The 144,179-nt window shown below is 35.0% G+C and overlaps 1 protein-coding gene and 1 long non-coding RNA gene across 5 annotated transcripts; both read left to right on the top strand.

Annotated features, from left to right (window-relative positions):
- The first annotated feature begins 77,810 nt into the window (after positions 1–77,810).
- BCHE (butyrylcholinesterase) lies at positions 77,811–135,778 on the top strand. Of its 4 annotated transcripts, none has more exons than XM_045583653.1 (6): positions 77,811–77,953; positions 81,941–83,465; positions 121,701–121,867; positions 128,004–128,120; positions 132,555–132,578; positions 134,834–135,778. In XM_045583653.1, the coding sequence occupies exons 2-5, from the start codon at positions 81,949–81,951 to the stop codon at positions 132,560–132,562; spliced, it is 1,809 nt and encodes a 602-aa protein (XP_045439609.1). In that variant the 5' UTR covers positions 77,811–77,953; positions 81,941–81,948; the 3' UTR covers positions 132,563–132,578; positions 134,834–135,778. The 4 variants fall into 4 exon arrangements, with proteins under 4 accessions (XP_045439609.1, XP_036302116.1, XP_036302118.1 ...); XM_036446223.2 differs by having other exon boundaries at positions 134,830–135,778; XM_036446225.2 differs by having other exon boundaries at positions 132,555–132,582; positions 134,830–135,778.
- On the top strand, positions 86,643–101,320 carry LOC118723669. Its single transcript, XR_004989342.1, has 4 exons — positions 86,643–86,727; positions 96,196–96,198; positions 99,718–99,730; positions 101,309–101,320. It is a non-coding gene; the product is annotated as an uncharacterized LOC118723669 (long non-coding RNA).
- Positions 135,779–144,179: the final 8,401 nt, after the last annotated feature.

Here is a 144,179-nt window from a genome sequence, read left to right as displayed (position 1 = left end):
TCACATCATTGATGTTTCTATCTCTTTTTCTCTCTCTCTTCCTCTGTGAAATTAATAAAAATATATTTTAAAAATAATAAAATGAAGAACAAGAGACCCTTTAAAAATGCCATTTTGCAAAATATATGCAGGAATAAGGCTTAAATGGTAGGCTTATAAAGGATTATTCTTTTGACCCAGATACCTATCACAATATATATTTTCTTTTGGGAATGGTGGGTGAAGGATTCTCTCCCAAAATAAATAGATGAGGGCTGTACATTTGGAAAACACATGTTTAACTGGATTTGAATGGACATGTGCAATTGGAATAAGGTTGATAACCAAAATGGAGTGACATTCTATGAGGAAATACTGAGAGGAAATCACTCTGTTTCAAAGACTGATAAACTGACTCTCACTCAGACTAGTAGCATCAATGGCCATAAACCTGGGAAGCACTGATTTTCCATTTTGTGAATATCTTTAGAGCCAACTTCATTTCTTAAGAAGTATGTGAGTTTTGAGTGAAAGGCTCATAAACCAATGGCAAAAGCCTCATTTATCTTTCAACTACCATATCAACTGAGAACCCTCAAGTATAGGTCTGCAATCCAGGCTATATAATTTGAATAATTTCTAACATTTTCAGTTATCTCTTTGTCTGGTTTTCAAAAGTGAAACCCTCTAAATGGGTGTTTCTTTTAATTATTTATGGGAGCTGTTATGGGTTTCAAGAGTTGGGGAAACACCACCTTCTACATATTCTGATTGGTATTGGAAAAGAGATAAGAATCTCAAGGCATGAGTAGTGAGTAGTGACAACTAGCAAGAGGACAAAGTAGACTGAGATTCCTGGTCTTGTTATGCATCTGAAAAAGGGAAATGGAATTGGAGTAAGAAGAGTTAGTAGTATGTCTTTCGACACATACAGTTCCTTTCTCACCTTTATTACAAGGTCAATCAATGCCAACATCCTATATTGAAGGCAAAGCCTCAGTTTATCAGTAAGGTGAAGTTACCTGGTCTTGTAGCACTTCTTTTTTTTTAGGTAATTCTGCTATTTTCCTATTGTTGCTATAAATTACCACAAATTTAGGGGATTAAAACAACAGAGATGTATTAATATTTTATAGTTCAGAAGGAGGTCAGATGTGTAACCTGGCTTGGCAAGACCACCTTCCTCTGAATCCTCTAAGATAAAACACTTGCTTTTCTTGCCTTTTCTTACTTCTAGAGCCATCACAATATCTGGCTCTTGTTTCTGTATAACTGTACCCAGTTCTCCCATCTTCATAGCTTCTTAGCTGGCTCTGCACCCCCTGACTCTCTCTTATAAAGACTTTTATTATTGCATTTAACCCACTTTGATAATCTAGGATAAACTCGCACTTCAAGGTTGTTAACCTAATTATGTCTGTAATGTCCCCTTTGACATGTAAGGCAACATACTCATAGTTCTCAGTGACTAGAACTTGATATCTTGTGGGCCATTATTCTACCTACTATAACCATTATGTTAATTAGACTCTCCTTCCTTCCCATTCCCCTCCCTCAATCTCTTTTTTATTTCCCATATATTTACTACAAATATTGTGATCCTCCCCACAATGAACTCCAGCAGGGAAGGGAATCTCACTTCATTTTGGCCCTCAATGAATTCCAAGAACATGGAACCATGCCTGAAACCTAGCAATGCATATATTTGTATGTTATAATGCCTTACCTGAAACTCCCAAAATCTTAGCTGTTTAATATAACAGAATTAAAATATTTCTTGCTCATCCAATAGGTTTTTACAAATGTGTTCATGCTCAAGTTAATGTGGTATCCTGCTCTGCACAGTGACTTTTGGCTGTACCAACTGAAGGCCATACTCTCCCCCATTCCTGAAGTAAGTAATAAGGATCTTGTCTAATTGTAAAGCATATTTTTTGTAGTTATTAGGATAAAAGTAGCATTTTCACTTTATTTCATATTTGATTTAAATCAATCAGAACTAGTTGGATGGGAATGAATGGAGAGAGGTCAGTGAGGTAAAAAGGAGACATGTAATATTTTAAACTATAAATAATTAAATACATACATACTCCTATATAATAAAAGGCTAATATGCAAATTGTCCCCTCAGGAGTTTGGCAGACCAGGAGTTCGACTGCTTGCTATGACACATGCTGATCACCAGGGACGGCGTGGAATGAAGGAAGGCCCTGGCCAGTACGAATTTCATGCACTGAGTCTCTAGTATATAATAAAAGGGTAAGTAATATACAATATACCCTACCAGGAGTTCGATGGGTGTTCAACCAGGAAGTGGGGCCAGCCTGCCAACTGCCCAGGGCCCCTCCCCCTGGATGGCCCCACCCCTGATCTGCACCCCTGAATCCCAACCTGTTTGGCCAGCCAGCCAACCTCCCACATTCTCTTTACTCTCCGCTGGCCCGACCTGATTGGCCTTGATTTGGGCTGGCCAGCTTGACCTCACACATGAACAAATCTATAATGATAAAAGAGTAATATGCTAATTTGACTAGACAGCTGAATGACCTTCCATACATCATTCCAGATGTCCCTCTGGAAGAAAACGCAGTAGTGGGGGCCAAGGCAGAGGCAATTAGGGGTGATGAGGCAGGCAGGCAAAGTGGTTAGTGGTGATTGGGCCTGGCAGAGTGGCTAGAGGTGATCAAGCAGGCAGAGTGGTTAGGGGTGATAATACAGGCAGGTGAGCAGTTAGGGGTAATCAGGCAGGCAGGCAAGTGGTTAGGAGCCAGGGGTCCCAGATTGCAAGAGGGATGTCCGACTGGTTTAGGCCCAATGCAGAATGGATCCTAAACTGGCAGTAAGACATCCCCCAAGGGGCCATAGTTTGTGAGAGGGTACAGGTCAGGCTGAAGGACCCCCTCCCCTGCATGAATTTTGTGCACCTGGCCTCTAGTGTAATACATATTACATTATGGAAACAAAAGAAATCAATTAGAACTAGCCATGTGCACTGATTGATTTCAAAGAAGCTGAAAATGTATTATCCTGCTATCCTAGAAAGAAAAAAATCACTGGGTATTGTAAACACTAGCACACTCGTATTTATATTTGTTGAATATTGAATGTGATGAGAATAGGAAACAGTAAAGAGAATACAGTTTTGACATGAAAAACTCTTCTGTCAACAAACACATCATAAACAAATAAGTCAACATCTTCTTTCCAAAATGAAACTTCCAGGAGCTTGGAAGCATAAGATAATGTTTCTTTGCTATCATAAGCTTTGTCTTAAAAATGCATTGGGTTCTTGAGTCTTATTCCATAATGTATTTATATCTGATGCTGAATGAAGCTATAGCTCCTTTTTTAAAATTCAAATGCCCAGGAAATGTATTACACTTACTCTGTCCTTTGTATAAGTACCTAGTTTAAAACTACATATACATGTATAGCTTAGGTGTATTAGCATACCATATAGGTTTATTTAAATATGTTCTATGATATTGCTCAATGAAAAAAAATATTATAATGACTCATAAAATCCATAGTCATTTAGTATTTATCTCCCTCTCTATTGCATGCTTTTATTTACTGCTTTCAAAATATGAATGCTGAAAGGATTTTGAGATCATGTAAAAATGTCTATTTTTTCCATAGAATTTATTTAGTGTTTAATGAGTACTACTACTACCACTGAAAATGAATTGTTCAAATTCATATCGAGGAGCCAGAAAAATGAGACTGCAAGTGACCAATTCTCACATCCTAGCTTTCTATGGTAGGCCCGGTCTCATTTCTACTTATTTCAGTCAAGTAAGTATAATAGATGTCAATGCGTTTTGTTATTGCTTTTTCAGTGTCTTCTACTCTTGATAAAATTTTAAAGTGAAATTTACCTATGCATATTTAATTCCATTCAGTCCTACATTTCCTATAAATGCATTTGCTTCTTATTTTGCAGGATAATTGAAGTTCTTCTCTACTCCGAGCTCCAAATTACTTTCTACACTCTTCTATATTCACTTTATATTTTTAAATCAAATCTTCTTGAGGCATCATATCCCAACTTTTATCTCCTATGAGACATCTTCCTATGTAATAATATTGTGTCATGCAAAGAGCAAATGGTCATTGAAGCAACTAGGCTGAGATGGAGTTTAGCATACATTCTGTCTTAGAAAAGACAGAAAATTGGCTCTCAATTTGAAATGAGAAGACAAACATTTGACATGATGCCCAATTTGACTGTGGAACAAACTGTCAGCACAGATAGAATTCTAGTTGTATTTCCATGAGCTGAAGGCAGAAACAATTCACATCAATTTAATCTATGCCACTGAGATATAAATGTGAATGTGTACATATATATGCTAATGACTGACAAAACACATGAACACAGAAGTCAAATAAACACATATGGTTTAAGTTTTATCTTGCTTGTCTAAATTTAACAGCATTACTAGAATATATTAATATACGTTCAGCCATGTGCTACTTAACAACAGGGATTATATTCTTAGTGATACATTGATAGGTGATTTTGACATTGTGTGAACATCATAGAGTGATGTTACACAACCTAGGTAATATGGCACCTACTCTGTATCTAGACTATATGGTCTTTCAATGACCTAAATGTCACATGCAGTCTCTCAATGACCTAAATGTTATATGTGGCACATGACTACATACACACATATTTTAATTACTTTAATACACAAACATGAAAAATGTATAGTATGAATGGATTGAATTATATATTTATGAATACTCATTTTTGAAATAAAATATTAGAAAAAGAAATGGATAAAATGATTGCTCACATATAATGCTTAGCAATGAAGTTGGTGTATTCAAAAGAAATTTGGCCCTGGTCTTTGTGGCTTGGTGGGTTTGATTCCCTGTCAAGGCACATATCTAGGTTCCTGGGGGGGGGGGGGAGGCATATATGAGACACAACCAGTCAATATTTCTTTTACTCTCTCTCCCTTCCACTCTGTAAAATCAATAAACATATCCTCATGTGAGGATTAAAAATGATGTTTCTGTATATAATACATGTTCATTTGCATAAACCTCATCAATTATCATTCTTTCAAGTGGGTTATTAAGTATCCTTAGTAACACTAAAGGAAAGATGAATCTCTTTACTTAAGATTCTATAAGGAATGTCTTCCTTTATATTTATTGGATCAGTGGTAGCTTAGCTCCATATAAAACCTTCTTTATCTCTTTTCCCTTTATTAACAATCACTTTTCTATAAATCCGTTTAATCTGCAACAAAGCTGAATTTCATTAGCCTTAGATTTCTTTTAGACTAGATTTTCTTGAAAGCCAGGATTTTCTGGAATTATAAGGTGTTTCTTACAATGTGTTTTAGTTTTAGGAAGTGATTGGTATTACTTTTTTATATAATACACTGTCTCAATATTTCAAATTCATGAACAAATCACTTGAAATGATTTTAAAATTTAATTTAGCATTCCTCTTCTCATCTGTTTGCAACAAAAATCCAAATATTCAAAATACAAGTGCTAAAATTTTGGTTATCATATTATGCACCTTTATAAAACAAGTAACCTCCCAAATTCAGCTGTATTTCATGAATGCAATTCATATTATTGTAGTTAGCCTGATTTTCATATGGTATAAAATATGTTCTATAGAGAAATGCAGGGAGACTTGATATTTATTATAAAATAACACAATAGTCTTGATAAGTCAGTGTCTCAAAGTCATATATTAATTTTTATTTTTATCCAAAATGATTCATAGCACTCACTTCCTCCCATTTATACACCACTTTTAGTGTTACACAAGTTAATGACCACTTTTATTTCTGTCTCATTAATAAAAAGCACCCTAGAGAGTCCCAGGGGATCAAGGAATCATCTACACATCTTCCTAAATCTTCAGGTAAAATTTTATAGTTTTGCACTATTTCTAGGTATATTATTCATCTTTCTCTAAGTATGCATCCTTCCTATTCCTATGTGAAACCTGTGCTTAATCCTCTTTGCTCAAATTTCTAGTAGTTCTTTTTCCACAGGGGGAGACCCTGGCCACTAAGCTTTATTTCATTGTCTTGATCCTATGAACACAGAGAAGGTCAACACGATAGATCGAGAAACCAACATATCTTAAGAATTGAAATGACTATGTTTTAATTTTCTCTCGTTGTGTCAGAAATATTGATATGTTGCCTAGGTCAATAATATTGCCTTATAGCAGATAGATGGTGCTATAACCTCAACCCTTTGGTCTCTCCTAAGCACAACCAGTTGTCATTTCTTTTTTTGTGAAATTAATTGAAGATAACTGCAATTTTATAGTTTATACCATCATTAGAAATAAACTGCAGAACAGATTCAGGGATTTTAAAATGTATTTAAATTGATATTCTATAAACTATTTTTTTGTAAGAATTGATGAATAGAATTCAAATGTTCTCTGCATATTTCAAGGAATTGATTCTTATTGGAAATTAATATTTTAGCTTGGGAATATTTATTTGCCTAGCCTTGACTCAAATATTTCAACTAAAAGGTTACACAGTGAAAGTATATGAATTTGCTGTTTAAAAAGTTGCTTTTGATTAATTGTGTTGTGTATCAGTGATCTTATCTTTTAGCACAACCCCTAGAAGCACTCTTTAGTTGCTGGATGGGATGCAGCCCAAGTCAACAATTGCTTCATAAAGCCAATTAGACCTTGAAATTTACTTGGTTGATTAAAACGCATACACACACACACACACACACACACACACACACACGTAATTGCTTTTTTGCTCATCGGAAAAGAGGTACACATTGTGGATTCTCAAAAGATAATAATCAAAGCTGCTTAAAATAAATTATAATCATAATTCAGATGAATATTTTAACAAGTCTACATTTTATTTGAAGATAGAGTTACCCATTAAAGAACTAATATTTTATTCAACATTTTTATAAGCTTATTGCCTTGTTGGTTCATTTGGAGGTTGAACCTCTGTTACTCTTCAATTCATTTTCTTAATTGGTTTTTATGCTTAATTAGAGCAGCAGCATTAGCAAACCATTTATTCTTATGAGATCAAATTGAGACATTTTTATAACAAATTAATAACATGTAAGAAACAACACTAACTCTAATATAATTACAAAATAATGTCTCAAATTTTAATGCAGAAATCTTCTGTGGTTCAATGTTGTGTTAGTAAATGATATTTAGCAACCAGGACTTAACTCTGAAAAGCTGAAGTAAAATTCAATGACAATAGTATTCCTGGGCAGTTTTAAAAGAAATAGTGTACTCCCCAAGAGAATAAGAAAATACCAATCCTAAGTCAGAGTTATTAAGATAGAGAGATCTAGCTTTTCTAGAAGTTTGCAAGATTTCTGAATTGTGCTAAAATTTGAGATAACTGAATAAGATCTTAGTTTGGTGTTTTAGTACAATTTATAGTGCTTTAACTGAGTCTCCTAGTTCTAGATATTAACTGTGTTCAAGACTTCTGGATATGATGGATATGATGGAGTAGCTTTAAGTGAACAAGTGACTTCTGAGGACAAATTAGAATATATATATATATATATATATATATATATATATATATATATACACACACATATATATATGCACTATATATATATATATATATATATATATATATATACACACACACACACACACACACACACACACACACACACACATATGCACTATATATATATACTAGAGGCCCAATGCACAAAATTGTGTGTGGATAGGGGGTAGGGTCCTTATTCCTAGCCTGTGATCAGGTGATCAGGGCCATCTTTCAACCACTTGCCAGTCCAGCCTCACCGTTGCCATCCACCCCAGTTCCTCCAGCAATCAAAGGAACAGCCCACTCTGCCTTAGGTGCCTTGTGCTATCAAAGGACACCTTGCCCTATGCTCCCTTTAAAGAAGTAAAATAAATGCCCTCTCTCTGCTCCTGTCTTTTCTGTCCTTTATGAATCCTCTCACAGCTGGCATCACCAGCCAAAACCCTAACAATTACCTGGGAAACTCAACCAGGAAGGGCTATGCCTGTGGGAGGAAGTGCAGGGAACCAGGGCTGCACCCTTGCTCCTGCCCCTCCCTCTCTCACTCATTCTTCCCTCTGTCCCTGCACTGGCCCAGCTGCCTGGCTGGGCCGCTCCCACATCAAGGAGCCACTTAGCTCAGGCTCTGGCCTCTCCCATCCCTCAGGGAGGAAGTCATGCAGTTTCTTGTGGGCCAGGAAGTGGCTATGGAGTAGGTAGGTGATGGTTTTTTCCTTGAGGAGGGTGTTTGTGCTTTAAAGCTGATTTTCTCTGTCCACCTCCCAGCAGTGAAGGCTGAGGATCACTGCAGGGGCTGAGGTTTTTGTTGAAGTCCCTGCTCCATAGCCTCTCACAGCAGTGAGTCCACATTCTGGGAGGCTGCATGGTGGATGCACCAGGATCCTTTCTGAAGAAACAGGATAAATCTGAGACTGAGGGCAGGGGAGGAGGGACCACGAGGTCTGCCTTCCACTTGCTCACCAGTCCCCCAGTTCCTCCCTGTGGCCACACAGCCAGGTTCCTTTTGGTTCCCAGTTGGCCATCCAGTGATCAGAGCCTGCGGGCTGGGGGGAGGGACGGAAAGGTGGTCAATGCACCTTATAGTGATTGGTCTATCATTCTAGTTGTTATGCCATTATGGTCACTGATTTCTTATTATAATCGATATATACTGTGATGAGCATATTATATTCATTAGATATATAATCACATTAATAAACTTCCAAGATAGCCAAAACTTGAGAAGCCAAGAACCCAAAATGTAGAGAGCCTCATTGAAAGTGAGTCAATATTATGTTCCTCTATTTTTCCCTTGAATCATTATAAACCAATAAAGGTTTAGATACAACTCACAAATTTTGTCTTATATTTTCATCAATGTTTAGTTTAAAATATTTTCTAATTTCTCTTGAAATTATCTCTGACATATGGGTTATTTAGAAGTGTGATATATTTTTATATAGTTTAGATTTCCTTGATAAAAATGTATGAAGTTTTTACGCATTCCACTTAAAATGCTCTCTCTCATTTTGAAGTCCTACTTCTGAAAGTATTTTATTTATTTATTTTTTTGTAATCAATATCATTGGAGTTTCATTAGCAGCATGCTCTGTAATAGACTTGAGACTATTGTGGGGTATGACATAATGCCAAAGCTCATATATTATAATAAAAAGCAGAATACTCCATTGAAAGTCATTCTTGCCTGGTTAGTGTGGTTAAATGTCAACCCATGAACCAGGAGGTCATGTTAGATTCCTGGTCAGGACTCATGTCTGAATTGCAGGCTAGATCCCCAGTAGAGGCATGCAGGTGGCAGCCAATGGATAATTCTTTATTTTTTATCATTGTTTCTATCTCTCTCTCCCTTCCTCTCTCTGAAAAAAAATATTTTAAAAATATTTAAAAATATACTTATAAGAAAGTCACTCCCAGCTCTTTTGCAGGGAAACTAATAATAGAAATAACTACTTTTTAAAATACATTTTTATTATTTTCAGAGAGAGAAAGGAAGAGAGAGAGAGACTGAAACATCAATGATGAGGAAGAATCACTGATCAGGAGAATCACTTCCTGCATGCCTACACTGGGGATGAAGCCCACAACCCAAGCATGTGCCCTGACCAGGAATCGAGCTGTGATCTCCTAGTTCATAGTTTGACAGTCAACCACTGAGCCATGCTGGATGGGCAGAAATACCTACTTTTATCCAACTTTCTTTTAATGTGTTTGGGTCTGATGATTCCCTCTACAGAAAGGACTAGTATTTTCAAAATTACATTCTAGTTTAAAATTTTCTTTGGATAATTTTTATAATAGTAAGCTTCTAACCTATTATTTTAAACATACATGTTTTTATTGATTTTAGAGAGGAAGTGAAGAGGGTAAGAGAGATAGAAACATCAATGATGAGAAGGAATCATTGATTGGCTGCCTCCTGCATGCCCCTTCTGGGGATTGAGCCCTCAACCTGGGAATGTGCCCTTGACTGGGAATCAAGCCTGGGACCCTTCAGTCCATAGGCTGATGCTCTATCCACTGAGCCAAACTGCCTAGGGCCTAAACTGTTATTTTTTAATTGTATATTTACATCTGAAATAGCAGATCACACTTGACAATGTTGACACACACAGGGGAGTTCTGAGTGGCTGACCTCACCACATTCATTGGCAGCATATCTGATAGAAGGATCTAGAATATTCTGTCCTGTATTCCTTAATAAATTTTTATTTACATAGGGATTTCTTCAGTAGTAACATCTGGAAAATAGAAGATACAAAGAAAATAGTAGTCCTTAAAATATCATTCAATGTGTGAACAAATTGTGTGAGCAAATAATGTGGCTCTGGAGAATCACACCAGGATTATGGGTTAGAAATTAGTGGGAAGCAGATTCAATTCTAAATTAACAGAATTTACTGGCAATTAGATTGGTCAACAACTGTGAAATACAGTATATTCAATGACTGCTACAGGAGGAAGCCCTGCCTTGCATGGTGCCTGCTGGCCTTGATAATGAACAAATAAGACTTTAAACTTGAAGTTTAGGACTATCTTTTGTGCATTGTGCCATATTTAGGAAGTTTCTTAATAACTCTTACACATCAGTTCCTCAGATAGAAAATGGGTACCAATACAAGCTTCTCTACATGAAAAGGATCACCAAATGATACTCATTTTTATAAAAGATTGAGAAACAATTTTATTATTAGACTCAAGCTCTATTTTAATTCTTAGACAGTAAGTGCTTAGACAGTAGGTGCTTCTGTTCAAGTAACTGGGAAATTACTTCGTACCAAGTGACTCTCCTCTATTAATTTAATTAGTCACCTTTGTAACACTCTAACCAATTCATTGCCATTTTTATTTGGAGTTTAGGAAAGAGAAGTTCTAGAGATTTCACCATTTCCCTAACATTCAGCAAGTGGTTGAATTGGGATTTGAATCTAGTCCTATTTGATATCTGTGCTCATGCCTTTACCCTATGTTGTATGTTTGCTAGGTGATACTTCTAAAGTTCAAGTTCAAAAATGAGGATAATATAGAAGAGGGCACATTCTTTCTTATTGAAGTAAATATGTTTATTTCTCTGAAAAACCTATACCCAGTAGAAATGGGAAACACACAATTTAAATTTTTAGAGTGTTTTTATAATAATGTCATTGTAATGGCCTACACAGCTCTCCTTATTGCCTACCCCTTCTGGAAATTTTAGCACAAATTGATAATGATACCATTGCAAAATGCTGGTAAATAAATAGGAAATGGGTGGGATGAATAGAAGCCGTATGGTAGTTAATTTCATGTTGTTAGTTAAAACTATATTTCTCAGTCGCTGAATAGCTCATTTAATTATGCCACAGAGATAATATGAAGAATTTATATCCATTGTATTTGTAAGTAAACCAAGGAATCAGAGCCAGCATGTAAATCATCATGTTTCATTTTTTGCCTTTAATTCCTGGTAACCAGTCAATGATATTTAACTATTTCTAAAATTTAAATCCACACCCAAGTATCAATTTTGCAAATGACTTCACAAATCAAGATTGATGGAATCTATAAGAATAAAAGAGTAACATGCTAATTAGACTGGACATCCTTTTGACAAAATCAGGGCTTAGAACCTCAGTGTCTGCTGGCAGCCTGAGTGAAGCCTGGATCCCAGGTGCCAGAGATCCGGCAGCTGGGGGAAGGAAGGTCTCCTCTTGCAGAAATTTTGTGCATCAACCCTCTAGTATGTATATAAAACTTGTGCTCTTAGAAATAATGAAAACAATGTAAAAGTTGAACTAGTCATAAAAGAAAGTGGAACTTAGGAAAACAGATAAAAACATTATAGGAGTTTAAACAAGTGATAAAGAAGACTTCTTGACTTGAACTAAAGCATTGGTTGTGAGAGTAGAGGGGAAAAGATATTTAATGGATCATAAAACTCTGTAATCTATTAGATTAAAAAGCAGGACAAGTTAGTAATAAATATTAAATTTGAAAATTTGATGTTTTAATAAAAACGCAGTTAGCAAAACAAACAAACAACATTGTTAAGACAGGAAATTTGTATGAGTATGTGAATGTGAGAAGATGTTAATAAAATAATTATATCAAAACTAGAGATTCAATGCACGAAGATTCATGCAAAAATTGGCCTTCCTTCTGGCTGCTGGCACTGCCTTCACTCAGATAGAGCTGCCTTTATGTTCCAGCCCAGAGCTGCCTTTCTGCCTTCCCATGCTGCCCAGAGGCCCAGAGCAGCTGGAGCAGTGCTTTCATATGGCAAATTAACCCACCATTTTTATTGGGTTAATTTGCATACTCAGTCCTGATTGGCGGGTATCGGAAATGTATGGTCAATTTGCATCTTACTCTTTTATTAGTGTAGATTTTATCTACCATTTGAGTCTGATTTTATATATATATATATATATATATATATATATATATATATATATATATAGTCTATTCTCAGTGACACCAATCATACCCTTGTCTCTTTCCTGGGTGGTACGTGCCTGCCTTTGAGCTTGGCTGAAATCATGTTATATTCTGTTCTGTGGCACAGAACCACCACCACTTAGTGAGACCTATTTATATAGCACAGTGAGTGGATCCCCAAAACAATGCCCCACTGTAGCATGAAGAAAAAGCAAGGGTTTATTTCCTAAACCAGACCCCAGGTTAGTGCTGGCTCTGTGGAGGTGGAGGTAGGGGTGGTGCTGCTCTCTAGGAAGCCTCAGGTTCACCTCGGCCTGCTGCTGGAGACCAATGGGATAGCAGTGATGGCAGGAGAGTCTCCACTGGAGTTCACAACTAGCTGCATCTGGATGTTGCTGCAGGGTTTCACTTAGGTCCAAGGGTGGCAGACTCAATACCTTGTCAGATTGCCACCCTAGGTTTCTGCCCAGCTAATGGTACTTGTTGCATTATCATGTAATGCCTGATATCAAGGAATCCTAAAGCACAAAGGACAGAGGTTAGTTCCCAGCAAACCCCTTTAGATGTTATTGACCCAAATAAAGAAATAGGGAACACACACATATTTTAAGGACTGTTGAACATTATCAAAATTGATATTGATACATAGGAACCCCAGGTGTCATTATGACTCACTATTTTAATTGGAGGCGTATGGGAGCCTCCATAACTGGCTCACAGGGAGTTTGTCGCTTCTATAGATGTAGATACTTGTTTTCCTTTCCCTGAATATATAAAAGAAATGAACATATTGATAGTTGGTAGAGCCCATGGAATGGTTCCTTGTTATTTAAAGTGAGAGATACTATAATGGAGAAGGACAAGTAGAAATCTATGAAAATGACTTATTTTTGAAAGATATTAAAGAAAATAGACTATCTAGAGAAAACAGCCAAGATTAGCATTTTCATAAAGATCAAGCATGCAAAAGTGGGGGTCTCAAAATGTCCCCATCAACTTCTCATATGAACATGGTCAGATAATAATGGCATCTTCGCAAGTAATAACCTCCTTATATTGGGCATGATGTGATATATTTCTTAGAGAAAACTAACAGAGCCTAAGAAATATAATCTGAAGCCATTGATTTAGTAATTAACTCCCCATCAATAAGGAAAATCAAAAGTAGCTTGCTTTTATGGGAAAAGGATGATTGCAAATATTATGGTTTTGACCAAAGGCTAGGTTAATTTATCCTGTTCCCTTCTGTATTAATGATATTAACTTAATCATAGTAGATGCATGAAAAATGAAAAGTATGATTAGAGCCATGATAATACTTGGAGCTCTAGAAGATAAATCAGGTAAAGATTCATGACACAACAGTGAATTTTTGGGGGGGATCTGGTGGTATATCATTATGTTTGGTTGTATGTGAATCACATGACATGCAATGAACAAATTATTTCATCTCAATCTTAACTATACAAAGAAGGAATCATAATACCTAGTAAACCTCTTAAAATATGAAAATTATATGCTTCATAATTGGAGATATTTTTCCAATCCATTTCTGGTGACACAAAAAATATTAGTTTTAAATAATATCCAAATATAGAAATATTCTTTGCAGCGCGTTCAGGATTTCAGGTTGAGGTGCAGAGCAGCCACATTTCATGGACCATATAACTCAGCAGACCCTAAAATACTAAAGGTATCCATGGGAGTACAGGTCACTGGGTGGGGTTTATAGGAAGCCCAAAAAGAATAAAGTAGACCATTAGGGCTTTGAGCAAGGGCATTATATCTTCATAAATCAAAAAATAAAATGATGTCCATGCACTATTTGAAGCAGAGGTCCATTTATGTTACTGGGATACAAGAAACAAAATTCCCATGGAACCATAACTCCCCATTAATGACCTTTTAAATTTGAGTCTGAATCCATTTTTGTTGTTTGCTGACAGTTTGTAAGTCTCACTTCTTCTTTCTTCACCAGGAACCACAATTTGGCAAATTTATAGAAAGCCCAGGTGCTCCCTCTTTTGACACTAACAGGAGCTTTTATCCTGGCCCCACCTCTTAACCCCAATAAAAAACCCAGTCTAGGCTTATTACTCTCTCTCTCTCTCTCTCTCTCTCTCTCTCTCTCTCTCTCTCAACCCATTTTTGAACCTGATTTGAACCTGATAGAGAACATCTCTCATCAAAACAGAAAGCCTCATCATGTGAGTCATACTCTGTTGGTGTGTGAGTGGCATTATTATTCTAGACATTCAAGTCAAGTTTTGAGTGGCAGTCCATAACAACCTGGGTTCTCTAAGACTTATTCATCATGGTATATTGTCAGATAGGTCTAGTAACTTATACATAGTAAAATGGAGGAGAAAGTGCATCTATGATGAGGGAAAAGAAGGACCAAAGGGCAGATCCCAATCTCATCCAATACTGCTGCACAGATGCCTTACCCTCAGTTCTCACTAAGTGCCACTATTATGACCAGCTAACCGAGAAGGAAAAAGGCTGAGTATACTCTAGGGTTGAGTGAATTTGGTATGTAGGCTCATGCTAAAAATGAACTGCTTCTGCACTAAAGCCCCACTTCATGTTGGCTGTGGTGATGAGGTGATAATCTCTCAAAGGCTGATCATCAGGTGAGAAACCTGATTCCTATATAAAAATATATTTTATTGATTTTTTACAGAGAGGATGGGAAAGGGATAGAGTTAGAAACATTGATAAGCTGCCTCCTGCACACTCCCTACTGGGTATGTTCCCACAACCAAGGTACATGCCCTTGACTGGAATCAAATCTGGGACCCTTGAGTCTGCAGGCCAACCCTCTTTCCACTGAGCAAAACCGGTTTGGGCTAATTCCTACATTTTTGTGTAGAGTAATGTCAAAAGAATTGGAAAATTGGTCAAGCACCATTGAAATTAATGTGAAGGGAATTGGAAAATTGGTCAGCACCATTGAAATTTAAAAAACAAACAAACAACAAAGCTTGGAAATAAAGAAATCTTTGTTATAGGTACAAAGTGTGAAGAGCTTAGTTTGTATGGCAATACCCACCAGATCATCCTGTATCCTCTAAACTAAATACCTTATTGAAGTCATCTAGCCATGTGACCAGCCATCACAGTTCTGCCAAGGTGAGCATACAAATGTGGGAGGGACCCTGACTATGCATCGGCCCAACAACATGGGCTCCCACTCTCCAAAGTTGAAGTGGCAATAGTCCAATCTACCATCTGCAGATTGACATGTTGAGGCTCTCTTACAGCATCATCCTCTGTGAGAAGCAGGTACCCATATGGTGTGATGTTGATTGAATTGAATTCTTCCCATCCTAGAAAGGCAGTGAGCCATCTTGACCTGAACCAATATATTTTGTAGGTCTGGTTATGCCTTTCCTGCTTTATATATTCTTGATGAATATATCCAAGAATCATATCTGAAGAAGTAGAGTGATGAATCATAACATTATTTTATATGACATTATATCATACCAGATAGCCCACTTCACTACAGAGGAAGGAGGCAGTGAATACATCTGTACATGGGACCCCTTTTCTGTATCACATACTAGGAAGCTGCTGGCCCCCAGGTTATATGAATTGAAAAACAAGGGGTGAATATACAAGTGGTCCCAGTAGTGACCGACTTGCAGAATTTTGGTTCTCTTATTCACAATTTTAGTCACGATGACTGTGGATATACTGGTTCCTCAAGAAAGACCACCTCTTACTGGATACAGAGTAAGTATCCCACTCAGATTTAAACTATGGCAAACCACCTACCAACTTCTAGGCTTTCCTTGCTAAGAGATGAAGAACCAATAGAAAGTGTTATCATATTGACAGAAATAACCCTGATCACCAAGATAAAGTTGGGTAGCTGTTATCCAATGAAGGAATATGTTTGAAACAGGTAATCTGCTTGTGTAATGTCTGGCAACGTTGCTCAATGTTAATTGTAAGTATAATAAAAGTATTTGGTATTATCTCACAGATATAATCTATTATATATTTTAATTTCAATAGAAACTCCATTGGGTCTCACAAATTTATTTCTTATTCTGTTCTTCAGACACACACAAAATATTTATATGCTTATATACCTATTGGGCAATAAAATAAATTTAAGGTCCTGGATGGAAATGGGATGTGATGGGAGAAGAAACTATTATGCTCATATGTAAATTATTTTATTTCCCCTTTATGAGAAATATTAGTATGTGTGAGGAAAAGTGGAAGACTTCCCATTTTGATATCTGAAGGAATCTAAGCACTCATAGCAATGATTTTGTGTATTAAAGCAGTGTGTAGGCACTGATTTGTGTGGATTCTTTATGTGTCTTGTTCCATGTCAGCACAGAGGATTGACAAGGTGTCTGGCAGCTTTACCTACAGCTCAGTAAGTAGCGAGCTACACCCTTTGAGATGATGACTGCATCAGCCAACCCTCTGTCAGAGGATGGTAATTATACTGCCAGGAAATGTGGAGTGAGCAGTAGCATATGGAGCCATCCAAGACAGAATCTGCAAGCAAGGGCATTGCCGAGCATCGGTGCTCAAACAGTTGGAAAGGATCAATGTCATACTGGGCCTGATGGGCTAGTGAGTATGGTGGCATCTGGAGAATATTATTTCCTTATTTTTATAGTCACATTTTAATGTTGAAATTACATCCTTTTTATTAATCACTTATAGTTATAAAAATTTTGAAATGTGTGTGTGTGTGTGTGTGTTTAAAAATCAATAGTACTTTTAAAAACTCTTTTTTCTAAAAGTTGGTAACTCCCATAATAGAAAGGTCAGTTAAGTTTTTTATATATTCTTGGTGAAATTTATACAGTACTATACATTTGCTACATTGATCCTCATATCTTGATCTATACATATATCAGCTTCTATATGAAAGGAAACATTTAGAAATGACATCACATTTGAGATCTGGTTTGATTACTGGAAATTATTTGATTTAAGACCTTCTTTTTTAACTTTGCATTCAAACATCCTATCTTTTAATTCCATGGTCCATTATTTGCAACATGTGAGAAGAAAAAAGGTTCTGGGATATAACAAAGGACCCTTACATGAGAAGAGGATGAGGACTATATCAGTTTGTGCTGGGACATTAATTAGGTATTGTTTATTGTCAAAGTTCTAACCTTGGTGCATGATTTTGAACTCATGGGTGCTCAATGTATTATTAAAAATAAATGATCAACTAATTAGCGATAAACAAATTAATCTGCATGATTGATAATTACTAAACATTATAAACTAGATGAACATAAGAAACTCTAAAACAAACAAAGAACAATTTAAGTTTATGATAAAAATGTAAATACATTGAAGAGGATACAAATAAGATAATTAAGTGAATAAATAAAGAATTGATGAATAGACTATGAATACAGATCTCACTCTATTGTTTGCTTTTCCTAGAAAACACATTACTCCACTCCCATATCCTGGGTTTAATGTGGAAATTATCACTGTTAATAATTTCTTTATAATTCTAGGCAATGCTTATGAATATCTGTCTCTACACAGAGAATATATAAAACTTAAATATATGGAGAAATATAACAGACATAGAATCTATATTATTTTATGCAAATGATAATGATTACTGGGCCAGAGGATATATGCACTTTATATTTTATATATGTTCCTAATTGTGCTTGACAACTATTTTTTCCACAAAATTACAGTCCCACCAACTCTTCTTTTTAATTATTTTATTGATTTTTACAGAGAGGAAGGGAAAAGGGTAGAGAGTTAGAAACATTGATGAGAGAGAAACATCAGGCAGGCAAAAAGGTTAAGGGCAATCAGGCAGGCAGGTGAATAGTTAGGAGCCGCCACTTCCTGCACATCTTACTGGGGATATTCCCACAACCAAGGTACATGCCCTTGACTGAAATCAAACCTGGGACCCTTCATTCCACAGCCAGTGCTCTATTCATTGAGCCAAACTAGTTAGGACCCAGCAACTCTTTATGCGTGTTTTCCTCTCAAATACTATTACCAATCTCTATATCTATAATAATAAATGCATAATATGCTAATTAGACTGGGCATCCCTCCAAAAGCCTGGGTCCTGGGTGCCAGAGGAAAGCTGGTGCTGGCAGCTGGGGGAAGGAAGGTCCAGTCTTGCACAAATTTCGTTCATCAGGCCTCTAGTATATCCTATATAATAAGGAAGGAATATGCTAATTATCCTTTAGGCTATGAGGTAGAACAACCAACCTAGTAATGACCAGATATGGATCTGCAGGAGGGTGGGGCAGCCAATTACAAGTGGGCTGCAGAAAGCTACAGGAGGGGTCAGGACAGCAAGCTATGAGGGGGAGAGGTAAGAGAGGGGCGGGGAAGCTACAGAAGGAAAGGACATCAGTCAGAGAGATACAGAGGGACAGCAGAGAGCTACTGGTGCACAGATTCATGTACAGAGCTACTAGTATATATACAAAAGCCTAAGCTACCATTATGACCAAAAGACCATAACAGTAGGAACTAAGGGTTGACCAATCACTATGATGCGCACTCATCGCCACTGGGCAGACAGATGCTCAACACAGAGCTGTCTCCTGGTGGTCATTTAGCTCTCACAGTCAATGTTCTGTGGCGCTTCCCTCCAACCAGCCAACCCCCATCATTCCCTGGTGCTCAACCGTTCATAGAAACCTGCTTCTGGGTTTGGGTTTTGTATGTAGCAGAACAGCTCCCTGGCTTCAATCTATTATATTGAAAGTCAGCCCTTGACACAGGGGTTTGTTTTACTTCCATCCACTCCCTTCCCCTGGGGCCCCCTGCCCACCATGGTGGTGGCTTGGTGGCAAGGGAAGGAGGAAGGGTAGAGGTGGGGAACCACATGGTGGCTGTGAATGTCACATCCTCTCCCAACCCTGCCCAGGCCTGAGAGCCCAGGCTGGGGTGGGAAACTGGGGAGTATGTGGCAGTAGATATGGCCACTTTCGCAGGGAGGGCCAACGTCCGGCTTCCTCTTGGAGTCTGTGGCCAACCTCTTGAGGTCCTCTCATGCTCAAATTCAGGTACGAGGCCTCTGGTGTTATAGAAATCTTCCGCCCATCAGACGTGTCCTATTTTCCTCATTTTATTAGCATTTTGTTTTTTATTGAAAAACATCAGCACTTTAGATGTTAAGTTCTTGTGTTTCTCTGTGTGAATTATCTTTGGCAACAGGAGTCTACTTTGTTTTTTTAGTTTTTAATAACTCTTTGAATATTAAGATAATTAGTTGTTGTTTTTTGTTTGTTTTTGTTTTTTACTTTTACTATGTAATCTACAATATTTTCTAGCTCCTTATTGCCTGTAAATTTTAGTACTATTTTCTGTGCTTTACTTTTCTATCTAGTAAAATGTAATAAAATATAAATTTGATAGAGTCAAATTTGTAAATCTTTTGTGAGATTTATCATCTTTTTAATTATGTTGCTATGTCTAAAAATGCTGTCTCCAGTCCAGGTTTATCCTTTGAAAAGCCATCTTCTTTTAGTTCTACTACCCTTCTGGTCTCATTTTGACATTTAAATATTTGATCCATCTGGAATTACTTCTGCTACAAGCAATGAAGTAAAACTTCAGGTTGCTTCTGCTACAAATGGCTGGCCACTTGGCATATGAGCACTCTATTTTACCCCCAAATAACTTGAAATGTCTTTTTTTGTACCTATACTTTTATCATGTATATTTGGTTCTTTTTTGATCTTCCAATTATATTTAATTAATACATTTGTGACTTTACATATTAGTTTCAAGCTAGATGAATTTCATAACATTTAAGTCAACAGAAAAATTAATTTTATTTCTTACTCTAATTTTTAAAATTTTCTAAATATTATCACATATATTTTAAAATAATTATTTGCATCATTACTTTTCACAGGAATTTTACATTGCTTTGTTAAAAGTAGCTGCTAAAGAAGGGGCTATAATTGCCATTGAAATGTCATTTGTTATAATAAACATATGTCTTCTAAATATTGAAATATATCAGAGGGAATCTCCGTATGAAAAAAATGTTACATAAGTTTCCATTTATTTACATATTTTTAATATTGAATGTTAGATAGTTTTTGATGCTTTAGAGATCAAAATGATTTTTATAAAGTATACACCTGTATTTTTGTTATGATTAATGTTAATGGAAAATATTATTTATTATATTTGTTATTTTTGACATCTAAAAATCATTTATTTTGCCTTTTTATTTTAAAATTAGTAAATTTTCAGAGTTAGCTGTTTCTAGTACATCTACAGTTGATTTATGCTTTCTAAGTAATCCATCTTAAAATATAAAAAGAGTTTTTTTGCCTCCCTTCTATTCAATATTTACATTGAATGGCCAGATTATTATTATATCTGAATGCATAATAATCTGGCCACTCAGATTATATATATATATATATATATATATATATATATATATATATATACACACACACACACAGAGAGAGAGAGAGAGAGAGAGAGAGAAGGAGGCCTGGTGCATGAATTTGTGCATAGGTGGAGTCTGGCCAGCCTGGCAAGGGGGAGGTTACATGGGCAGTTGGCAGGCCTGCCTGCAGGTCGAACTCCTGGTCAAGTGGACAAATTACATATTAGTCTTTTATTATGTAGGATGTACACTGACTGTCCAGATTATACACTGGCCACTCAGTGTATAACTCACGTTTTCCCCCTTCTGGCACAGTACTCTGAGGTAATGAAAAATTAATACACTTAATTTATAGGTAGAAAAACTGAGAATTGCACAAGTATACATAACTAGTAAGACTACTGTAGGAATTTAGATCCAGTTTTATCTGAATACAAAGCTCATACTCTTAAACACTATGTCAATATACAGAGAAGAAAGTGATGTCTAGAAGAATAGAATCTCCAAACATTGACCTCAAGGAGAGACCTCAGAAAATGAAATATTGAGAAATAGGGGAATGGTATAGACTAGGTAGAGAGAAAAGTTATTCTTGATAAGTAACAAAGAAAGTCAACTCATTTTTACATTTTCATCAGGGTTGCCTGCTTCTGGCAATTGCTTTGGGTTTACTGAAGTGGAATAAAAAATACACAAAGGTATGTAACTATTATATAATAACTTTCAGATTCAGCAAAGCACTTCAAATTTCCAACCAGCCTGAAAATCACTATAAGTATATTATAATCTGGGCAGAAGAAGTTCTCAATGCAGCCAAAATTTTTCAATGGTAATACAACACTTAAACCCACCAAACAATTATTGTTATGTCTTCATGTTATGTCAAATGATAGACAAGGATCAAAGGGAGGGAATCAAGAAATCCATAAACACTAAGAAAAATTAATTTAAAGATTAGGGTATGTGTTCTTCAGTATTAACTCTAGAGTAAAGTGGCATATAAACATTTTAAGACCTGGTTTTCACCCATTTACAACACCAACCAAATGATAGACTTGGCATCTGAAACTAGATCCTGAAATAGAGTATTTTCCATTGATAAGATGGATTCAACTTATTTATATCATGTAATACTTTTGAATTCATTTTTAAAAAACAGATTTTACTATAAGGCTATCTTTAATCACTCTCTCAGAAAACTCACTAACTACTATCTGAGTTCTGTTAAAAACATGAGTAGTGACTTATCCTAAAATACAATAAATAAAGCATGTGCTGGTTTGTTTGCTTGCTTCTACATGATTACTGCACTTACAGTGTTAAAATTATGACAAAGAAAAATATAATACAAATTTTTCAACCACATCCCTAAAGAAACTCCTACTCTAGTGTGCAATCCTAAAATGAAACGCTGGTACAGAATAACAATAATAAGGAAGGATAACAGCAATCTTTATTGTCTATATCATGTGCAAGCAACTGTATTACGGGCATCATGTTTACTCCTCTAAACAATTTCATGAGGTTGTTACAGGATGTTCTCTTTTTGCAGTCATAACAAAACTTGTGAGCCATAGAGCAAAGCCTCAGAGTGCCATCTGCAAAAGTTTCAGAGTGCCATCCTGTTTTCTCTGTCCCTGTCCCTGGTTCATGGTAGTAGAGGGCATACTTAGTTACCTTAAATTAACTTAGTGTTCTTTATTCTATTCCTCTCAACACAACCATATTTTTATGTCAAATGAAGCACTCTTTAACAGCAGTTGGTTAAAAGATGGAGAAGTTGGACAAGAAAGAAAGAAGGAAAAAAGAAACCACAAAAATTATACCAATCCCTCTATCTCAACCTCTTAATGCATAGGAAATATGTGCCTTATTACAAAGGCAATAGTAAGAGGCCCTTGTTTGGCTGCTTAGGTCCTCATATTAACATCCTATGGAAAGCCAGAGAGCAGGGGTGATCTGTGGATGTCTGCATGACAGCATGGCTGCAATGCTGCAGAGCCAGCCTGTGATGAGGGCTCAGGTTATTTACGTGGCTTCTCTCAATTGCTTGTTGTTATAAGAGAAAACTGAATTTCCATTTTCCTAATGTGATTATAGCCTAAATTACAGGTACTGATTGTAAACTCTACTAGGTTATTTGGCTTAAGGAGACACATTTCATAAATCAGACATATATTTTTTTCTATTGGGTCTGGTTTATCAGTCCAGCATTAACTTGGTTTAGAATTGATTTTTCACAGTAACATATTTAGCAATTGTGTTTTCTTAAATTTATATGTTGAAGCTCTAACCATCCAAGTGAGTGTATTTGGATATAGGGCCTGTAGAGAAATAATTAAAGGCCCTAGCCAGTTTTCTCAGTGGGTTGAGCATCGACCCACAGACTGAAGGGTCCCAGGTTTGATTCTAGTCAAGGACATGTACCTCAGTTGAAGGCTCGATTCCTGGCCCTGGTCTAAGGGTCTGTGAGAGGCAACTAACTTATGTGTCACTCTCCTATTGATGTTTCTTTCTCTCTGTCTCTCCCTCTTCCTTCCACTCTCTCTAAAAGTCAATGGAAAAATATTCTTGAGTGAGGATTAACATAAAAATATATAATAATAATGATGACAATAAACATCGCTTTAACTCTGGAACCCTTATGCATTAGGACTAATGTTATAAGAACAAATGCCAGAAAACTCTATCTTTCCACATGTGAGGACACAATGTGAACATGATTGTCTGCATACCATGGATGTGGGAAACCTCACGAGGAATTAACCCTGATGGCACCTTGATCTTGTTCTTCCACCTCCAGAACTGTGAGAAAATAAATTTCTGTCAAGTAAGCCTTCAAGTCTGTGATATCTTTTCTCTTTCCTTTTCCCCCTCGAAAACACTGAGTGATTATATTCCATTCTAAAAAGACATGACTCTGGCCATGGTTGGAGAGTCTTCCTATATGCCAAAAGTTTGTGTGTCACTTCCTGGTTATGACACATACCCAGGCTGGGGGTTTGATCCTTGGTCATGGTGCAGATGGAGGCAACCTCTGGATATTTCTCTCTCACATTGATGTCTCTCTCTCTTTCTCCCCCTCTCTCTCTTCCTAAAATCAATAAAAAAATATTCTCAGGTGAAGAGTAAAAATAAATAAATAAATAAATATCCATATGTTGAAGAAACAGTATTGAGCTTTCATCAAATACCATGTTTTTGGAAACTGAATATGCTTAGTAACTTACATTGTATCTTTAAAATACTCAATAAAAATCTAAATAAGCTCATCCCAGGTAAAGCATACACACATACACAAAATGTTTATAATTTGCTGGGTGCAGTATGTTTAGACATATCTAATAGTCTCCATTTGACAATTTATGCTACAACAGCTAGGAGATAGCAACTGCTTCTGTATCCAATTTAAAAACATGAATGTTCTTCCCTGTACCCTAGAGCTTAAAGACAATTTACAGAAGTAGGCCAATATGAAGTATTGCCACAATAAACTGTTGTTTTACTTTCCTTTTGTAGCAAAAATTAGAAAAACACTGCAATGCTCGTGAGTCATAAAATATGTTAGCAATAAAACAAATACAAGCTATCAAGTTTATTTAATTTCTACTGTTACTGTCATTATTCAGAGACCTCTTTATAGTCTTTCATATATTTGAAGGTAATTTATTTTGGAAAAAAAATATCAAAGTTGGAATAGTGGATTTTCTCCCAAAATGCTTAGTTGTGAACAAAATTGTCCTTCATAAAACAAAACATAAAAGCTATTTTACTTGTTTCCCTGCAGAAGATATAATTTGTAAATAATTTTATTTTAAAAACATCAATCTTAGAAGACATGTGGTGGCAATATACTTAGCATTATTTTTAAAACAATAAGCTCATTTTATTTGTCCTTATCATATCATGACTAATTATATGGAGTAAATCAGTGCTAAATATTGAAAAAAAGAGAAAAAATACTCCTGTATTCAAAATACACAGTTGCTAGAATACCAAAAACCAAACCTACTTATTGTTCTTTTTGTTTAATACTTTTCCTATTTTAAATATAATATTTGCATTTTATTTTTTTGTAAATGATCCAAGTTATGAGAATTATAATTAGGGGAAATGACACTGAAAATTACAATGAAAATTATATTATAAATGTAAACAATTGTTTTAAAATTATTAAAATTTCATTATTAAAATTGTTTCATAAAAGTCAGTAATATTCTATATATGTGTTTCTAATTAGAAAATAAATAAATTTCTATAAGTTTACCAGTAAATATATGGAGAGTATATAAGGGGACTTTATATTATATGTCATCAAGAGTTCTTAAAAGGACAAATTATTTCAAAATAAATGGTGCTTTTATTGCTGTTCTTTTATAAATTTGTTACATCAGAAATTATTTCAATTTTTTATTTTCTGAAAAATTAAATAATTTGTCAGAGGTTCTCAAATTTTGTTGACTGGGATATGTGGCAAATGCAAATTGTAAAGAATCTCAAAACTCTGTCAACTGGTGTGAAGAATTATTCATTGGGATAAAACCACTCCATATAGAGAAAGGGAAGACTGGCAAGCATAGAGTAACCTCTATCTTCTTCAGAAAATCTCAAGCCCATCAATAACAGTGAAGATATACACTCTCTCAGATTTCAGTTACTATAGAATATTAATATTAGTCAGTAATTGCATAAAGTACAAATTTTACCCCTAGATTTTTATTTCATAACCACTATGTAAATAACAAATAGGTATCAGTATTCAGTCATGCTTCTTCTTTCAAAGTCTGCTGCTGATCAGTCACTCTATATCTCTTATTCATTTCATGCACAGACAGCAAGTGTGAAATTTGCCTCCTGGCCTACCACTAATAAACCTACAGATATATTTTTTTAAAAATGGATAAAGAGAAGAGGGACTTGGGCAACAAAGATGAAAGTCTAATAGAGAAATAGACAGTAAAAATGCTGACCATGAGATTGGATTTGATAAAAAGATAAATGCTCATGGAAAGGTTGACTGGTTCGCTATTTGAGAGATGTAATATGCAGCCAGAGGAACTTAAGTAAAAGTAAACTTATTATCATAAATAAAGTGATTGTATTTTTACTTGATTTTATATATTTTTATTTCAGAGAGGAAGAGAACAATTGAAATATCAATGATGAGAAAGAATAATTGATTGGCTGCATCCTGCATGCCCCACACTGAGGATGGAGCCCACAACCCGGGTATGTGCCCTGGCTGGGAATCAAACAATGACCTCCTGATTCATAGGTCAACACTCAACCACTGAGGCATGCCAACTGAGCAAGAAAGTGATTGTACTTAAAAGGAATGTAGATGTCCTACAGAAAATGATACCAGCAAAAAGTTTCATAATAAAGTAATTCTTTAAAATACTTTTATAACATAGTAAGTACAAAGGACAAACGTTGGAATCAAATCCAAATTTAGAAGTATTCGATTTTCTAAAGTAGTAAAAGTGTTCACTCTATATTATAAGTTATTAGATTAGATGAGGGGAAGACAAATGCTATCCAATTACTTGATAGTTTTTTCACAAAGAAATAAAATACTTTAATCAATGTTCTAATGTTAAAATCAAACTATACAAAATGAGTATTAGTTTTACTATTCTTTCCTGATGTACTTACAACCAACACTAATACAGTTTTTATTATTTTGACAAACACTTTTAAAGGTCAAGAAACAATGCAATTTTCCCATTGAATATTAATTATGCTGTGTACAGTTTCAGTCTGCACAATCATTTTTATGATTCTATGCTACCATGCAAAGTAAGGTAAATAGATGAAATTAATAAATAATGGATGTGCTGAATACAAAATTGAATGTGATTAGAAGGCAAATGTCTGTGGGAAGAAATATTGGCAAGGCTATTGTTGAGAGACAGTACTGTTTGATTTAATATTTCCTTGCCACTCCAGATTTTCATATATGAGCTAGCATATATTAAATATATATATATATATATATATATATATATATATATATATATATGAAATAAATATTTATATAGCAACAGCCTAGGAAGCTAGAGATAGTGTCTTCCTACAGAGCAAAATATGGGCATGCCTATTACCTTTTTTAAAATACTAGAGGCCTGGTGCATGAAATTCGTTCACAGTGGGGTGGAGAGGGGTGGTTTCCCTGAGCCTGGCCTGCATCCTCTTCAATCTGGGCAGTTGGACATTCCTCTCACAATCTGGGATCTTTGACTCTAAACTGCTCACCTGCCTGCCTATGTGTGTGATTTGCCCATAACCACTCTGCCTGCCATCCTTGCTTGCCCCCAACTGCCCCCTCCTGCCAGCCTGATCACCCCCAATTGTGCCCCATGCCAATGTGCTTGCCTCCAACTGCCTCCCCTGTCAGCCTCCTCACCCCCAACTTCGCCCCCTGCTGGCCTGTTCACCCTCATCTTCCCTCACTACCAGCCTGCTTGCCCCCAACTGCCCCCTTGCTCACCTGCTCACTACAAACTGCCCCCCTGCTGTCCTGATCACCTCCAACTGATCCCCACCGATGGTTTGCTTGCCCCCAACTGCCCCACCCACCACCAGCTTGATCACCCACAACTGCCTTCCCCTCTTGGCCTCTAACCACCTCTACCTTGGCCCTGCCACCATGGCTTTGTCCACAAGAATGTCCGGAAGGTCTCCTGGAAGGTCTCCAAGTCTAATTAACATATCACCTTTTTATTTGTATAGATAGAGGCCTGGTGCATGGGTGGGGGCCAATTGGTTTGCCCTGAAGGGTGTCCCTAATCAGGGTGGGTGTTCCCTTGGGATGTGGGGCAGCCTGGGCTAGGGGCCTGTGGTGGTTTGCAGGCTGGCCATACCCCTATGGGGTGAGAGTCCCCACTGGGGGTTGTGGACAGCCTGGGTGAAGGGCAGAGGGCTGTTTTCTAGCTGGTCACACCCCACAGTGACCTAGGCTCCCAACCTCTGGAAGCAGGTATCTGGAATTTATTTATCTTTTATAATTGAAACTTTGTAGCCTTGAGAGGAGGCCAGGGCTGGCCAGCGCAGACTGGCGGGAAGTTTGGCTTCCTCCGTCACCAAGGACAACCCAAGCCCCTGCTCACACCAGCTCCATGGCTGCCACCATATTTGTTGAGTTAATTTGCATAATTGTTCCTGATTGGCTGGTGGTGTAGTGGAGTGATGGTCAATTTCCATGTTTCTCTTTTATTAGTGTAGCAGCTCTAATGGCCCTGTTCCTTCCCTATGACACAACCTATTGCATGTTCAATTATTATATGCTCTCTTTTCTCTACCCTATGGGAATTATATCTCTGGTAACCAGTGCAAAATGCTGAGTCTCTTTGCTATTTCTATGAAAAATACTTTCTCCTTCATTTTTAATCCAGGAATTTTATGTTTTAGTATTTATAAAACTGACAGGCTAGCTTATTGGCTTGCAAGTAAGGTGATATCTTGGACCCTGCACATTTCTTGACAGTTTTTGTAATGGGGATTGAATATGACACATATGATTTTCTAGTAGAGAGTAGATGAAGGCTTCATAAGCCATTTGGCAGAATTTGAGAGCAGGCTATATAAATATTCACAGTTGGTCTTGCTTTGTGGACATTTTTCTTAGCCCTTATGTTGAAATGAGGCCATAGTAACAGATGCCTCTGATTCAAGTGGACTTCTCAAGAATTTTGCTCCTGTGAAAACAAGCTAGAGTCAGTCATAGGGCTCAAACACCTGTCCAGAAATCAAAGTGACTGTGATTATTGAGCTGAAGGGATCCCAAAGGTGAAATAGATAATATCAGGTAGGTTGAAGAAATTGGAAAACATTTGATTGAATCACAAGATACCATTATCTGAAGAAATAAGTGAAACATAGTTTGTTAACATTTTTGTAGGAAAACAGCTACATTTAGTCTTTGAAACAAAGCTGTTTCTACTTGTTTTTCTACTGCTTTCAACAGATTCTACCATATTGAGTTTGTCTCAAAATGTATTTGAACTTTCCCTAAAAATTCCTTCCTGAACCTCAAACTGTAAATGCTTAAAACAGGGGAAAAATATATTTCAGCATACCTTTACTGACCAATATTTTGGTCTGATAAATAATGATATTATTACTGTTAATGATAATAACAATAATAATAATAATAATAATAATACTTACAACCTTTCAGGGGGGTTGATGGTAGGCATTGCAATAACTCCCAAAGGTACTATGAGTATAAAAAACAGACCAACCCATTATCTGCATTCCTACTTTTCAAAATATAATCTTTGTTACTTACTCTATTTGTTTTTATAAACTAATTTATTATCCTATCTAATAAAGAGTAATATGCAAATTAACCATCACTCTGCCACACCCACAAGCCATGCCCAACAGCAGATCAGTAATGAGTATGAAAATTATCCCAACCAAGATGACTGCGGCCATGGAGTGTGCAGGAAGCTTGGGTTTCCAAGGCAGTGGAGGAAGTCAAGCTTTCCACACACCTTGGCAGGCCCAGGCCTTCACTCAAGGCTAAAAGTTTCAATTATAGAAGATAAATAAATCCCAACAAAAATGGCAGCAGCCAGAGCTGGAGAGAGCAGGAGGCTTGAGTTTCACTAGGCAATGGAGGAAGCCAGGCTTCCACAGCCCTGGCCTGCCTTGACCTCCACTCAAGGCTACAAAGTATTAAAATATAAAGACATCTGGAAGTTCCCATCAGTAGATGAGTGGATAGAAATATTGTGGTACATTTATATCATGGAATACTATGCAGTTCTAAAAAAAGAAGGATCGCTTATCCGTTTAGATGGTGGAAACTGGAGAGTATTATGCTAAGTGAAATAAGCCTGCCAGATAAAGGCAAGTATCACATGATCTCACTCATGTTAAATCTAATGAACAAAATAAGCTGATGACCAAAATAGATCCCAGAGAGATAGTATCATAGAACAAACTGATAAATCACAGAGGGAAGGCGGGTGTTGGGGAAAGGGATTAACCAAAGAATTTGCCTGCATCTATGCATAACCCATGTAGGAGGGGGTCAATGAGGGAAAGAAAGAGGGCATCTGTAATAGTTTCAACAAAAACGATAATTTTTAAAAATATATAAAAGAAGATTTAAACTTATTAGCAATAAGATATTAATTATGAGTTTATAGGCTAATTATTCAATTCCTAAACTATAATATTTTAATTTTTATAAACTATTTTATACTATAACTAGAGGCCCAGTGTACAAAATTCATGCAGGGTTGCGTGACCCCCTCCACCATGGCTTATGCACATATAAATCCAAAAAGCCCTCTTTACACATATGTAAAATTATAAATCTCTATAGTAAAATATTTTCAGTAATGTCAAAGAAAAATTGCACTGGTCAAAGTTAAACAGGTAAGGAAGTTTTGAGTCAAGGGTATTGCAATATGGGATAAGTCTTTTCAATTTCACTGAATCAAATGTTGGAGAGTTTTTAAAAAATGAATTATGGGAAAACCTTAACCACCTGTTTTCTGATCGGCTTTATGCAAAGGGAAAATAAGCTAGCCTTATTGACAGGTGGTATTTTACAACTTGGTGGGGGGTACCCACCAAAATTATTCTACCCTCCCACAGAGACTGGGAGATTGAAACATTATCTTCCTCATGATTACATTGTGAAGGAATGGCTTGCAGGTCCTCCAGGGAAAAAGTGTACAATGTTCTTTGTAATATAAATATAACAGACACATTGAGAGAGGTGTTCTTGCATCATTGCTAAGAATAAGAATTTGAAGAGGAAAAATTCAGTGTAACTGTCACCTTAACATTTACTCTGTGACACCTTTGTAAATTCATTGATCTCCCTGAAAAACTCAATTTCTGCATCTGTCAAATGATAAAACCATAAGCATTTGCCTTCCAGAGTCATTGTGAATATTATAGTTAATAATGCATGTGACGCATCTGTTACAGAACCTAAAACATAATAAATGCTCAAAAAGATTAGCTATTTTAACGGAAAAGATGCATAGTATTTAAAACAAAGCAAGGATTTCAATTTAATCTCATGTAATTTTATTAAAATACTGGAGGCCCAATACATGAAATTCCTGCCCTGGGGTGGGTGGTGTACCTCAGCCCACTTGCATCCTCTCCAATCTGGGACCCCTCCAGGGATGTCCAACTGCTCATTTAGGCCCGATCCCACCAGGCAGTTGGACATCTCTCTCACAATCCAGGACTGCTGGCTCCCAACTGCTTCCCTGCCTGCCTACCTCATTGCCCTAACTGCTTCTGCCTGCCAGCCTGATCGATGCCAAACTGCTCCCCTGACAGCTGGATTGCCACTTACTGCCCTCCCCTGCCAGTCTGGTCATCCTAAACTACCCTCACTTGGAGGCCTGGTTTCCACCAACTGCTCTCCCCTGCAGGTCTGATTACCCCAACTGACCTTCCTTGCAGGCCTAATCTCTCCCAACCTCCCTCCCCTGCAGGCCTGATCGTCCACAACTGCCCTTCCCTGCCAGCCATCTTGTGGTGGCCATCTTGCGTCCACAGGAGGGCAGCCATCTTATGTGTTAGACGCACATGTGTCAAACACAAGGCCCGCGGGCCAAATCCGTCCCGCCAGGCCTTGCAATGTGGCCCGCACCGCACTGTCATCACTGCACTCCGCTGCGTTTCCATCACAATGACAGTTTATGACTGTTCAGTAAACCATTCGGCCCGCGATTTAGGCTGGATTTTAGATTTTGGCCCCTTCTCTGATTGAGTTCGACACCCCTATTTAGAGTGATGGTCAATTTGCATATTACTTCTTTATTATATAGGACATGCACATTTGTCAAACTATTTTCTGCATTTGTTGGCTCTTCTGCAAAGTACTTCCTTATAGAAATTAGAAGGCTTTGTAAAAGTAAATAAGTATTACAAGACAAGCAAAGTAAATCATTTCTCTATCAACCAGGGACTTGTGGCTCATGTGTTGTTTATTGTACATAATTTAATACTTAATGTATAATTTCAGTGTGAAAATAATATATTAGTAATAAGTTGATAAAAGAAATGTGCCTGGCTGGCATTTCTCAGTGGTTCTGCTTCAACCTATGAACCAGGAGGTCATGATTCAATTCCTAGTCAGGGCACATGCCCTGGTTGGCAGGTTTAATCAGCAGTATTTGGTGTGCAAGAGGCAGCTAATTAATGATTCTTTCTTATCACTGATGTTTCTATTTTTCTCTCCCTCACATTTCCTCTCTTAAATCAATTTAAAAAAAGTAAAATAAATGATGCCCTCATAAAATCATCCTAAAATGCATAATTTATATTATTAGAATAATATACATATATAATTTTATACTATTTTCAACGTATTTTATTAAAATATTTTACTATTTTATTTCTCGTATAAGTGTTTTTCTAATAAAAACATCTGGCAGTAAAAAAATAACCACAAAACACATTAGTTATGGTTCTAGTGACTTAATGTGACATATGCATAAAATATGAAGTACTTAAAATTTGGTTTCTGGAATTCTTCACATTTTTTAATTACAATTATATGCAAATGTCAATTAAAATAGTAGTCATTTATTTTTCTTTCTCTCAGGTATTTAATAACACATATGCTTTGCTCTTGTATGCTTCCCCCCACCTTGTTCAACAAAGTAATATATGCAAATGTTCTATGAATCATAATAGTACAGAATGGTTTAGAATAAAACCATTTTTCCTGTTTTCTAATACTACACCCCAAGAGGTTATCCTTTCATTGTTTTTGATTTCAGTTTCTTTGATAATTACAGTATAGTAAAATATATTATTGACCCCCATAAATGCATCCTCATCTTTAGCATATGGCTTTTTATGTCTTACCATTTTGGCTTGGCCATAACTTAACTTACTCGGGCCAATAAGATGTGTTTCACACAATGTGATACACCTTTGAGTGCTAAATGTTTTCTGTGATAGAGACTATTCAAAGAATGTGCTGTAGCTTCTGAGAATAGTCCCAAAAAAGAAGATCCAAAAATATTTTGCACAATGTCAGCATATTTAGGAAAAATGTGTGGTCTTGCCTTGTCACTATTCATCATTCTCTCTACAATTTTTGTGAATCATTACTTTAAAAATAAATCTTATTCATCTTCACATAAAATCCATGAAGAAATAAAAAGTCTTAGTCTTAATTTGCAAGTAATGTAATTATTTTTTTTTGTTAATCCTCACCTGAGGATATTTTTTTCCTTTTTTTTTAGGGAGAGTGGAAGGGAGAGAGGTGGGAAGAGAGAGAGAAAAACACATCAATTTATTGCCTCCTGAACCTACCCTGACTGTGAACAGGGTTTGAACCTATAACCCAGGTATATGTCCTTGACTAGGAAGAGTTGAATCCACACCTCTCTATGGATGAACCAGCACTCTAACCACTATGAAACACCGGCCAGGGCTGTAATAGTAATTTTTAAAGAAATTATCCTACCCTTGTAAATAGCATGAAATTAATTAAAATGTACTTTATACTGCCAAAACCGGTTTGGCTCAATGGATAGAGCGTCGGTTTGGGGACTGAAGGGTCCAGGGTTTTATTCCTGTCAAGGGCATGTACCTTGGTTGTGGGCATATCCCCAGTAGGGGGTGTGCAAGAGGCAGCTGATTGATGACTCTCTCTCATCGATGTTTCTAACTCTCTATCTCTCTCCCTTCCTTTCTGTACAAAATCAAGAAAATATATATTTAAAAATGTACTTTATACTCTTCTTGTCAGTTTGGATGCATGAAAACAAAATTGTGTTATTTAAAAATATAACAATAAATTTCATTCATTTTGAGTCCAAGGTCATGGTTTGCTATTTTTTTTCCTACTTATGTGTTTATCAGTCTTCCTATGGATTATCAGAAAATTAAGCCACACTTGACTTGATTTAAAAATATATATATATTTTTTGATTTTTTACAGAGAGAAATAGAGAACTAGAAACATCTATGAGAGAGAATCATCAATCAGCTGTCTCTTGCGCCACCCCTACTGGGGATGTGCCCGCAACCAAGGAACATACCCTTGACCGAAATCGAACCTGGGACCTTTCAGTCCACAGGCCAACACTCTATCCACTGAGCCAAACCGGTCTCAGCTTGACTTGATTTTTAATTTGATGTTTTCAATCCATAAATATTTATTCTATCATTTTTTAATGCTAGTTATTTGGCCAGGTGAATATAATAGACATAGTATTTTTCCCTATTGGAGCTTATATGCTAGTATAGGAAATAAACAATAATATAAAATAATTCCTGTAATGAGTGCTCTGAAGATATAAAGTAAGACTTGGAATGAGAAATTCTAATGATTAAAGAAGAAATCTATCTGATTATTGAAGAACAAAAAGAAGGCAATCAAACTTTGCAGGCAGCAGAAGAATGGTACTCCAGAACTTCAAAAAGGTCAGTTATGGATTGATCACATAGAGCTGGAGGTGGGACATAAAATGGGGGTGATTATTAAATAAAAAACTGAATCTATATCATGTAGGAGTCTGTAGAGAAATAAAAAAGGATCAAAGTTACTCAGATTGCTTGCTCTCTTTTATACAATTTAAGTATTTTGGTGCATTTTAAGAAAACTGCAAAAAAAAGTGAAGAAAGACAATGTGTAGAGATATAAATATCACTTGTTTTATTTTGGACCTACTATTTTAAGGATCAATATACAGGATGGGGGCAAATGTAAATTTACATTGTTCATATGGGAAGTAATGCAATAATTAATAAATATTATAAGAATAAACTATGTTTCATGTATTCACAACTATAGACCTACTTTTGCCTCACCTTGTAGACATATATTTTCTGCGAGTGAATACATGCATACATGTGTAGACAGACAGAGATAGAGTAACACATAGAGTAACACATATGAATATACATACATCCAAATAACTCAATAACTGAATATATTCATTTGTGAAAGAATTCAATAATAAGATTACAACATTTTATTATATATCAATTACCTGATGAAAACTATAAAATCAATTGCAACTGGGCACTCCAGTAATTGCCTAATTTTTGCTTGAGACTGTATAATTTTCTTGTGGAAATCTTATCAGCTCCCCATGCTTCGTTTTTTAATTTTTTGAGTGGCTCCAATTTTTATCTTTCATAACATCTCTTTGAAAAAAATCAATAGCTAATTCTCCTATAACAAATCCATATGGATTTTTCATAAATGAGTAAAATTTAAAATGTTTTATGGGTACATGGCAATTTGTTATATTATTCATTCAAGCTCTTAAATATGTCTAAGAATTTTTACAATACAAAATTGAAACAACAAAGCAACAAAACTTTCTTTTTTATACTGCTGTCTGATAAAGAATTAGTAATCTTGTAGGCCAGAAGAGATTCATGCAATAGGACTTCCTTCCCTTGGGTTCTAGCACTAGTTTTCCTCTGGCACCCGCTACCTAGGCCTTCACTCCGGCCAGAATCTGCCTTCTTTGTCTTTGTTTTATTGCAGACTCTGGCTGGAGTCTGCCATCTTCATCTTTGTCTGCAGTTTTGTCTTCACTCTGGCACTCAGCTCCTGTAGATCCCTTAACCCCTGCCACACCACTCCCCAGCCCTTCCTCTCATAGCAAGCATCCTGCCCAGCCTGGCCACTCAGGGCCTGGAGCAGTTGGGAAGCCGCCATCTTTGTCCTTCTCATTTTCATACTCACTCTGATTGGCTGTGGGCATAGCGGGGGGGGGGGGGGGGGGGAACACTGTATGGTCAATTTACATGTTTGTCTATTATTAGGTAAGATTGCTAATATATATACATAGTACGGAAAAGTAGGTTTACAGTTCTGAGTATACAAAACACAGTTTATTCTTGTATTATTATTTATTAACTATTGTATTATTTTCCATATGAACAACTATAAAACTACTTTTGCCTCACCCTGTATATGGATTGGTCTTATTGAGAGATATGTCATTTTCCCCTTTTTAGGCAACTGGATAAAACTAATAAATTAAATAAATTACATATTTGTCTCTTGTTTCCAATTTCAAGCTACATTTCTATTGATACAATGGAGAAAAAAATCTAATTCTTCAAGCTAAATTTCTTTAGAAACCTTTAAAGGCACTTTACAACTTCTGCATGATGAAAAATGTCTTTGCAAATCAAAACATTCAGTAAAATAAAAGTAGTTGGTTCTAAACATTAATAAAACATGAGAGACTTAGTTTGTCTGATTTTAGAAATAGCTAACCATATTCTGTGGTATTCTTTTCTGTATGGCATCCATTAGCATTAAAACCTACTTCACAATGTTATGGCTGAAATCAATTAAAATATATTTCCAGTTCACTAATTTTACTGATGCAAGTATCCTATATACATTATTATTATAGATTACATTTAATGACCTTAAAATTTTGTGCAGGGGAGAAATGGGGGATATCTGTAATACTCTCAACAATAAAAATGAATGAATTAATTAAATTAAATAAGTGCACAACTTAAAAAAAAATACTTGAGTATATCCAAAGAAACAGTAACTCTTTAAAAAAAAAAATCTTTATTGTTCAAAGTTTTACATATATCCCATTCTTTTCCCCATTGACAGGCCTTCACTGGTCTATTATCTGTGTCCATGGGTTATACTTATATGCATGCAAGTTCTTTGGTTGGTCTCTTCCCAGCCATCCACCCTCCCTTGCCTTCTGTCTGAGGTTGGACAGTCTGGGAAAAAGTAATTCTTATGTCCCCTTACAAATGCTATTTTCTTTACTTAACATGCCATGGAGAAGATTGGGAAGCACTATTTTCAAGCATCCAAAATAATACAATTCTTTGAGAAAACAAAGGCATTTTTATTTTTTTTTGTCATTAGCCAAAGTAATTAACTATATTTTTTCTTTAAATTTGGTGCCAGAAACCAGTGGCTTCCTCATAAACACCTCTAGGAGTTCTGATTTTAAGATATATTGTAACATTTTATTAAAAATGATCCTATTCAGACTGCCATAATCTACCCATAGTGATATAATTCTTCACTTTTTTAATGCACTTCCATAATGAGAAGGTATAGGGCCTTAGAACTCAGGAAATTTGGAGTCCATCAGCATGTTTTCTGTGTTCTCACAAACCTTTGATTTTAAAAAGCACAATATTTCTCTAAAATGTCAAACACCTTGCAGATTTATATTATGCCACTTGTTCTGAACACAATCCAAGATTCAGCAAAGCCTTCTGCAACCTCTCCTTTTCTGTGTATCCTGGAAAGAAAACTTCTCTGGATTAGAGACTTGGAGGATAGTCACTTGTTAGAAATCTAGGAGAGCAGGAATAGTGTCTTTTTGTTTGTTTTACTTTTACTTTCTGACCTTTTTCTACTCATAGGATGTAGATGGGAATGGCTTCTAGTGAATATTCATAGACTGCCTGAAGTCCTGAGATAGTACTGCTTAAAAACTGAAGCATGCCCTAATCATATTTAGCATTCTCTATATGAGCCCTTTGTCCTTACATAATAACAGCAAGAGCTGGCTCTTCTTAGAGTCCCTATGAGATGAGGATTGATTTCCATATTTTAATAGCTAATATTCAATATTCATAGAAATGATCCAATGAATAACTGCTATGTAAAATGGTTTTCATAAAATAATTTGAACTTATGGCACCTAAGGCCTACTCCTCACTATCACTAGATGCCCTAATACTTTTCTGTGTACTCCCTCCTATTATTTTGGCTTCCCAAATTTCAGGGAATTATGATATCTGGATTAAATTTGTCAGATGCTTATGTAGGTAAAAATTTTTGTGAGAAAAGTTGATAAATTTGATTTTGGATATTCTTATTTTGAATGATATAAGCTGTTCATTGAGTATATATAGGATAAAATTAGGGAATTACCTGTTTATAGATGAAAATGGAGCCTTTGAATTGGATGTATGCATATGGGTAGATGTTCAAATGTTTGATTATCCCTAAAGTTGAAGCAGGTGATGCATTCAAATGTTTGCTGAATATTTAAATGTTGTTGGAATAGAATCAAATAAGAAAAATCTTTAGTACAGTACTGAAATGGAATAATTTTGTAGCTGAAAAATAAATGTGGGTGCTTGTAATTATCCATTCCCTTAGAGGAATTATTACATGGAGGGTCTTAGAACTATTGAATACAAGTCATTGATGTGAGTGACTTTCTACTTAGCAAAGAAGAGTTTAATAGATGAAGCAAGTTTGCATTTAAATGAAATCTGACTTAGCTTACTTTGCCTGCATAAAAGAAAGAAACGAGAGAGAGAGAGAGAGAGAGAGAGAGAGAGAGAGAGAGAGAGAGAGAGAGAGAGAGAGAGTTTGAAACATAAGGAGAATACCTGGGAATGGAAATTGTCAGACTCTTTATTTAGGGAGAAAAGAAAAAGAAAATATTTTTGGCAACAGTCAAAGGAGACTAGAAATAAAAAATAGATACTTTAAATTGTGTGTCTTTTTTAGTAAATTCCATTCAGTGTTTGATATAAGGTGATTCTTCAATGCCTCTAAAATTCATAGCAAAATCATAACTTCTTAACCAAAACCTTAATGTAAGTTGATTCTTTTGAATTTAATATTGAGTCTTTTGTTCTCTGTCAAAAAGGCCCTTGCACCAGTCAATGTAAATATCAACATTTATCACACAATGTATATTATGTAATGATAGAGGAGATGGGAGCCACAACCTAGGTGTAAGGATGCCTCTTAGGGTGAACCACATCTTTTCTCCATAACAGATGGAAAAAAAAGTAAATTAAAAATGAGTATAGAACATTTCAATCTCATAACAAGGCCAATCACTGAAATGGATGGGTGAAGTGAAGTTACTACCAGTTTAAGAAGAATGGGGGAAGATTGAAATAATCATAAAGGATAAGTATGTTACCAAAAAAACAAGTTCAGCTGCTTTCCAACCTTGAGAGATAAGTATGGTGTGGGAAGAAAAGGTTGCTTTATTCAGGAAGCTGTCAGCCTGGGAAGATAACAGACTAATGTCCAAACGCCATCTCTGAAATTCCAGACCAATCAGAAGCATTTTAAATGGAGGGGAAGGGGGATTTCAGGGAACTGAGAGAGAAGTCTGTGTTTCCTTAGTCACAGATATTCTGTTTTTTTGTACTAGACTCCTGGGTGCCAACATTCATAAATTTTCCTTGGGACCCTGAAGTTATCTCCTCCTGCTTGACACAGAGATACCACATCAGCAACTATGACTACATTCCTGAGAACAAAAAGAGTTGCTCACTAAGAGCTAGTCTGTCTTCTGATGAGACAGGCTAAGTATGCAGGGCACAGCTGTGGATCAGAAGGTTGGCTGAGTTCAACCTAAATTCTTATGTTTTTCCACGATGGTGTTAAGAAATGGCAAAGGGGCCAAGGGAACTCACTAGTTTGATACCATTCCTGAGAGTTCCTTCTCCAGAAGATGACATTCTTGAGATTTTCATTTCAAATACTGCTTTAAAATACTGTTTTAATTATGCACAAGAGCAAATTCTTTTTTTAAAAAAAATGCTAATTTTCTAATCCCTTTTTATGTGGAAAAGGTCAAAACAAATCAACTACAGATAGACCCCATTAACATCACAGATGACTCACAAGATACACTCCTATTTACCCAGCATTACCAGTAAAAACATTGACTTTCCAGATTCAATTACTATTTTTTAAAGAAACCATTACCTTGTTATTTTCTGAGGCAGTGGGTGGCAGTCTTGAACTTAAAACAGCAATCTGTTTGATCATACATCATCCATCCAACCTTACTAACAAGAAGAGCTAGTACATGGCTAAATACAAAGCAGAGATTTGGAAATGCTGGCCTGTAGGAGTACCCCTACACATGCTGTAGTGTCTTAAGAAGTTCTGATGTCTTTACAGAGGTTTGTTAGCAATAGTAACGTTAACATTTAAATTATAAACAAAAACCCACATGAGCACTCTTTGGGAAGAACCAGTCCAAGAATAGTTATGACCTTTTGGGCTTTCCCTTTGACTACAAGTTTAACAAGATGACTGAAAACATTCTGAGAAGCCTGGAAGAAGCATATGAAAATGTAATGCCATCTTAGAAAACACAACCCAGGCATGGCCTTCCACATTTGTAAATCATAATAACAAAGGCAAAGGTCTCTTGTGCTGTTCCTTCCCTCAGGCTGCTCTCCTTTTAGTAAATGACCAATGGGTGACAGTGTTTTCAGTGCTGTCTACTTGGAAAATGTTCAGCCACTGCCATTACTGAAAAATCAGCAAGACTTCAATATAGATAATCGTAGATTGAAAAGACAAGTTATTTAAATGGCATTAGTTGCTATCGTCTTAATAAAACAGTAATCTATGCCCGTCTTTTTTATCACATGGCCCCAGAGCTTTCTTTGGGCATGCAGTAAGAAGCTCTCATGTTCTTAAATGGCTAGCATAAGAATTCATTCTTAACCTAATAATTTACTGTAACAGCAATAAATATTGTAGAACTGCCAACCGGGGAGAAACATTATTTCCTCACAGTTTTTAATGAGGTTCATATACCAACATCCATAATAGTTATAAATACAAAGTGGTATTTAAAAATATAGATCATTCATCTTCATGACAGACCAATTAAATCAGAGTTTTATGGTACATTAGTTACCCTTTATTCATGAGGGATACATCCCAAGCCCCCAATAGATGCCTGAGACTACAGATGCCTGAAACTACAGATAACACTGAACCATATGTGTGTGTATATGGATATGGATATGGATATGTACACACACACACACACACACACACACACATATATCTATATATATATCTATACATATATGTGTATATATACATACACACACATATATATGCATATGTATATATATATGGACATGTGCATATACTTAGAATGATTATGAAGTCAGTGTTTCTTAACCATACAGTTCATTTTCAAAATTTTAAAGAATCTACAGAAATGAATAATTTTGACAGAGTGTGTATACATTTTTGAAATACCTTATTTATACATTGATTTTACTTGTACATGCATACCTTTGATAAAGTTTAATTTAAATTTAGCAGCAGCAAGAAATTGATAACAATGATAAAATAGATCAATTATAACAATATACCATAATAAAACTTAGGTGAAAGTGGTCCTTTTTGATAACCAAAACAGTTACTAAGTGACTAATGGGTGGTTAGCATATACAGTATAGATATGCTGGACAAAAAGATGACTTATGTTCCAGGTGTGATGAGAAGGATGGCATAAGATTTCACTGTGCTACTCAAAATGGCACACAACTAAACACTTATGATGTGTTAATTTCTAGAATAAACGAATATTTCCATGTAATAAAAAAATATATTTTCATGAAATATTTTCAGACTGTAGTTGGTTGTGGGAAATTGAAACCATAGAAATCAAAACCAGAGATAAAGAAGGTTCCAAAAACTGGTCTTTAGAAAAACTATGCTAGATGACTCAAATGTTCAGATTGGTTTGAGAACCACTGATGTATACCAACACTCTGACTGATACAATGTTTGTGTTTGTGTGTTGTTCAGTGTTGTTTTTTAAAATGTTGATTGGGATGCAGAAATCATTGTTTCCTTTTAGACTCCTCATCTTTTTGGATGCCATAAGGCCTTGTTTGGAGTTTAAATTTAAAATGATGCTCCATACTTAATCAGATGGGAACCTGACTGACATACATCAATACAACTATTCAAACAATTTAACTTGGGCTTTACCTAGTGCCTTCTGTTGGTCTGTCCTATAATGAGGTCAAATTAAATCAAATAAAAAGCAAATAGCATAAACTATGCGACCACAAACATTTAACTCACTGGAACCTTTTTCTTCACATTACAATGTAGTATTATTGTGAGATCTAAACTGTGTCAAGTACCTAGCACACAGCAAATCATTCTTTGAATTGCTTCCAATCATTTCTTACAGTGAGCATCTTATTATTTACAGCCTAATTTCAAAAACAATAGTATTTAAGATAGATCTTTTATTGCAAATAGTCACTGTTATTTTCTTATATTTGTGGTTAGGTGTCCTGGGTTGACATGAACATATGACTTCTACAGTAGAAACACAAGGATTGCTCCAAAAGAGGGCTTCATAAGCCAAATAGAAATACTTCTTTTTTTCCCTTTGTGGTGATATAGCATATCCATCTCACAGAACTAAAGCAGTCTTTGATTTCAGCTATGTGTAGATGAAATTATCAGTATTAAGCCCAGAGGAATAATCAGCCTTCTAAATAAAGTCAAAATGTAAAAGCCACACTGGTCTTTTTCTATGAGACTTCAGTTTTTTACCTTGACTATTAGCAATATTCACTCATGTTCACATGTAAGCATGACCATATAAATTTATATTTATGTCTGAGTATAAACCAAAATTAACTATAAATATAACTTTTGTGTGTTGCTATGATTTATCCAACCATTATTTCTTTATATTAACTGACAATAAATGTTGATACTTAAAAAATAATAAAAACTAAATGTTCCATGGCATCTAACTAGCTTGACAAGTAATTATTGTATAATTCAGTATTCTACACATAATTTTTTTCTTCACATTTAAAGCAAAATTCAGCATTTTTATATCTGCCCTTTACTTTCCATTACATTTGTCACCTCCATAACACGGGACTTAGTACTTCATGACTTCACATTGACATAGCTAGTGAATCTGGAATTCTCTCTCAAGATTTCTTTAAGAAAACCTCCCACTGTTCTCAGATTGGAAAATCAATGATTATGGCTTCAAATGAAATATTTTGTTAGACTTTAAAATATTTCATATTTTCCCAAAATTTGACTTGTCCAGCTGCCCCACTATGTATTCTCTTATGTGAATATTCTCCTTCCACCAGCTGATTGAAATATTATATTTCTTTTGAACCTATTCATCCACATTTTTGTTTATGCTGGTGTGCTTTGTTTATGCTGGTGTGTGTTTCTTATTTTTTCTACATGCTTCCTACAATTGAATCCATCCTCTTCGATAAAAAAAAAAACAAAACAAAACAAAAAAAACCTCACCTAACCTTCAAAATTCTACCCAACTTGCATCTATTCTATAACAACTTTTCTGGCAGGCCAAACCCCAAGGATTTCTGTTAGTAATAAACTTCTATGGCATAGCTTTCTGTAATACCGATTGTCAATTAATTCTGGGAGTTCCATTGTGTGAGATGTGTTAGAGAGAATAAATGTTATAAAAAATGTCCACCTCTTAATTAAAAAAATAACAACACACACACAAAAAAAACAAACAAAAGAAAAACAAAAAACCAAAGACCCGTGAGTGTTACCTCATGTAGCAAAGGGACTTTACAGATGCAATTAAGTTAAGTTTCTTGAAATGGAGAGATTATCATGGGTGATCCAGATATGTCAAAAAAAATCACAAGGGTCTCTGTAAAAGGGGGGCAGGAGAGTCTGAGTTAGAAAGATTGGAAAAGGCAAGTGAATTCATTTCCCCTAGAAGGCATGCAGCCCTCCCAATACCTTGATTTTAGCCCTTGTAAGACCCATTTTAGCAATATTCACTCATGTTCACATGTAAGCATGAACATATAAATTATGTCCTCTAGAACTTTAAGATACACATTTCTGCTGTTTTAAGCTACTATTGATAATTTGGGGTAATCATTAGAGCAGCAGTAGAAAACCAATACACTTATATAGTAGTGAGGTGGATGGTTCATTATAAATATATGCATGGAAACAGAAAGGACAGGTGTCCCAGTCACAAGCCTCATCCCATGTCATGATGTCCAGGAGCAGGATTTGAACAACCCTCCTCCACCCGACCCAATCTCCCAGCTTGAATTTAAATGTCTCATAGATTCTTGAATGCATTTCAAATAACTCCACAGTAGTGGGAAATTATTATACTTCATTATTCAAATTGATTCAGTTCTTTTTTGTCTCAACCTATACCCTTCCTATGGGTAATACTAACTCATCACCTTTCCCTCTGCATATATTGTCTGCACTTCATGGCTTTTGCTTACTCTAGCTTCTGTCTGTGCGTGACGTGCATTCTCCCTTTGTGGTTTTGACTGATGCACATGCGTTTGCACTGCCATTTCTGTTTAGCTTTTATTTTTGCTTCCAAATGCCTGCCCTTATTTCCACATCTCCAGGAAAGGTATGGAGGAAGAGAATTCAAGTGGCCCAGATAGCACCTCATGCTGTCATCTGGATTTGGCTTCCACATCAGACCCCTTTATCAGTCATAGTTGGCCACAGTTTTCCTGGCTTGGCCTACTCAGGCACAAATCTGACTTTCAGGTCACTCTAGGCATGCATATGTTTTGCTTCTACGTGATTATGAGAATTGGATATCTAGAACTACATATTGTTTTGTATTTAACCCACCATCACATAATATAGGGTTCAAATGATCTAGATTTTAGTTAATTATTTTGTCAATTGAATAATGAAAATTGAGAGTATTACCACTAATCCTGCCAAATCTGCTACCTTTTATTGTGAGATAGGTTATGAATATCACACATTTAATTATTACATATCTCCATCAGTTTCCAAACATATATAAATATATATATATATATTTGTTCTCAGACTTCTTGTCATTGAAGTTTAATAATTGAAAATATTAATGCTAACAGAAATGTAAAATATAATTTTTAAAATATATTTTATTAATTTTTTTTACAGAGAGGAAGGGAGAGAGTTAGAAACATCAATGAGAGAGAGACATTGATCAGCTGCCTCCTGCACACCTATTACTGGGGATGTACCTGCAACCAAGGTTCATGCCTTTGACTGCAATCAAACCCGGACCCCTCAGTCCACAGGCTGACGCTCTATCCAGTGAGCCAAACCAGTTTTGGCATGTAAGATATAATTTGGTTTACAATTCTCATTTAACATAAGAAGATATTGATTATTTCTGTTATCAATTATTTCCATATAATGTACATATAATTTATATCACTAAGATATAATATATTAATCTAATTTGGGTTTCATAAATTATATAATAAAGCTAAATTAATAATATGCATTGATATTTACTTAATCTAGGTTATTTACAGAGTATGACTTTACATATACTCATACCCCTGGCCTCTGACCTAGATTTGGAGATTTCCTCCCTTTGTCTTGGCAATTGGATTCCAGAAACATGGAAGCATGCTCAGATGAGAGGTGAGAAGGGTTGCCATTTCAGCCTCCTCTTCACCTCCCTGGTCAACACTGGCACTTCTATCATAAAATCTCCACTACAAAACCCTTCATAAAAAACAAAAGCCTATTTTGGCTCTATTTGCAATGTTCAAGGAGAGCTGACTTCATATTAAAATGCATGACTCACAATTTCAAGTTGGCAACAGATGTTTCAAACAGTGCACTCAGAACTCTTTACTACAGCAGAGTCCTAGCACTGCTCTGTGAGGCTCACAGAACGATATTTCTGTTTCTGACTCCACCTCTTTGCCCCTCCATCCTAAACTGCAATGTTCTGTTCCTCACTAACAAGTTAACCGAAGGCCGAATCCTGATCACTTTAGTTCTGAGATAGTAAAGTCTGTGATCGTTACAAGGGACATGTTTATCATTTCCTCTCCCATTGCTTTGGAATTCTGCATGTAGCATGTGATAAATGAGCATATTAACTCATTCTCAAAATGTATTGGTGAGAAGAAACTTGAAAAATTTTAATGCTGCCATACCCACATGAGAAAATGTTTTTTAAATTTTTCAGTTATTGAGACAAGTTCTGTGATAAAGGTCTGCAGAAACCACAGAGACTGGCTCCCCCATGGTTTATATCATGGAAGTAGAATACCTGTTTTTTTAACCTCTCTTGCTAAGGTCATTTATAAAAAGAGCAGGCACAGAAAAGTACAATTTTTTTACTTAAAATCTGCTGCTGTCAAGTGTCTATGCTACAAGTATGAAAACAAAGATGAACAGTAAGACACTACCTTCAAAGAGCTTATAGTTCAGTAGGGTTGATAAATGAAGCTCACAGAGAGCTGTAGTACAGACAAGATTTCTAGAGGCTGTATGAAAGTTACAAAGGGAGCAATGGTATTGTGATAACCTGGCACGCCTATGGAGATATAGAGCTATTATTATGGAGACGTGCAGAGTGTATTCATTTGCGATGTTATTTTTTATCTCAAAAATCTTGAAATGTGGGGACAAAAAGTGGTGTTTTTTTCCTTTCATGTTACTATTTTTTATGGATCAAAAAAGAGGAAAAGAGTTAATATATCAATGATCTGTTCATGAACATATAAAGCTCAAGTACCTCAGAAATGACTCAGGCTTCACAATTATGACTTGATAGCATATGGATCATTACTGATTTCATCTTAATTGATATGAAATTTTCTTTACACTCTGTAGCAACATTTAGCATTGTGGTTTTATTCAAAATGAATAACTCAGATATCTGACATCTTAATTTGAAGACATCTGTCAGTCTAAACTAAAACTGATAATTGATTTGTCAGCATCAAAATATTTAGAATTTATAGCAATATAATGTAAAATAATCTCTGAAATTGATTGAACCATTTTCCAAAAATTGTATGCTCATATCAAAAGTAACATATTGTAACATATAGATAATGTATTATAAACTCTTTTGCTCTTAAATATTGACCCACATTTTTGTGTTAAAAAAATATACGTTCTCCCTCATTGAATAGCAAGTAATTTTTTATTTCTTTTTAATGAAGTAAGATAAAATAGGCCCTCATCTTGGCTAATTTCTGTAAGTTTTGTGGTTCAGTTATTATCAAAGTGATCTTTTATTTATAAATAAATATTTGTATAAATATAACCAATAATTTATTCCATGATTTTTTTCCCACCAATATTAAAATAGCACATTATTGAAATTAGCAGTAGTGGTTTTGACAAAAATGACATCAAGGATTCTCAATTAAAGCTAGGGGTTATATCAGAAGGATCTAGGGAGGTCATTTCAATTAACTACTTCCCTCACCAATATCTTCTTTTTTTAAAAAGAAACAAACAAACATATTTTTATTTATTTCAGAGAGGAAGGGAGGGGAAGAGAGAGATAGAAACATCAATGATGAGAATCATTGATTTGCCTGCCTTCTGCATGCCCTCTACTGGAGATTGAGCCTGCAACCCAGGCATGTGCTCTTGACTGGAATTAAACCTGGACCTCTCAGTCTGCAGGCCAACACTCGATCCACTGAGCTAAACCAGCTAGGGTCACTGATCTTTTCCTTATCAATTTTCAATTAGTGCTTTAGTCAGCCATTCTTACCAACAGTGCATCCTATTACTTAAGTGTATGGAGAAATAGGCAAATAGTTGAGAACTATTGGATTATAATACATTAAAGAACTTTATATATGTAAAAATCATTCTCTTTTGATGCCATCATATTTAAGCAATTTTCATCAACAATGAAATAGACAAATTATTTCTAACCAATTAAAAATATATTTTAGATGAAAAATATTTTGTTATTTATACTGTCTTTGCAGATTTATTGACTGTTAAAACAGCATATGTACTGAAAATATGTTTAAAATGTACTGTGAGGTTTTTCAATTTTAATTATTAGCATTGGACATAAACATAGAAGGTTGTGTGTGAGGCCAAAGATCCTACATTTTTCCACTGACACTGATGCAGATGGTTCATGGCTCATGCATGGAGAAACATGTGGAAATTGAGTTCAAGGTCCTTGGGGTCATGCTGTTTGATTGGAACCCTGAGTCTGCCACTTTTCATTTGGGCCACCTCACGCATCACTTATTTAATGTGGTGAAGTCTCAGTTTGCTTAACTGCAAACCCAGGACAATAATGGCACCTATATCTTAGAGTGGTAGTAACTATTTATTCAAAACATGTAGTGAAAGAGGCTAACACTAGGAGGGAACTGTTAAGTTATGCTATCATCATCATCATCATGATCAGCATCTTCTTGATCAACAACCTCATCATCTAAGAGGTATAGAACAACAATCTATATTTAGAATAATCTCTTAATAGTTACTATTACTTTTTGATAATATATTATTTACAATTTTATTTAATTTTCTCTTAGTTTTGTTTTGTTGGTTCATCATTTTGTTTTCCTAAGACAAACTCATTAGTGCTGTTTTACTAAATAAATTAAAAGTTTTTTAAATGTTTCAGATTGCTAAGCCACCTTAGGGAAGCAAACACAAAATATCAAATCATATCTAGCTGTAAAAATTCAGCCAGAATGTCTAGAAAGTGGAATAATTTGTTCATCTTCAAAAGTGAATTAATATTTCCTTCATTATGACAAAAGCAAACATCCCACCATTATGCTATGTAAAATAAGTCAAACAGAGAAAGACAAATACTGATTATTACATATTTAGATTCTAAAAATCCAAACTTATAGAAACAGAGTGGAATGGTGGTTGTCAGGGGCTGGGGAGATGCAAGTCAAAAGGTACAACTTTTGATTTTAATATGAATAAGGTCCAGGGATCTAAGTTACAGCCTAGTGACTGTAGTTAACAACTTAACAATATTGTATCGTATACTTGAAGTTGCTAATAAAATAGGTCTTACATTGAGGATATGTGTTCTCAAAACACACATACACACACACACACACACACACACACACACACAAATGATAATAATGAGAGATGATGAAATGTGTTAACTTTGTCGTAACCATTTCATAATAAATACTTGTATACTTGTATCAAATCATCATGTTTGTTGTACACCTTGAACTCACACAATATTATATTTCAATTATATTTTAGAAACATTCTGATCACCCAGCTCTACTTCACCTACCCAATAGATCTCAGGGGAAGACAATTGCCTTCAAATCAACAAATGGGTGAAATCTAAGTTTAAGATTAATGTTTCAACAACAAAATATTGGATGAGAAACCCAAATATCCATATTTTTCTGGGAGCCTATTTCATTATATATTAGGCTTTTCATCCATTTTTTTTCAATCGTAGAGTATTGACTTTCAATACACACTTTCATAAGCAATAATTTAAAGGCAGAAGTAGAACACAAACTCCAACTCCGACCTCCACCTAACATGTGATTTGTGAGGAGCTATACTTTTTAAACTATACTTAACCCTATTTTCTAAATTGGTCTGCCCCACTTTAATTTATTCAATTTTATTAAAGTCATCCTATATAATAAAAGCCCAGTGACCATATAGCAGAATGACCAGAACGACTGCTCAACCAGTTACTAGGAGATGCACTGACCACTTCTTGGTCTTTTCCCCCAGCTGGCAGGCTCCAATCACCCGATAGAGAACTGGGGTCCCAGGTCAGTGGGGGGGGGGGGGGCATGCTGTTGGCAGCCTGGGAATATGGTCCTAATCACAGGTGAGGCTGAGAGACAGTACCCATCCATGAATTTCATGGGTCTCTAGTCTTCTATAAAATATACTTGAATCTTCTAATTGATATAAGTATTCTCTGTCTTGATTGAGGTGTTGATTTTATGGGTCACACATTGGTAAAAACTTAATGAATTGTACAATAGAAACCTATGCATAAATCCCCTCTACATACAGTTTTACTCAATTAAAAATAGAGTGATTCAGCCGAAACCGGTTTGGCTCAGTGGTAGAGCATCGGTCTGCGGACTGAAAGGTCCCAGGTTTGATTCAGGTCAGGGGCATGTACATTGGTTGCGGGCACATCCCAAGTAGGGTGTGTGCAAGAGGCAGCTGGTCGATGTTTCTCCCTCATCAACGTTTCTAGCTCTCTGTCTCTCTCCCTTCCTTTCTGTAAAAAATCAATAAAATATATATTTTTTAAAATAGAGTGATTCATGTTGATGTCTTGTTTCTCATTTTAAGATAGAATTTTACACTAGTTTTTTCTTTTTAATATATAAAACAGAGACAAATTATATGCCTACTTCTTCTAGTTCAATCAAAATGTTTTAAACCTTGAAGTTTATACTATGTGGAAACGTTGTCTCCTAGTAGCAGCATAATATCATTGTAAGAATGTGATTTATAATGAAAATTGCAGCTCATAGCTGAAAACAATGGGAAATTATGGCTTTCTCACTGCTATCTCCTACTTCTAGCTATCATAGTTCCTAATTTCTTGCATCTTAAGAACAATGTAAGATTTCAATCTTTGAAGAAGAATATCTAGATTTGAAGAGGCCTACTAAACATCTCTCAGCACTCCCAACGTTCTGAATAAAATGAGAAAAAGATAATAAAAGACCAAAATATCAACTTTCCAATGGATATAGTGTAAATAGGATTTAAATGGATTGACTCAGTCTAGGCGAGGGAAGTCTGTAGAGCAAATGTTTTCTTTCATTCTATTCTCTGTCTTACACTGACTTGAAATGTGGGTGAAAGAAGAGACAAAATATCCAGTGCTTAGCTCAGTCAAGTAGAAAAATGGCCTGAAAGGTGTGGCTCAGTGGTTGAGGGTCAACCTATGAACCAGGAGATCATGGTTCAATTCCCAGTCAGGGCACATGCCTGTATTGGGAGTTCAACCCCCAATGTGGGGTGTGCAGCCAATCAATGGTTCTCTCTCATCATTTATGTTTCTATCTCTCTCTTCCTCTCTGAAATCAATAAAAATATTTTTAAAAGCATAACAATAATTTTTATCCAGGAACCAGATAACTGACTATACTTGTGAGAGTAAAAGTAAGCGGAAAAGAACAGGAAAGGAATGTTTAGAGAACATTGGCATCAGACGTGTGAAGAAGGGTTATTTTCTGTATATGGAAAATATGGGAAATCAGGATGTTAATTATAGGAATCACTGACCTTAATCCTAACTAAACCTATGTAAGACAGATCACAATCTTTAGATTTTGGTGATTTACACATTCATTAAAATAGTTCTTTGCAGACTTAGACATGTTAAAGGAGCATAAGTGGCTATCAGCTGCTGGAATTAAGGACACATACAAGATCAGGAGAGTTTTGTATGTCTAATAGGATTATTAGTGGGTGGAGGTAGAAAAGAGAAGAGACAGAAATCAGTCACACTGGAGGACACCAAAGTCTGCTTGTCAGTATAGCATGTCACCAATGAAATCTCCAGGCTTCTTGTTGTCTAGCTAAATTCTCCAATGGCTTCTCATTTCACATGGGGTCAATGCCCAAACCCTGTTGATGATCTACACAATCCTATCTGATAAAGCCTTCCATAACCTTTCTGCCCTCATCTACAACTATCTACCTTTTGCTTGGTCCATTCCAGATGCACTTGTCTCTGCCATCCCTCGGACACAGCAGGTAGGACCCACCTTGCGGTGCATCTGTTTAGCTCATTTCTTTACTTCCTTTAAGAAATTGTTTAAATGTCATTGTCCAATAATTAGCAATGCTTGACTTCCTTGCCATGTTACTTGTTTTCTGTGGGATTTATCACCTATCTCTATATAATATATGAACTCATTGTGCTGGAGATTATGCCCTCGGACTGGAATAGATATTCCACGAAGGCAGGTATTTCTTTGTCTTATTTGCTGCTATAGCTGATGAATGCAAGTGCCCTCACAGAGAACAACTAAAGGACATTCAGGATTTCCTGATCTTGCAGGATATGCATCTGACGGCCAGCATGTTGTTAAACTCCAGATGCATGCGGTCAGCTAATCTAACAGCAAGGAGTCATCCTCCAACGAAACCTAGTTGTTGTGTATTTTCCAAGGACAATACCCCAAAAAGCCTTATTGCTTACTGTTTCTTTGGTACTGTCTTTCTGGTTCCCAGCTTCAGTATACCTCAGGACTGCACCTCACTTTCTGTTCCCTTCATGTTGATTAATTTGAGCTCCCATTGGACTTCTTTCCTGTCCATCTTAATCACTATGCTACACCCTTGTTCACTACCCACCCAAAATCACCTCTGTTATTCTGGCCAAAGGGAGAGAAAAAGACAGCAGCCTACTTCACCTTCCTATTCTTCAAATATGCAGCCTTTAGGGTTCTAATTTGCCATCTACAAATTTGTATTCATAGCCACGTCTGCAACTTAAAAACCCAATAAATAACATGCAGAATATAAGGAGAAGAGGCACTTTTTAAATCCACTTTTCTTCATTTTAAACATATTATTTTCTCTGTTCTTCAGCAGATATTCCTCTGCTTTCTGCTGAGTTATTTTCTGTCTGCCTTAGGAATTTCTTACCAGACTCTATCCAGGGAGCCTATTTCCTGTGCTCTGCCTCTCTGTATGTTACATTTCAGAAGCAGGTGTGGAGTTCAGGCATCTGAAACAATTCATGGACCAACAAGATGCCTTGGTGAACACTGGGTGGAGGCCAAGCATACAGCTAGTGCAGTATCTGGAGCCAGGACTGAACTGGCTCACGATGCTATGATGTGGAATAGAAGTCATGGAGCCAAGAAAAAGAGTCAGATATCAACTTTTCATCACATTGAGGGTTTCACTCTGAGAACAAGAAAGCTTCCTTTTTAAGTATTACCATTGGCTAGTCTTGTATGAATTGACAGAAACTTTTACTTCTGCTATTTTCCTCTGGGTTTGCTAGACCTGTCCCTCCTGCCTATGGCTGACAGGCTCTGCTTCTGCGCCATGATCCTGGCCCAACAGAGCGTCATGCTTCTGAGTGATACTCTCCCCTGGGTGCACATAGGACTTGTCACTTGCATCTAATCCATAGAATTTGGCTAAGGCAGGTGATGGATAGCACCCCTGTGGTTTTGTTACGTTAAATAAAATGCCATCTTGCTAGCAGACTTGCTCTAGAGACTTTCCATCCAGCTCAATGGAGTGAAATGACTTGTCCAGAAAGCCAACCTGACTAGAAATTGGAAGCAGCCTCTAGCAGCTGATAATGATCTCCTCACTCCAGCGTCTTGGGTGCTCAATCCTTCAGTTACAAAGGAATGTTTCAAAAAACCCAAATGAACATGAACACTGATTCTTTTTCAGTCCAGCCTCCAGATAAGCTAGATCTTTACTGCAACCTTATGAGAGGGTAAGCAAATAAGCCAGCTAAACTGGACCCAGACTCTCGACACACCAAAAAACTTTGGGATAATAGATTTGTTTTAAGCCTTTAATTTTGTGGTAATGTGATACACAGCAGTAGATAGCTAATACACTGAATTTGCAACCCCTAGTGGCTTCCCTATGCAAATACACTTAAAAGATGTTTATCAACAAAGCCCTCCCCCTTGAATTTTTATCAAATGCCTTTTCCCTACTTTTCCAGCCACATTTTACTATACCAGGATTGGACAACTGCCAATTTCCAAACCAAGACATGCCTCAACCTTGGTGCTCTTGCTGAAAAATCGAACTGGACCAATTACATTATCTGAGTGCCCTTAAAACCAAAAAGTGCCCTCTATGTCCCTCAGGCTGTCTGGACAAGGACCAGGTTTGAGAACATACCTGATGTGTTTACTGTAGCACACCATTTACTTTAGCACACCAATCTGCAGATGCAGTACTTATAGCCTATTTAGTACAATTTTCAAAACAAAAGGTACCTAAGTGTAAGTATAGTAGTGGACAATCAACATAAATTTATATTTATTTCTACCAATTTGTTTTGTTGTTTCTGTTATGTAAGTTTTAAAAGTCCTTGTGGAGTAATCCACTTCTGTTATTAAATGCTCTCTAATGAGAGATATTTAAGTCAGAATTCTTTCCTGATGTGAAGAAACAAAGACACATGGGGTCCCTAAATTTAATGAAGTACAAAAAATGTGTTAGTAGCAAAATGTGTGTTTAAAAATGGCGGTGAAGGCATAGAAAAATAAATTTGTCATTTTATTATGTTTAGTCTTGGTAGAAATCCAAAATCAAATTATTTAATAACATCACACAGTAGCTATAATTTATGTAGTGTTTTTAAAATATCAAGTATAGAGTAGTATCTTTATTTGTGACAGATGATATGTCACCAGTAAAGATGTGAATAAAATATAATACCTTTTATTAGATATTTTTCAACTAGAGAGATATTATCCATACCAAATATATTTGATTAAAATTAACATTGAAATCAAAAGCCACATACTTTCACTGTTAGAAAATGAGAAAACTGTGAAACTTTGTTATTAGATATTAAAATATAACATTGGGTAGCCATTATTTTTGTATTAAAAATTAGCATATGTAGCCCTTGCTGGTTTGGCTCAGTGGATAGAAGGTCAGCCTGTGGACTGAAGGGTCCTGGGTTTGATTCTGGTCAAGGGCATATGCCAGGTTGCAGGCTCAATCTCCACTAGGGGGTATGCAGGAGGAGCCGATCAATGATTCTCTCTCATCATTGAGGTTTCTCTCTCTCTCTCTCTCTCTCTCTCTCTCTCTCTCTTTCTCTCTCTCTCTCTCCCTTCCTCTTTGATATCAATGAAAATATATAATTTTTCATTGATATCAATGAAAATATATATTTAGAAGATTAGCAAATATAGATGTCATAGTGAGATCTATACTTAAGCTCATTAAAAAGTTGAATCCTACCTATTTCAGTCAATAAAAATGCCCAGGAGTAGTCCTAAAAATTTTGAAAGGTTTCTTTCATAGTCTGAGACATTTTTGACTTAGTACTTTAATAATATAAATGCTTCTTATAAGGATATGAACTATATTAGAATATTTGTTGTGAAAATACCATTGATTCACTGACACTTGCAAACTTTGTCACAAGAGGTGGTGGGATTGAAATTCACACAAGTTTCTCTGGGAACATGGAGGGAAGGGGCCACCAGAAAATAATTAGAAGCTCAGAGATGGTTATGTTTTGTATTAGAGAACAAGAATGTATTGAAAAGTAGCAAGAAAAGGCAGGAATAAAGATACAGAAGTGTAAAATAATAGTATATGAAGGCTGACATTTACCTTTATTTAAAATATTTTATCATCAAACTCTATTTGATAACTTTCTTTTCAAAATCTGTGGTTTGTGATGCAAATATTTCAGTACTCTTATATTAATACATTAATGTCCCTTTTTCTTATATTTAGATTTTATAAGCAGTGTGAATATTCTAGACAAACTTATTATTTAATATTTATATAATGTATTTAAACTGGTTATTTAATTTAGTAGTCTTCTTAGTTCAGTTGAGAAATAAGTCTGTACTTACTACATTTTTTGTAGAGATATAGTTTGTAATGGAAATTTCATACTGGATTCATTAAAGGGAGGGTGGTGTGTAATAAATAGTTGTGGAAATATCCAAACAGTTCCCCATTCATTGTTATTAGAACATTGAAGACACAGCATGTATAGTAGCAAGATGGCTTATTTTTTAGGTGTAAACTTGGATGGGGATTGGTGTCTAAATATTTGGTCAAACGTTATTCTGGAGGTTTCAGTGAAGATGACTTTGGTTGAGATTAACATTTAAATTATTGGACTTTGAGCAAAGCAAGTTATCCTTATTATGTGGGTGAGCCTCATCCAATTAGTTGAAGATATAAATGGAACAAAGACTGACCTTCCCTGAGCAAGCAGACATTTTGTCAGCAGATTACCTTTGAACTTGAGCTTCAAGTCTTCCCTGGGTCTGCTGGCCTATTCTGCAGAGTTTGGACTTTCACCTCTACAGTCTTACATGCATGCATAACCTAATGGTTCTGTTTATCAGAGAACCCTGACTAATACAACTATCTCTGTCTGACTATATATTTAACTACTATGAGTAACATTTTCCCAATCATAAAAAGGAATTGGACTAGGTGACTTTAAAATCTCTTATAGCTAGAATTTCTATGAGCTAGAAATTAAGGTGATGTTTTCAAAGAATTGTAAAATATGCAATTGTTGGTAAGCTATATTCTATTTACATTGTGATCACTTACAATATTATCCTTAGTAAGTGCTATGGGACAATATTTGTACTTAAATACAAATTAATCAGTCATATTTATACTTTGTTTCTAAGGAAGTAAGTTTATGACAGAATAATACCAACACAAATGGGGGTAAAAAATCTAGATTTCCCCCCTAATTATATTTTGGTTTTTTTTATACCTTTTTCCCCCCATCAATTGACTAGAACACTGATACTTGCTGATGACTTTTGTTAAGGGTGATTGCTTTGATTGGAATTACATTTATTTTCATGGTTATGCCATCTTTTTAATATTATTTTACTTTAAAAAGCTAGTGATCTAAGCAAAATTCACATGCATACGTCATCAAAAGCATTCACATAAAGACACAAAATAATTTATTTTCTCAATAATCCATCGATGTTGGCAACTGTGATTTTTGAACAGCTGGCACTATGATAAATGATCCAATATCTAGAAATCATGCCATAAATCTGAAAACTTTGCACAGATGCTTATAATGAAATGTTCATGATCACATACCACTTACACATTCAGAGGATGATGACACGACCTTCTGTTGTAAGACATTTACATGGTGAGATTTCTCTTAGTAATGTTTAGTGATGCTGCTTTGCTTTAAGATTATGTATTCCTCAGGAAATAAATGTATTAGATTTGATTACTTTAATCATTAAGCTTGATGGTTAAATGTTTCTTAAATAAGTTTTTAATGAAAAATATTAATTTAGAGTTTATTCATTTTAACAAAAAAGAGTTGGAAAATACTATGGGTTTAAAGATGTTTACAAAATTAGCTTTTCAGACATCAATACAATTTTAATTATCAATCACAAAGATATCCAGGCTGTAAGAAGAAAAAAAACTTAATTTTGCTATATGGGGGAAAAATGTTGTTTAAAGTAAAAAATAAAATGTTTGTATAAAGATATATGAATTGTGTTGCAATATTTACTCTTCTTTAAATGCAGTTCACAGAATAGCAGGTAAAATAGATGATTGAAGAAAAAACGGAATTATTTTATTCCAAAGGCAAAAAGTGAATCAACTTGAGCTGTAAAGGACTTTAAGATGATATTAATAGGGGGATAGTGGCTTGGAATGTTGAGTGATGATTTTCAAGGAATGCAGAAAAAACACTTGACATAGAATGATTACAAATCACTGGCAGAAACATGGATCATAGCAATCTATTTCTTGGTTCTTTAATTATGAAATATTTAAATCTCTAATATTTCAAAGACTGAGTTCTAATTCTGAATATAATTTCAGAGTTTCTCTGATTTACCTATAAAGAAAAAACACAGGTTTTAGCATATTCTAACCCTAACTTCTTTATATTTACTGCCTGTCTATATGTGTGTGTGTCTGTGTGTGTGAGTGTGTGTGTGTGTGTGTGTGTGTGTGTGTGTGTCTTTCATACACATATCACCATACACACACAAACGCCCTTTCTAAAATTTTAATGGAACAGATAAGAGACAATAAGGAACATACACAAATATTACTATGTTAACTTCATTTTGGACTTGATATTTCAAAATTAAACATAAGAAATTCTCATCTATCTACACATTTATTGTATTGGCAGTCTTTACTAAGCTTTAAGTTCATAAAACAAAGGTGATGAATTGTGAGCCAAATTATGTGCCAACTGTCTTTCAGTTTTATATTACTAAAATAAATTATGAATACTGTTAACCTAGACACATTTGAGAGTTACTTAAACAAGGTATAAATTTGAAGACCTAAATAAATTTTATGTATTCATTTAAAAAATTCTGAATACTATCAGGGACTTACACTGAGACAAACTGTGACAGTCAATATTAAAACTAGAACTTACAAAATAACATTTTTATTTTTTATGTGGCCCATATACAGTCATTTTCTGAATTAAAGGAATGTAATAATTTCTTATTGGATCTATAGAAAAAATTGTTTTCCTTCAGTTTGTACTTCAAGTTTAATATATTTTGATTGAAATTTTTGGTTTGTTTGTTTGCTGTTAATCCTCACCCTATGATATTTTTCTTCCATTGAATTTTAGAGAAAATGACAGGAAGCAGGAGATGAGTGAGAGAGAAAGTTAGAGAGAGAGAAAGAGAGATTGAGAGAGAGAGAGAGAGAGAGAGAGAGAGAGAGAGAGAGAGAGAGAGAGAGAGAGAGACATCTATGTGAAAGCGACATCCATTGGTTGCCTCCTGCACATGGCCCAACAGGGTCCAGAATAGATCCTGAAACCAAGATACCCTTGAACAGAATCTAACCTGTGACCCTTGGACAGATGCTTTAGTCACTGAATAAAATCAGCCAGGATAAGAAAAAATTTAAAAATATACAGGAAAATTTATGAGAGGATGGATTAAGTAGACATGATAAGAATGCAGTTTTTCTCTGTATTTTTCTTAATTTTCTTGCTTTATTCATTACTTTGACTTATTTTCCTTATGTTAAGGTATTGTGTTTAGTGACTATCACAAAACAAGAAAACTATTCACCACCTGAGCCACCAAGCCAGAGCTATTAAGATTTTTTTTTAAATATTCAAACCACTATGCTAATCACTGGTTCTACAATGCTCAATACGACCTTGTGTCTAGCACAGAAAGAAGCAATGTCCTATATCACCATGCTTTTAAAACTAACAGGGTGGTATACTCTTGTGAAGCTATAGCATATATCTAATATGGGATATTACTTATTGAAATACTGCTTTTGTATTTTATACTATCAGGCCTTGGCTATTCTTTACCTGGAAATGTAGCCAATGACCAAGGTGCCTACACCTAAGGTTATGGTGCCTTATTTACATAAGGTACAGACTCCACAAGGTATGCATATTACCTCAAAATTTTTAGTTTATTATGAAGGAATAGAAAAATATACTTACAGGCTTCTGAGAGCCTATTTCAATTGCAAAGCTTTTGATTAATAAAACCCGAACTTTGTTAAGAAAATTAAACCGGTTTTGCTCAATGGATAGAGCATCGGCTTGGGGACTGAAGGGTCCCAGGTTCAATTCTGGTCAAGGGCATGTACCTTGGTTGTGGGCATATTCCCAGTAGGGGGTGTGCAAGAGGCAGCTGATCGATGACTCTCTCTCATTGATGTTTCTAACTCTCTCTCCCTTCCTCTCTGTACAAAATCAATAAAATGTATTTTTTTAAAAAGAAAATTAAACATTTCTGGAAAGCAAAAGTGAAGGCCCTTAACATGTTGAAACATAAGCTATGTCACAACATGAACTGGAAAGGTGTTAGAGGAAAATGTAAGTTAGCCCCAGTGAGATGTGTCTCATCTGGTCTGGAAACGGGTTTAGAAGAAAACACTGAAATTTTCCATAAGAAATAAGACTGCTGGAGGCCATATATGGAGAAGCAAACACAGCGTTAGAAGCCTGACCAGCATGGGTGACACCACCATAGTGGCCCCACATGGGATCCTTACCAATTCTCTCAAGCCTCAGTTCCGTGTGAGCATGTGATGTGCTTCGCCTATGTTGAAACCTGAGGAGGAGTCAGGTTATGCTTCTTTGCATTGTTGCCTGATAAGGACCATTGTCAATAAGTTCCTGTGGGTTGTCCATAATCAACTATCACATGGAAGAGATTCTCACTTATGCTGCAAGATTTTTCAGAGTACCATTCAAAATGGCAAATGTGGGAGCACCAATGTTTATATTCATCTTGTAAGCCTTTTGAAGAGCACCAGAAATCTTATGAAGATAAGATGATATATAAAGGAAAGACTTTAGCTATTCAACATTAGAAGTGTACCTATTACTTATGGAGGTTATTATTAGTGCCACAGAATCATTACAAATCCCTAGATTAAAAATAATAAATACATAAATAAATAAATACACAGTCATTTGAACACAAGGTCATGACCTTTTAGGGGAAAACATCATATCAAAGAAGAAACAGGTTATTCAGAGAGATAAAAATAGAAAAAGGAAGGAGAAGGAGGTAGACAATAATCTGGAGTGCTTCTGTCTTAGACTTTGAATTTCCATCAAACTATGGAACCCCTTTTCAGGTAAAGAATAGAATTTGTACAGATCAGACACTAGAATTTGTACAGCCTAGACAATTTTGAAGAGGCTGGAATTCGTAGGAAAAGACTAGTTTCTACATGCAGGCCACAAGGAAAATGTGCAGCTGGTAATGTGGACACTAAGTTACTTTGGAGGTGTTTTGGGAAGCCAGAAAAAACTGTTGTAATTTTTTTTAGTATAAGAGGATACTGGCATTCCTCTTAAATCAGATGCAATTGTGACTCACAGCTGGTTAATGAAAACAAGTGCTCAAGGAACGCTTTGCCTGTGCTGGTGGTAAAGCCACCCGAGAGAGAAATGAATGTTCTTGCACCCACTGCAGCGCAACTGAATCAGAAACTCTGGGAGTTGTGCCCAGAAGTCTGCCTTAACAAGCCCTTCAGGTAATTCTGATGCACAATTACTTTGAGAACCATTGTTTTAGTGTAAGACATAGTGTCCTCTACTGTTCTGATGTTGGGAAAATAGCAAGTGATATAAAAATCAAGTTTGACAACATTTAGCTTTCAACTTCTTGGATGAAATAGCATTCTTCCACAAGATTAAGTGTCTTTTTCAAGGCAACAATGTTTTACTGGAGTAGGATGAAATTGAGGTAATATTTTTGCAGATGAAAACAGTAGAATTATATTCTTAGTAATTTCAGTTGTAGCCTGGCTTCCATACCCTTTTGAAATAATGGCATACCTTGTATCAAATAAAGTTCTATGATAGCCTAAATCAAATAATTGTTGATCAATTTTAGGTTTCAAATTGGACATTACTTTTTAGTTTACAAAAAAAATGGACTTTGTTAATTTTTCTTTACATTTTAGAAGCTGCTTCTCAAGTATCAAGGTAACATTTAGAGATCTGAGCATAGCTTTGTGCCAAAGCCAAAGTGTAGAAAAGATATAATCTATAAATATCAAGGCAGCTTTACTGTGATTTAGTAAGAAAATAACTGTCTGAGCAATGCTAGGAATATAAATATAGAGAATAGAAGACTTATTAAGACATTGACTAGGCCTCTGATAAGGGACCAAAACCCGCACATTGGGGTTAGGGTTGGGTGGGTTAAAATACATGTAGGGTAGGGCAAGGAACAATTTGAAAAGGAAGCCTACTCCCTGAGGCACATTAGAGCCACAGAAGAATAAAAGTAGCAGCTTGACATTCATAGACAGAAGAGAGCTGGAGATGCAGCCACAGGCATCTATCTTAGAGATTGCTTACCGCATGAAAGAGCTACAGATGCTCTTCAATCACTCTTTGAGCACATGGCAGTGCTGAGGAAAAGGTGGCCTGCAAGGTGTCTGAAGTTGGAATAAAGAAGCAGCAGAATAACGCTGTGATCTGAGGCAGCGGGGAGCTAAACAGTCATCATCAGTGAGTACCAGCCTGATGGTCAAAACCAGGCCAAATCAGGTAGGTGGCACATAAGAAGATAGCAGTTTAGGAGTGACTGTCAGGGCAGAGTTCAGAGAGGGCAAGAAGTACATGGATAATGCCTTCTATGAAAATCAGAAAACTTGATTTTGAACAAAGAAGTAAAACTAGAAAGTCAAGGTGAAAAAAGATCCCTTGAAGCAGAAAGTGGCCGTGATATTAAACTTAAACTTTATGCTAACTGAATATTTAAGGAAAAATAACTACTTGAATTTCAAAGAAATCAAATTACATTGAATAATCAAATATAAGTTCCATTCTTTTTTTCTAATTATCCTTCTTAAATCTACCCAGTAAGTCACTCTCTTACAGCAAGAGAGGCGCTTAGGTAAGTAGACAGATTTCGAGTCCAAATTGATATGATATTTGCATTTAAGTAAATGCAAACTACTTGACTGAAACAACAGTTATAGGCAATCCACACTCAAAAAGCAGAAATACACTGTATTTGTTAAAGTACAATGTTCACTATTACACTAGCATCTTTTCAAATAAATTTGAGAAGAAGCTACACCAATCAAGAAGTTTCCCAGGAATAAGTTTGAAAAATAAATATGACTTATTTACAGAAGCTAAGCCGAGTAACTTAACATGTGTGTTTTTCAAATATTGGCATCCATTCTAAGCCCATCAGATATACTAGTAGCTTAGAGCCAAGGTCTGAGTGCAAACAATTCAAGATATTCTACATGAAATGATGGCCAATGTGATAATAAATGCCTTCTATAAAAACAAGACATTCACAAAAGACATTCTTTGTGACAAGATACCTTGTGCTGACAGCTTGTGAATTCCAGAATTCCTCAGGCAATTCTACTGGCCATGGTCTCTCACTCAATTTTATAATGTTAACTGATTATCACAAAAGGGTAGCTAAGGAGGCGTTTTAAAAAGATATTGGATAATTTTGGATTTGTAATGACAAAAAACATATATCTTTTAAAACGTTATGTTATGCCCTGGTCAGTTTGGCTCAGTGGATAGAGTGTCAGCCTGTGGACTGGGGAGTCCCGGGTTTGATTCCGGCCAAGGGCACATGCCCAGGTTGCGGGCTCCATACCCAGTGGGGGACGTGCAGGAGGCATCTAATAAATGATTCTATCTCATCATTGATGTTTCTATCTCTCTCTCTCCCTCTCCCTTCCTCTCTGAGATCAATAAAGATATATTTTAAAAAGTAATTAAATTTTTAAAAAAAGGTTATATTATACTTCTAAGTACATAGACATGGAAAGACAATTCAGAATTAAACAAAAGTTTCCAGCAAAACATGCATGGCTAAAGAATTAAGATTGTACCTTTTCCTAGAACAAAAGTTTCCAAGCAGTGCAGATTTAAAATTGCAGGCATAAACCTATTTAAAGGGCTTCATCATTCAGGCCTGCAAACAGCATTGTCTTTGTCAATTTGTCTGTGGTTCATTCTGGTGGGTGACATTGTTCTTGAGTACTAATCAATTGATGTCTCCCTGCCATCTGGCATTCTGTTGCTAAGCACAGCTGTGGCCCTGTAAGGTGAAGTGTGAGTGGCAAGAAACAGGGTTTGTGTTCATCACGATGTCTCAGTCCAGACTAGAGAGTCAATAAATCCTTCATATGTCAGGCTTATCCTAGCAGGTAAAGAAACGCGTTGGCAATGCATTCAAGAGAATATGATGAAAAGTAATTACTCTAATGAGATTTTGAAAATCTTGTTTTGTTTATAGAATGACCTCATAAGAGAGGATATTTTTCTTCACTTGGGTTGAATATAATACAAGTCATTAACAGCTATAGCATTACATAAAACTATCTTACTTAAAATTCTGAGTTCATAGCATATTTATTTTTTATTACTAAAATATAGGCACAGTTTTGCCTATAAGCAAAGACCTATATGATTTATCTTTAAATTTCTAAGAGTGAAAAATGGCACTATTAATAATTATGTGGAGAAAATAGGCATTTACCAGGAGTGTCCCAGACAAATATAGTACAAGTCTATAATTGGAGAAAACAGATGTCCATTAAATATTGTAAAATTCAAATAAAAGCTTAAATTCTCATCAAAATGTCAAAATACCACAAATGGTTTGCTTTGAAAACATCATATATAATCAGCTATTATTTAGCTTGAGTTTGGTGGAATTTTATACAAATTTCTGTCAAAACAAGAATAGTAAAGTGTGGATTTTTGTTAGCTAAGAGCTATAACCAATAACTAAGAGCTATAACCATGGTGTGCCTGTATGTTCTGTGATGTCTCTCTTTGCCATTTATCCCATGACTACCACAACCAGCATAACCCATCTTGGGAATGTATGACTGGTTCAAGAACATCTTTCCAAATTTCATATTCCAGATCTTCTATTATATTCCTTAGGAAAAAAAAAAAGACATGTCTAACCTTCAAATAAATTGTTTCATTGAGTGTATCCAGCTGGAATAGAATTGACTTAGAAAATACCTTGGGGAAAGGGCCTGAAAAATCCCTATCTATACCATAAAAGTCCTGTGGTTGTGATGCTGTAACAGTAGCAGGACCAAACAAGCAGTGGCTCTTGCAGCGGGTGAGGCGAGAAGCAAGCTACTGGCGGCAGAGCTATGAGTGGTGGAGGGCGGGACAGCGAGCCAAGAGTGGTGATGAGCCTCTAGTAGTAGATAAATATCTATAACTGATGAGTTATTGCAGAAGATATCTCCAGCAATGAGAAACATCTCTTGTGTTGTTGTTATTATGTACTCTCTATTTCTAACAATGAAACTCTTAGAGAAATAGGCACACTGTACATTTAAAATGATTTTGAGAAAAAAATTATGTTTTCTGCATTTATTTATCCACTAAAACAACTACCAAGTTTTATACTGTATCTATTGTGGTGCCAACAAATTTATGAGATGCTGTGAATACAAAGATAAGCAAAATGACATCCATTTTATCAACTCAAAATACAAGAGGGTGACAAAAAATTAACACATAGGGAACTATAATAAGCTATTTTCTCTAAAAGTAATTTTTCTTTTTTGTATGACTACTTATCCAGGCCATCAGATGTGTTAAAAAAATGGTAACTTTTCTATGTCCATAAAACTTATACATCCATAGTCCTAACAATTACTGCATACAAAGAAGTTAGATATGTATATCTATGTATTTGTAGACAAATATTTTGTAAGGTCTATATAAGTCACACTTTCAAGTCATGTTTATTGTAATACGCAGCACTTTATCTTCTGTCATGTTGATCATTTAAATAGAACCTGAAATCTGACATCAGAGCAACGATTATACAGGGAAGGACCAAAGTGCCATCTAATGGGTTTAAGGAGGAATTAAAAGTTAGAAATAGTATGTGGAGGCTGCAAATTATCTGAATGCAAATTTTCTCATGTTCAGCAAAATAAGCATCTCCATATTTAGGAATATACTCTGAACACATTTTCTTTGTATGATAAAATCTTCCTGAGAATGTGATCACCAAATATGAACAAACTGGAAAACAATTTTAAAATACAGATTGTACCAAGACATAGCACGATTAATTATTAATTGCCTGATTATAAATAGTAACTGCAGTCATGCACTGGCAATCCAGAGCTTAGCTAAATGTCAGGCTATTTGGCAATACATTTGTAACCCAATTGCAAAACATGGGTCAAGCTCAGCAGTGTGCACTTTCTGTATTGTGGCTTTGACTATTTTCCCCCCAAATAAGGTTTGTCAGTCTTTGCAAAGTCATCCTGGTGTAATAAAATAAAGTTTAAAAGCAAAAGAAGAAAGGTATCTACAAATATAACAAAGAAGATTGTTAGGGGGTGAACTGAAAGAAAAAAAAAATAGGAGAGATTACAGTGGAAAAGAAAGCAAGAATCTGCTGGGGAAAATGCCCACTGATTGCTCTTTTTAAACTCTTGTCTCGGAAATCACTCTATAACTCCAAAATGGGCTCTTATAATGATCAAATTATTTTATAAGATATTTTCATTTAAATATATTGTATGTAAATTGGGAACTTTTCAAGTTAGATTACTGGGAAAATTAAAATGCTACAGTTTTCAACTCACAACACAGTAGCATAACAATTTTATTTTATATTACATAAATCTTTTTTTTTTTCTTCTCCTAGGTCCAGCTCTGCCTACTTTTGCAGTTGGTGTCTCTCTAGGGTGCAGGCATGTGTGTGTGCGCACCTGTGCACTTGTGCACGTGTGTGTGTGCACCTGCGCGCGCGCGTGCGCGCGCACACACACACACACACACACACACACACACTCTGCAGATCACCTATATAAGAAACTCAGTGGTAGTAACACCATAACAACCAAAGACCAGTCACCAGGAAGCTGTGTGCATGGTAGGTGGGCGGGGCTGCGTGCATGGCAAGGCTCAATGGGATGGGTGGGGACTTGACTCTGGGACTCACAGCACCAACCCTACAGCACAGGTGGCACTCTGGGGAGTCCTGTAGTGCCATAGGGTCTGGGATCCTGTGTCTCATGCGATTTCCCACAGGTCTGGGTCTCATGCGATTTCATGTGCTTGGTCACTAGTTGAAAAAATAATGTCTCTCCTAACAAATCTAAGGATTCTCAGGAAGGATTTACATCTCACCACAAACCTGGAGCTTTCCTAAAAGTCATTCTCCTATGCATGTGACTCCCCAGCATTGCCATTCTTTTTTTAAAATTGATTTCAGAGAGGAAGGGAGGGGAAGAGAGAGATAGAAACATCAATGATGGCAGAGAATCATCAATCCGCTGCCTCCTGCATGCCTCCCACTGGGGATCGGGCTGACACCTGGGCATATCCTCTTGACCGGAATCAAACCTAAGACCTTCCAGTCCACAGGCCAATGCTCTATGCACTGAGCAAAACCAGCTAGGGCAGAGCATTTCTATTCATTTTTAATTTTTAAAATTTCTTTATTGATTAAGGTATTACATTTCCATTCTTATGGCAGCTCTCCACATTACTATCTTCTTAAAAACTGTTTGCCTCTCACCTTTTTTACCTTGTTCCCTCCTACCCCCCAAAAAATATATATTTGCTCCAGCATCTTCAGATGGCAACCTTTTTTCTTTTTATTGTCCTTAACCTATTTTGCCATAAAGCTCATATCATTTCAATAATGTCAAATAGTCAGCTTTACCTCATCTACAAGACCTATTAACACAAGGTAAAAACTCTTGTTAGAATTATGCTAAAAGAAATAAGCCAGTCAGAGAAAGACAAGTATTACATGATCTGTCTCATATATGGAATCTAAAGAACAAAGTAAACTAATGAACAAAATAGGTCCAGAGACATAGAAGCATGGGATAGATTGTGGAAACTAAGAGGAAAGGGAGCGGTAGGTGGGTGGGTGCGTAGAGGGAAGAGATTAACCAAAGAATTTATATACATACTAGAGGCAAGGTGCACAAAATGTGTGCATTGGGAGAGGGGTCACTTAGCCAGGCCTGCACCCTCTTGCAGTCTGGGAACCCACACCCCTGAAGGCCTGCCTGCTCACTGCTCCTTAGCACTGCCCCAAAGGCAGGAAAGGCTTCCACCACCACCGCTGCACTTGCCAGCTGTGAGCCCAGCTTCTGGCTGAGCAGCTCCAGGGGGCAGCTCCTGCATTGAACATCTGCCCCCTGGTGGTCAGTGAGCATCATAGCATCCAGTCATTTCACCTTTTGATCGATTTGCATATTAAATTTTCTATTATATAGGATACACATAATCCATGGACACAGACAATAGTGTGGTGAAGACCTGAGATGGGGGGGGTGGATGCAAGCTAGAAGGGATCGATGTGAAAAAAAAAGGATGTCTATAATACTTTTAACAATAAAGATAAATTTTAAAAAGCTCATAGACCATCCCAGTATCTGAGGTGCAGGGTTGAATTTTTACTGTTTTATATTTAAATTTTACTTTTTATTAGGTTATATATGAATAATAATTATAAGAAAAGTGCATTTGCAGTACAAAAATTAGAAGATAAAGATAATCAAACAATTACAAGTAAACTTTGTATACTCACTGAAAGCAATAACCACCATTAATATTTTTTTAATTCTTTATTGTTTAAGCTTTAAATTTCTTATTTTAGAGCCAAACATTTTTAAACTTAAACTTCTCCTAATGCCAATTCTTCAAAATAGACTCGCCCAAGCCGTGGTATTTTGTGGAAGAGCCACACTCTAGGGGCCAAAGAGCCACATGTGGCTCGCGAGCCGCAACTTGCAGACTACGGGTTTAAAGTATTACATTTGTCTCCTTTTTGCCCCATTGACCTCTCCCAGGCCCCTCCCACACCCCCAGCAAATGCCATCCCCCCCTACTGTCTGTGTCATGGATCATGATTAAATGCATGCATACAAGTCCTTTAGTTGCTCTCTTACCTCCCTCTCCTCGGCTATCCTCTGAGATTGGAAGGTCTGTTGATGATTCTATGCTTTGTATCTATTTTTGTTTTCATTTTATGTTGTTCAATATATTCCACAAATAAGTGAGATGTGATACTTATCTTTCTCCAAATGGCATATTTCACTTAGCATAATGCTCTCCAGGTCCATCCATGCTGTTGCAAATAGTAAGAGTTTTTTTTTTTTTTTTTTTTTTTTTTTTTTTTTTTTTTTTTTTTTTTCAGCAGCATAGTATTCCATTGTGTAGATGCACCACAATTTTTAATCCACTCATCTGCTTATGGGCACTTAGGCTGTAAGTTGTGCTGCTATGACCATAGGGGCGCATATATCCTTTCTGATGGGTGTTTCTGAGTCCTTGGGATATATTCCTAGAAGTGGGATCACTGGGTCAAATGGGAGTTCCATTTTTAGTTTTTTGAGGAAACGCTATACTGTTCTCCACAGAGGCTGCACCAGTCTGCATTTCTGCCAGCAGTGCAGGGGGGTTCCTCTCTCTCCAAATCCTCTTCAGCACTTGTTTGTTGATGGTAGCCATTCTGACAGGTGTGAGGTGATACCTCATTGCCATTTTCATTTGCATCTTTTGAATGATTTGCAACTTTGAGCATGTTTTCATATGTCTCTTGGCCTTCTGTATGTCCACTTTCTGAAATTGTCTATTGAGGTCCTTTGCCCATTTTTTATTAGATTGTTTATCTTCCTTTTGTTAAGTTGTATGAGTTCCCTATAAATTTTGGAGATTAATCTCTTGTCAGAGATACATTGGAAAATATATTCTCTCATGCAGTAGGTCCTCTTGTTGTTTGGTTGATGGCTTCTTTTGTTGTGCAGAAGCTTTTTATTTTAATGCAGTCCCATTTGTTTATTTTTACTTTAGTTTCCATTGTCCTAGCAGATGTATCTGTAAAGATATTACTACAACAAATGTCTGCTATTGTGCTGCCTATGGCTTCTTCTAATATATTGATGGTTTCTCACCTTATATTTAAGTCCTTTGTCCATTTTGGGTTTATTTTTGTGAATGGTATAAGTTGATGGTCTAGTTTCATTTTTTGCATATATCTGTCCAATTTTCCCAACACCATTTATTGAAGGAACTGTCTTGACTTCATTGTATGCTCTTGCCTTCTTTTTCAAATATTAATTGAGCATAAAGGTTTGGGCTGATTTCTGGGTTCTCTGTTCTGTTCCATTGGTCTGTATGTCTGTTCTATTGCCAGTACCAGGATTGCTGCAGCTAGTCAGAGTCTGCTTTTTTAAAAAATATATTTTATTGATTTTTTTATAGAGAGGAAAGGAGAGTGATAGAGAGTTAGAAACTTCAATAAGAGAGAAACATCAATCAGCTGCCTCCTGCACACTCACTACTGGGGATGTGCCCGCAACCAAGGTACATGCCCTTAACTGGAATCAAACCCGGGACCCTTCAGTCCACAGGCCAACACTCTATCCACTTAGCCAAACCAGTTAGGGCTCAGTGTCTTTTTTCATCCCATATGAATTTTTGGAGAGTTTGTTCTAGGTCTGTGAAATATGCCATTAGTATTTTAATAGAGCTTGCATTGAATCTATAGATTGCTTTGGGTAGTATGGACATTTTAATGATATTGATTCTATCAATCAATGAACACAGTATATTCTTTCATTTGTTTAAGTCTTCTTCTATCTTTTTTTTCACCTTCTGTAGATTTTTGAGTGTGACATCATACCCAATGGGCAAAAACTAAAACAATTTCTCCTAAGAATGGGAACAGAACAGGTCAGGGATGCCTTCTTTAACCACTTTTGTTCAACATAGAGATCAGACAAGAAGAAGAAATAAAAGGCATCCAAACTGGAAAAGAAGTAAAACTGATATTATTTGCAGATGACTTGATATTATACATAGAAAACCCTAAAGACTTCATCAAAAACTATTAGACTTAATAAATGAATTTGGCAATGTAGCAGGATACAAAACTAACACCCAGAAATCTATGGATTATTTATACTCCAATAATGAACGCACAGAAAGAGAAGCTAAAGCTAAAAAAACAATTCCATTTACCATTGCAACAAAAAAATTAAGATATCTAGAAATAAGCTTAGCTAAGGGGGTAAAAGACCTATACTCAGAAAGCTATAGGGTATTAGTATTTAACTCAAATCTGTGTGTGTGTGTGTGTGTGTGTGCACATGCGTGCGCCCACACGCATACCATAATAGGATGATATTTTCATAATTTTCTTTTAATCAAGAATTTTCACCACAGTTATTCTCATGTAATATAATACACAGAAATTATTCATATTTCCAAAATTGACCCCCAAAATATCTTTTCTGACATTCAAACCAATTTCTTGTCTGTACCATGCACTGCGTCTGATTTGGTTTCTGATGTGTTGTTTAGTCTTGCAAAAAAATTACTTCATGGTTTTGTTTAAATGAGCAGGCCAGAATGTCCCACTTTCAGGAGTTTCCTAATTACTTCATTGTGATATAATTTATTTGGTTCATTTATTTTCTTTATTTTATATAAAGTGTAAGTCATATCTTAACGCTTGATGATAAAAGATCAATTTAAAAATTTAGGTAGACAGCTGAAACCGGTTTGGCTCAGTGGTAGAGCGTCGGTCTGTGGACTGAAAGGTCCTGGGTTTGATTCCGGTCAAGGGCATGTACGTTGGTTGAGGGCACATCCCCGGTAGGGGGTGTGCAAGAGGCAGTTGGTCAATGTTTCTCTCTCATCGACATTTCTAACTCTCTATCTCTCTCCCTTCCTCTCTGTAAAATATCAATAAAAATATATTTTAAAAAAATTTTAGGTAGACAAAGTGCTGTTATGTGCCCAATATTCCATTGATTCTATCATCCATGATGCTACATTTTAACCTTGGCTTAACTTACAAAATCCTGAATGCAATCTGTGTGGTGTCTCAAAATATAGAATGTCCAGTTCTCCGTTGATTATATACCTAAATATTTTAATATCAATTGTTAATTCTTGCCTAAATTAATATTTTATTAGGGCTTGTGATTTTTTGTTTCTAACATATTATTCCTTCTACATACTTTAGTTATCATCTTTAAATTAGAATTGCCCCTCAGTAGCAGAGCTATTTAATTTTGTATTTTCCTTATTGGACTATTGATTGAATCCCCTTATATATATAGCCAGATAGAAAGTGATTTCCATAGATCTTAAAGGAGTATTTAGAAATAAAGGAGTTTGATGCTGGAAAATAACAGTAAAATAATTCAGAAAAATATAGGCACATACAATATATGTACATGCATATATATTATCATATACATATATAGGAAGAAAGAGATCATGATATTGAAAGTGGGTCAAAATATTACATGTAGTAACTCTAGAAAAGACATATGAGAATTATTTATACTGTTTGAAAACTTTTCTATAAGTTCAACATTATACCTAAATAAAAAGTTACCGCCAAAACCGGTTTGGCTCAGTGGATAGAGCGTCGGCTTGCGGATTGAAACCTCCCAGGTTCTATTCCGGTCAAGGGCATGTACCTTGGTTGCTGGCACATTCCCAGTGTGTGTGTGTGTGTGTGGGGGGGGGGGTGTGCAGGAGGCAGATGATTGATGTTTCTAACTATCTATCCCTCTCTCTTCTTCTCTGTAAAAAAATCAATAAAACATATTTAAAAAAATAAAATAAAATAAAATAAAATAAAATAAATAAAAAGTTACCTTTTGGGAAACTAATAATAAACACATGAAAATTCGATTGCTCACAGTAATAAGCAAATGAATTAAATGTAAAGTCAGAGTTTACCAAATGAAACAAAAATGGGAAATATACAATAATGATTTTTTTTTATTTAAGAGAATTTATATTTCAGAGAAGTTTTAAGTTCACAGCAAAATTGAGAGTAACGTGCAGAAATTTCCCATGATTTTTCCTGCCCCCGCACTTGCACAGTGTCCCCCATTACCAGCGTTCCTCTACCACAATGATACACTTGTTACCATGGTTGAACCTATACTGACACATCATCGCCCATAGTTTATAGTATAGATTAGGGTTCACTATTGATACTCTACATTCTCTGCGTTTGGATAAATATATAATAACTTGTATCTATCATTATAGTAGATGCAAGTTATTATATGTTTAACTATATCCTAGTACTGTATTAGTGCCCTAAAACTATTCTGTGCTCCACCTATGTATCCCTCCATTTATCCAATACCTGGCAACTACTGACATTTTTCATTATATCTTTAGTTTAGCCTTTTCTTGAATATCATCTGGTTGAAATCATTAGAGTCTGTAGCCTTCTTGCACTTAGTGATATGCATTTCAGTTTCCCCCATGCCTTTTCATGGCTTGACATTTAAGCTCTCTTTCTCCCGTTAAATTTATTGTGTAACATTTATTGATAAAATTATATATGTTTCAAGTGTACAATTCTATGACATATCATCTTCATATTTTAATATGTATTTATTGATTTCAGAGAAAGGAAGGGAAAGAGAGAGAGAGATAGAAACATCAATGATGAGAGAGAAACCCACTGATGGGCTGTCTCCTACATACCACTACTGGGATCAAACCTGTAATCCAGGCATGAGACCTAATAGGGAATCAAACTGTGATCTTGTAGTTCCTGGGTCAATTCTGGGATATCAGTGTATATTGTATTGTGTGCAATCACACAAAGTCAAATCTTCTTCCTTTACCATATATTTGGCACCTTTTACTAGCCCTCACCCCTCATCCTCTGGTAACCATCACAGTGTTGACTGTCTTTTGACTATAAAGGAAATGTACATTTTTTAGACTGCTGGTGGGATAATAAATTGATAATATTTTGTGCTGGTAGTTAGTCGTATGCATCTTAGCCATAAAAGTGTACATACCTTTGGGAAAATTCTGATTTAAGTAATTATTTCATGAACAATAAAAAATATATTAATATATTTGTAATTGTCATGTCTATTTCTTAAATTTAATCCTCGCCCGAGGCTATTTTTCCATTGATTTTTAGAAAGAATGAAATGGGAGGAGTAGGAGTAGGAGGAGAGAGAGAGAGAGAGAGATGATGTGAGAGAGACATATTGACTAGTTGCCTCTTGCACATGTTCCAATATTATTACTAGAGGCTTTGTGCATGAAATTCAGGCATGGGGTACAGGGTCCCTCAGCCTGGCCTGCACCCTCTCCAACCCAGGACATCCCTATTGCAATCTAGGACTGCTGACTCCTAATCTCTCACCTGCCTGCTTGCCTGATTGTCTCTAACTGCCCTCCTCTGCCAGCCTGATCATCCCTATCTGCTCTCCCCTGCTGGCCTGATTGCCCCTAACTTGTCTCCTGCCTGACTGATTGCCCCTAACTACCTCTGCCTTGGCCCTCACCACCTTGGCTTTGTCTGGAAGGAGGACCAGATGGCCAGAAGATATGTTGTCTAGCTGGTCTAATTAATATATTACACTTTTATTAATATAGATTTCCATGACATGTTTAAAACAATCTACCTTCACAACAAAAATGAGTTAGGTAAATTATAGAGCACCCATAAAACTGATTAATGTGCTGGCAAAAAAATTAAAGGAAAATATTTGACAATGTCAATTATATGAAAGTAGACCACAAAATATTATATTTGACACATTTCCAAATTAGTTTAAAGTAAAAGCTGTAATTCAGTATGATTGAATAGGAGAACAAAAATAAACCTTATACGTGATGGAATAACAATTTCCTGAGGCGCCAGGCCTGGGGACTCTGCCTCTCAGACTGTAGTATGTGAAGTTCCTGACTCATTGCACACAGGAGGCCAGTTTTAAAGCTCCCACATCCAACTCTGTGAAAGCCGAAGCCCAAGGACATGGGCCAAATCTGGATTGATTTGGTGGCATGCTAACATAATTTTTCTGAGGGTAGAACTCAAGATTAATCAAGTGTTTGGCAAGAATAAATTTAAGCCAATTCAATAAATTAGTTTCTAAGCAAAGAAGAGTGCTGCTTCTCTTTATTTATGTTACAAATATATATATATATTTTTTTTCTTTTCTTTTTTTTCTTTACTCTAGCCCTGCTTACTTTAATTTCAGAGTTTGTTTCCTTACTTTGATGCTCCTGACCTTGTAACTTTGATAGAAATCAACCTTACATATTTCCTCAGAAGATGTAGCTTTATTTTTTATTATATTATTGTTCTTAGAGTCTAGTGTTCTAGTCTCTAACCAAGTTGTTGATTTCCATAAACCTCATTCCAGAACTTTTTTAGATGATCGTCCTTTATCCTTGTATAAACAGCACAAGACTACTTCAGACTCCCCACCATTCACTCTCCTTTAACTCCAAATGATCTTTGTTTTATCTCTTACTAATGCCACTGGCTGTAGGCACTGCTGTAACAGCTACCACCATACTATTAAACACTTGTATTGCCTGCAGAGCTGGGCTCAACTCTAAAATTCTGTCAAGAAATCAACCTTAAAACCTGCCACATTTGGGTATTAGTCTCTTGACTCCAGAGATTTATTCAATTTTCTCTGATTAAGAACATTGTCTCTTTTTGCAGGAACTGTTGAGGGGTCTTAGAAGACTGCAGAAACCCCCCACACCACTTTGTACTAGGCATACTGAGTTATTATGACAAATCATATTAAGAAAATAAGAAAAAGTTGCACTTAAATATCCATATACAATAAGGCCAACTGTAATAGCGTTTCTATAAAATTATATTAGAAGATAGTTTTATTACCTGTGTGATTTTTCCCATGATACTTAAACCCTTTGTGTCTACATATCCGCAATCATAAAACATGAATAACAATAGCACTTACTTAAAAGGTGGTTTTGAGTTTTAATTAAGTTAATATATTAAAATATATTCGAAGAGTTTTGCCCAGCTGGTGTTGCTTAGTGGTTGAACATCGTCCTATGCACCAAGAGGTTACTGATGCGATTCTTGGTCAGGATCAATGTCCCTCTCATTGATGTTTCTATCTCTCTCTCCCTCTCCTTCCCCGTCTCCTTGAAAAATCAATAAATATATTAATACAAATATATATTCATGAGTTTTTATATGACATGAGTATATATATATATGTAAGTTGAATATATATATATATATATATATATATATATTTAATGACTTTAGAACAGCATGTGCACAAAGTAGTTAATAGTTAAAATTATGATTGTCATCCTATAAGTAAAAAAACGGTGCAAACTCATGGATAATATATCATTAAATCATTAAAATTTTGAATAAAATTAATATGAAATACATTGAAAACAAGAAACAAAACTATGATAACCTATTTGATTACTGCATATAACTGTAACTATCACAATTTTCATATATTTAAAAGCTAGAATGAAATATATCATAAGACCATTTTTATCTCTGTGATATGTAAAATGTAGGAACATGCTTTTTGATGATTCTTTTTCTCTTTAGAGGAGGCATTTCTCTTATAAAAATCTACTAATGAAACATTAGGGCATTTTCATGGCATCTTCCTTACATAAGGAAGACTAATATATACTACAAATTAATATTTCCCACATCATCTCAAATTCCCTTGAATGCTATTGAGGAAACAAGGAGTCCAGTGGTAATAAGTTACACTAAACCTGAAAATCCAAAAGCCTCTGTGATAAGCTAACTGGAACTAATCATGGTCAAGATCATCATGGTTGTCTTGCCTGAACTTCAACATTTTTGTTGCAAAAAGTGAGCAGAGTTAAATCGGTGTTGAGTGGTGTGGTATCTCAGCAGTGTCACTAACAAGGCATACTCAACACCTAACAGCATGATCATTTAACCATCAGGCTGTCAGGTACCACTTGTGTAATACCCTCCAACAAGACCCACTGCCTGTGATCTAATCCTCCTGCTGGATAGGAGTGAAACAATGATGTCATCAGACAGAAGCAAACAGCAAATGTATGTTCAGCCACAAAGAAAGAAACCTTCAAATAAGACAAAGAAATAATGCACTGAAATAAAGCACCATAGAATGAGGCATGGCCGAAAAAAAGCATGACAGAAAATGAACGAAAAGGACAGCAGCCAAGCAAAACTTGAGCAGAGGAAAAATTGTCAGGTTTTGTAATCGGTTGATGCTATCCAATTGAAATGTGTTAAAAATAAAAATCTGCTTAAACAGATTATTGCTTAGCTCCTCTTTTAAAATAAAAATAAAATAAGTGTTTATATGTGATGTATTTTACACAATAGTGGGTGGATATTAGGAATTTGGAGCATACCAAATGCTCTGTTGAATTTGCTAACATCTAAAACATCCCTCAACAATTGCAGGATTTGAGAAAAAGACCAATCACATGTTAACCCATAAATCAATGCAGTGGAGCTGTATTGGAGAGAAGAATTTTTACACTTGGATAAAAAAAAATCACACATGTTAAACTAATGAATTTTGTTTTAATGTGGGCCATAAGAATGACTACATTTGCCGGTGTAGCTCAGTGGCTGAGCACGGACCTATGTGCCAGGAAGTCACTGTTCTATTCTTGGTTAGGGCACAATCCCCATTAGGGGGCGTGGAGGAGGCAGCTGACCAATGATTCTCTCTCATCATTGATGTTTCTATCTCTCTTCCTCTCCGAAATCAATAAAAACACATAAATATATATTTTATTGTTTTTTTTCAGAGAGGAAGGGAGAAGAATAGAGAGTTAGAAACATCGATGAGAGAGAAACATCGATCAGCTGCTTCCTCCCACCCCCTACTGGGGATGTGCCTGCAATCATGGTACATGCCCTTGACTGGAATCGAACCTGGGACCCTTCAGTCCTCAGGCTGATGCTCTATCCACTGAGCCAAACCAGCTAGGGCAAAACATTTAAAAAGAGAAAGAAAAAAAGAATGACTACATTTTAAACAAAAATGGCATCTCTTTACAAAACATTGTATGATTATCAGTGTACTATTTGATTTTTTTTCCTTCTTTGGACCATGCATTCTGCAACTTTTGTGTAACTAGGTTGTCATTTAATCAAATATATTACAAATAAATTACAAATTATTGTGATTGTGAAGTGCGGAGTTTATTATCTAATAGATATCTCTTAAGAAACAATTTTCCTCAAATAGATAACTTTGAGATCAAGATGGATGTTATTTTGGAAATACAATAGTTAACATGAACTAACAGACAAATCTAGGTTAACATTCTGATTCTAACAGCTATTGGTGATAAGATATACAGCAAGTTTCTGATCTTCATAAGACTGAGCTTCAACAACTAATATTGTGGTTAATAATATTTAACATATCTTTGTTGAAGAAAAATATTTATGGAAACTATCTAATATTACAATGACGAGCATAAGGTAGAACCAATAACATGACAGTTCTTATATTTCATTTTTGAAATCATAAACAATATTAAAAAGCAAAAATGGGCTTATCTACAACTACAGGTGAACTACTGAGCCAAGAATGAGCCAAGAATGAGTGAGAGAGTTTAAGGCTAAAGCAATTAGTATTTGCAAAATATAAAAAAAATGTAACCACATTGAAAAATCATACATTAAACCATTCATTTATTTTTAATTTTTCCCAAGCATTAATGAGAAAAATAAGCCTGAAAGACATAAATATATTCTCAATAGCTTGCACACTTCTAGGAGACAAATGTGTCTTTTCCATAAAGTTTGGTGCATTGTCTTTGGTTATTTTCTTGTTATGATCAGAAAACACTGGTTTCTCAATACATGTGACTGCCTGCAGAAAATTACTGAGACTTAAATAAGTGTTGAAGTGTGAGGGTTGAAAGGATATGCATATAAGAGACATTCATTCAGTTAATGTAGCTAATCTTTCGATTTCCAGACCTTTACCTGCCTAGTCATTGTGTTGTTTCCTAATTTATCTTTTGCATTCCTTTATGATTGGCACAGATTGAAGGTACAAAGATGTCAATCACAGCATTTTTTAGAACAACGTGTTTAAATCTTAAGATTCAATCAAACTGAGAATAAGAAAAATATATAACCTATAAAAGAGGGGACAAAATCTTTAAAAGTTTTAGTAGTGTTAAAACACACACACACACGCGTTCATTTTCTGTTCATTTTCAGCTTCTTCTAAAGAAGCTTCTATTTCTTTATTTCTTCCGTCTTAGCTGAGTGCCTGCAATCTTAAGCCATGATTCCGGTAATATTTTTGTAAATGGATCACGATTGCATTCATACCATTAGCCTCTGAACAGATGTCAGAAAGTAAAGATTGGCTGCTTCCAGGGCTGGTTGCTGCTGCCAAGTCTCGCGAGCTTTGTCAGTAACAGTTGATTGTAATGTCAGTGCAGTCCAATTTGCAGGCTGGAGCAGCAGCTGCCTGCTGCATTTCCCTGAAGTAATACGTGATTTCCACGCCTTGCAAACTTTATCATCTTTTGTTGGAGAGAGTCGGGTAAGTTGCTCTGAATTTACATCTTTGTAGAGAGATGCAAGTTTTCTGTGAAACTCACTCTGTAGCGGGATCCTGAGCCCTTCACGTGTTTACTGTGCCTCTTGGGTGCTCTGTGGGGGGTCAGTCATTGCCAAAAAAAAAAAAAAACAAAAAAAAAAAAACGACAAGTGAGCAGGCACCTGTATCAACTCTGTATATTATTCAGGGAACACAGACTGAGTCCCTTTAACTGCTGAGGAAATAGTGAGTTTATTTAACTTTGGATAAAGAATCGTAGCACTTGTGGAGTCATTGTGTAGGTTCTTAGTGCACTCCCCAAGCAAAAGTGTTTTATGCTATTTTACCCTTAAAAACACTGTTTTAGTGAATTTCTTCTTAAAATAGTGAAAAAGAAAAAAAATGCACGTGGTTTTAGATTAGTTTTACTCTATTTTTCCAAGTTTCATGAAAAGAATAGGTCTCTTATTGTCTGGCATGACAGGGTACTTTTCTTAATCAACACTTTACCATCTGGAACTTTACCAATATCAATTGGCAAAGGAAAGGTTTAAGTTTCTTATAGCTGAAAGGAAAATCTGTTTTCTAATTTGATTTACAAAATGTTGTCCCCTTTTCCTTATTTGTTCTCTTTCAATATGTGTGTACATTATAGCAACATGTTTTATAGTTACTATGATTTTTATTACTTCAGAGACTTTAAGCAAATATGGACTTTGCCCATATTCTAATCTTGTAAATTTACCTTGACTTTGATGATGTCAGTATTTGTTTCACCAGAAGATTACGATTAAGTGTAAATTGTATGAATGATTAAAGCAAACTAAATATGAAAAAAATGATTGTTTATGAGTTCTATTTGTATTATTATTATTATTTTTTAGATTTTATAGTATGCTTTCCAAATGCTTATGAATATAATGCATGATAATAAGTTCAATTAGGAACTACTATTACTAGCCTGTGTAATGCCTTCCATAATATAAACTGTAGTTCACCTGTATAGCTACCTTTTTAAGGATGAGCAAGAACTTCTAGGGAGTGGCTTTATCCTTTAAATGGTAATGTTTAGAAGCCCTGTGATTTGGAAGTAACATGGCCTTTAGGATCCAAATAAATTTTCTATCAGATTTACGAAGTTCTGTTTCATTCTCCTAGATGTGCTGTTACTGTTTGTTTATAATGTCCTGCTTCTTTAATTGTAAGAGAATTATAATTGAATAGATGTCAACCTAAAAGCAGATTCACCTTTCAAAGAGACTCAAGATATCTCTCTAATATTAAACGTTCAAACTATTTCCACAATGAAAACTTTGTGAATGTTCTTCCTGACTGAGGACAGGAACAGATCTTATGTTGCTGACACCTAATAAAGATTCTTCTATCTGCATACATCCTTTTAGTACCTCATGCATATCTGAAGAATCTCTGAAAGACAGTGGTATGGTCTATTTATAAATAGACTTCCTCAGTTCCACACTTCACTTATCCTACAACAAAACGAGCTTTCTAGGTTTGGTATAAAGGCTTAGTTGTTTTAACTTGACCAAATTCATTTTAGCAGTGCATGTGTTGCATCATATTATCCAAGTAGCTGTTTTCCCACTATTTTAAGATCTACTATTTTTATAAAGAAATATATATTTTATTATAACTATTTTAACATACTGGGAAATTATACTCAGAACAAAGAATTATCAATATCTGCTTGTCCGTTCTTTAAGAAGTCCTTAGCTGGCCAATTATTTTGAAAATTTGGTTGATATTCAATTATGGAACATATGTGGGTAAATATATTGCTCTTTATAGCAATCATTTTCTAACACCCACATCTTCTATAACATTACAATTTTCTTTTGAAAATTGGTGAAGGAATTCTGATACTACTTTCAAAATTGAATTAAAAATGCAAAATGAAGAAAATTTCTTTTTACCTTTTTATGTTGAAAGTTATTTTTTTTTTTTAAGTTTTTAATGTTTTCTCAAAATTTTCAGTAGATTTTTATATCCTGGAGCATTTGACAAACTTTGAATACTACGTATTTACCTTTCAGATTTCCTCCCCTTTTCACTCCCATCATTCATTTTCTTTTGTAGTTTCAAACAATAATTCCTGCCTTTCTTTCAAGTGTTATACAATATTACAATAAGTTACCTGATCTAAATTCAGATAGTTAGTTGTACTTAGGATGAAAATTCACCCCAGTTTTTATGATAAACATGTTAAGTATTCTTAGTGTTCAAAGAGGTTATTTAATATGATAGTAGTCAATTTGTACCAGCATTAATAAGAGAAGCATGATGGTGTTTTATTGAATATTTTAATTATTAATAAAATTTAGAGCTATAGATAACATTTTCATAGCCACCTTCAATTATTTATCTTTAGAATGTTTAATCATGTGATGGCATATATCAAAAATATGAATCTCTTAATCATAAAAGTACAGAGCAACAAGTAAAGTTTGACAACAGATTATGAAAAGACAAAATAATTCTTATTTAAATAAATTACTGCAGCCATATATAAAATATTTGCTTATACTAACATTGATTATGTGGACAAATGCATATTTTAATATTAAGATTTAGATTTAAGAATATAGTATGAAACATTCTCCAATAGGTAACCTGAAGTTCAGTGAATTAGAATTATATTGACCATGCTAACACATTTAACCTCACTAGTCATACATTCTTTAATAAATCAAATTAACATATATGCATTGAATAATACTTGAGAATAAAGTTTATTCTAAATCAGCATCTTCTCCCATGAGCTATATTATTAACAACTGGTTCTCTCCATTTACATCATAATTTAGGTGGAGGAGACCTCCTGATCATTTACTATCAGAGAAATTAATTGGTATCCTACATAATAAAAGCCTAATATGCTAAGTATTTGGTCATCTGTTAGTCCGTTCAACCAATCAAAGAGTAATATGCTAAGGCCACTCACTATGATGTGCACTAATCACCAGGGGGCAAGTGCTGGTAAGTTAGCTTGCTGCTGGGATCTGGATGATTGAGACTGAGCAAGATGGGCTAGACACACCTTTGAGCCTTCCTATGGTCCCTCTCTAGCTGGCCAACCTTCTGCATCATTTCCTGGCCCTGATCTTGCACCAGTTGTGTCCCTTGGTTTGGCCTGTGCCCTCTCACTACCTGGGACATCTCGGGGGTTGTTGGGGAGCAAGTTTCAGCCTGATCCCATCAAGGGAGCCTATTGGTTCACTAATTTGTGCACCAGTCCTCTACTATATCCATAGAACTCCAATTTTTCTTATATAGGTCATATAAGGGTAACAGATTTGTTAGTTTTCATACTGCATAGGATAAAAATGCAACTATTTTATGTTAGCTAACAGTCAATGAATAGATTGTCCAAAATATCTTCTGAGCATAGACTGAGCTTGAATGGAGGAAGAATCCACTAAGCAAAAAAGGACCACAGAAGGGATCATAGAAATTGAAAATAACAGTAAAAGACTAAGGTTCCTTAAAGCTTCTTAACCTACTTCACAGTTCTGTCAAGAACCAACATGCATGGATATGTACATATTTCAGAGACTACATGGGCTTGTATTTTCTCCTCTAACAAGGTAGAATTTCATCTGTAATAAATATGCTGCCACTTATGGTGGGGCTGTATATGGTAAGAAGTAAACATACATGCTTAAAATAAATATCCCCTATAAAACACTAAATCTTCCTTGCAAACATTTGATAATGAATTTTTTAAAATGCAATAGTGTCTACTTTTCATTCCACTATTTGTTTTTGAAATGGAAAACTAAAATATTTCCAACTGTTTCCTATGTGTGTGTGTGTGTTTTTACATAAAATTTTATAGTGGTCCAAGATTTATTAGTTTTCACCGTTTGTATGATTAATTAAAACTACTACATTTTAGTTTGTTATTATAAAAAAAAAACATAATTCCAGATGCATAAGGCTGCTAAAGCTTCCTACTTACCTCTCTTTCAGAAACCAATATGCGGAGCAAGGGTACAATCATATGCAGCCAACTTCTTTGGATGTTTCTTCTGCTCTGGGTGCTTATTGGGAAATCACACACTGAAGAAGACATCATCATTACAACCAAGAACGGCAAAGTCAGAGGGATGAACTTGCCAGTTCTTGGCGGCACAGTCACAGCCTTTCTTGGAATTCCCTATGCGCAGCCACCTCTTGGTAGACTTCGGTTCAAAAAGCCACAATCCTTGACCAAGTGGTCCGATATTTGGAATGCCACAAAATATGCAAACTCTTGCTATCAGAACATAGATCAAAGTTTTCCAGGCTTCCTTGGATCAGAGATGTGGAATCCAAATACTGACCTGAGTGAAGACTGTCTATATCTGAATGTATGGACTCCAGTACCCAAACCAAAAAATGCTACTGTAATGGTGTGGATCTACGGGGGTGGTTATCAAACTGGAACATCATCTTTACCTGTTTATGATGGCAAGTTTCTGGCACGAGTTGAGAGAGTTATTGTCGTTTCCATGAACTACAGGGTGGGTGCCCTAGGATTTTTAGCTTTACCAGGGAATTCAGAGGCACCAGGGAACATGGGCTTGTTTGACCAACAGCTGGCACTTCAGTGGGTCCAAAAAAATATAGCAGCCTTTGGTGGAAATCCTAAAAGTGTAACTCTCTTTGGAGAAAGTGCAGGGGCAGCTTCAGTTAGCCTTCACTTATTTTCCCCTAAAAGCCACCCATTGTTTACCAGAGCAATTTTGCAAAGTGGGTCTTCTAATGCTCCTTGGGCAGTAATATCCCCTGATGAAGCTAAGAACAGAACATTGACCTTAGCTAAATTTGTTGGTTGCTTTGGAGACAATGAGACTGAGATCATCAAATGCCTTCGGAATAAAGGCCCCCAGGAAATTCTTCTGAACGAAGTATTTGTTGTCCCCTATGATACTCTCTTGTCAGTGAATTTTGGCCCAACTGTGGATGGTGATTTCCTCACTGACATGCCAGACACACTACTCCGGCTTGGACAGTTTAAGAAAACCCAGATCTTGGTGGGTGTGAATAAAGATGAAGGGACAGCGTTTTTAGTATACGGTGCCCCTGGTTTCAGCAAAGATAACGACAGTATCATTACTAGAAAAGGATTTCAAGAAAGTCTAAAAATATTTTTTCGAGGAGTGAGTGAATTTGGAAGGGACTCCATCCTTTTCCATTACATGGACTGGTTAGATGATCAAAGAGCTGAAAGCTACCGTGAGGCCTTGGATGATGTGGTTGGGGATTACAATTTCATCTGCCCTGCCTTGGAGTTCACTAAAAAGTTCTCAGATTTGGGAAATAAAGCCTTTTTCTATTATTTTGAACACCGATCCTCCAAACTTCCTTGGCCTGAATGGATGGGAGTGATGCATGGTTATGAAATTGAATTTGTCTTTGGTTTACCTCTGGAAAGAAGAGCAAATTACACAAAAGCTGAAGAAATTTTGAGTAGATCCATAATGAAACAATGGGCAAATTTTGCAAAATATGGGTAAGTGACCATTGTTGAAATTGTCCTTATTTTGTTTTGTTTTGTTTTGTTCTGCTGAGCTGTGCTTGGTGTAGACTGCATTAAAAGCACAGAAACATTTTAAGTATTTATTCTATTTGTACTTTAGCTGATTTTGTATTTTACTATGTAGTGAATTTCAATTCCTTAGATTAGCATGCCTAAAAGAGATCATCAAATAACTTTTATGAAAAATATTTTTTGATAATGTTTCCAAAATACCACAGAGTACTTTAGCCGTCTCAGCCAGAGTTTGTATGGAAATAGATATATAGCTTAAGAACTGTGACCATATCTTTCAACCTGAAAGTTCTTAATGTTCACAGGTTTGGAAAAGAGTAGAAATGTATCTTTTCACTCTCTTAAGCATGGTAACAGTGGTACCCAATAACAAAGAAACATGCACCTGCATAGGGAAACCAAAAGCAAGATGGTGATGGGGTTGATCATTAGAGTACAGTTTTCCATTTGATGGAAGTTTTCCCCTAATAGGTTTGCTCATGACTTTTAGGTGACATGTGCTGGACAGAAGCTACAAAGCTCCTCATGTGTTTCTAAGCCATTTTCCGCTCAAGTAGTCATATGGCTGGTTAAAATCATCAGAAAACTTACCAAATAACATATTTTACCTTATATGTTACAAATAGTGTAGTATGTCTTCAAGAGTCCGGAAAAATAATCTGTTTGTATGTATATTCTAATATATTTTCTAAATATAACAAAAATGTATGTGTATAGAAAAATAAGGCTTTTTTCATAACTGCATTTGTAAAACAAAAAATGAATTTTATACAGTGGAATACATTATATGAATTAGAATGCTAAAAGGTAGAAATTTGGAAGTCTATTTTAAAAAGTAGTGCTTATAGAAACTCACCAATTAACTGATGCATTGATTCAATCTGTGATGCTGTCTTATATTAAAAGGAATGTTGATCAAAATATCATTCAGGTTTTATTTTCCAATTCCCATTTGAAATTTATTTTACTCCACGTTACAAAATACTAGTATGATGTAATTCTAAAAGATTGATACTGATCCACTGTGTATAAAGTTAAAATTCTTCCACCTGGTATTAGAGGCCTTTCTAATCTTGCTGCCAATCATTTTCCCCAACAATACCTGGCTGCTTGCTAGGACAGATATCTCATGAATGCCAAAGATTTCAAGCTTAGCCTTGTTCTTGCTATACACCTTGTTTAGGACATCTATTCCTACCCTTTTAAATGATACAAGCCCTACTATATTTTGTAAGGTCATCAGAATCTGCATGATTCATTAAGCAGATCTTTAATTCCTTGAGTTGTAATTGCTTCAAACTACCTTTTCACTCTCATAGAAATTATTGACTGTGCCTTGTCCATTTACTATTTTTCATTGTATCCTGAACCTCCTAATCTGGACTAAAGAGCTGCTTGGGGGGGGAAGGTGGTTATATTGGATACTCATTAAAGTACTGATTTGGGTATATATACTTAACCAATATGTAGTTAATGGTTGAACGAGAACCTCTAAAGGCTAGTATGAATAAGAAATATAAAGTTTGTATGAGGTACATGGACAACTATACTATTTAAAATTGTGCAATATATTTTTAATATATTTTATTGATTTAAGAGAGAGATAGAAACATCAATGATGAGCAAGAATCATTGATTGTGCATCTCCTGCACACCCCACACTGGGGATCAAGTCCCCAACCATCACATGTTCCTTGACTGGGAATGGAACCATGACCTCCTGGTTCATAGATCTACACTCAACCACTGAGCCACTTGGGCCAGGCAGGTTGTGCAATATATTGATGTGCAATATCTTATGCCTTCTCAACATCAACTTAAATTTCTGTTTTAGAAGGATCATCTTATTTCTAGATCTGAATTACTAAATATCTTATTCAGCTCTCATCTAAAGGCTATATTCTATAAAACATCATTAAATGTGTCTTTAATTACATCTTATAATTTAGAGATAAAAATAATTTAAGGAGGATTTCTTAAAATTATTGATTCTTATAATTTCTAAAGGACTTTATATTTTGCATGTTGAACTCATTAAGGACTTTATATTTGCTCATGTCAGAATGGAGAACACTACATAGCAAATGTGGCAAATATCTTGTGTATGGCACTCAGATAGTGGCAGATCAGAGAGTAGACTCTTTGACACAATAAATTAGATTGCTTAATCCTCATCTCCTTCTATGATTAACGTATCTTAATGGGAAATAAATGAAGGTTGACACATTTTAATTATTATGCTAAATTCATCTAAGTAAGATTATAAGCCAAAAGATTAAAGTAAACTGTAAAGGTATTTTAGCCATAACAAGATATCATGTTAGTTGATGAGTTTCTTTACAGTATATATTTACATAGTTCAGCATAGATTCATATTCCTTTAGAGTTGACATCATGGAAAACACAATGTTAATTTCCTGGTGTACATTATCTTTTTTCAAAGCATACTTATAACAAATATGGAAGCCTAGAATGGTTAAATAAACTCCAATGGAAACAAAGTTAGTTAAGTGTTAGATTTAGAGCCCTAGCTGTTTGTTTCAGTGGATAGAATGTTAGCCTGCATACTGAAGGGTCCCAAGTTTGATTCAGGTTAAGGGCACATGCCATGGTTATGGGCTCGATCCCCATTACGGGATGTGCAGGAGGCAACTGATCAATGGTTCTCTCTCATCATTGATGTTTCTATCTCTCTCTCCCTCTCTACCTTTCTCTCTGGAATTAATCAAAATATATTCTTAAAAAGTGTTAGATTTAGAAATCTAACTCTGTGGTTCTCAGTCCAGAGAATAATGTCTAGAATGGTTTTTGAGTGTTATTACCGGGAATGTAGTTGCTGCTAAGGTGAAGACCAGGGAAGTTGCTGAACACCTTATAATGCATAGGACAGCTCCACAACGAAGAATTATTCATTCTAAATGTCAATAAGAAGAAGAGTTCTACTTCCACTTTAACCAAATATGATACATTAAGAAAGTAAAAAAGTAGAACCAGCAGTTACAATTATCATTCAGAAAAAAAATTAGTTTTCAAGTTTACAGTTTATAAAATGTGTTAATAAATTATTCTCCTTAAATAATGTCAAATATATAACATACGTTTCACTTTGCTACTATCATTAACCTTCTTATTGTATGTATTTAATAATAAGAAGAAACAACAAAAGAAAAAAATACACAAACATATCCACAGCACCATTTCCTGAGATGTTAGCAATGTGAGGGTTAGCAGAAAATTAATACTTGCGTGCTCTCTCCTTTGTTTGCACCTGAGAGAGGTATGACTGATCATACAGGTATCAATATAAAAGGGTTGTAGTCCAGAACCAAAGTTTTGTTTGACAAACAAAACATCCCACCCATTTCCATGAACATATTAAGCAAGAACCAAGTTGTTCAATATGGGAGACATGCAAGAACCAATGTTTGACTGTATTTAAAAACGCTTTTAATTTGACTTCTTGCCAAAAATAAAGAGAACATTATTTTGTGGTAACATTAAATGGTGTTCAAATTTGCTAACTTTAGTTGCAGTGTTGGAGATTACTTACAAAATAGAAGCTGTGATATAAATTAGACATCTGTTAATTAGAAATAGAGCCTCTGTGTATTTTGATTGTTCCTGCTTTGACCTCAATTCCATCTCAGAAAGTGTACTTAAAATCTTACCCAAATAACACACAGGTCCATATGTGCATTACTTCTGATATCCTATAGTATTACAGGCTGAAATAGCAATATGACAATACCATCAGTTATTCATCCAACCAATAATTTGGTGAACATCAAATTCAATTTAGTAGCACTTAATGACATCCTTTCAGAACTACCTCAGTGATACAGAAGCTGATAAAATCAAACTTAATTTATCAGTGAAACCAGAACAGCTAAAGACAGAAAATAAGCCAAAATCCAATGAGAGCATCATGTGAGACAGAGAAAGATATTATTCCAGGACCCCTCTGAATATCTTCTACTGTTGTCAAGCATCTTCTGTTTGCTCTATCTTCTCTGAGTGCTATATCCAGAGTGCCTCTTGGACTACTTCAAGGGTAGACATTTTCAGATACACAGTCTTTCTTTCATATGTAATTACCATTTTATGTCCAATGTTAATCTTTCTATAGTTATATTAGTAGCCCGGTGCATGAAATTCATGCACATTAAAAGGGAATTAATTAGAGGAAATATTTTAATATTGCTATTTGCCTTTTCTCTATATTAGAAGTGTCAGAGATGAAAGAAAATTAGTAAAATGTATATAAAATATCCTTCCTGTCAGAGTCTGGGATGCATCACGAGACCCAGAGTCAAGTCCCTGACCAATCCCGCATGCCTCGAAATCATGCCAGACAGAGACCCAGCCAGTCCCACCTCCATTGGGTGAGACTCAGACCCGGCCAGTCCCACCCCCATCCCACCCTGCCGGGTGAGGGGCACTGAGAGGTGCGGCCTCAGGTAACCTGTCAAGCCCCTCTGGGGTAGGGGGCACAGCCGTATGTCCCCCACCCCGGCCTGGCTCCATGCAGCCTCAGATCCCTGCTGATGGGTCCTGATGGAGTCACAGTGTGACAACTATTTGCATATTAACCTTTTATCATTATGGTAATTTTAGGAAAGTTATTAAAATTTCCTACATTTTTCTTATCTGTAAAATGGGGATATAAATATTCTTCCCTAACTGACATACTGAAATATACTTTATTAATGACAGGAAATTGGTGTTTTGTTTTGTTTTTTTTTCTCATAAAAATACTCAATTTTTCCTCTACTAAGTACAAACTACCTCAATCTATTTTTATATTGTATAATTGTTTAACTTTCAGGCTTAACAAATTAAACAATTATGTTTTCAAAGAAATAGAAGTAAGGTGCAAAATTGAGGCAATCCTCATGCTTCTGTGTTTGTTCTTCTGGTGATAATTCATCTCTATAGAGCCCCTCTAAAATATTTACTGTTTTCTAACATGCTTTGATCAGAAATAAATGCTATGACACGCCACTTTTATTTTATACTACTTTAATATCCTGAAAACAAAAAAAATTAAAGTACTTGTAAGTAACTTCACAGCATCATTCCTGCTGCAATTTTCATGTAATTTATTTTTTTTAATTTATTCATTTACATTGAAATGAACTTTTCCACAAAAGAAACGATTTATTAAAAGGAAACAAAAATGTGTTAAGATTTCAGTTCCAAAAAATAAAACAGTTCCTGATTTTTGTACCTGTCAGCAGCTGTTATTACACTAAATGCAAAGCCATCATTTCTTAGTGCACAAGATTTTACTGAAATAATTGAGACCATTTAAAAATAAGCATTTTTCTGTATAGTAAATTAGTAATTACTAAAAATTACGTATTTTTCATATTTCTAGGGCAATGAATTTTCTGATTTGAATTATTTGGGAAATATATTTAGACACACACACACACACACACACACACACACACACACACTGAGGGATGGCTGGTTCATGTACATTACCATGACTTCATTATACCACTAGAAATGGTATATCTATCTTGTTTAGTTATATATGACACAAATAATAAAGTAATCAATTAAACAATGTTTTAACCCCACTTATTTTTGAAATTATTTATTTGTATTTCCTTTGTATATTCCTTGATTTTTCTTTTCTAGAAATATTTTATGTTTCCAAAAGGCAATAGACAAACTCAGAAAATTCAAAAAGAAAGTGGAGACCTAAGGCTTCTTTTGCTAAATATCTGTATAGAAATTTTGCATGTGCCTGTAACATTATATAGATTTCATGCAAATCCCTTCACCAAAAAATTAATTTTCAAGTTCCACTTGAACCTATTATTAGTATATTTTTCAACTTAAACAAAATATTTTAGTACTTCATGACAATACATTTTTTAATAAGGATTTCTTAAGCATACTAAAAAAATCGGAGTTAAAGGTATTTTTAACACAAATGGTACCATTATACTAATGAAGTACAAAATATATGGCTTCTATTAGAATAAGAAAAATGCTGAAATGATGACATTATGTAACACTTTTTTAGAGAAGGAAAGTGTGGTCCATAGAAGTAAAGGGAATTGGAGCTAATAGGTGAAAGAACAAAGATTAACTATGACGCAAGATTATTAATTTTTATTTCCTTGTATTATCCACTTACCAGTGTGCTTTCACTATGAATTACTGAAAGCACTCATTAAGTATACTTAGGAAATGCACTTGGTTGCAAACTTATAATTTTAACATGTTAGCACTCTGATACCTGGGTAATGGTACAGAGGTAAGGATATAGAACAGACTAAAATTAGACATCATGACATATTGACAGAAGTTTAAGTGTGAGAAAGTCTGTTATCTGGCCCTTCTAGTCCAATTCTTATCAGGTCCAATTCTTATCAGGCTTATAATTACATTTTCTGGCAACTAATAATTCATGTAGTTTCTACAGTAAAGAAAAAAATCCTTACCCTCTGGTTCTATAATTATTGTGGTACATTATCATAATTAACCTAGCTGGGACATTTTGATGACTTTGCAAAAGGGCGAGGGTTCAAATCCCTTTGGATTTATTTTATCGCTGTCACAATGACATTAATGTTCTATTACTTCAAGTCTTTTCACTCCCCCTTAGGAAATAGGTGAAGAATTATTTTACAAGAAGTGAAACAATTAATGTTAGCTTGAGTGTTTCTGTTAAAGTACTTATAGTTTACCAGATAAAATAGAAATGTAGGTAAAAAATAAACAAAACCAAACATATATGCATTAGTGTAATTTATTAGAAAAGGAAGAATTACACTATGGGACAATTTAAAGTCTACATAAGATCACTTGCAAAACCATTTCAGAGTGCAGCAATAGTTTACCATTAGTGACAGTGGAAGGAGAAGAAGCCAGATCCCCAAAGGGCTACATCTATGAAATAGCTATAAAACTAAAATATGTTTGACTAAGTGCTTCAAAATACTCTATCACATTGAAGAGGGTGACAACTAATGTTTTTGTAGTATAAGGGTGCTCATTAAAAAATGGAAAATCCTGCTTATTGGGCCCATATACTTGGAAATAATATAATTTGTTCTCTTCTTCAAGTGTCTTCTGTACTTGGGAAAACTATACCATTTGTAAATCTTAAGTCGGGCATTACACGTAGAATTAATTAATCAATTATTTTTTTATTAAAAGCACAGTAAAAATGTAATGCTTTAAAGACTTGTCAGAAACAAATAACTTCAAATTTCACAAAGAACAAAATGCGCTGACTAAATACTTTTACTGTATCAAATAACATGTTTTTATTGTTTCAAACTAAAATGTGTTTGGTCAGATTGAGGAATTCCAAGAAATTATTTTGCTTCAGTTTGCCTTCCTAGTCAATAACACTCGAGGTTAGAATGATAAAAGGTATAACTGCACCCTCTTTTTATTTTCTATATGTTAATATAGTGCCTGGACTTCTTCCTATTATGATAAAGTATTAACCTATTGGTATGTTAATGTTAACTTGTCCACAGATGTCTGTTATGTAAAAGCAAGTGAATATCTTATACAAATTAAATTAATTATTGTTGGTGTATCAGTCTGAAAGAATCGATATCAAATAATACTTATTTTATGAGTTAAAATATTAATTAAAATATATTTTATTTAATAATCAATTTCAAACCAAAACAATAACCTAATGTCACATGTGTTAGTTTTCACATTTTGCTTACATCTATAATATTGATGTTTCTGGATATATGAACAATTACATATTTTATCAAACTCCTTAAAATAAAAAATCTACATTTTGATATAGTTTTGGCAATCACAAGTTATTTTTTTAATGTGGATGGATCATGTATTATGGCAGTTTGATAATTCATCCTTCCATTTAATTCATTCAAAAAATATACTGAACACCTATATGCGCCAAGCATTACCTAGGAGATGGGAATATAGTAGTAATAAAAATACAGATGGAGAAAAGAAAAAACAAAAGAAGGAAAACATTGAGGAGAAACACATAGAAAATCTCTACCTTCCTGGGCTTTACAATCTAATAGCAGGAAAAAGACAATAAGCATATACATATTTTATAATGATCAGAGCTCTAAAAATAGTAAGCATAGTTAGGGGCATAGAGCATGATGTGAGTGGAATATGATATCACTTGCAGGGTGGTCATGAAAAGTCTTTGACAAAGTTATATTAGAGCAGAGTGACCGTTTAAAGTTCTAGGGTTGTCGAATTCAATCAGAGAAGGGGCCAAAATCTAAAATCCAGCCTAAATCGCGGGCCGAATGGTTTACTGAACAGTCATAAACTGTCATTGTGATGGAAACGCAGCGGAGTGCAGTGATGACAGCACGGTGCGGGCCACATTGCAAGGCCTGGCGGGACGGATTTGGCCCGCGGGCCTTGTGTTTGGCACATGTGGAACTCTGGATATCTGTGAGAAAGCCATCATGTGGATATCTTGGGGATATTTTCTCAGAAGAGAAAACATCAAGGACACGCATAAGTATTAAATACTTACAATATCAAAGTGCGGGTAGACGATAAAGTTAGAGAAGTATACAGGGCCAAAATATATATAATCTGAAGCATAATAAGTCCTTGGAATCCACTCTAAGTGAAATAGTAAGCCATGAAAAAAATTGGGTGGTTGAGATTCACAATTTGAGTCAATTTTATAAGCATCTCTCTGATAAGTAGATAAATAATGGGGAAAAGAAAGAAGAGCGAGGAGGCCGTAAAGGAATCAGATGAAAAATAATTGGGTCTTGCATTTTGTTTAAGTGGAAAGAAATGGTCAGATTCAGGATATACTTTGAACCAACATATTTGCTGGTAGATTGGATGTGGGATAATACTAGATAAGTAGAGATAAGGATGCTTCCAAGGGTTTTGACCTGAGCTACCCGAAGAACAGGAGTGCTATTTCCTGAGATTAGAATGATTTTAGGAAGATAGAGTTGGGATTGTGTAGTCAAAATTGTATTCTAAGTTGAAGGTGCCTACTTTGTAGATACTTAGAGAAAGAAAAGAGGTATTAGCTATTCTACACTGGCATCTGGAATTCAAGAGAGAGGTAGGGACTAGGGATAAATTTGATACCTTAACAGCCTGAAGATGGCATGTAGAGCCAGGAGACAAGATTATATCATCTATGGAGATTGTAGACAGAGCAGGTGTCTGAGCACTCCAAGGTTAGACATCAGGAGGGAGAAGAGCAACCAGCAGAAGTAAGTAGCCAATAAATTGAAAGAACAACTAGGACAAAATATCTCCCCAAGAGCAAATGAAGAAAACATTCAAGGAAGGAGCTAATAACTTTATCAATTATGGAATGAGTATAATGAAAACTATATGAAATTGTATATACAGGTCTGCGGGTTGGAAATATGAAGGTTATTGGTGTCTAAGATGTGATATTTTGAAGGAATTGGTGGGAATAAAAACCTTAATAGATATTCCAAAGAAAATGGGAGGCAAGGGATTGGAATGGTAGTGTGGATCAACTTTCTCCAAGAGCTTTACTCTGAAGTGAAATGATTGTTTTTGCTTTTGTGTAGGGAAATATTGCAATAGGTTTCTGGGCTGATGAGACTGGTACATTGATTAATGTGACTAATTTAGTTTTGTGTCAGCATTATAATTATCTATCTGTTTTCTTCCATCGCTTATTTTATTTTAAGAAAACAGTGCATCTAAATTCAATGCAAGCAGCTTGGTTAGAAAGCAGGCTGTTAGTAACTTGGATTTTGTGGAGCACAAACGGAGGAAATCCAGAGATGGGAAACAAAGGAAAAATAAAAACACTACCCAGATATTTTGAACACCAAAAAAGGCTTTCAGGAAATATTTTTTTATATATATAGGGGTGGGCAAAGTTAGGTTAGTAATAATAAATGTAATAATAAATAAATAAAAACACAGGGATAAACTGTGTTTCCTGTACTGACAACTATAAACCTACTTTTGCCCATCCTATATTTATTCCACATAAAGGGTTGTATTTTATCATTTGGAACTTAGTGACTTGTCATGTGCCATAAATTCTAAAGAACTAAACTTTTGTTTTTGGGGAGACAAATTAGAAGCAGCAATATTCTGAGACCTAAGGCAAGAAGCAAGTCATTTTAGAATACCCCCAGAGGTCAGAGACTAACAGCAGACAAGCAGTTTGAGGGGGAAAAACCTAGGATATGTGAGCTAGTAAAAGTAGTTACCTTACACCAGGTAACATGCTGTGCAGTGTCTTCTGTGTGCCCTTTAGCATTCAGGGAAATATGCAATGTCAGAAAAATTAATTTGTTAAAATAAAGTGAAGATGTAATAATAAAAATAACTGAACCCTTGAGTAATACTATTTGCACAAAATAATAATATCATTATTAAAGATGTATTTAGCCAACAAATACAGTTATTCAATGTAATATTATTATTATTATTATTATTATTATTATTTAACATTGTTGTGCAGTCAGAATATTCCTAAGAAAGTACTGACCAGGGCTGGCTGATGTACTCAATTGGTTGGAGTGTTATCCCATACACCAGTGTTTCCCAAACTTTTGACATATGTGTACCCCTTCTATAATTTTTGTAATGCTGAGTACCCCTCGTACTCATGAGAACATAGAATTAGGCACAGCTAAGCAAGGTGCAGTGCATATCCCCACCAAACTCCAGTGCAACGTGTACCCCCACCAAACTCTTCCCGTACTCCTGGGGGTATGCGTACCACACTTTGGGAAACACTGCTGGCATACACCAGAAGGTGGCTGGTTCGATTCTGGTCAGGGCATATACACAGGCTGTGGGTTCAATCCCCCACTGGGACATGTACAGGAGGAAACTGATCAGTGTTTCTCTCTCACATAGATGTATTTCTCTCTCTCTCTCTCTCTCTCTCTCTCTCTCTCTCTCTCTCTCTCAAATCAATAAAAACATATCCATGATTTAATATTAAAAAATAAACAATGTATTGACCAAATAGCCTTTGGATTAATCACTTTAGGCCTACTGTGTTGTGTGAATAATATTAATTAAAAATCTATTAACCACTAAGGAACTGGCTCTGTGCCCAGCATTTCCCTTTCATTATGATAGCTCTCTAGGGAAATATGATCCTTACCAACAAGTGGTGACAAGGATACTGAGGCTTAAAGAGCTTAAGCTGCTCAAACTTCCACAGATATTTATTAGTAGAAGCCAGAGGTACAATTTGAACCTGGGGTCTGATGAAAACCAAGTACATCTTCCATGCACTTTGCTCCATTTCTATTAACATTTTTGTGTATCCATAGGAAAATAAATAATTAAATTTCCTTTTTCTTTATCTTTAGTATAGGAGTGCTAAAGCCTATTTCCTGAGCTGTCATGGAAATATGAAAAAAATATATGTAAAACACATCAAATATTTCTAGACACATACCAAAGTAGGGTTAGCAGATAAAGGACAGAATAGCCAACTAAATTAGATGATCAGCTCAAAATTTTATTATTATTAATTATTATTATTATTAATTATTAATCATTTTAGTGCATGTCCCATAAATCTGCATGGAGCATTCTTACTAAAAAAAAATTTACTTGTTCAGTTGAAATTCTCATTTGACTGGGTGTGTTTTTGTTTTTTTATTTATCTAAATCTGGTCATTCTAACTGCAAGTCAGATGTGCTACATAGAACTGAAAATAGTCCCTAGGAGTAGGGTTTAGTGAAACTGAGAAACATTCAGTGAAGGGCCCACAATTGGTGGGAAGAACAGGAAAAAGAAACAGCAACAAACCTGGGTTGACTTTCACAACTGGATCAGGTCAGCAGGGATTGGAAAGTGGGGGTTTTCAAGGAATACCTGAATTTCTAATGCCCTGGCTATAATTCTCAAGATTGGGTCTGGACTGGGGCTAGCAGAGTTCAGCTTGCATGTTAGGGTTTCCATTAAATGTTAAGTGAGCTGCAGAAAATAAAGATTAATAGAAAGGCAAAAGCTAATCTAAATGTTAATATAGTACAATGATCAATGCAAATATTTGATAATTTACTATCTAAAAGAAAAATATAATAAATCATTTCAACATCAAAAAGATTCTACTTATATATTAATATATCTTTTAAATTTCATTGGTATATAATCAAAGTGAATTTTGAAATAACCAACCATTTCAGAGAGGAAGGAAGAGGGAGAGAGACATAGAAATATCAATGATGAAAAAGAAGCATTGATCAATTGCCTCCTGCATGCCCCACACTGGGGATGGAGCCTGCAACTCAGGCATGTACCCTTGATCGGGAATCGAACCATGACCTCCTGGTTCATAGGTCTATGCTCAACCACTGAGCCATGCCAGCCAGGCACATCTTCCACTTTTGAGCAAGATTGTTTCATTGCTTGTATTTTTATATTGCACAAATTAAAATTTAACATAGTTACTGTTTCCATGGCTGGTTGAAAAAAAAATACTTATTGTATTTATTTTAGCTATTGATATTTTACTGCAGCAGCTTCACATCATAATTCATAATTGCCATGAAATAAATTTCAGTCAATTTAACCTAAAACAAGTAAAGTACAAACAATAAAATAAAATCAGAGGAAACCATCACTACCATCATTAACTGCAATCTTTCAGGTGTTAACTTTGAGTCAGATGTTTCTGTTCTTCCAGAAATTCCACCTCAGTTTTATCTTCTTATCTTACCACAGTTTGTCTTATATAAAAGCACCACACCAGTTATTTATGTAACGGTATACTAAAGGACAGAAAACCATTTTAAGCAATAAAAGGAATATCAGCTAACAGCTTGCTTCAAATACTGCTAAAGAAACCAACATCTAAAACTCACTACTAATTTTAAACAGAAGAACTTGGTTTTCCAGATGGGCCACTGAAGCAGAGCTGATGACACAATGCATCCTTACTCCCAGGGGCAATTTGTCTAGTGGTGCTCGGTGTCCCAGTATTGAGCTTCAAAGTGGAAAGATGACAACAAAACAACACACCCTAGGACAAAATGGGCACAAACATTATAAAGTGACTAGAGGCCCGATGCATGAAATCCGTGCAAGGGTAGGCCTTCATAGCCCCAGCTGCCTCACGGCCCTGGCTTCCTTGCAACCCCATCCCCTTTCTGTACCTGCTTTGGCCTTATGCTGTCTGCATCTGCCACTACACACCCGGGTTCCCCAGTTCCATGGAGCCCCCCAGTGATCACCTGGCAGAAGGTGGCGTGGACCTTCCTCTTTAGGGACGATCATGGAACCCCCTGATTTATCGCCCCGTTGGGCAGTGACCTGGGCCTCCCTCCACAGGGTGATCATGGGGTGATTGATGGCAGTTCCCACCTGCCTTGGCTGGCCTGGCGCCAGTGTTTGTCATAGTGTGATCATCTGGAAGGTCGTCCGGATGATCATTCTGCTGTTCAGTCCTTTGGTTGATTTGGATATTACACTTTTATTATTATAGATAGAGCTATGCAAAGTCTGCAGAGAATCCCTTAAAATGCAATATTAGCACTCAAGTAAAGGAAGTATATATACTAGAAATAAACTATCCCAGACACTATATATAATGTATATTAAAATACTTTGCTAGGCATATTCTCCAGAGTAGAGACAATAAGAAAACATTTTCATGAAACTTTCTCTGTGAATTTGTGTCTGCTGCTAGAAAACCAAAACTCAGAAGAATATTATTTGTAGCTCATATTGAGTATAACTATAGACAATAAAACTAATTCTTACTGTCAGATGTCTATTTAAAAAAATTCAGTAAGCAAGAATATAGTCTACATTAAACATATTATTTTTGTCCCCTGAATAAATCTCAACTTCTGTAATTGGAGTAAAAATAAGAATGCATTTATGTATTATTTATATTTAAATTGTATTTAATTTCTTTTTCCCCCGTCACCACTTATCCCCCTATACTCTCTTTCACTTCCACCCACTCAAGATTGTATTTAAAGCAATTAATACAATGTCTGTAACATAGGAATAATAATTAAGAATTACAATTTTAATATTACTAGGAGTCATAAACATAAAACACCATTCTAATAATGTGTTACTGACTTCTTTGACAGACCAAAAAATAATGACATTTTTCAATAAGTTATGATAAAAAAATAATGCTTAGCTTGACGATGCTATTTTTTAAATGTTTGATAGTTAAGGAAATTTGAATAAGGGTTATGCTCTACTAGACATGTTTAGTCAACTTTTATTATTATAAAATTTTGATAGTCATAAAAGCCATACCATCTCTCTTGAAAGAACTGTGTATAGTATCACATTGTGTACTTCACCTTGGGAGGTACTGCAATATGAAAATATGCAACACTTGGATTATAAACAACACATTTTAATATGTGTGAGATAGAGCAGAATATACTTAAAACATGTATGCCTTACCACTGATACACATTCTAAATATGAGAGTGGATCTAAATAGTTACTATGCATGTGAGATTAAATAGGCACATACATAATGTGAAACAACGTATTGTAAAGCAACTTGAATGTCAAAAATAAATCTTTAACATCAACTTATTCATTCTAAATTTTTATTATATAATAATGTAAAGAATAAAAAGTGGTTTTTTAAGTATTTAATTTTTATTTAGTATGGCACATAAGAGATCCATGGACAATAAAATTTGGCAGTAGTGTTGTCTTGATGTAAAAGTTTAATATTTCATAACTTTTGAAAATTTAAACCATATGGAAATTAGATTTTGCTATTTTTATACCGGTAATTCAATATTTTTAATTATATTGCTCTTATGTTAGCCATTCAAACCCCTGAATAGCCTACAGAAAAATAAAGGTGAAACATTTTTACAGTATAGAAAATGAAAAGTTTCTAACAGCTTTGTCTTCTACAACCTAGATACCAAATAACACTCTCATCATAAAAATGAATAATTTTATAACAATTTATGAAATACATATAGATTGCTCAGCCAGTGTGATTCAGTGTTTGAGCATAAACCCATGAACCAGGAGGTCACCATTTGATTCCCTGTCAGGGCACTTGCCCAGCTGCAGGCTAGGTCCCGGGTAGGAGGAGTGCAGAAGGGAGCTGATGGGTGTTTCACTCTCATATAAATGTTTCTCTCTCTTTTTACCTCCCTCTTTTTCTCTCTAAAAATCAATATTTTTTTAATTTCCCATCATTTTTATCTTAATCATTTTAAGTAAATATCTCAGTGTACTGTGCAGTGATAACTATTTAAAAAACAACTAGAAATAATTTTGTGTTAAATATGATTGTATATCAGATAGGGAGAACTTCAATTATGTTTTCTAGGAAACTTACTAGACAAACAAGTTTCTAGAAAATATTATTTTACTTTAAAAAGGTCTTTATTTTAGAGATTGCAGCCAAAAGAAGGAAAAGAAAAAAAGAATGTTATGTGATGTCAGAAATATAAGCACATAAATATGATAATTCAACTATAATTTACCTAAACCTGAAGAATTCTTCTTCTAAACTTATAAGAATATACCAGATGCTGGAAAATTGAATAAAGTGAAGAACCTAACAAAACTTTTTGTTGTTGTTATTCTGTAATATTTATCTCAGAAATAAGAAAAAAAATGAAAATTACGTACTACTTGAGGTTTTCCTCCATTTCATCAACCGAATGGGGGGGAAAAAAGCATGACTTATTAAGAAAAAGATGATGTATCAATATTGTTTTTAAGAAAAGGTATGCATTTAACCTATCCTGCCAAAGAAATAGCATCGTTATTAATAGTTGTTTCTAAGATTACAGTGTTCTTGTCAAGCTATTTTTTCTAATTTCACAACTGAGTTTTCCATAATCAACAGATGGAAAGAACCCAATTTCGTCATTAGAACAAACAGAACAATATTCATCATTTTGACTATTATTCAGGCAGATTAAAATAAACTACATAATTAACTAAAGATGCTTCTGTATCCTTATTTGGGCATCTAGTTCTAGGCCTTTTGTGGATTGTCTGATATTATGGACATCAATAATGATTATAAAAACAAATATTTTATATTAAAGTTTACTCCACATCTCTATAATATTTTATAATTTTAATCATTAAATAAATATATTGAGATCCAACTATGTGTCAGGCACTATGCTAAGTGTTGTGGAAAACATAATGCAGAATAAAACACAGACCTTCTATCAAGGTGATAACCACCTAATGCTGGAAGAGAGAAACAAATAAGCAATTACCATACAGAGTGGTAAGGTCTGTAATATGGCTAAATTCTATGGAATAAAATGTAGAAGAACTGCAATCCAGCCCTAGGCTCTTATGGAAGGTCATCTTTCTCAATGAATCAGAGTCTTTTGGGAAGATAAAATATTGCTTGCAAAGACCTAAATGTGATAGAGATAACAAGAGAAAGTAAGAAGGCAGGTGTAAGGAGACATGAATATGGAGAAGTATGCAGAAACAGGTCATAAATTTTATAAACTCAGCTATTTGGGGATTATATTTCCATGTGGAAACATTTTGTTCTGTTTGTTTTCTTGTTTAAATCAGCAGAGAATGCTATCAAATTTGAATTTTAGTAAGAGCATCCTGTGCGCAGGGGAGAGGATGGCGTAGAGGTGAGCAATAAAACTGACAGGAAGAATGATTTGGAGATGTGTTGCAATGGTCCAGGGCAGCATTAACAATGACCTAGATTAGCAAGGTTATGCTGGGAATAAAAAGACCAAGCTGACAATGGATTTGAGAGATTCAATGGATATAAGTCATATATATGGTGATTCACTAGACATACAAAGTGTATGAGAAAGTGTATGAGAAGAAAGGGAAAATCAATAAATGCTATCCAGAGTTCTGACTTGACTAGCTAGAACCTTTTGCTGAATTAGGTACTTGTGGAGGACAGGGTTAAGTTTTTGAGTTCGGTCCTTCACCCATGGCAGTAGTGTGACATGTGTGAAGGACATAGGAGACATCTATGGTGACAGGTTGAGTAAGAACTTGCATATAAATGGTAATTTAAGTAATTGGATTGGGTATGATCACTGAGTATTTTATGTAGAATGACAAGAGATACAGACCTAGGATAATAATCAATATACAGTGTCAGGAAGGAAGAAAAGGTGCCTGGAATTCACAATAAGAAGAAGTGCCTAGAAAATTAGAAGAGAAAAAGAAAAAGAAAACAAGCGAAATTTGTGATGTTTTTGAAGTTGGCAAAAGTAAGTTTGTCAAAAAAAAAAAAAAAAAAAGGTAAAACATTGACAAAGTAAGCACTAAAAAAGTACATGACCTTTAGTATTTAATGATTCAGGTCCTTGTTTGTCATCCATCTGTGCTGTATTTAGATCTCCAAAATTATATAAAGAGAAATAAACTTCTCTCCATCTGCCTATATACATATGAGTGTGCATGAATCAAGATAAATATTCAAAACATCTAACAAAACATCTTATGGCATTAATAATTATAACCTTGTACTTAATTTTTTAAAAAATATATTTGTGTTCTTTTAATAAACTATGCTGAAATAAACACTAACCAACTTTCCACCTTTCTAAAATTCCATACCCTTTAATTGCTCCTTCTGGAATTCCCATACTGACACCAAGCTTCACTGCTGTATCAACTTCTGGTCATTTTTCTTCACACTTTTAGAGATGGCTGGTGGGTCCTGGCAATTCTTTTACTCACACCTTCATCTCATTCAAATAATTATTTTCCTTCACATGCATATACCACAGAGTTGTATGTACATATATAACTTCCTGAGTTCTCATTACCATTTTAAACATGATTTCTTCCTTCTCTCTCAGAATAATCCAATTCACCGAAGCAGACTCTGTCAGATGATACTCGGCTATTCCACTTTCCCATATTTCTGTAGCCATCTGCCTCAATACAAGTGAATCCTACTCATTCACTGGAGATTTTGGCATCTAGCTTGCTTTCCTTCTCTCTATTATAAATCATGTAATCATTTTAAAATATTTCAGTGTTTGTACTAATAATCCACCCAATGATTGAACTCTTCTTTCAGTCTTCTCTCCTGCAGGATTACAGCCTTATTTGTGTCTAAATATAAATAGCTCAATGTGCCTGTAAACACACACATACACACACACACACACACACACACACACACACACAGAGAGAGAGAGAGAGAGAGAGAGAGAGAGAGAGAGAGAGAGAAAGAGAGAGAGAGAGCACTAATAAATTAAAGACCTTAAACTCAAGATCTTTAATGTAGCCTAGTAATAAATGTCCCTACCTAATTAATTTCACAAAATTTTTCTATAGAATATTTATATTTTCTCTCCTCAAAGCTTAAAAATCCCTCCTCCAGTCCTATTTTCAGTTATAAACTGGCATTTACACTGAAAACAATGCACCCAGACTTAAACAGCTCATCATTTCCACCAACCTATCAAAATCACACCAAAGAACTCAAACTTCCTTCTTTGAAATGTATTCTGTCTCTCATCTCTATCTAGATTCTCCAGAGTCTATTCACTCATAACTATGCAAAAACTAGGCTTTTACAATTCTTTTTCTTCTCTCCTCCATCATTATTTTTCTCTCTATCATTCCCATTATTTTACTAATATGCAATATCTCTTATCTTGAAAATAAAGACATTGTTCAATGGTTATTTTCTCATTTCATTTCCCTAGTCTTTTTGACAGCAAAACTCTCTAAATGAGCTATCTTTACCAATTTTCTATTTTTCTCAATTTATATTTAAATTATTCCACTATCCCATTCACCTCATGTTGAATTGGGTGACAATTCTCAAAGTTGTCAACAGTAATTTCCACATTACCAAATCATGTAATAATCTATCAGTCATCTTACTTAACCTGTGTTTGAACTTTGTTCATTCTCTCCTCATTGAAGCATCTACTTTTGTTGGGTCCTGGGAACCCAGCAATCGCCAGGTAGTGTCTAACCTTTGTGAACCTACTCTTAGTCTTGTGTTGGTCTTTCTCCTCTTTTTCTCATTTCTGAATGTTTCCATGTTCCAAAATTCAGTCTTTGGACATGTTCTTTCTCCGTTTCTTTAATCCTCATCCAAAGATATTTTTCTATTGATTTTTAGAGAGAGAGGGATAGACAGAGAGAAATATCAATGTGAGAGAAACATAGATTAGATGACTCCTGCATATGGCTTCACCAGGGCTTGGTCATGGGAGGAGTCTGCAACTGTGGTATGTCCCTTTGATTGGAATCGAACCCAACTGCAGGCTGACACTCAATCTACTGAGACAAACCAGCTAAGCTTAGAGCATGTTCTCTTTGTTTATACATATTCATTTCATAAGGTATTCTATCCAGTTTCATGCCTTTAACTACTATTTACATTCTGATGGCTTCCAAAGTTATATCTGTAGCTCAGACCTCTCCCTGAACTCTTGGATCTTATGTGAATATTCACTTAAATATGTAATAACTATCACAAACTTAAAATATTCACAATTTTATTTAATATTTTCCTCCCATGCATCCCTATCTCAGTTAAAAATCACTCCCTCCTTCCACTTGCTTATGCCAAAATCCTCAAGGATCAACAATGCTGCCTCTCTTTGGACACTCTTCATATCCAGTTTGTCAGTAAATAATGTTAACTTGCTCTTTAAAAAAATAACCAAGCTAGGACTCACTTCAATAGTTCACATTGCTTATAATTATTAATGTCTATTACATTTATTTTTACCTAAAACAGTTGTAAATATAGTATGGACATGAGAAGATATTAAGATATAATTGTTAAATTTATTAGGTATGACAGTGTTGTTTTGCCTAAGTAGGAATATGTCCTTTTAAGGTGGAGGGAAGTGCATATTGAATTGCTTAGGTGAAGAATGTGATGTCTGACTCGGCCAGTATGCACAGTGGTTGAGTATTGACCTATGAACCAGGGGATCATAGTTCAATTCCTGGACAGGGCACATACTTGGGTTATGGGTTTGATCCCCAGTGTGGGGTGTTCAGGAAGCAGCTTACCAATGATTCTCTCATTATTGATGCTTCTATCTCTCTCTCCTTCTCCCTTCCTCTCTAAAATTAATAAAAAACATATTTAAAAAAGGAATGTGATGTCTTCTCAACAGCATAAAACAAATAAATAAATAGAATGGATTAGAAAATATCCAGAATTTAACCCTCTTTACCACTTCCACTGTTAATATTTAAGTTCAAACCATGATCATCCCCCATCTGCATTTTTTCACTAGTCTTTATCTCAATTCCACACCAGCTACACTAGTTTCCCTCTTTGCTGTTTATTGAACTTATCATAAAACTCCCATATTAAGTATAATTAGAACTTTTGCACTGGGTCTCCCTCATTGGTCTCTTTGCTTCCTTCTCCAGATATTTACATGAATAAATCATTCATTTTCTTCAGGTCACTCCTAAGTCACTTTCTCATTGGAGCCTCTGCTGGCTACATTTTTCAATACTCAGTGCTTGATATTTTCTTTTTCTTCTTATCTTGGCCCTCTTTGCACATATTATTTAGCATATTGATGTTGATTATCATCACTCTCTCCCACCAAAAGAACAGGAGTTGTTTTGTTTTTTTTTAATATATTTTATTGATTTTTTACAGAGAGGAAGAGAGAGAGATAGAGAGTTAGAAACGTCGATGAGAGAGAAACATCGACCAGCTGCCTCTTGCACACCCCCTACTGGGGATATGCCCGCAACCAATGTACATGCCTTTGACTGGAATCGAACCTGGGACCTTTCAGTCCGCAGACCGACGCTCTACCACTGAGCCAAACAGGCTTCGGCAGAACAGGAGTTTTTACATATTTTATTTAGAACTGTATACCTGGCATATTGTTGGGCACGTAGTAGTCAATGAGTGATTGTTCAGTAAGTGAATAAATGAATTGAATTATTTCTCTCATCTTACCTTTACTAGTAAAGATATCCAAAGCTTAGCTCTTAGATCTCTTCCCTATTGTCTTACTATAATTTTCCTTAGGAAATCTTATCTATGATATTAAACACCTTATATATGCTCATGAATTCTGTTTATATTTCTGAATGTTTCCTACTTTTATAAGTTATTCAAAGCCCAAATTGTTTTACATGTAAACCCTTTCTTTCTCTATTTTACATTAGCAAGTTTTTTTTTTCCAGCTCAACCCTGAAAATAGAGCCAAAAATAACTTAGATCAGGCTATTTTTACATTCAACCCATCAATGTATATTTTCTGATTTACTATAATAGCCAGTCAGTCTCCCTGATCCCACCACAGTGTCTCTAAAGTTTATTCTCCTCACTGTGGTTGGAGTTATATTTTTAAAATGTAGGCCAGATCTTATCACTGTCTAGATAATAGCTCTCTAGTGACTTATTTTTTCTAGAACAAAATCCAGATTTCTCATCATTATCTAAAAGGGCCTATATGACATGTTCTTTGGCTACTTCTGTTAAGATTCTCTCCCTTTTCCTATACCCCAGCTAACCCGGTCTCCTTGAGATCACTTATTAAAAATATATGAATAAATGGGCTCTGAGAAGTTGAATACCTTTGTGCAAGTTCAATCAATTTTTAGTAGTTGAGTTTGGTAGCAAAGCCTGTGATTCCAAACCATGTACTATGCAGCCCCTCAGAATGTAATGTGATATTGGCAGCAGGTTGAAGACATTAACTGAATCAGAGAACATAGGAAGTGAGTGCTTTGCAGAGGTTAAATATGATGTGGTCCCATAAAGTTGAGGGGAAGCAGCATGATAAACATAGATGTGTATGGCTGTGTTCACAGCCAGAGCCCAGCAAGGTGTTATTGATAGAAGAATGTGGAGACGTATGAGTCCATCACATACAAGGATAATTAAAATTGAGAATGGATACATTTGTCAAGGGAAAGGATAGAGGCAGGAAGTTTGAGTTAAGGTGATGCATTGGGAAACCAGAATCTAAATGACAGTTTCATTTTTTTTGTTTGTTTATCACAAACATATGAATAGCAAGGACTCTGGTCACAATGAGAGGGGTTTTAAAGATAGGACACAGGATAGGTATCTTTACCAAAACCTCTAGCTAGGCACATGTAATTTTTTAAAAGTTTTATAAATAAGTTTGGTATGACCCCTAATTAGATGTGTCTCCTTATCACCAACATTTGTTCTTCCTCTTTTTTTCCCCCTTCCCATTGAGGATTATTGATTGGTAATATAGGAAGCAGAAATGCACCTAAAATATTTTTTTCACAATACAAAGATAAAAGAGTAGATTAATAATATAAGAGAAAATAATATTAGAAGCAAAGATATAGAACATAAAAATAAATACAGATGTAAATTAAAAGCCATGTCATGGATAACATTCTCCCCACTGTACAGATAACATAAGCTACTGGTAAATACATGTTTAATGGAATATACTTTGAAGAAAGACTTTGGATGAAGATTTTAAAATTACAATGTTTTAAAACATGAAATAAAATTTTTATTTTAGTTTCTTCTTAATCCTAAGAGTTTTGAAATAAATTACATTAAAAACTGAACATCTAAGCACACACTCTCACATGGGTATCTAGGTTTTTCTTTCACCTCCACACACACACACACACACACACACACACACACACACACACACAAAACCCTTTTTGCTAAACTTCCAACACGCTATTATGGATTAGAAAGAGCATGGCTGGCTAGTAGAAAAGATGTACTTAATTTTAAAACCCATGTTTACACATAGTTGCCAAGGTGATTAATTCCTCTGTGTCTCTATTTCTAATAAGACCTACCTCATAGTTTTATTGGGGAAACATATCCAATGATATGTATCCTACTGTGGAAAAACCTGCAAGAGCCGGAATGGACTACTCCTTATAATCCTCACTATCGCCCTGCCATCCTCTTCATATTCATTGCTTCCATATGTTAAACATTTCAGTGAGTTCCATCATGGACCTGAATGTTCTGCATATAGATTGTATGTGTACTTTACAACCACTCTATGTAAAATGCATTAGTATCCCTATTTTACAAATAAACCAATGACTGGTGATTTTAGGCAAATTGCCCAAGAACACACAACCAATAATATTTTTAATAAATACTTTTCTGACTTAATTTATTGATATTAAAATTGTTTTTAAATTGCAGTACCTGAAGTCATGCTGTCAAGCTCCTAGTGTCAGAAAAAAAATACACACTTTAAATCATAAAATGACTAAGCTGTAGGAATACTGTTTATACAACTACTGTTCTCTATATAGAAAACAAGCATTATTTTACTTTATCAGATTGAGGACATTTTCAGATTTGTAAATTCAAAAAATATATTTATTAATTTTATATATTGTATTCCAGAATTCTACTTTAAATTACATAATTATGTATTTATTTAAAATGGTGAACATATATCTGATCATAACAAGATGAGTACTTATGTAGTTCTAACCATAAAACAGCATACAATTTAATGAAAACAATTATTTTAATTCTTGAGCATCACCTTATATACTTTTGCCTAAAATACATAAAATAGTTTCCCAGGAACACTGTCTTTAAATTCATAAGTTATTAAAACATACTTCCAAGTGGTGAATACTTATCTTTGTCGTTTTTATTATGGTGCATCTGCCCTGGACATAAGAAGTAAAATTCCGTGACTGACTTAGCTGCAATTAATAAGTCATTCGGAAGTCACACACATCACTGTCACTAGAGAAGAGTCTGGAAGAAATTGCCTGCACTGTATTTAGAATCTATGAGAACCGCAAAGTGCGCTCTGTTCCTCCTTCTCACATTTCAAATTCTTGGTAAAAGCCAGAAGGCTGTAGCCAAGATGCAGGGCAGGAAGTCAGGCTTGCTTTCATCACCCTCTTCAGTTCCTCTCACAGCCATTTTCTATGACTCAGCAGCCAGTTATGAGTCACCACGTGCTATTTACAGATATTTGGTTATACCTCTTGTCTTCCTTCATAGACAATATTACCATCTGAATTCGTAAATACTTATTACACTGTTTATTTGTTCTATCTCTACAGATTAAATGGACAGATCTCTGAGATCAGGGACCTTGTTAGTTCTCTTTCCTGCCATATCCTTTGCCCATCCATGAATCCTGGTACACACTAGGCAATACAATTCAATGATTAAATAAAAAACAGCTTTCTGAAAAAATACATTCAACATTTTATTATAGATTCTAAACAATTCAACAGAATACTAGCTAGGATGTGATTCCTCTCCAGATAGAATAGCCTCATTATCTCACAAATGAAAACGTTATCTTTAGTCTGTAGGAAGAAAATAAAAATAGTACTTGTGTGAGGGTGATAATGTATCTAGCTTTGTACAATTCAAGTGAAACAAAAAGTGTGAAACAAAGAGGTTAGATAAACAGTATTAATATATACTACATATCCTATGTGGGCACAAAGCAGAGAACCTTTGAATAACAGTTATATAAAGACCATTTTTTAGCTAGGTATAAAAATGTTCCTTTTGAGAAAGAATAAAAAAATTTCCCCAGTGCTTAAAATTCTAGTAGGACCTGAATGTAAATCTGTTCTATCAACTAGAGTTAGTAATGAATAAAGTTGTCTGAGGTTGTAATGACCTTGTTCAGATGTGACACATATTCATTACTGAAAGTGAGCAACCAGAAGCTAGAATAGCTTTATGCAGATGCCATAGAGAGAATAAAGTACTGAATAGGAGATTAGACAATATTATTTCAAGAAAACGTCAACTTTATTTGAAGGGCATAATATTTATCTATGCATTAAAAACTATATAATAGTAGGAAAATATCCAGAAAATAGTTAACTGAAACAATATAAAGAATGGAAATCTTTGATTAGAAAATATTTTCAACTATATGCTAACAAAATATGATGCTTCAATGAGTAATAATTGAAGGCTTAAATGGAAAATCATAAAAGTTTTCAATATGAAAAATATAGGATAATTTTTAATTCAGTACATGTTGGTCAAGTAATATAATAGGCCTATTGGAGAACAACATGGTATTTTATGTGGTAAGTAGCAAACATATTTATTATTATCTCTCAAATATGAGTAAATTTAATAACACGGGTCAGATGTTTCTATCGTTAGTTAAGTTATATAAAATTAATCATTAAAGTGAAATAAGATTATTTGCTATGATAACCATTTTAATGATAAGAAATAAAATATGCTTGGGAGCCCTCTTTGGTAAATTTACTAAATGCAATTTTGGGCTTTACTCTGATTACCAAAAAAAAAAAAAAAAAAAAAGTTATTTGTTATTTAAAATATTTGTTGTACTAACAGGTTCCTCCAAAAATAGTGTCATTGCTATCTATGTTCCTAAATGTGGCACATTGGTTTCTTTCACCTTACTTTCCCTAGAAGTAGTGTTTTGTAAATATTAAAATAAAATATGCACGTATATTCTTTAAAATTTGATTTGCAGTATATTCATTGTACTAGCTAAATCTTTTCTTTGCACATTGAAGATTTTGGCATTCATATATTTATAAGTTAAACTACACTATGTTCAAATGCCATCAGTGTAATGGTTTCCTTACTTCGGCAAGCCCCTCCTGGTAGGTCAAACCTTTACCAAGCAGCTTTTGTTAAGCACTGACAGTGCTAGGTTGTGAGAATAGAAATATTCTCTGCTCTCATGGAGTTTTCCAGTCTAATGGAGGTGATAAGTCAATTATAGGGACCTCCAGTGAATAGTGATAGGAGAGAAATAACTTTGAACTTAAGAAAAACTATCTGATAAGCTCAAACTACACATTGAAGAAAAAAGTTGCAATAATTTAAGGTTTTGTATAATTTTCTTAGACCATTTGATTTCCCAAATCCCTTGTAAAATTCAAGTGTTCCCTTAAAATCAAGCTATTTTAAGACTCTTACATGCAACTATAAAACTAAGTTTCTAGCACTTTTTTTTTTTTTTTTTGGCATTTCCTAAGCTTATTCCTGAAACTGTGCTGCCATAAAGTTTATGGCACAGACTAGAACAAATCAACAGGAATAATAACAAAACTGATAAAATTTGGAGAACTCAAAATAGAGACAAATTTGTTTCAAGTTTGGAATCATTTTCCTGACCATAACTAATGCTGTTGGTCCCCTTATTAACATAGTACTCCGGTATCATTGTGTGGATCTGCATTTGAACTTTCTACAGACCTTTGGGCTCTAGCCCCTCTGGGATCCATGTGATTGCATCCCAATGATTTCAGTTGCTATACAGACATGAAGAAAACAAAATTAGGTATACACAAAACAATAGCAGCAGTTCTGCTGTCACTAGAAAACACAAATTGGTATAAACACAATCATCTTCACATTTAGAAATTAGGCAATATATCTGGATGCACTTACTAAACTTATAACAGAGAAAACATGGAAGAAAAGTTGCCATGGAGGGCAGATATAAAAGAAATTACACATACACACACCCCACACCCCAAATTAGGAAGGACAGACGAAAGAAGGGAAGGGAAGGGAAGGGAAGGGAAGGGAAGGGAAGGGAAGGGAAGGGAAGGGAAGGGAAGGGAAGGAAGGGAGGGAAGGGAGGGAGGGAGGGGAGGGAGGGGAAGGGAGGGAGGGGAGGGGAGGGGAAGGGAGGGAGGGGAGGGGAGGGAAGGGAAGGGAAGGGAAGGGGAGAGGCGGGAAGGAGGGGGAGAGGGACAGAGAGAGGGACAGAGAGGGAATAAAGGTTTCTGCTTCTTTTTTGGAAAAATTAATATTCAGGCTGGTTTATTTTCTTGGGAGCTGGGGGAGGCTAAACATTACCTAGAATTCCTTTGTAATTCTCCATCTAATTAAGCAAACCCTTCTGCCTCAAAAAATACAGGGGGAAGAAGAAAAAATAATTTTTCCAGACCATGAAAGCTTTGTTTACCCACCATACCAACTATATAGTGAAGATCTTTTGAGATCTTTTGTCTGGCAACCTTTGGCCCTTTCAATTGATGAACAACTGAAGTTGTACAATGCAACTTAATTGCTAAATGTGTGCACTGGGATTCGATTTGTTTGCATGGCTCTGTCCAACTACTGTAGTGAATTAAGTATTTAGGAGAGTGGGTTAAGAAAAAAAAACCCTTTTGCATACTAATTAAGATTTAAATGTTTTAATAAAACATGAGGGGAGGGGGAGTGTTTTAAATGGCATTTGATTTCTAGGTCTACATTTAGGGGGGGAAATACCACATCTCAGCAAAGATGAAAATGTGTTGGAAGATTTAGATTTGGATTAAAAGGAAAATCCTGTCTAAGTCATTTTTTTACTCCTTTTACTTTCCCTTTAAATATGATTGAATTTAACACACTGACTGACAACTTGTGCCAGTTTTTTGTTGTTGTTTTTGTTATTGTTGTTAGGTGATCATAATAATTCTTTAAAAATATTAGACAAGTTCATAATACCAGGGAGCTCTTAAGAATTTTAAGCTATATGCTATAACTATGTAGCTTTATTTTTTTAATATCAATCTCAGACTGGATGTTTCTTCCTACCTTGCAGGCATCCAGTTTCATAGCACATGGCTAGCTATATTACAACAGGCCTTAGCTTATTGCTAGTGCAGAGATCTCACCCCATATTCTGTATGCCACTAGTTACTATAATAAAAAAAAATATTCTTCAGTTGGAAGATGATATGCACCTCAATATCACTCATCTTTCTAAAGGTATATTTTAAACTAAAATGTAACTTGTGTTTTTTTTTTCATTAACATTGAGTGAAAATATATCTTCCCCATTTTCTTTGTGTGTGTGGTGTTGTTTTTTTTTCCTTCCCGAGGTTAGCCCATTGATGTAGTTTGCCTTTTGAGCAACCTTGATAACAGGATCATACAGTTTACACATTTCCTTTGGGATTCTAGTCTTCCCTTCTCTTCCTTTCTCTTTCTGTCATAAAGATCTATATTCCTATTTCTCTGTGAAGAAGCTGAGAATGTACCCAAGCTATTAGTTAGGATTAATAACCAAATTGACCATGGACTCTATTTCTACAACATATTTAGATTCAAGTAGTCAGTGTTAAAGAATTTCTGAATTATTGCAAATGTCCCTGGTGTAGTAATACAATTCTGCCCCTCAGGTACCCAGATTCCTTCTTATAAAAACAAACCTGTTGATGTAAAGAGGAAACAATGAGTTTAGGGAATTGTTCTTCAGTAATTACTTCCTTCATTTCTGTAGTTTGCAATGGAAATGCCAGGAGATGGGAGGAGGCAAGTAACAAAAATGAACTAGATTTAGACATTTGCATTAAATATAACCTAAACTAGAGGCCCAATGCATGAAATTCATGTAAGAATAGGCCTTCCTTCCCCCAGCTGCCAGCACCTGCTTCCCTCTGGCACCCTGGACCCAAGCTTTGCTCTGGCTGCCAGCAGGCACCCAGGAGAGGACATCTGGAATGATGTCTAGTCTAATTAGCATATTGCTCTTTTATTATTATATATTGCAAGTAATCCATTTATAAAGAATTCTCAAAGCACAACTACACTACATTGCTCTAGTAGCTGATATTTTTGCCTTTGTTACATCCAGAGGGAAAACAGGACAGTCAAGAAACCTCCCCCACAAACTACAGCAAGTCTGGATGGAGGGCACAAGTGAACCTTGGAAAAAGCTCTGTTTCAATCCGTGAACAGGCTTAGAAGAAACTTACACATAGTGTTATTCCTCATCCGCTGTCATAGGGCTTTGAAGTCATATGTAGTATTATTATATTGAAGAGTCAATGTGAGTTTTCAAGTTTTTAATCTTAGAAGAGACATGTTTACAAGACATTATTTCCATCTTATGAGAATAAAGTGAATTTCTCTCTTCTAATGCTATGAAAATTAACATATTATAACTGATACTGAGTGAATACAAAATATATCCAAAATTCTGAAGGCTATTCACTTAGTTCTCATTGAAACAAGCATTTCTGAACTCTCTTTTTAGGCTTATAATGGATGTTGGACATGCAAAATGTAGCCATATATATATATATATATATATATATATATATATATATATAGCCACTGACTGGAATGCTGTTATGAACAGAATTATTCCTCACTATGACACCCACTGTGGCCAGCGAACCAGCCTGATTATGGATAGGGCCAGTGGCCAAACTTCTGTGGCCCCTCACCCAGGCTGGCCACACCCCCACTCACCTCTCCCTAGCCCAATAAGGGGCAGAGTGGGCTGGCCAACCTCCTGCAGCCCCTTCTCCTGGTTTGCCCTGCCCCTGATGGGCCACTACCATGATAGGCTCACAGCCCCACCCCCAATGATTGCTCCCCTTCCCCAATAGAGGATGGGGCAAACCTCCTACAGCCCTTAACCCCCACTAGGCCCCATCCCAAATCAGCCCCCCACCCCAATTAAGGGTTGGGTTAGCTGGCCAACCACCTGTGGGCCCTCCACCTGGCTGGCCCCACCCTCAATAGGGCCCCTCACCCTAATCAAGGAAGGGGCTTGCCAGCCAATTGCCCTTGGCCCTTCCCTCTGGCTGGCCCGGCCCTGATTGGGCCCTAATTAGGAAGGATCAGCTGGCCAACATTCCACCATCTACTCCTCTGACTGGGGTCAAGCAAGTGGGACCCCACCCATGCATGAATTGGTACACTGGGCCACTAGTTATTTATATAATTTGGCACCCTTATGGTGAGTTGCAATAGGATGTTATTTCAAATTGAATTTTTATACAAATAATATTTGTTCAAATGTTTTTGGTAACCTTAATATTCAAGTTGCAGAATATATACATATACATGTATATACATATATGTAATATATAAGACCCAGATAAACAGAAATGGGCATGCTTGTATGTATATGAGTTGTATGTTTACAAAGAAAAGTCATTTAAATTATTTAATTTATCTTTAAAAATCAAGCTTATAAGCCTGTTAAAAGCCATGAATTTCTGTATAACAAATTTTATAGAACTAATCAATTAGCCTTGTAGACTAAAATAGAGCCAGTATGATTAAATTATTGGAAATGCATTCAGGAGTTATTACTAAATTGCTTTAATAAAATTCTATGGGTTCTGTGGGTATTAAACACAAATGGTTTGTTATATGAGTAAGAATAAATCTTTTTTATTTTATTTTATTTTTTAATTTGACTTGGTATTGTTTTTCTTTTTCTTTTTTCCCCAAATGATTTTCCTCTGGCTTGTTTTGACAGCATGTGTGTATTTTCTTTTTTTTTTTTTTTAAATATATTTTATTGATTTTTTACAGAGAGGAAGAGAGAGGGATAGAGAGTTAGAAACATCGATGAGAGAGAATCATTGATTAGCTGCCTCTTGCACACCCCCCACTAAGGATGTGCCTACAACCAAGGTACAAACCTGGGATCAAACCGGAATCAAACCTGAGATTTTTTAGTCCACAAGCCAAGGCTCTATCCATTGAGCCAAACCAGTTTGGGCAAGAATAAATATTTTTTATTAATAATTTAACTTAGGAAAGCTCTCTTAAAGTCACTTTTAAAGATTGCATAGATTTTAGGACACAAACAAAATCAGTCATTAAACTAGGTCAAATTCATAATATATTTCAGTCACAAAATAAATTTATTGCTTCTATAAGCAATAAAATAATCACTGTTTAATGTCTATATTTATCCTAAGGAATTTAATGTATTTGAAATGAAGCAGATAAAATGATCTTTGAGATAATATTATCTCCTTTATCTTTTGCTGTTTATTAGTGTCATTATTTTACTTGTATCTCCATATTTTTAAGATAGATTATGTTATGAATTCATGTTCATAATCTCATATTTAAATATAGAGTAGTTTGTTTACTACTTGCAAATTGCTTTGTTTAGTCTTTATTTAAATATGTCAAAACAATAGAAGTAACTTGTGAATTTTTTTTATTTATTGTTGCTACTTCTATTCCTGATATTAACCCAATGTCTCCTTTTTTTCTTTTTGCTCATTTTTGGTCTAATGTTTTCTAATATTACTAAATCTGCACATGTTACTTTCTTATTTGTGGATCCTTTAGGCACAGGTTATATGTCATGTTATCAATTAATTTCATTTAAATTTTAAACTAATATGGTAAAAAAGAGTTTATATGTACATATGCATGTATATACACATTATATGCACATATATAATACCTTAATCAATAAAAAATACATTTTAAAAATTACATAATGCACATATTAAAACTGCCTCATAATGTCTTATGGCATTTAAAAACTTACTTGAAGCAAAACTTTACATTATTTGACTCAGAATGCTGATTTTCCTGAAATGGGATCAATGATTGTGAAATATGATTTTCTATGTGGTGGTAGTTTTTAAATGTGAACATTTACTATGATGGAAAATGAGATAACTTATGTACCAGTTAGGATGTTTTTTATTTCTTGCAAAATACTATAAATCTGACACAGTACCAAGTTGTAAACAAAGCAATCAAATGAAGGTTTACATGGAACTTACTCTCTGTCTTAGTCCATTCAGGTTGCTATCATAAAATACCACAGCCCTGGTAGCTTTTAAGTAATCAAAATGTATTGCTCAGTTCTGGAGGCTGAAAGTCCCAGATTAGGATTCTATCATGGTCATCTTCTTGTGAGGGCCATCTTGATTCATAGCTGGTTTCTTCCCATTTTGTCTTTATGTGGTAGAAGGGGCAAGGAGTCCCTCAGGAACCTCTTTTATAAAGGCACTCATCCTATTTACAAGGGCCCAGACCTCAGGACTCGGACATCTCCCCAAAAGTTCAGCTTGTACTACCATCAACTAATGGGAGGGCTCAGACCATAGCACTTTCTAATAAGAGAAGGGGGGGGGGAAAGCACACTTAAAATAAATTTTAAGCCGGAACTGGTTTGGCTCAGTGGATAGAGGGTCGGACTGTGGACTGAAAGGTCCCAGGTTCGATTTAGGTCAAGGGCATGTACCTTGGTTGTGGGCACATCCATAGTAGGGGGTGTGTAGGAGGCAGCAGATTGATGATGCTCTCTCATCGATGTTTCTAACTCTCTATCCCTTTCTCTTTCTCTCTGTAAAAAAATCAATAAATTATATTAAAAATAAAAACAAATAAAAAAATAAATTTTAATATGAGGACAGAGACTATTTTAACTGACATATCAAGAAGGCCTGTTTGAAGATATGAAGAAGATATGACATATCAAGAAGGCCTGTTTGAAGAAAAAGCATAGGGCAAGGAGCTATGATCTGGATGGGGACAAGTGTTATATATATCCTATGAAATAATTTATTGCATTATTTATATTATTTTTAATTTTCATTTCTGTATTGACATTTATAAATTGATCACATGTTTAGTGCTTGTGGAGAAATCCTGTATTAAAGAGCTTTGAATCCATTGAAAAAGCATAGATTCCCTCAATTAAATAAAAATTAACCAACACCAAATTCCAATTGCATGCCTACTGTCTCTATTTGAATCTCAAATTAACATATAAAGAGCTGAATGCTTGATATTTTCCTCCAAACCTGCACTTCTTGCAGTCATTCCCTATCTTAGTAATGACAACTCTATTCATCCTTCAATTTTTTTTAAGCCAGAATCCTTAGCATCATCCTTGACTGCTCTCATTTTCTCTATGTCTAATCTATTGGCCAATTGATTATAAGGGCTATATCTTCCAAATATATTCAAGATCTGACAATTTCTGTTTCTACTACTACTTCCCTAGTTCAAGCAACCATCATCTCTAACCTAAATTATTGCAGTAGTCTCCTAATGGGCCTCTGGCCTTGGATTCCTTATAGTCTATTCCGAGAACTGCAGCCAGATGAACTTTTAAGAAATGTGAGACCTTGTCCTTTCTTTGTGTAAATCCTCCAATTAATTTTTCTTTCACTGAGAGTAGATGCAAAAAGCTTATAAGGACCTATAGGTCACTAAATAATGTGGCCCTCCTGTCATCCCTCTAACCTCAACTCTACTTCCTCTCTGCTCTAGGCACACACTCTTACTTCTTTATTAGAAAACTCCAGGCAACCATCTGTCTCACAGACTTTGCTTTCTATTACTTCTGTTGAAATGCTCTTCCTCAAAAACAAACAAACAAACAAACAAACAAAAAAACAAAAAAACCTGAATGACTCACTCCACTCTTTTAAGTCTTCATTGAAAGTCTCTTTCTTACCAAATATTCCAGGCTTTTCTTACCCAGTTAGCTTAAGTAAATGTTAAGAACTCAGTCCTTCACACTTCCAAGTTGACCCAATATTTCTGAGACCAGTTGCATGTTTAGGGTCCCCATGCCACCCTCAGCTCAGAGAAGCCAGATACAAATGTGGGGCCCTTGTGGAGTCCATAATATTTGATAATCTATTAGAATGACACACAGAACTCAGGGAAAGTGCTATAATTATAATTATTATTTTTTTAATATAACAAAAGGATATACATCAGAACCAAAGAAAGATACAACAGGGCCTGGTATGGACAGGGTTCCAAAAGCAAAGCTTCTCTATACTTAGAGATGCATTACTTCTTGCCATTAGTCATGATAATGTGCCCTTAGAGTATCACCAATCCAGGAAGCTCATTTGAGCTTGAGGCTCAGGGTTTTATTGGAGTTTCATTATATAGGCATCAGTGGTTGAATTATTGGCTCTGTGGTTGAAATCAATCTTCAGCACCACCCCCTCCCTTTCCTGGAAGCCAGGCTAATATGTGGTTCAAAGTCTCAACCTCTCTAATCACTTGCATGGACTTTTAGCCAGAGTCATTCCTTACCCGAGATTCTAATCATGAGTAGCCCCACCTTGAATGATGTCATTGTCAAAAGTCATCAGGTGCCTACCCTGAGTCACTTTATTAGCATACATAATCAGTATTGATGGGAAAATCCAAAGTTTTAGATGTCAGCTCACAGAAACTGTGGATAGGGTCCAATCAAGTTCATTATTACACAGACTTTTACCACTGCCCATCCCCATTAATATTTACTGGTCATTTCTTATTATTCCTATTCTCTACTTGATTTTCTCTAGCAGCTATTACTATCTAACATATTTCCCCCATTTATCTGGTTTATTGTCTATCTTCCTCAAAGAATGAAAACTGCAAGAGGAAGGGATTTCTGTCTAATTTGCCTTTGTTAAATCTTCTGTGACTTAAAGAAGCCTGACATAGTATGCACTCAATAATATTTGTTGAATCAAGGAATGGTTTTTTCTACATTCAGATTATCTTACAGACATTCTACTCTTTAAATTAAAATACAATTAAAATAAAATTCAATATGACATAGAATATGAATTCATGGATATTTGTATTTTTAAGAAATTATCCAATATAAACTGTTACTCCTTAGCCCTCTTATGACAGTAGAATATATCAGGTGGTCTTTCAATTTACAACCACTAATCATGTCTTTATTAGATTATAAAGCATACTGAAATATATTCACTTTAAAATAAAATAACTGTAATGCCTACTTATACATTGCTGTCTCTGAATTGTTAATTAAGAATAATCTTAATTTCAGTGTTAGTTTTGGTAGGCAATATCAGGATTTATAGAACACTTTATATATGGAGCTTAGTACATATTACTTCATACCAGGTACCCTGAGTCAATTAATGCCATTTAAAAATCTATTTATGAAGTGAATTTTTAAATCTGGGCTCACATTTCAATGACAAGCAGGTAATTACCTGAAACACAGAAGTTTTCAAGATAATCTGCCTTTTTTTTGGTTAAACAAGAGAAAACTTAAAATTTGTCAAACCTACATAAGAAAAAAAGTATAATTGATGATCTTAATACTACATTTATATACCAAAAAGTACAAGAAGCATATAAAAGAAAAAATAAAGCAAAAATTACTCTTCATGGAAAATTTTAAGTATCATCACTTTAAAACCTTTCTTTTGTGACAAGATCAAGTTTTTGAAAAATTGTGATGTCAAGATGTTTAAATTCATCCATAATTGTGAGATTAAAATTATATACTGTTTCAAAATTGTGTATCTGGAAAATATGTTGTCTTTCACAAAGTTTTTAATTGATCCAGATAGGAAAAGCATTATATCCCTTGTTAAGTTTTAACGTCTTTGGAGATTTCTTCAAATTATAGAGTAAAATGCTCCATCACTTCAATTGCTATTTCAATCACTTTTTGAAAACTACATCTGCATCCATAGGCAAAAGAATTTTATTATCGCTGAGTTGTAATTTGGAATGTCATGAGTTATTTCATGGGCAAAGTTTGTTAAATCAACCCTGGCAGTGTCATTACTGCCTCCCTCCTGAACTTAAGAACAAGTCTGCTGCATTTAAGTCACCATTTGCAGAAGCCATAAATGAATGTGCAGTTAAAATGGTGTCATCAGTTAATTAGAGTGGAATTAGAAGGAAAGCCAGCAATTTAGGGACATCAGAATTGCTGTACCGAATCAGACCAATGGTTCTTCTGGTTTAAAATCCAGCCTCCAGCAGCTGTAGTTGTTAGTTTCCAAAGCTTTATAGGAAAAAGAAAAGACTACATAATTCATTCACCTAGACAAGGGTGCCATCTGTGAGCTGGATAAATTTTCTTCATGATCTCTCTCAAAAAACACCCTAAGGCAGGAAGTTTCAATCCTATTATGATATGGGTTTAGCTTGAATACCTCTACTTATCAATGGTTCTTTTTAAATTGCTCAATTCCTACACAAAATCAACTACTACAGCAAGAAGTTATTTGTTGCTAAAGCTTCTGAATTTGTGGTGGAATAGTCTGCTTCTATGGTAAAATATGAATTTATGGTGCTTATTTGATACAAGTTCTTGATGGCAAAGTCCACTGCTAAATATTTATGCTAGACAAATGCTTGCTTGTCTTCCCAAAATCTACTGGGTTCATAGGTATATATATATATATATATATATATATATATATATATATATATATATATATATATATATATATATATATATATATATATATATATATAGTATCTGCTATTATTACTCTCAACTTTCTATCCATTAATAATTCACAGAAGGTACTGAATAATGAAGAATTTTATGTGTTGTACTTTTAGGCACATTCAACTGGAGTTTTTCTTATATGATTTTGCTTAGGCAGAATGAATTTAAGAGAAAGGAACGACTCCCTAACTATAATTAAAGTACCTGTGACTACTTTTTAAGTTTCTTGATTATTCTAAATAGATATCGCACCCAAATAAAAAAGTCTAAAATGTTCACAGTAAAACATTTAGTCAAAAGTCCCTCAAGAATAATAAATACCTGCAAATTAAAGTCCAAACTATTTTTCTAGACTGTGGGGTCTTAATGTGATAAGACTAATATCCTAAAACTATAACTCTAATAGGATCTCCTCTACCCTAGAATCCTTTAAAGAAACCTGAACACTCATTATGTGTGCTTATGTTAATTCTGTTTCCTCTTCCTTCTCCTCCTCAACCTCTGTAATCACCACATTCTTTCCCATGTTCTTGAGTTATTACTCTCTCTTTTTTTTCTTTTTTTGCTCTAAATCCTGCCTCCTATCTATCAATATGAGCATTTTTTCTATTTAGCTTTTTCAACTTTTCCTTCTAGTTCAGTTCCTTATTTTCTCTCCTTACTTCAGTATCATTCCTTCATGTAACTTCCTGTCAAACTTAATTGCTCAGTCCATAAATAAAGTCCCTTTATTTATGCTTGGTTTAGGCTACCATACATTGTTGATTCTTTTCATGGATATTTTTGTTTATAAATTCCCTGTGGGAAACTGTGTTTTCCATAATTATTTGTATTTCTAGAGCCGAGGGCAATGTCTGACTCATAATTATGACTTTAAAATATATTAAAGGAAAATCTATGGATTTTCTACTCGGAGCTACTTTTGCAATGTTTGATCTAAGTCCATGGTCTGCAAACTGTGGCTCAGGAGCTATATGCGGTTCTTTGGCCCCTTGAGTATGGCTCTCCCACAAAATACCATGGCCTGGTTGAGTCTATTTTGAAGAAGTGGCATTAGAAGAAGTTTAAATTTAAAAAATTTGTCTCTCAAAAGAAATTCCTATCATTGTACTGTTGATATTTAGCTATGTTGACTAATGAGTTTGCCGACCACTGACCTAGACTAGGACTCAGTGTTTCCCAAAGTGTGGTACTCGTACCCCCAGGGGTACGCTTTGCACCCGAGTTTGGTGGGGATATACACTGTCCCGTGCTTAGCTGCGCCTAATTCTACGTTCTCATGAGTACAAGGGGTACTCAGCGCTATGAAAATTATAGAATGGGTACACATATGTCAAAAGTTTGGGATACACTGATAGGTAATAATGCATTGTTGAGTGCTACAAAGATGTAAATGAACTCCAAAACTATAAATTTCTAAAAGAGTCATGTTATTGATTAAGAAATCCCAGTGAAAGGTAAGCTTGGAAATATGAGTGTCATCATGTTTATTAACCTTTATCTAAATCCACTGGGAGTTATTAAAATGATATTAATGATATAAGCAGTTAACAGGTCTTCAAGAAGGTAAGATCAACTTAAAACTGAAACTATAGGCAGTTTCCTAGAGTAAGGAGGCTATAATAATAAGGAAATGTGTAATCTGTCCCAGACTCAGTCAGTAAGAATAACAAATAAAATGAAATAGATGCAATAGATATTGAATAGATGGTATTAATGTTAATTGTGAAAAGATTAGGCCTAAAATAAGGGCAAAAGATTAAACAAAAATGACACTACCATTTAGACATGTTTAAAATAAAACAAAACAAAAACAGCATTATTGCCTGGCTGGCATGGCTCAGTGGTTGAGCGTTGACCTCTGAACCAGAAGGTCACAGTTCGATTCCCAGTCAGGGTACATGCCTGGGTTGTAGGATTCAATCCCCAGTGTGGGGCATGCAGGAGGTAGCTGGTAAATGTTTCTCTCTCATAATTGATGTTTCTCTCTCTCACACTCCCTTTCTCTCTGAAATCAATAAAAAATATATTTTAAAAAAATACAGCATTATTGAAAAGAAAATGTACTTTTCTCCTTGTATGTTTTGCAGAAATGTATGAAAAAAAGTTCTTCAAACTTTACTTCCAACACTTTCTAACTAACAAGGTACTGAAAACATTCAACCAAGCTTATTTATGCTTGACATCATCAAACAAATCCACATTTTTTCCCTGAATTTTTGAAAAACGCTTATTGGTGTTTGAGAACAATATTTTCATCTAGCAATGATTTCAGTAGAGGTATAATGTCTTTCTTTAATTTTTTAGAAATCCAAATGGGACCCAGAATAGTAGTACAAGTTGGCCAGTCTTCAAAAGCACTGAACAAAAATATTTAACCTTGAATACTGAGTCGCCAAAAATATATACTAAACTACGTGCTCAACAATGCCGATTCTGGACTCTGTTTTTCCCCAAGGTCTTGGAAATGACAGGTGCGTGTTTTTAATAATTTGTTAAATAATTGTTTGTGGCTTATGTAAAAGGGGGAAAAGCTGGACTATCCAAGGCATGTAGATGGTGTTAATCTGTGACTTTATGATTACTTGATTGTGATGAGTCCTATATATTAACAATTTTCTTCCAGCAAGTTTGGGTATGTTTCGAGGGCTTATTATATATGAACAGCACTTTATTAATTAAATAAAGAAAACTAAAATAGGAATTTTTCCCTAGAAGCAAATAAAACAGTAGCAGAACTAAAATAGGGCACTACTTGTTATTCAACTCATCTTCCTGGAATTAATCAATGGATAATAAATATATACATAAAATAAATAATTTATACAACTAAAAATACAACAAAATATAATTTATACTAAGAATAAGTAATAACACATTTATTGATAAGTAGTACAACAATTGATTTCTAAAGAGGAAAAAACTCAAAAGTTTACATTTAAAATAACACAATCCAAATATTTCTAAATATTCTGAACATGGAGATATTTATCTAAACACATGTATACATATTACATAATACAATAAGCAGATACTAAATTAGTCAGCTAATCTTCTGGAAGTGTTGATATAGACTTTTATAAGGAAATACTAAGAAAATTGGTTCAGGTGATCATATTATTTCAAAATTCATGAGCAAAAAAAACTATTTAAATTAACTTGAAACTCCTACTTGAATGGCCACATCTTTTGTGAGAAAAATGTCATATCTCATTCAATGCCTGGTTCTGAAATGCTCAGCTGTTTATAACCCGTGTGGCTCTTCTAGTCAATTTTCTACCTTAATTTTCTCAAATAAAAGTAATTGACTTTTAACCATCAGACATATTGCTGGCCAGTTCCTTTACACTTTACCATTCTGTTCTCTATAACACTGTAATTTCCAGACTACATATTAACTAGCGCAATATAGTACACATTTTTTAGTTTCTTATTTAGAGGGGGAAGAAGTTAGTTTCCTGCAAATATGAGCACATCAGAGCTGCATTTGATTGTTTAATATGCCTTTTGATTATCAGACATTACTCACCAAAATTATAATTATGTGCTCCATCTGTTTGGGCAATGTTTCTGATATACCAGCACTCTGTGTATTACCAAATGTTCAGTGACATAATATATATCCAGAGATGGGCTTCTACATTCCTTGGCAGAGATACAGTGCTGGCTTTGTGTCCTCTGGGCGTGAATAGCAATGAGGTAACACGTTAAAACTGCCAAGAGTCCAGAAGAGGTACCATTTAACATACCACTCACTACATTGCCTTACTCCTTAGTTAAAATATTTTAAAATGAGATGTTCATAATTTGAGAAAAAAAAAATAGGAGAGGGGTTGGTGGGATTGTAAAGGACTAATTTATTATAAGCTAAACTGAACCGTTCTGATTCAGGCACATACGGTACCTTGCAATTGATTTGTGGATAAAATAAAATTTGACTGTCCACAATTTCTGAAGATGTACTTCAAAATCTCTACCTCTAAATACTCAACTACCATAAGGCATATTTAATAAAAATAAAAAATAAAAACTTCAAAATTGTTAGCTAGCTTCTGCCACTTCCTATGCAGTACTGAACAACTTTCTAGTTTGAGCAACACTGTGTGGAAATATCATAGCTGCTCTGGGTTAGTAATGTAATCTTGGGATAGTTCCATGTCATTTTAAAACAACAATGTATTTCTAAATTTCTTTAAAAATTACATTTAAACACACAGAAATAATTAAAAATTGCATCATTTTAGTTTGATAAGTAATAAATAATGGAGGGTTAAAAGCACAGGTTCTATAAGCCTAACCAATGGACACAGACACCAGGAGGGTGAGGGCATGAGTGGAGGGGAGTGAGGGACAATGCAGGGGATAAGGACACATATGTAATACCTTAATCAGCAAAGGGGAAAAATAAAATATGAAATCTATGTACTCAAATTAATAAAAATAGTAAAAAAAGCACATGTTCTAATCATACATTATTTTTTTCAAGTTGCAAAACTTCAAACATTTCATTTTTTGATGTTTTGAAAATTGAAGTTTTTCAGATGACATGGGTGGAAGTTTTTTAAGAAAATATCATTTTTAAAAATGCAGCTCTACAGGTAAAAGAAAATTTCAAAGAATGACTACTGACTGGATTATTTAAAAGGAGAAATGTAAGGCTTACTTCACTCAAGATGGAAACCCAATATACTTTATAAGTACCATTTAGGCAGTGGTTTATGCTTAAGATATAGCAGTTCTTAAATAAAATAATTTGTAAGACTTGTTTAAACACATGAATTCTAGCACTTTACATCGAAGCCATAATTTAGTACTTGCCTATGCTGTTATTGCATGCACCTGCAAGAAATAAAGTGTACTACATTTGTTTCAAATTTTATCAAATTGAGAGTTTTCATGAAGAATAAAACTGTGTAATATATCAGAATCATTTGAAAAAGAAAAAAAGAAAAAAAAAAACAATGGTAGAAATGATCCAGTCAATGTCAATAAGATATCAACATTTTTCATCAAAAGTGGAAGTGTACATTTATTTAACAGAAAAAAAAACATATTAGACTTCCATATCTTCCCAATAGAAAACACATATTAGATCCAGTGGTTCCTCCTTTAGTCTTTAAATAAACCATGACACATTACTTGCCCAAACTAAAAAAAAAAGGTCACATATAAATTTAAGAGCTGAGCTACAACTCTCTGAAGAAGTATATACCGCTATTTGGTAATCATTTAGCAAGAATAGAAACCAAAAAATAAGAGTGAAAACTGGCTTGGAGGGGAAAAAATTGTGACTTTCATATTCCGCATTTTCTACTCCCATTAAAAGAAAAACAAAATAATATGGAACAACTACAATAAAAACTGTTGGGCAACCTTTAATTAAGTCAAAACATCTTTTAGTTTCATTTATAAAGCATGAAATCATCACAAAACCTAGCCTGTTCACACTATTTCATACACACTCAAAATTATAACTGGACAACTATTAAGTTCTGATACACTCCATAAAAGCCATGCATTTATTTGAAATTTTAATAATTGGTTGACAAGTATGGAAATAAGGAGAGTTTCAGTGAACTCTCAAAATACATAAAATATTTTTATTATAATGCTCAGCACAATTCAATATCAATTTAACATATTCTTCAGACTTAACCTTCATTAATAATTCTGAGTTGACTTCCTATTTGGCATTCTCTCCTAACTCCTCAGACTTGACTAAATAGACTAGCTGCAGTGAAATATTACTGCTTTTTAATGAAGACAAAATATGGCTTTCTTCTTCTTCTTTGTGTAAGAAAGACTGACATTTTTTTTCCTAGTGAGACAACAATGAGGCAAAACAAAGATTACAAAAGTTCTGAAATAAAATGTGCCAATGTGTTTATGAACTACTGGTATTGATCTAGCTGTATATAGGTTCAATAAAGACCAAAGTTAGGAATACATTTTTGTGTCAAGGGCATTACATTTATTAGTGTATCTCCTAATACCCTGTTTCCCCGAAAATAAGACAGTGTGTTATATTAATTTTCTCCCAAAGTTGCACTAGGTCTTATCTTCAGGGGATGTCTTATCTTTCCATGAGCTAGGTGTTATTTTCGGAGGATGTCTTATTTTCGGGAAAACACGGTAAGTATGTGGAGTTTGATTTCATAATGTACACATCACCTCATTTATTCTTCACAGTAACACTGCAAAATAGTGGAAAACTTATTTGAAAAGTGATTAATTTTCCTGTCACTGACATAATAAATGGTCAAGATGGGATTTCAATCTATGTCAATACACAACCTATACTGGTGTTCTTTTCTTTATTTTACATCATAGTACCTTGTTATCAGCATCTGATACATGGTGAATCTATAGATATTTAAACAGAATTTACCCTTTTTGAGGTAAAGCAGGAAGAAGAGAAAAAGCTCTAATTTTGGTTTTCATTCATGTCATTGGATTCAAAATGTGTTATTTTTTTATTGTGGTGCATTCAGTTCACCTGGATTCTTTTAAAAATAATTGAATGTTTTATAATTTAGTGTCTCAATTATTGTTCAGTACTTCTAAGTGAAAAATGTAGTTGGTTTTACAGAGCATTTGCACAACATAAAGTTTAAGTATTTCAATACACTGAATTGTATAGATGTTTGATTTTGTCACATAAGAAAATAAACTTGCATGTACATGAATCAATACATTTGGAATTATTCCAAAAACAAGAAAGGAAGATCATAGCTAGGAAATTTTCTTTAAGTATTAGCATTTATGTTCTAAATGCTAAATTACCAATGATATATTTGTCATATCAAAAATTGTATTCTTGTGAACTATAGGGTCCTTATTTCATATAAATAATATTTAAAACATTAGTTATAAAAATAACATAAGAATGATAATTTGGTTATAATACTTAATATCTTTTTTCCACCTCTAATGCTTTTAACTCTAGAAAAGTTATATTATTCACAAAGAAATGATAGTCATTGACCTTTAAGTCATTTTTACATAAAATTTTTTTATATAAATTCTCAAATATTTGTCCATTTTCCAAGCAGTATGAACATTTCAAACATAGGTTTATTCTAAATTCCAGATAATATATTGATGTCTGTACAAATGTTTTAAATATTTTGATATTTATATAAACTAAAAATGAATTATTGAATGTGCTCCATTATTAATAGCATCAATAAAAGGAAGACACTTTTCCATGTGTATTATAAAATAGTACGAATTCACATGAACTGTTTTTTCTAAATTAAAACCTTATGAGGTTATAATTGTTATTTTAAATTCCTACTTGAAAATTATATATTTTAACAATTCTAAGTTATTATTTTTAGGAAAATGTAAATTACGTAAAATTTTTTTTGTAAGTCAATGACCAACTCAGCATACTAGAAGTTTAAAACAATAAGGGAACTATAAAAATATACATAATACTTTTACATTTAAATGATTTAAACCATCTTCTAGACTTATTATATCTATTTATATTAAGAACATCAATATATGATTTTAAAAGTTTATAATTTAAGAGTTTCTATTGTTCACAAACTTTATTCTTTTTTTCAATATTTTTTATTAATTTTTTACAGAGAGGAAGGGAGAGGGATAAAGAGTTAGAAACATCGATGAGAGAGAAACATTGATCAGCTGCCTTTGCACAACCCCCACTGGGGATGTGCCCTCAACCAAGGTACATACCCTTGATGGGAATCAAACCTGAGACCCTTGAGTCCACAGGCCTATGCTCTATCCACTGAGCCAAACCAGTCAGGGAACACAAACTTTACTCTTTAATCTAATACACTTTCAAATAAATAAAGATTTCAAGGTTCTTGTAGTACACAGAAAGACCATTTGGTTCATTGCCTCACATTTTTTACTTAAATACCCCTCTTTCATGACATATACATGCACTTTGCAAATTACTAGAAAACATAAATTATCTTAGGTGTCTTTCTCATTTGCAAAGCGATTATAAACTGCTTTTCTATAGTAGTTTTAATAAACTGCTTTCAATAATGAAAAATTGTTTGGAATTAAAATAATTGATATAGAAAGAGTGCAAAGTCTATATAGAATGCCAATTGCAAAGTTATCTGTATGGTAATAATTATTGTAATATAAACACTTTAATCAAGAAAAATATTCTGAAGTATAATTACATATGTAAGTAAGTTGCATTAAATAAAAATTTTGTTATGATTAGGAGACTCAAGAAAATAATATTATCTTTATCTTTTTATAAACAAAAATACATGTAATATGTTATAATTTGGCATATAATATATAAATTCATTTTTGCATTTTATGTATTATAAATATTTATATTTTTTATATGTTTAAACAAATGTATTATTTGCATTTTTATATAATATATAACAATTTAATAAAGTTATTTGGGAAGTAAGAAAAGTTGATAATAAAGACCATAATCAATAAAATAAATTATTAAAAAATTAAATTTAATTTAAAAAATAATAAAGAATAAAAATATTGCTGTACAGTGTATTTGGGGAAAAATGGCAACTGCAATCAAAATTATTTTTCAATTAGTAGAAACAGAGATAACATTTACATTAATTCAATTTATTCCCTGTTTTACAGGAAATATTGATGAAGCAGAACAAGAATGGAAAGCAGGATTTCATCGCTGGAACAATTACATGATGGACTGGAAAAATCAATTTAATGATTACACTAGCAAGAAAGAAAGCTGTGCAGGTCTCTAATTAAATCTATTAGATTTAATTTTCCTGTAAATCAAGGCAAAAATACCAGTAGCTCTCTTACACACATAGTAAGAAGCTATTATATAGCTGAACAAAAATGCCAGAAGGATAATATCGATTTCTCACATCTATCATTTAGCATTGTACCTAGCATTCCAAAACCCAAAAGGCTAGAACTTGTTTAATTAAATCTCTCACTATAAAGTGTGACAATTAATTATATGCATATTTAAATGATTTGTGGCTTCAAACTTTTTCTTTCCCAAAAAACTTTAACATCTATTTTCTAAAAAGTAACTGTTTTGAGTTTATTTTTCTACCTTACCATTCATAAAAGGGTATCTTTTTAGAATGAATGAGGTCTTAAAACACTGGGTACTATAATTAACAATATTGTTTCTCCTAAATAATTTATGAATTTGATGTCAATCTGAGTTACAAAATGAAACAGAAAATAACTATCTCTTTGTTTTTAACATAAAGCAGGAGGGAGTCTTAAAATAAGAGGCTTGGTCTCTTAGATAGAAATAAAATGTTGCTACTAAGAGAAAGAGGAAAGCCGTTCATGCCCGTTTTATATTTTTAGTAATATATATTCTTAGAAGCCTCAAATTATATTCTTTATTATCTTAACTAGCCCTTTTGAAATTCCCCACACCTTTACACCTCCCCAAACATGGATGTATATAAATTACTCTTCCTATAATTCCAAAAAGAAAAAAAATGTAGATGAGCAGAAGTCTACAGTCAGAAATCATGTACCATCTGGGATAGAAAACCTGGCTGGACCCAGAAATATTAGTAAAATTGGTCCATTTTTCATAAGAAAGTTGTTCAACTGGAAAAAAAGAGATATTCCTACTTTCAACAGCCAAATTGTATTATTTTTATAACTTAAAAATTGCATAGCTACATGTACTAACTTACATGGCAAAAGACCATGAATAGATAAGTTTACTGAAATTCACTAAACGGAATGAGTTGGAAGGGAGATGTTTCTGAAAATGGTAGTACTTGTTGATCATGTTCATTAAGGATTGAAAACTAGCCCTGGCTGGTGTGGTTCAGTTGTTGGGCATCATCCTGTGCACCATGAGGTTCCTGGTTTGATTCCCACTCAGGCCCCATGTCCAGGTTTCTGGCTGGATCCTCTATATTATCGATATATAGGGAGCATGCAGGAGGCAGTCCATGGATGTTTCACTTTTACATTGGTGTTTCTCTCTCTCTCTCCCTTCTTCTCTCTCTAAAAACCAATAAAATATCTTAAAGCAAACATTGAAAAGTAGCACTCAAGATAGGACAAAGTGAGACTCTAGGTCTGCATCGTGTTGGTTAAAGCATATCCCCATTATTCATTTTTCCTAAGTGTGTCTATGGTTGGAGCTAGTGTGGGTCTACCATGCTCACTCAAAGTTCATGGTACTTGATCAGCTTTAGCTGTTAAGAGTTTTACGGTGGAAGCGAGGTCAGTTTTGATATCACTTCAGTACTGCTATAAAAGGACTTCGTTGTTGTTGTTGTTGTTGATGGTTCTTCCCTCATCCTGAAGTGAAGAAAAAAGCAAACAAGTGATAGGTGAATTATCAGTCCTTCCATCCTACACCTTCTTGATTTCATGGGCCATTCTTTGAGGATCTACTATATTTTTCGGAATCATTTGAGTTTCCTTTTAATGTGGAATACTCTGGTATATGGAAGGTCTCATTTTTAAAGGCAAAGTAATAAGTTTCTGGCCCAGAAATTAAATTCCATAGATAAATCTTAACGTAATTGCTGCTGTGGCATTTTAGCAAAATATTCTAATAATTGGAACTTTCCCAAGATTTCTGAAAAGGATGACAAACTCAAGAGTTAATAAATTTTTCTGGTGTAGCTGTGTGTTCTCTTTATAGTTTGTTTCAAAATTAGAATGGTAAGAAAAATAGGAATGCAGGGTTTTTTTTACTAAATGTATTTAAAGGTAAACCAATAGTGCTGTTTACCAATATAATCTTGTTGGAACCTTCAGACTATTAAAGAATAAAACGAAAACCACCACAATTAAACACATATACACAGACATGCACACAGAGAGATGCAAATACATGTATTTTTACATATAGGATTTTATTAATGTGCAGCAAGAGATCACCTTAAGAAATTTACTGAATTATTAGAGGAGGGGGTTAAAAAGAGATTCTGCTATATTTAAAAAAAAAAAGGCATATATTAATATATATACTAGAGGCCTGGTTCATGAAATTCGTGCACAGGGGCTGGGGGTGTCCCTCAGCCCAGCCTGCACCTTCTCCAATCTGGGACCCCTGAAGGGATTTCCAACTGCCCATTTGACCCCATCCCAATGGCAGTCCATGGACATTTCACTTTCCCGATCCCACTGGGATCAGGTCTAAATGGGCAGTCGGACATTCCTCTCACAATCCAGGACTGCTGGCTCCCAATTGCTCACCTGCTTGCCTTCCTGATTGCCCCTAACTGCTTCTGCCTGCCAGCCTGATCATCCCCTAACCACTCCTATGCCAGCCTGATTGATGTCTAACTGCTCCCCTGCCAGCCTGTTTGCTCCCAATTCCTTCCTCTGCCAGCCTGGTCACCTCTAACTACCCTCCCCTGCAGGGTTGATTGCCTCCAACTGCCCTCCCTTGCAGATCTGGTCCATCTCAACTGTCCTCCCCTGCTGGCCATCTTGTGGTGGCCATCTTGTGTCCACATTGGGGCAGGATCTTTGACCACATGGAGGCAGCCAGCTTATGTGTTGGACTGATGATGGTCAATCTGCATATTACTCTTCTATTAGATAGGATAAAGGCCTGGTGCACAGGTGGGGGCCAGGTGGTTTGTCCTGAAGGGTGTCCCAGATCAGGGGGGGGGGGTTGCCTTGGGGCATGGGGTGGCCTGAGTGAGGGGCCTGTGGTGGTTTGCAGGCCAGTCACGCCCCCTGGCGACCCAAGCAGAGAAACTAGTATCTGGAATTTATTCACCTTCTGCAATTGAAACTTTGTAGCCTAGAGCAGAGCCAAGCCTCCTGCTCACTCTGTGGCAGCAGCCATTTCTGTTGGGGTTCATGTATTTTCTATAATTGGAACTTTGTGGCCTTGAGTGAAGGCCTAGGCTGGCAAGTGCAGGCAAGAAAGCTTGGCTTCCTCCATTGCCTGGGAAACCCAGTCTCTTGGGCAGATAAGATCCTGACTTTGATAGGATCCTATCAATTACCAAACACATATGGCCTCATCATAGAGAAAAACATTTGCCATTTCAACAACTAAATCTGCTCAACACAATTTATTAGTCAACCCTTCCCCAATGTCCTTCAGTACTTTTCCAATAGCTCACCTCAGCTTTATTTCAGAGGAGTTCAATTTCTATCCTCCACTTGTAGTAGTCTTGCACAAAATGTCTCCTGCCTATTGACTTTATTCACTGCAATTTTTATTTTAACAGCCTACACCAACCTCTAAGATTTCTTCAAGTGCCTATGACCCAAACACATTTCTATCATCTTTCTATTGCCATGTCAAAACAATACAAATACTTTTCTTATCACAGATATCCTTCTGGGACAGTAATTCTCTTAACAACTTAATGAAGAGAATGGCAGAAGTTGAATTTAGGAGGTGTTGAGGTTTTACTAACTTTTTGGTAGTTTTTCTCTAATATATTTTAGAACTGATGTGAAAAATAATCTGCATATTGCAGGATATTTTCTTCTTCTTTTATAGATGAAATTTAAGTTTTCAGGGTGATATTGTTTTCCTGATAGATGGTTATGGACAAATTTATTTTGCACATAACATTCCTTTTCTTTTCCTTTTTCTTTTCTCTTCTCTCCTATCTTCTTTCTTTTTCTGTTTCTTTAATGCCACAGATCCATATGCTGTGATCTAAAAGTGACTGTGATATAAAAAATTGCATTTATATCTGTAATGCAAATTTTTATTTTACTGTTATGACCTTTGGGAACAGAGCCTAGAAAATCTGATTCCCAGAAATATATGAGTTTTGGGAGGAACAAAACTTGGTTTGAACCACATCAAATGTCTTTAGTCTAAAGCCCAAGGCACAAAATAACATTTTTTGTCCACAAGGACTCTTCCTCTCCCACACTTTCTTAAAGATATTTTCCTGGTTTTCTTTAGTTGAAATGTGCTATCTTTGTTTTACAATGTTGTAATATGCTAATTTTGAAGTTACTATCTTTGTGCAAGGTAATAAGTGAGTGAAAAACAAATGCTAACATCTGCTATGGCATTTCAATTTTAAACCAAATGTGTGTATAATATTCTCTTTGGTAAGTGAATTAACATTTTCACATAACCATGAAGGATAAAATTTTAATAATCTCCCTTGGAGTTGTTTCTTTGAAGTCATGTGCAGAATATGGAGTGAGAATTCTAACAGAGCACTGTTCCTTCTTTCCTTTTAGATTTGTGAAGATTTCAAAGACAGAGTAAGTACCATGTCCCCTCTCTCTCAATCCACCTGGCATTAAAGCCAGTTAGAGAGGCAGCTATTCATTTCTCTTAGATTTAAAGCTGCCAATGATTGCGTTAAATTCCAGAACACCTAAGCTTCTTGAACACTTGCTACTACTGCTATATGGACTTACATTTCATACACATGTTCAGTACCTGGAAAACATTCTAACATTTCTATGATGTCTTTTTAATATATATATATATATATATATATATATATAATTGATTTTTTACAGAGAAGAAGAGAGAGGGATAGAGAGTTAGAAACATTGATGAGAGAGAAACATCCATCAGCTGCCTCCTGCACACCCGCTACTAGGGATGTGCCCGCACCAAGGTACATGCCCTTGACCGGAATCAAACCTGGAACCTTTCAGTCCGCAGGCCGATGCTCTATCCACTGAGCCAAATTGGTTTCGGCTCTATGATATCTTATAATCACCTTTCAACCTTTATTTTCATTGTCACTATTTCTTGAAAGAAGAGAATTTTAAATTATTATGTCTTAATGTAAAGTATCACATTATTAGCATCAGTCCCATGCATAGAGTGTCAATTTTAGTAAATTTGATTGAAGCGCATAGAGCCCATCCTAAGAAATTAAATGGTAATATTTTGGGACATTTTCCCATATAAAGCATTCCTACTCATCAGATTTTAAAAACAGCTTTAGCCGAGACCGGTTTGACTCAATGGATAGAGCGTCGGCTTGGGGACTAAAGGGTCCCGGGTTTGATTACGGTCAAGGGCATGTACCTTGGTTGCGGGCATATCCCCAGTAGGGGGTGTGCAAGAGGCAGCTGATCGATGACTCTCTCTCATCGATGTTTCTAACTCTCTATCTCCCTTCCTCTCTGTACAAAATCAATAAAATATATTAATAAATAAATAAATAAATAAATAAATAAAATAAAATAAAAATGAAAGCAGCTTTAGAGGAGAACTACTTGTACCATATAAGAGGACAGGTACCTCCATCTTCAAAACAATGTGTTGGTTACATCTCCATATCCTAATTAACTATCATCTCTTTTTTTGTCTTATTTAACCATAAATATGTAAATAGTACATTCACATTTTTAAAAGTAACTGCACTTAAAAAAAAATCTTAGAAAATATAAAAAAGAAAAAAAAATTGTAGTCATACTGGCCAAAAATAACTTTTAATCATATATATATATATATATATATATATATATATATATATCATATATGAATTTTTATCTACTACAAAATGTATATGCTTACATAACATTCATATTTCAAAATATGTCTCAGGATATACTGAGATAAAGTTTTAATTACTTTTTATTCTTTATTTTAATGTGTTCATTCAAAAATGCAAATTTAGAGGAATAAACAAAAGATTTTCTGCCTAAATAATTGGTTGAATAGATTTATCATATTCTGAGGCAAGGAAAGTTGTAAGTCCAGCAGGTTTCAATAGAGAAACAAGAATTTGGGTGATGGTGTGTTAACTTTCAGATACCTATTAGATATCTAAGAAAGAGATAGAAAAAAACACGTTCTTAAATAAGAGGTGAGTTGAAGGAAGATGTCTAGATTAGAGATATAAATTGGGTTGTCTCCAACATCGAGATGTTATATAAAGCCATTGGACTGAAGGAGATTACCTAGAGATTGGGTGTAAATCTGGACTAAGCAGAGCCAGCACTCCAGCACTGAGACTTGATTTGATGTTAAGTCTCTGTTAAGCTATGGTGCTATTGCCAGATCTTTAAAACCACAACAGCAACTTATTTCTTCATAAGTTTCTAACCTTGACTCATCTCCCTTCCATCTATAATTCAACAAAATTTTCCTTTAGGGAAAAAAAAAACACACACACCAAGTTTTGTTTATATATATGACAATCTTTGGTTAAATTTATATCACCATTTAAATATATTTTCTTCAACTTTTAGAATAAAAGTCTAAAAAATAAGTAGAGTTTTGTTTTCATGCATATGACATATATATCTGTTTGGATACTTGTAAGATTTATACATATATGCATACATACATACATATAACTCACAGGTGAAATAATGACCACTCCCTTCCTAAAAGATATCTACTTTCTAATCCCTGGAACTTGTAAATGTTACCTTATATTGCATAAAATAATTTTGCAAAGGTTATTAAGTTGAAAATCTTGAGAGGAGGAGATAATATTCCATTATCCAGGAGGGCACTAAATACAATCTTATGTATTCTTATAAGACAGAGGCAGAGGGCGATTTGAAACACAGAACAGGAGAAAGAAGGTGATGTGACCAGGCAGAGATTGGAGAGATTCAGACACAAGCTAAGGAATGTCAGCAGCCACCAGAATGTAGAAGATACAGCAAATGAATTCTCCTCTGGAGCCTACGGAGAAAAGGTAGCTCTGCTGACACCTTGGTGAAATTGACTTCACGTTTCTCACCTCTTGAACCAGAAGAGAATAAATTTGAATTGTTTAAGCCATCAAGTTTGTGTTAATGAGTTATGACAGTCATAGGAAACATATATATATAAAATTTCATCGAGATATATCTAATTATTATTAATCTAACATACTTTTTCCTAGGTTTTTAAAGGTGTTTTCAAAGCTATTTTTAATTTGCTAGTTAAGTACTGTAGATCTTCATTTTGTAATAGTTTTCAGGTATAGATCTGTTATATTTGGTTGGTTCACTCTATTCTCACTTCCTGTGGCCCTATCATATTTGGGTCTCACTACCTGAATCTGTCCCACTTTAACTTGTGTTTCCCTGGCGTATGTTGGTTGAGTATTGTCTTATGAACCAAAAGTCATTAGTTTGACATCAATCAGGGCACATGCCCTGGTTGCTATCTAAATTCCCAGTGGGGGATATGCAAGAGATAATGGATCCATGTCTCTCTCACATGCTTCTCTCTCTAAAACTAAATAAAAACATTATTTTTGTTTTCTTTATTGCTTTTCTCAGAAATACTTTGAGGTTTCCCCTCTAATGCTTGCTCCTCTTCTTAGATTTGCCTTCTCTATCTTATTCGTTATTTTATTACCACCATTGTTTTTATTAAATTTTGTAATTTATGTTTTGCATCTCCTATTGTTTTTATTTCACTTATTTCTGCTTTGTAATTTGTTGTTATATTTCCATAAATGCAAAAAATCTCTTTAATCTTTTAAAATAAAATGTTACTATTCATAAATATTCTAAAAATGTCTGATTATTTATGCACTAACAATTTCTCAAGAAAGTATTCTTTGATACAGCCACTTATTTTAGATTAATTATTTTTCCAGAGCCCTATGCTAATACATATGTGATAGAAATGTTATGTGATAGAAATGTTGAGATAAGTTTAGGCAAAAATAGGTGGGAATTCCTGGTCTAATCATTAGGATACAGGTAAAGGAAGAGGAGGCAGATTATACAATATTTAATACAGTTTTAACCTATTAGTGGGCAAATCCACCATATGTTAGAGTCCAATAAGAAATTCAAGTGGAAGGTCCTGTCACAAAAAGGTTCTGAAAAGTTTCTTCTCAAGATAGGTGTGGTAGACATAAAATTACCTTAGCAATGACAATTTCCGTTTGCTTTTTAAATTTTATTTATTTGTTTTATTTCACTTTATTTCACTTTGCATAACCCTGGGATGCACTAGGAATTTACTTTCAGAGGTTTGTTTTGCTCTTTGTCTAACTCGCTTCTCAGAACTAGAAATATTATTGTTTTAAATGGTAGGATCCAAGTGCTGCTGATCTGTAGGGGCAAATATTTTGAAAATCCTGAAAATGTACAGGGTTATAGGTTGGTGTTATGTCTGATACTTGTGGACACCATATCTCTGTGCTGAAAAAAGAAGAAAAAAAATGCATCGCCAAAAAACTGTAGGTAAATCAGTGTGACAGAAATTTTTCATTAGAATCTCATAGACATAGATCACCCAAAAAGAGTAACTTCAATATTGTAATATTAACTGGTGAACACACTATTGGTATTAATTATTCTATAGAAAAAGGCAATAAAAATATACATCAACACCATCAGATAATAGTCACAAGAGCTATAAGATTATTTTACTGAAACAAATAGCACTCTACCAATGATTTTATTTATTTTTTATCATAGGCTCAAAAACTCTCAGGCATGCTTTATATAATTATACGTTTGGTAGAATTTAAAGACTCCTTTTATTTTTCATGGAGATATGTTTAATTAAGAGTCAAGAGGCATGGTGCTGCTGAGATAAATCAATTATTGTTGCTCAGACATATTAAATTCACCCAATGCCTCTTTTTTCCCAATGTTTTAAGATAGCCCTGTTTGATAAAGGTCAAGATGAGCATGTGGGGATTACTAAGCTAAAAAGATTTTAAATGCTAATTAAATATAAAAAAATTATGTTGAACATAATTAACTTCAAAAATAAACTAAGGAAGTCATGTCTCATTCAATAATGTCTTAAGAAAATCCCTGCCTCATACAAATTTCTAAAAATTATGGGTCTCAGAATTCAACTGATTGAAATTAAGAAACCAGCACAGAATGTACATTAAAGTACTGAAATAAAAAGGAAGAAAACAGAAAAATAAAGGATGGACAAAAACAACATTAGGAAAACAAAATTGACTTCATGGAGCAGATAAAAATTGTAGTCAAATAAATTGCCATTAAATCTAAAAATCTTAATAATAGAACAAGAGACAATATGATCAATATGTACTTCAAAGCAGAAGCAGAGATATAGGAATTTAAGAAAGATGTGGTAGGTAACAAAAAGACAACATGAGTTGTAAAACACAGGGGGAAAAGAAGCAGGGAAAAAATAATCTCAGCTATGAAGCCTCCACTAGGAGCAGCACAAAAGAGAACTATCCTGGCTGAAAACACAGTGAAAATATGATAGGATTGAAATACAAATAAAATAAAGGTAAAGAAAAAAAAAAGATGAATATAAAAATATAAAATATTTAGAAAGAAGGTTTAATACACTCAAGTTGCTAAGTGTGAGAATGAAATAAGAAGACAAAAAAACAGTTGGTGAAATAATATAAGAAAGCATACATTAAATACAACTTTTTGTCTGTGAATTGAAAAAGGGCACTATTTCTCAGCAAAGAAAGAATAAAAGTGGTCACATAGTCTAGGAATTCAACAAGACTTAAATATTTTTCTTAAAAAAAAATATTCCATATAAAAATTTCTTATAGGAAGATTAGAAAAACAACATAAATGTCTACTAATAGGGTAGCATTGAAGCTTTAGACATAAAACAAAATACCACACAGCAGTTAAGGAGGTAAGTCTTGCTGATATGAAAAATATCCAAGGCTTTTTAATTGGAAAAAGTCAATGTGCATAATCATCTCTGGAAACACAATTAAAAAGAATAACAGTGAATGACTCTGAAGAAGGAACTAGCTGGCTATGATAGACTTTGGAACTAAGAATTTATTTTTCATGTTCTATTTTTTAGTCCTTTTTTTAAACTTTGTAACATACATGCACATATATTACCTATTCAAAACAAATAACATGTCATTTTAAAAAGGCCACCAAAAACATATCTATAATAATAATAATAAAAGCATAATATGCTAATTAGACTAGACTTCTTCTGGAAGTTACTCCAGACATCCTTCCTGAGAAAGCCTGAGCTGGAGGGAAGCCATCCCAGGTCCTGGGTGCCTGCAGGCGGTCCAAGGGAAGCCAGCTCAGGTCCCGGATGCTGGAGGGAAGCTGGTGACAGCAGCCAGGGGAAGGAAGGCCTACTCTTGCATGAATTTTCATGCATCAGGCTTCTAGTATACATATTAAACACATAGACATAGACAGAGTATGGAGATAGCCAGGGGAAAGGAGAGGTAGGTGAAGGCAGATAAAGTATGGGGAAAGGAGGATGGAAAGAGACTTTGTCTGGGTGATGGGCACACAAGGCAGTGTGCAGTTGATGTTTTATCGAGTTGTACACTTGAAGTTTGTTTGGTTTTGCAAACTAATGTCTCCCCAGTAAATTCATTCATTCATTCAATCATAATAAAAAGACAGCCAAACCCGTCATTCCATTATTCTTAGGGGAAAAAACATGCAATAACGACAGCTGAAAACTATACTGCTGCTTTTGGTAGTCATTGTTCAGCAATATAACGAATGATGCAAGATAATTCTTTCCTACGTGTTAATACCTTCAACTACTTGGAGCAGCATTTTGCAGCTAACTAACCCATGAAGGCTGTGCTTTTCAAAATTATACATTTGGCAAGAGATTTTCAAAAGCTCTTCCATGTCTATGGATAACTGGCCACACCTGCCCTTAACATTTCCAGCCAAAATGGCTCTTCCATGCTCTATGGTGCATAGCTCTATCGTCTCAACCAGAGCACTGATTCTTTTACAAAAAAGAAAGAAAAAAAAGCCAGTAGAACTCTTTAAATGAAAATACAATTTATAGTCTTTCATTTCCATAATGGAATGTTAAAATGGGCACTTATAGTTTACTTCAATCAACTGTAGGATGAGTCAATAGCCCAGGTTGTTGGAACAGATAAAATGGATGTAAGGACCTGCCTAGCCAAGGTCACTTCTTCCTCTCATAACGGAAAAGCAGCACCGACCACACACTAACAGAATTCCTTTGTCCTTCATGTTACCCATACACACTCCCTTCCTCCATTTTTTTTTCTGTTGATAATATGTAACAGGAGGGTAACAAAGGGCAAAAAGTAAGAATACTGATCAGGGTAGCTAGTGAGGTGAATTAGGGGACAGAAAGGGAGGAGGTCCAGAGAGGACAGCAGCGTCTTAGCCTGAACAATTAAAGAGGCTATAAGCCAAGGGCAGATGTATCTCTGGCCTGAGCAGCTAGGAGAGCTATAAGGAGATTGAAAGCAGCTCCAAACAGCAACATAAATGGGGGAGAAAGACATACAGGAATGATGCAAAATAAGGGAAGAGAAAGAGGGCAGCACCTTGTGAGGTTTGAGCTTTAAAACTAATACTATGTAGCAGAATGGCCAAGGAGAAAAGCAGGGTTTGAGGGAAGGGTGTTCTAGAGTAAGGGATAGGATCTGTAGAATGTATAATACCTCAAGACCAAGAGAGCAATGGCCATCCTCTTTAGGGAGGAGAGACAGAGTCTTAGGAATAGAAACTTAAAGTTAGGAATCTTAGAAATAGTATCTGCTTACAGTAAAGGTTTTTTTTTACTTCTCACCTACAACCTTTTGTCCATGATGTCATTCTTCAAATCCATCTGGACAAGAACCTGGGAAAGAAATCACCCTTGCATCTTGCTCACCAAAAAAACAAACAAACAAATAAAAATAAAAAACTGGAATCAATACCATGCCCAAGAAAAAGATGAAGGGATTAAGAAAAGCAAATTGAGAGTTACAAAACAGTCATGGGGATGTGAAGTACAGCATAGGGAATATAGTCAATGATATTGTGATCACTATGTATGGTGCAGATGGGTATTGGAAATACCAAAGGGAACAATTTGTAGAGTATATGGTTGTCTCACCACTATGCTGTACACCTGAAACTAATATATAATAATATTGAATGTCAACTGTAAGTTTAAAATAAAATTAATTTTAGTATTAATTAATAATAAAATGAAATTGATTAATAAGATTGCTGCACTTATAATTTCTGGAAAACAAAACAAACAAAGAAACCATGTCCAGACAGGTTCTTTATCAGATAATCAGCCCCATTTTCTGATCAAGATAAAGCTATTTCTTCCTAGAATTTCCACCATACCTGCTTCTGTGGTTTCTGAATAAAGCAAGTATAACTCTTGCACATTAGCTATTATTGTTGACATTTTTGTTATGCAGAGAAACAATCTCAATAAAGGAAGCAGTGTGTTGTTTTCGTTCTGTCACAGGTTCCTCATTCCCATTGCCATCTACCCAGAGGCCTTCCTTAGGGGGCTCTGTGATGACTTAGGTTGAGTGCTCATCAGTGGTCCCCCAAGTCAGGGTGACCTAAATCTGAGATGAAAATAACAAGACCAAAACCTCCATGCTGTAAACCAAAACTAACGACAGAGTGTAATAAAGAATGAAAAGCATTTATTTGAGCAAAAGGAGTTGCAGCCCAGGAGGTACAGATTCAGGTTAGCAACCTAAATTGTGTTCTGCCAAGACAAAGTGAAAGCAAGGCACAGTTCCCGCCCAGGTTCCCAATTAGGTCCTTTTTATGTAGATGAGGTATACAAATCTGTGCACTTTTTGAGTGGTGTGAATCTCACATTTGTGATTGATCGCCATAGATCAGTTTCGATTGGATGGAGCAGGAACTTCTTTATAAAGTTGACACTGCCAGGCTTAAATGACCATAGTGCAGGAGGCTGAGAGTTCAAGCTGAAGTTCTTCTTGGTATACAGAGTATGTGATAAATGCCTATAAGTAAATGGCCACTAAGCTTTTATTTTTTTATCCCTCAATTGACCAAAGTGGGGGGGCGGGGGTCCATCTCAGGAAATAAATTCCTTCTGGGGTTCACATCAAATGAATCTTTTTTCTTAGGATTCACAATTCCAATAATCTGAGAAAACACATTCTAGGCTAGTGCAAAGACACCAAGGATAAAATATGCTTATTATGTCTGATAAAAAGTTTGGAGCTTAGAAAAGATAGCAGGAATCACAGGAGATAAAGCTGAATTTTGTAAGTTCCTATAAGAGCATTCGAAATTTGCATTTTGTCTTAAATTCAGTGGAGAGATATTAAAAGGATAATAAGCATAGGAATGACATGCTCTGATTTAAATTTTAAAAGGTCACTGTGATTGCTGTGTGACAAATAGATATTCGAGAAAGGCAGTCCAAGTAGAAGCAAGGAGGCCAATCAGGCTTTTAAAATAGCTGGGACAGGAAATAATTGTGGCTTGAAAGTGAGTAATCACAGTGAAGATCCAAATAAGATAGACTATGCTTTGAAGTTGAAATAATCAAAGCTTTCTTAGTATTGAAGATGGATGTGAAGAAAAAGGAGAATAACTCTAAGATGTCTGGTTTCAGGAACTCTGTATTGTGTTGCAGTGACATGGGGCAGCTGAGATGGGAAAACCCACGAGGCAGAACATGTCTGTTAAGTGTGTAATTCCAGTGTTTCGTTCTGGAGGTGCTTACAATTTACCTTGCCTATATTAAAATAAAGCTCATAGTCCTTAGGATGCAGTATTTGATCTTCATTTCTGAGGTAAGAGCATCCAGCCACATCTCTAGTTAATCTTAACAAGCATACATAAGTCCCATTTTCAAAACAAACCTGCTATTTCATTTTTCTTTCTTTGCACTACCTGCATTTGCATGCTTTCCTAATGAAATGCTACACACCGTATAAGCTTTAAGTATATGACAGTTTCTTCCTAGTGCTTTCCTTGACCCTTATCAGGGACAACTGTCTTTCCCCAAGTAGTATCACTTCATTTTATTTATACTTTTTAGTATAAGGTGACACATTGGCATTCCCAGCAACTCTACCATGAGATCCTCAAGGGTAAGCATATCTCTAATTCATATTAAGATTCCTGGAGACCAGCCCAGTGCATAACTTCACACTAACGACAAATTTTCATATGCACTCGTGCTGAAAAAAAATAACCCACAAGCAGTATTTTCAGATCCGTCCACATTCATATAAATAACAATGTCTCTCTCTAGATACATCTTTAAGTACAAAGGACAAGGGTATGGTTAAACAATCAAAGGCTTAATTTCAAAACTAATGGCACATGTATGGTTTTATATTTTTAAAACCATCCTGACTTATATGTATTTTTATTTTTGCATTCAAAAACATTTCATTATGGATTTGGAAAAAAAGAATACTGTTTTCAACTTTCTCAGTTTCCACTCTTCTGTTGTTAGTAAATATTGTATGTCGGAACACATTATTCCCATTCTAAATTGGCTCACTTGTAATTAAACCAAAAGGGTTTCCTTGAAAGTTGCACCTAGGGGTCAAGTACGGGACAATGCTTCAGAGACTAAGAGGCAATAATAGCAATAAGTCTGCCCAACTGTGGGGCCCATTGTGGAGAAGGGTGAGTGCCAACTGAGCGGGTATGTGCTCTTTCTTTGCTTCTTTTTACAGTCGTCGGGGTTTGCCAAAAATCTGTATATTGCTGGCAGGCAAGCAAAGCCAATCTAAGCACCTGGGTTGCAAAACTCAGCAATTGTTTGATTGCCATTAGTGATCCATCTGTGAGGCTGGTACTTGCCACATGTCAGTTGACTCACATAAGGTAGGTTGAAGGGAAATTCCACTAGATAAGGAAGGGGACAGCAAAATTAATAAGTCACTTGTTCTTCTTCGTGATTGAAAAGAATCTATAACAAGTATTGATGAAAAATGGAATTTTAAAATGTATTTGAATTGATGAGTAATTACATGACAAATGGAAAAGGTTTAATTCAAAAAGGAGAAAAAGAAGAGTGTAGGAACAAAGCCTTCACTTTCTTTAATAACTTGTTACACACAAATGGAGTATCAGAGTCACTGGTCAAGCAGAGAGGTAAAAATAATAATAATAATGTATTACAAAGATTTTAAAATGTTACGTGAGGGTCATTATATTGGACTAGAGGCCCAATGCACAAAGTTTGTGCATGGAGGGGGGGGGTCTTCTCATCCCAGCCTGTAACCTCTCCCATCCAGGACCCCTCAGGGGATGCCCCACTGCCTAAACCAACAGTCATACATCCCCCAAGTGTTCCTGGACTGTGAGAGGGTACAGGCTGGGCTGAGGGACTCCCCTGAGTGCATGAATTTTGTGCACCAGGCCTCTAGCAAAAATTTATTTATATATTTTAATATATAAATAAATTTAAAAAGAAGTGTGTTTCATAGAAGTTATCTATCTTAACCATTCAAAAAAAACTGACCTGTTTAATATTCCTTAAAATAATTTTTATATCCTTTTATTACTTTTGTGGCACTTTTCATAGTGATGCCTATTAAGCAGTATTTCATAAACATCTCAGTCCCTAAGCTATTGAGATAGTATAATACAATAATACTGTATTATGAAGTACACGTATGATACTGAACATGTACTAACTGAGGAAATCAATAAAAGACAAAATATCTATGGGATATGTCAATTAGAAAAATGAAGGATAAAAACGAATATCTGTCATGAAAAGGTTCAGTTGGGAAATATCAAATTTGGATTTTAAAAAAATCAGTGTTTCTGCACAGATCTATTAAATTACAAAAATAATGCATGCCTCTCATATAGTTGCTTTAAAAGGCATTTATTCAAGCAAATTCTAGAAGAATGTATACCAACTATCTTTTAGTAGTGAGAATATACATTATTTATATTTTCAGATTTTGCTCTTCTGTATTTCTAAAATACATAAGCATTTGGCTGTGGAATTAAATACTTGAAAGGAATATTTAAGATAATCCATTGTAAGGATGGTGAACATTGAACTTAGAAATTCCAAAGGCATATGACTATAAAGCAATGTAAAATACTACCATGAAAGTAGTAAAAATAGAGATTCTTCTAGATTCTCAAATGCATAAAAATAGTAGTTGAGAATGCATTAATTATGTTAGGGAGTGCTTATTG

Source organism: Pipistrellus kuhlii, unplaced genomic scaffold, assembly GCF_014108245.1.
Source record: "Pipistrellus kuhlii isolate mPipKuh1 unplaced genomic scaffold, mPipKuh1.p scaffold_m20_p_2, whole genome shotgun sequence".
NCBI classification, from domain to species: Eukaryota; Metazoa; Chordata; class Mammalia; order Chiroptera; family Vespertilionidae; genus Pipistrellus; species Pipistrellus kuhlii.
This window is presented reverse-complemented; position numbering and strand designations above follow the sequence as displayed.

Bases quoted from the DNA above. Each gene is read 5' to 3' on its own strand.
- BCHE (XM_045583653.1), top strand. From the start codon at position 81,949: ATGCGGAGCAAGGGTACAATCATATGCAGCCAACTTCTTTGGATGTTT. The intron at 83,466-121,700 runs GTAAGTGACCAT...TTAATTTTTTAG, and splicing joins GCAAATTTTGCAAAATATGG to AAATCCAAATGGGACCCAGA. The intron at 121,868-128,003 runs GTGCGTGTTTTT...CCTGTTTTACAG, and splicing joins CAAGGTCTTGGAAATGACAG to GAAATATTGATGAAGCAGAA.